This window comes from Tiliqua scincoides, chromosome 3 (assembly GCF_035046505.1).
Source record: "Tiliqua scincoides isolate rTilSci1 chromosome 3, rTilSci1.hap2, whole genome shotgun sequence".
In the NCBI taxonomy this organism is placed as follows: Eukaryota; Metazoa; Chordata; class Lepidosauria; order Squamata; family Scincidae; genus Tiliqua; species Tiliqua scincoides.
The window spans coordinates 20211221-20337727 of NC_089823.1; the positions used below are offsets into that span (position 1 = coordinate 20211221).

The 126507-nt window shown below is 42.8% G+C and overlaps 1 protein-coding gene across 1 annotated transcript; it reads right to left on the reverse strand.

Annotated features, from left to right (window-relative positions):
• Positions 1-8360: 8360 nt before the first annotated feature.
• Positions 8361-99013, reverse strand: CWF19L2 (CWF19 like cell cycle control factor 2). The gene is made up of 18 exons (XM_066621664.1): positions 98935-99013; positions 87673-87783; positions 86588-86704; positions 83527-83640; positions 79257-79376; positions 77499-77583; positions 75323-75438; positions 72775-73436; positions 70384-70480; positions 67954-68046; positions 53111-53236; positions 51118-51255; positions 38071-38283; positions 34762-34878; positions 26611-26766; positions 21419-21499; positions 14215-14316; positions 8361-13583 (listed from the first exon to the last, which is right to left on the reverse strand). The coding sequence occupies exons 2-18, from the start codon at positions 87712-87714 to the stop codon at positions 13443-13445; spliced, it is 2520 nt and encodes an 839-aa protein (XP_066477761.1). The 5' UTR covers positions 87715-87783; positions 98935-99013; the 3' UTR covers positions 8361-13442.
• Between the last annotated feature and the right edge of the window lie 27494 nt (positions 99014-126507).

The following is a 126507-nucleotide window of genomic DNA, read 5'->3' on the forward strand; positions in this document are numbered from 1 at the left end:
TCGAGACTGAATGTTGCCAACCATCAGAGCATACACTCTAGGGATCTACACAGCTAGCCAAGGTGTGACTGTATGTGGGGCTGGCTACAACATCAGAATGATTTCTATAGGGGTGGTGCTAGCTGCAAAGGTGGCAACTTGTATTAAATAACTGGTGCTTGGATAACACACCTTCTAGATGCAATCTAGGATGCAATTTAAGTCCACCAGGCCCATCACTGAAACGCCATCAAAATACTGCTGACAACAGAGGACTCAAGCACACCAACCCGCCTCCAGCCCTTCCCTGTGTCAGTATTTACTTTGAACTGTCAGTTTTTAAATGGGAAAAGAGAACATTTGCTTTTCACATACAGTTCAGCAGCCAGTTTCATCCAGGGTCAAGAGCTATTTATTTGTACAGGTGCTGGGTGACAAGCTAATGATCTATTTCTGGTTCAATACGGCACAAAATACGGCTCTCTTGAGAAAGGAGAGATCCAAAGGCTAAAGGTCAGAAGCGCTTGAAATGTCAACACAGGAAGCTTGTTGCAAAACAGAAACTGGTCCCTATCCTCTTATTTGTTCTTCATAGGCGTGATTCCTCCCAGCAAAAACAAGGTGCCAACACTCAAAGAAGTTAGCAAAAGTTGCTTCCAGGCCAGAGTACTTCAGCACTGTGGAGGGGTTGCTTTCCCACTCATATACAAGTGGAATTAAAATAGTAATTCTATGCAGCACTTAACATAGTGCTATATTACCAAGTATGTCCTTCCCCACGGACAAGTTCTTCTACATATTCAAAGTTAGCAAAGGTCCTTTTTATTCGCAGCTGAGCTTTTGCCCCTTTTATTACTTTGTGTTCAGTATGGCTGGGGGATTTGTGATAAATTGCCCCTTAGATCGTTTCTGTTCTCTTCCCCACAAACGAAGGCTTTAATGACTGGTTTCATTGGTGATTTTTCCCACTCAGTGAAACAAAAGTGAACAAATCAAAGGGCAATTCATCACTATTCCCCCAGCCACAATGAAGTAAAGAAGTAATAACTGAAGCAATAATAGTATAACCTTCTAGGAGGCCATTTTTGATTAAAGGTATAGCCCATAAAGGCTTCGATGGTTCACTTCACTACCATTGTTTTATTGTTTTATTGAGAAAAAAAGGAATAATCACAAACCAGATCTGAAAGAGCAGGTAAGGACAAAACCAAAAACACAGAAATGCTTTGACCGGGCAACAGTGTTGTTGGGACTCACCATAAAAAGTGAGAGAGCAAACGGGAGCAATTCAAGAGAAGAGGGCAAGTGAAGAAGCAACCTCAGGTTCAAATTTGAAAAGGATTCACAAATATTAAAGATAGGTAAAATAAAACTAACTGCAGCAGTGCCCAAACTTACCAGCATCATGGCTCCCTTCTTCCATCGCATTCTCTCTGCAGGCACCGCCATCTTGCATCGAACAAGAATTTATTCTATTCTCATGAGAATAGCTTGAGATCTTGTGAGAACAGTGTGAGATCTTGCACAATCCAAGTGCCCCCAAGAAGAGGACACTAGGGACATCCTGCGACTCCCCTGTGAGTACCTCAAGGCTCCCTCGGGATCCATGCCTTCCAGTTGGGGAACCACTGCCCAAGTAGATTCTCGCATTGTGGAAATAATGTTTACTGTTCCTTTCAAACAACTCAGAACAGTTCCAGAAGTTTGGTTGTCACGAGGGCTGTATGTGTGTCTTAGGGCACAATCCTAACCAGGTCTGCTCAGAAGTAAGTCCTATTTTGTTCAATGAAGCTTACTCTCAGGAAAGTGTGGTTAGGATTGCAGCCACAATTTCACACACAGGCATAGGAAGAAAAAAAGGGGGGATATGATACCTTTCTGAGAATATCCATTTTTGCTGTTTTTAAACTCTAAGGTTTTAGAGTTGCATCAACGTTTTTGAAAATCTGTAGGAAATGACTGCTGAAACCAAAGAAGTTGAAAAGGCTCTGAACAAGATTCAGAGGAGGAGGATAACCAGGAGGTTGGGCTTCAGTGTCATATATAATTCTTGTCTCTCCGAGTCATTTGGACTCTATCATGTCCCAATCAGATTCCAATCTCTTTCATTTTCTAACCCCCTTCCCTGCCTCACTCAAACCCTATGAACCTCCTCCTTCCCATTCATAAGTTTCCCACTAGCCTGACAATCTTCATTCTGCTCTGCCTGCAGTAGATGCTTCTCTTCTGCTGGTGCCTGGCTTGCTGGAGCAGAGCAGTGCAATGCCCCAGGCACTGGGGGTCCTTCTTTTGGCTGTTCAATAGTAGTAAAGTAAGCAGGTGAGTAGAGAAAATGGGGAATCAGCAGGATTGCACTGCCTTGTCCATCCATACTCAATGCTATTGAGTACTGCATTTGTCCATGATGTAAGTTTCAAAAGTTACTCTGTTTAAATGACTCACTAAAGAAGCTATTACTAACACCCCCTGCCACCTCTCTTAAGTGTAAGTTTAGGGATTTATACACACTGGAAGTCCAACAGTGAGTCTTTCACTGGAGGCCCTTTCTGAAATATAGATAGAAGAAGGTGGAGCTAGGGGCTGCTGTCCTTCCCAGGTGGGATGTGCCATGCCATAAAATTCCATTTGGTTCCCCATCCTTTTTAACATCTACATGTAACCATTGGGTGAAGTGACGTAAAGATTTGGGCAACATTCTGATGACACCCCATTCATTCCCATTTTCTGATCCCAGGGAAGGCACTTAGAGAGCACTTTTGGACTGGATGAGGGTGAATAAATGGAAGCTTAAGACAAGATAGGTAATACTGCAAGTTGGGAGTCTAGATGGTCCAGGAGGTGATATTCAATCTGTTCTGGATGAGATTTCATTCCCTTGAAACAGCATGTCTGCAGCTTGAATTTATGCATGGATCTAGCCAAGCTCCTTGGATGCTCAGATTATGGCAGAAGCCAAGACTGTCTTTTATCAGCTGTCTCTGATACACTAGCTGTGACCTTTCCTGGAAAAAACTGTGCTTTTTCCTGGAAAAATTGGATGTGACTTCAGTCATTCATGCTTTAATCACTTCAGAGTTGGATTAGTGCAACACACTTTACATTGGTTGCCCTTGAAGACAATTCAGACACTAAATTGTTCCAGAATAGGCCTGAGAGCTGACCAACAAGACCTGTTTATGTTGTTCTATGTTTGTTATAATATAGATCTGTGGTTCTCAAGCTTTTAGCACCAGGATCCACTTTTTAGAATGAGAATCTGCCTGACAGAGAGCAAAGAATGGGCCTGGCTAACTCTGTTGGGATTATGTTTATCAGAAACTCTCTCATTGTACATCTACCTCTGTGGAGGGCAGAGGCACACAAAGACGACCTCCAAGATCTAGCAATGTTCTTGGATAGCTTTGTTATGAGAGTTTATTTCTGAGAAAACTTGGTCTCAGGATAGATGTTTGGGCCCGGGGTGTATTGAGCCTGGAAACAGACTGTGAATCAGTGAAGCTGGTAAAAGATTGATATCTATATCAGTGTTTCTCAAACTGTGGGTCAGGAACCACTAGGTGGGTTGCGAGCCAATTTCAGGTGGGTCCCCATTCATTTCAATATTTTATTTTTAATATATTAGACTTGATGCTCCCATGGTATGTGACTGCATTTGGGGAAATGTTACAGACTTGTACTTTTAACAAGCTACTATGTATATTCTTTTAACAATGATAGTAAATGGGACCTACTCCTGGCTAAGCGAGCTCCAGTGTGTTCCTTTCACATGCTTGAAAAAGCCCTCCCATTACTGGTGTTTGTTCAAACCAAAAGTAACTGGTGATGACATCCTCGCTATTTACTTCCGGTGGTACTTCCAAAAGGTACAGTGGCAGACAAACATTGAGAAACACTGTTCTATGTGGTTTATGGACGATCAGTGCTTCAAGCACAACCCCATTTATGCAGGAGATCCATTGCAAAACAAAACAGACTGGTGTTCAGGAATAACTAAATGAAGGACAGAACCTTACAGTTTATCATCTAGGTAGAAGATAATCCAATAAACTCCTGGTGGATTAACTCACCAATTCACTTAACCAAGGTTGCACAGTATTCCTTCTGTATATATACTTCACAATAATGCATTCCTAGCTAGAACACCACAACAGTAGCAGAATCTCAAGGCAGGAATTCAGTTTGCTGCCCTCTGGACCTGAGGCAAGAAATGCCACTGACAAACACAGGCCAACACCACACAGGAAACAACATGCTTTCTCTGGAGCACGCATCATTGATACCTTCTATATTTGGATCGTTCTAACATCTGATGAAAGGCTGCAAGTATTTTTGGCAGGTTTCAGACACCAAATGTTTCAAGAATTAATATGCATTGTGCTCCATGTAGAGATGATTCATGCACAGCAACCCAGCTCATTGTCAGAAGACTGATGACATAGTAACTGAAAACTATAGAAGACTGAAAACAGTAGGTTTGGGGATTTCTGCAAGCTTTAACACCTTGCTAAACAGGAGGAGTTTATCTCAAGCTATTTGCCCATCCTTCCCGCTCATGGTTTTTCTTTATAAAATTAGGAATTCATAGAAAAGGCTGTGGTTTCAACTGTGCCTTTTCACTGGAAATAATAGCAAACAATGTATTGATTAAAAAAAGATCCAGGGACAAATCAATCACAGGAGATCAATAAATCCTGATTTTAAAATGCGCAACACAAACGAAATAGAATCAAACTGAAAGAAAGTCAGACAGCCTTTGGTGGGCTACTGTGAGATACAGGAAGCTGGACTAGATGGGCCTTTGGCCTGATCCAGCTGGGCTCTTCTAACTTCCCAGGGAAAGGCTCTGGTTTCAGTTCCACCACTGGATATTTCTGGTCTTCAGGTGACGGTTACAGCCAACTCCATCCCCAGCACTGCAGAACATTCTGTTCTCAGGAAGGTTCTTCTTGAACTGACTGGACACTTTGTTTTAAAGGCATCTGCTGGAAATAATTGCTGGATTACTGTAATAAAATTCTGCAGTTGATTACAAAACAAAGGGGAAGGGAAATTATCACATTTATATTCTACTCAATATTTCAAGTTTGGCTTCACATCGTTTCTGAATAATTATTTTCTTAGTCCCTACAGCAGCGATTTTCAACCTTTTTCATCTCATGGCACACTGGCAAGGCTCTAAAATGGTCAAGGCACACCATTAGCTTTTTGACAACTGACAAGGCACACTGTGCTGTCAATGGTGGCTCACATCCCCCACTGGTCCTATTGATAAATGACCCTTTCCCCAATTCCCTCGGCACACCTGGGGACCATTTGCAGCACACCAGTGTGCCACGGCACAGTGGTTGAAAATGGCTGCCCTACAGCAACAAGTAAGCCTCTCTCTCTCTCTCTCTCTCTCTCTCTCTCTCTCACACACACACACACACACACACACACACACACACACACACACACACACACACACACATTCTTTTATACAAGTCCTTCTAAAGATACATTGAGTGTCTGCCTGTGTTGGAGGAGCTTGACAGTGAACCAACCCTAGAAGAACTTCACGTGGCCCTGGACTCCTTGCCTCTGGGAAGGCACCTGGGAAAGACAGCATCCCTGCTGAGGTCCTAAAGTGCTGCGAAGAGATCATTGCCACTGAGCTGCATGAAATCCTCTGTCTCTGCTGGAGAGAAGGTGGAGTACCACAGGACATGAGGGATGCAAACATCATCACGCTGTACAAGAACGAAGGTGACAGGGGTGACTGCAATAACTACCACGGTATCTCTCTCCTTAGCGTTGTAGGAAAGCTGTTTAACCAAGTTGCAATAAAGAGACTGCAGGTACTTGCAGAAAGAGTCTCTCCAGAATCGAAGTGCGGATTCCGAGCCAACAGGTCCACCACTGATATGGTATTCTCCCTTAGACAGCTGCAGGAGAAATGCAGGGAACAGCAACAGCCACTCTTTATAGCCTTCATAGATCTCATGAAGGCTTTCGACCTGGTCAACAGGGACGGCCTCTTCAAGATTCTTCCCAAGATCGGATGTCCACCCAGGCTCCTCAGCATCATCAGATCTTTCCACAAGGACATGAAGGGCACTGTTGTCTTTGACTGTTGTCTTTGACGGCATCAGACCCCTTTGACATCCAAAGCGGAGTGAAGCAGGGCTGTGTTCTTGCGCCAACCTTGTTTGGGATTTTCTTCGCTGTCCTGCTAAAGCAGGCCTTTAGGACTGCAACAGAAGGCATCTATCTCTGGACCAGATCAGATGGAAAGCTCTTCAACCTCTCCAGACTGAGAGCAAAGTCCAAAGTCCAGCTGAAATGTCTGCGTGACTTCCTCTTTGCCAGATGATGCAGCTGTCACCGCCCACTCTGCCAAAGATCTTCAGCAGCTCATGAATCATTTTAGCAAAGCCTGCCAAGATTTTGGACTGACAATCAGCCTGAAGAAAACACAGGTCATGGTTCAGGATGTGGACTCATCTCCCTGCATTACAATCTCTGCGCAGGAACTGGAGGTTGTCCATGACTTTGTGTACCTTGGCTCAACAATCTTCAACACTCTTTCTCTCGATACCGAGCTAAACAAACGCATCGGTAAAGCAGCTACCACGTTTTCCAGACTCACAAAGAGAGTCTGGTCCAACAAGAAGCTGACGGAACATACCAAGATCCAGGTCTACAGAGCTTGCGTCCTGAGTACACTACTGTACTGCAGCGAGTCATGGACTCTTCGCTCACAACAGGAGAGGAAACTGAACGCTTTCCACATGCGCTGCCTCCGACGCATCCTCGGTATCACCTGGCAGGACAAAAGTTCCAAACAACACAATCCTGGAACAAGCTGGAATTCCCAGCATGTATGCACTGCTGAAACAGAGACGCCTGCATTGGCTTGGTCATGTCATGAGAATGGGCGATGGCTGGATCCCAAAGGATCTCCTCTATGGAGAACTTGTGCAGGGAAAGCGCCCTATGGGTAGACCACAGCTGCGATACAAGGATATCTGCAAGAGGCCTTAGGAATGGACCTCAACAGGTGGGAAACCTTGGCCCCTGAGCGTCCCACTTGGAGGCAGGCTGTGCAGCATGGCCTTTCCCAGTTTGAAGAGACACTTGGCCAACAGTCTGAGGCAAAGAGGCAAAGAAGGAAGGCCTGTAGTCAGGGAGACACACCAGGGACAGACTACATTTGCTCCCAGTGTGGAAGGGATTGTCACTCCCAAATCGGCCTTTTCAGCCACACTAGATGCTGTTCCAGAACCACTTTTCAGAGCGCAATACCATAGTCTTCTAAGACTGAAGGATGCCAATGATGGTCTAAAGATACATTATTGTAATTCTCAACTGAGAAAAAAGTCAAATGGAGAACATACAGATTCACCTCTATAACCTTAATTATAACCTAGATTAGATACGGTTTCTTTTATATATTGAGAACACTGATCTGGCCCAAGTCATATATAGCAACTAAATTCTAATTTGGAATTACGATCTGAGGAAAAGCAGACAAACTCTAAAGATGTATTCCACTTCTTTATGTAATAATTAATGGTCACAATCCTCCCATTTGTACTCCCCTCCAAATTGAAAAAAACACACACACCCATGTCTTTGATCCAGGACCTGGGCAAATATTGGTGTTTCCAATATCTTGCTTCCAATTTCTGAGCACTGTTCTACAATGTGCGTCCTGATGGCACATGTGGTGTTACCAATTATATGCTACTAGACTACTTGGACAGATCATAACAAACTACCTGGCTAGGTAAAGCATGTTCGTGGCACCAGGAGAGGAGGCAGTGCAAGTGCTGAGCCAGTGCCAGTAAGCCCTTCGGGGAGAAAGGCGGAATATAGATCGAATAAATAAATAAGTGCGGGAAGGATGGCTGGCTGGCGCTTCTGCAGTACTGGCCAGAGGTGTTTTCGGAGCAGGGGAGGAGTCGGGAAATGGACTGAACAGGGCGGGGGGGGGGGAGATTCAGGTCCATGACAGGATGGAGACTGCGGCAGCATCTGTCACCGCATCCTGAACAACACCTCCCACGAGGTGGGCAGCCTGACACAGTCCCCTGCTCAAACACGGGCACAGAGGCAAGAAGACCCATTGCCGCCAGCTGCTGTTTCCCTAGGGGAAGAGAGTGAATGCGCTGAGAAGACCCCGGCGGTAATGATGGCACCCACAGGATCTGGTAGTCAATATTTTGGCACTGCTGGAGCTCGGGGCACTGCCGAGTGCAGGACTGGGCTGCCCGTTTAATCTTTTTGGCATCGTAATCCCTTTAGTGTGACGAATTTCTCTTTACTTGTAGGACATGATACTGCCCATAAGGTAAATTATGAAGAATGATGAGCTGAAAACTGTAACAATGCATGTTTATCTGTAGGTTTAATGTACGTATGTACAAACACAATCCATAAAGATCTGGGTATAAAAAAAGAACCATCGTATCACATTGCTATAAGTGTGTGTCTACACAAAAAACCTCTTGACACTTTTCCTGAGAAAACATATATTAAAAATCATCCATAACATTTGTATAATAATAGGTTACCAAAAAATGAGTGGGATGCTCAATTGCAAATTGCTGCATCTTTCCCAAAGAGGCCATTAAAAAATTGGTCACATTGGGGGGGGAGGGGGCAAATGGACTCCCATCATAAATCCTCCATTCTGAATACAGAATTGATAGGACATCCTAAAACAGATCTTTTCCAAAACGATGTCAGCCAATTTCACTGAAAATGTGTAAGAGGTGGCAGGTTTTCATGAAGGTTTAAGGCTGAGTCAATCACCACCAAGTCTCATCAGGAGGACTACCAGTATATAAGAAATTCACATTTAAAATAACCAAAACCACCGCCAAAGGAATACCGATTCCTTTTACCATAGAAATGAAGAGTTTAGCATCTATAATTCAAGATCTAATCTTTTAACACAAGACCATATAAGGGAGATCAATATATTGCAATAATGGTTCCAAAACCAAATTCAAATACAAACCATGAAATCCAGCTGGTTGGAAAACCCAATTTATGAATTCTAGATAGTATTTCCAACACTGGTATCTGGGGTACTATTGTGAAAAAACTTAAGAGATAGTTTCATAAATGTGACCCAAAAATAAAGCCTCAATTGCAAGAGTTTTCAATTGCAAAGGAATAAGAAACTATATGCTCAGTAGGATGTTTTGGACAGTGAAACATGGTCTCTTCTTCAATTGTCTATTGACCTTCCAACAGTAATCCTCCCAACCAAGTAGAACTACTCCACCTCCTTTATCTACCTCTTCAATATTTCTGTTTAAGGATCAATTAACCATAGGATCCGGATTCAAGGGAACCAAGGTAACTGAAATTGACCGGGTTTTACTGACTGGGGGCCTAATCCTATGCAACTTTCCAGGGCTGATGCAGCTGTGCCAATGGGGCATGCGCTGCCCCCTGTGGTGGTGGGGAGGCAGTCACAAGGGCCTCCTCAATGTAAGGGCACATTTGTTCCCTTACTTTGGGCCTGCATTGGCACTGGAAAGTTGGATAGGATTGGGGCCTGGAAGTCTTGACACAACTCTAGAGGTTTTAAAGAAATCCATAAAAGTTTGGGCTTAAAACATGGGGGGAATCTTTATCTGCTCTATGGCTCAATATTGTTCAACAGCTGATCAGGCTGGGGTTCTCTGACTAAGAATAATTGTTTATTTCACACCCAGGTAATTGAAACATTTTGATTGTTTCCATTTGTTGTCACTACATTTTCAGCCATAGACGAGATAGTTGAAGACAAGGTTTCAGATTACTACATACGTGTAGATACTTATAACTAATGTCTTCTCTTGACACTTTGGTAATAACTTTTGGCAGATTCTATTTGTAACTATTTTTATGTTAATTGGTCTTAACATTCTGTACAATATATCGAGACTCTTGTTCAACATGTATTTTTTATAAGATTCTACTAGCATTATAAGATTCTACTTGCATATTTTAAAAAGTTATTGATAGTGCTATAGTTTTGTTATGATAGGCCCTGATGTTTTGGCCTGCTTTTTGTTATGAGCAAGGCTAGGCCCTGATGTCTTGGCCTGCATACATGCAGTGCAGCACTGATGCATCATGGGATTGGCTGATGCAACAGGGCACAGCAGGGATGATGCAATACCCTGCAATACCATGTCACCAGACATGTCACCAGACAATGAGTTATGCGATCACCAGTAAATTGTATCCACTTGTGTGCATAAAGACTCATAACTGTTGTTAATTGTATTTTTAGAGGACATCCTTGCCACTGATCTGGTTCAGACCAAAGCCCAGCGCTTCCTAGTGTAGGACAAGTAATAGGTATACCACTTTTCTTCAGTCTTGGGTTTGGGACCCTAATGGGGTCACAAAGCCTCAGTTGTGGGATCACAGCAACATACAGCAACCTTCAAAGTAGGTTGAAACCCACTGGACTAGAGCACTACCAGGTAAAGGGGGAGGCATTCTGGTGTACCCTTTCAGGTACACGTTCTGCTCAGGTTCTTAGCAATTCTGCTAAAATAACTTTCACTAATGCCAGTGACTCTTTCATGGTAACTTTTTTTGCTCTCTCCAATATATATTACAGTGCTGGGAGGGCATAATGGGGGTGAGAAGTAGGTGGTAACAGGGGGCGGGGTGGGTGGATAGGGTTTCATCAGGATCAACTGTGGTTTCCCCAGTTGTGTATGTTATTTATTTGGGATCGTGGCACGAAAAAGGTTGAATTCCACTGAGTTATACCACTATATAAGATCCATGTTATTTATATAATCATGAAAGTTAACAAAAAGCAAGTTATTTCCAAGGTACCCATCTCCTTTAATATTGGAGAGACTCATTGAACCCAGATGAAAGATAAAACTCAGCCAATATTGTAATGGGCAAAATTAACACATATGGAGCATGCAGCAATATTTTGATCATCCGATGCAAATTGATTGTGCGACAATCAAGAAAAGAATATCCTACATAAGAAAGGGAAAAAACCATAACAATTAGTATCTACTAAAAATCAAACATCATTCAGTTTGTCTTATGACAAGAGACTTCCCATATGGAATATGTAATGAATCTGGAGTGGATGGACAGGACACCAAAGCTCTAGGCTTGATCTCTGGGAACTTCCTATTCCTCTAAGAGTGTCCTGAGTTCACCCTCTTGGCAATCTCAGAAGAAGTGGAAGGGACTTTTTCACCTTACAGACCCAAGGGAACCACAGGACCCAAGGTACTTGCTGTTAGAGAAAGAGGCCTTCTCATTGTAAACCCAGATAAGCTTCTGTGACTACCAAGGAACAGCCTTCAAATTAGCCAGCTATCTCTTATGCAATGCCACTCATGGCTTTAAGGCCACATACTGTAAGTATCGCCTATACAATTCATGCAGCCAGTGCTTGCCTTTGTACAGCATCCTGACTGCCAGCAAACAGGTTTCCTGAGAGATGCCTGCTGTGCTTCCTTCTTCCCATTTCTGAAGCTAACAAAGAGTGTTCACTGTTGTACCTTCCTCTTGTGCTAGCCTCCAAAATAATGGAAGCCTGTAACATCATTGATTTAAAATGCGGCCTTGGGCTCCACAGACAGCAAGCAAGTCAAAAGACTGCTAATTTAGCTGGGCCCTTTCATTCCTATTCCAAGGCTGCTTCTAAGCTTGAAGAAATGTTTTGTCTCCTAAGAGCTATGGCTGCAGCACACAACAGCATGTAGTGCCAAGTTACCTATATGATCCTGCTCACAAGGGTAGTTCTGCTTCTATCGGGGTGTGACTTACTGAAGAAGTCTCCCATCACAGCTCAAATTCTTGTGTACTTCAATGTACAAAAACTTTTCAATACTAGTACTTCCTTCAGCAATTCAAATCTAATTGAGCCATTCCACTGTATGAAAAAAGAGTAACTCATTATCGGAAGCAGAACTGCAAGTAAAACATGTTCAAATTAATATTTTCAACACAATCTCCCAGGACAGGGATACTGAGCAGGGATACTAACTATAATATTTTAGCACTATATTGGCTGGATTTTTTTAACTTACAGTCCACTTACGCTGACCATTTTAAGGATCCAATCCACCCATCCACCCCAATTGGGGATGGTGTCATTGGTAGAGCACATGCTTTGCCTGCACAACATCTTGGGTTCAGTCCCTGACATCTCCAGGGAGACATATCTGTTGAACTCTGAAATCACTACCAGTCAATATAGACCATACACACCCAGATAGATCAGTGGTGTGACTAATTACAAGGCAATTTCATGCTAGTTTCAAGAAGCCTGACATGTATACACAAATTGATCCAGTGTTCTGGGTTTGAATCCTGTCACAAAGAAAACACAAGTTGTGCATTCTTGACTGTGTACCTCTTCAAATTCTCTTTCCTCCCCTGCCCTCCTCCACCAAATAAACCTGTTATTGGGCTGACGTTGTCTTTCTGGAGAGATGACATTATTCAGGATGCCTCTTTTCTGGATTGGCTTTTAAAAGCCTTTCTGAGCGTTTGCAAGCTGTTCACTGGTTCACTTCACCAGAGGAACTTGTATAAATACTTACATTATCTACATAAAAAAGCAGGATTCAAGACTCCCATCAAATTCTCTCATTCTCTATCTATCCACTATCTCTTCTAGATGAACACGGCTTTTCAGGAGTGGCTAGAGCCCCAGTAGCACATGGCTGACTTGGTTCTGAAATCTTCTACAATGGCTTGAAACAAAAAGAATCCAGGTAGGTTTCAAGACCTGTAGACCTGTATCTCATCTTCACTTGTCTTCACAGGCCAATTTAGAAAATCATTTGCCTAAGTAACCTTGTTTTCCGATTTTGTCATGTTTAGGCAGTCTTAAAAATATTTTCTTTTTTATGTGTAATGTCTGACAATCAATTTTCTTTTAAACTGCAATACTGTGCCTGGGACAGAATGCTGCAAAAATCTGTCATAATTTAAATAGTATATAATTATAAAGCATTTTTAAAAATGTACACCTTGAGCAGCAAATTTAAGGCATTAAAATAAATGATATGGTGTTGAATATAAAAAGCTCACTGCACTGCAGACTACAAAGACAGAAAAGCATCTTACAGAATGTAAACAAGCAAATAGTAAGAGATGAGAGCAAGAGGTACAAAATATACTTCTGGACATTTTATCATTCATCAGATTTACAACTTAATTTTCACCAAGCATTTGTATCATATTACTGACAGTAATATGTCAGTAATTACTGACAGTAATTACTGACAGTAATATGACTTTAAATACTCAAATCTCTGTCTTGTTCATGAATTGTCTCCATTTAAAGATATTTTTGTCTCTGTTTACCAGGAATGCATAAACCACCCATATTTTCTTTAACAAGTGCTTTCATTTAAGAAAGATGAGTCTTGTTGCTTATTCATGGCACTCCAGCTACTGCCCATGTCACGTCAAGATAGTTTAGATCTTCAGTCTTTGCATTTGGTGAAATCATGTGGTTTCCAGCTCTGAGCAAAACGCAACACCTTCTTTCTCTGGTCGTCAAAGTTTTCTCGAAGGCCTTTTCTCCAAAGCCTGGGTTCCAAGTCCAGCATGCCACCAATTATTTCCTTTGAAAGTAGGACAAATACAGAAGAATGTTACTGCTCTTAATTAACCTGGAAAACTCACACCTGTTCAAAACAAGGTCTGCAAAGTAGGAGAAAAAAAAAATCATTCCAGCTTTGCATTTTAAGAACAGATGACTCATCTACTTGGGTACAACACTGAAATGGATTACACAAATAATCTCTCTCAAGGACTATGTGGGTGGAGTGGGAACATGAAATTTAAAGAAACACACCCATACACACAGAGCCACCCACTGTGCTATAGATTCTATTGGGGGGTGGGAGATACTTCATTATTTCCTAAATCCATTATTGAATTTCTTTAGATTCACAATATTGATTTGGCTAAAAAAAAAAAAATCAGCATTTTACTTTCAAGCAAACGTTTTTTGTGACTCTCAAGTACCATTCTGAACACATAGCACCATGCAAAATGGCTTCACTGGCTCAATCTCCAATTTAACACACTTTACTCATATCCCTGGGATGTACTAAAGCATGCAGAAATGAAACTGGCATGTCTATTTTAATTCTGCAATAAAATGCTCATAACTGGGAAGCTTCTCAGCACTGCACATGGGAACACCTAAATATATTGACCTCAGTGAACAGGAGCTGTACATTTCAATACCTTTCCAAAATAAAAAGGGAACTTGTGTTGATCTTCAATGACATGAGCAAAGCCTCCTTGTAGGCCAAAGTCAACAGAAAAGTAAGGCAAACCTTTTGGAACCTAGACACACAAAAAAGCGCATTAATGGTATCCTTCAAAGAAATATATTTAATTTCATTTAATGTCAGCTCCCTCAAGTGCTTAAAATGGACAGCTAACTTATTCAAATGTATAGCCTGCCCCATCCAAGAGGCTCAAGGTAGATTACAATGTAACAAATCCACATACATGATATGATTTAAAACAGTCAGTATTGGGAGGGAGTTCCATAATCAGAGAAAAGCCATGAAGAGCACCTCTTTTCATGCCTTGCTAAGAGCCCAATCCCGGGCTCGATGAGCTTGCTCACTGCCAGCGTGCACTGTCGCAAATGTGCTGTAAGGCAAGTTTGTGGACCCTACCGCCAGGCGATCGCCTGACCTCTGCCACTTGGCAGTCATGCAGACCGCCAAGCAGCAAACAGGTAAGCAGGGGTGTGGAGGAGGCTGGGAGAAGGCCTTCTGGGGAGGGGTGAGGCGAGCGGCCGGCGGGGAGGAGGCGTGTTGGGGAGGCAGGGAGAGGGCAGTGGGAGGCATGCCGGGGGGGGAGGGAGCGGAGAGGGAGGGACACAGGACCAGTGGAGATTTGATCACTGCCTAACAGGAAGGCAATTGATTCACCTCTGACCTTCTCCCAAGGTGCTGCCGCCGGCTGCCTTAGCCATGCAGGACGCGACAGGGGCCATTTTCAGTGCCACCGCAGCCACGCGCCCTGGGCAGCTCAGGATTGGGCTGTAACTGAACCAGATTCATGGATGAATTAAACAGGGTGCACCTGTCGAGTCTCATATTTTGATGCACATAAAATATTTTTATGCTGCTTTTCCTCAGCTTACAAAAAGTGAATGAATTATATACAAAAAAGCAAAACCAGAACTAATAAGACAGCATAGAATTATTCAGAACCTAGCCTGCCACGCCAAAAACTAGCGAAATGGATGTATCTTGCAGTCTTTCCTAGAAACGCATAAGGACGTTGAAACCCCCCCTCCTTTTCTTGAGATAATTCCACAACCTCTAAGCAGACACTGCATAGGTCATGCTTCTGGTTGCCAATTCTGATCTCTACAAAGTAAGATTTGTAGAATTTGAAGAATGCAATTTGAAGAATGCAGTGGGCATGGGGGCAGATCTAAGAATTAGCAGTCCCCACTGTTGTCATGGGAGGCAAATGAGGAAGTGATCTCTTGGTGCACTGAGTTTAAATCACATTAGTATTATTAACAGTGTTTATATACTGCTTCTCAACAAAAAAGTTCACAAAGCGGTTTACAGAGAAATATCAAATAACTAATGACTCCCTGTCCCAATAGGGCTCACAATCTAAAAAGATGCAAAAGAACACCAGCAGGTAGCCACTAGAAAAGACACTGCCGGGGTGAGGAGGGCCAGTGACTCTCCCCCTGCTAAATAAAAGAGGAGCACCCACTTGAAAAAGTGCCTCTTACTCAGTTAGCAGGGGTTACAGTTCATAACCATCACGTCATATTATGCTGGAAGCCAGTAGCATGCAAGCAGTGGAATGTGCTTTTGGTAGCTGCATTCTATGCTAATCAAACAGTTTTCAAGGGCAGTCCACATACAGCATATGGCAGTAGGTCTAGTCTTGAGATGACAGAAGCATGAATCAGTTACCAGATCTTCTACAGAAAGATACCAAAGGCATAAACTAGGTTCATGCTGCACTGAAAATGATATACCAGTACGTTGTTGAGTGTGAAACAGTTAGTCAATTGGGCCAGAGCAGTCATCTTGTATTTTTTCTGACTGCCTGCACAAATCAAGACAAGTAGCTACTTCATTTAGTAAGGGGCAAAAGTTTCCCAATTCATTCCAGAACAGCTGTACATGTAAAAGGAACACTGAATGCTTGAACTAATTTAATGATGCCTGAAATTCTGTATAACACAAAGGGCACAAGCCTAACCAGGTCTACTCAGAAGTAAATCCTATTTTGTTCAATGGAGCTTACTCTCAGGAAAGTGTGGTTAGGATTGCAGCCAAAGTGTTCTAAATGTTTGTTTGCTAGAGTTATAAAGATGCAGTCACAAAAAAGGAGTAAGTAAGAACTCAAAACAAAAAGGCTAAATGGATTAAATCTTGATAGTACACGGGAAGGGAAAAGGATGTGACTTCATTAGAAAATCCCTTGAGAGATAGTGAATTATTGATGATTAAATTGAAGGAATTTGGAGCATTAGCAAGTTTTAAAATTAATAGAAAACAAAATTTTTAACACAAGATATGAGCATGCAAGATCAGGCAGAGTTGATGAACAAGTTATAAGGGTGAGAAGAAGGTTAAGTATTTAGGTATTAATTTGACAAGTCACAACTGTATGTTATTTCAAAATACAGGTCCAACCTTGTTATACATGGATTTTTAATACATGGATTAATGTATTAAATGGATTAATACATGGATTAATACATGGATTTGACTCAACCCGAATGGCCACTGCAAATGAAAAGGAATGTGCGGATCCCTGGAGAAGGGGAAAAATGCACCCTTTTATAATCAGTTTAAAAAACTGAACAGGCCTTTAACAATAGCCTCCTTAATGAGAGAGAGAGAGAGGGCAGCTGGTTGACAATACATCAATCCTTCTCTCTCCTGAGCTAAAAAACTTTGTTTTTTAATTGATTTGTTATAGTGCATAAAAGTAGACTTTATAAAAAAAAAAATACCACTATGGGTTTCTCACAAGAAGCTTTCTTTGGTCATTGTATAGGTTCGATAGGTTAAGTAATTTATGATACAATGAGCTAGAAATGTTGGTCATGACATATTAATGGAGCAATGGGAAGCTTTGTGGACCAAATGATTGAAATTTACATTAAATGGAAATCTTAAAGAGAACTTTTACAAAATGATGTGTAGATGGTATGGCACCCACTAAGGGCCCAATCCTATCCAATTTTCCAGAACCGGTGCAGCCGCAATGCAGCCTGAAGGTAAGAGAACAAATGTTCCCATACCTTAAGGAGACCTCTGTGACTGCTGCCCCACCACAAGATGCAGTGCATTCCCCATTGGCACAGCTGCACCAGCACTGGAAAATTGGATAGGATTGGGCCTTAAATTAGCAAAAATGTATGAAAATGTACCTAATAGATGCTGGAAGTGTAAACAACAAGAAGGATTGTTTTACCATATGTGTTGGACATGTACCAAAACAAAAAAATATTTGATACACCAACAAAGCAATTGGTAAACCTGCTAATGAAATAAGAAGTTTATCTGTTGGGAATACTCAATGACTGGATTCAGGAAGAATATTGTATGCTAAGTACTGGAAATTTCCCAAGATATCTTCAATTGAAGATGGTGGGAAAAGATACTGGACTTAGCTGAAATGGATAAACTTATGATTTTTCTTAAAGAGAAGTCAGTAAAGATTTTTATGGATAATTGGAAGCTATTCATGGACTTCCAGTGCACAAAGGGGAAAACTGGTATAATGAATTATGGATTCAGTGAGCAGATAATTGATATAGAGATAAAATATTTTGCTGAAAATAAAATAAAGAATTGATAATTGATACAGAAAGGAATAGAAAAAGATGTTTTTTTTAAAGAATAATTTGAGAAAGTATTTTAGAAATAACCAACTGACTGTTTAAGTTAGGATAATATGCTATATCAGTGGTTCTGAAACTGGTGGGTCACAACCCACCAGTTTGAGTAAAGGTGTAAAGGAATGAGAGGCAGCAACACAACCCCCAGGATCGTGTCGCTAAGGGGGGAGCTTTCCACTTACTTGTAAGTAGTTAGGGCTGCTGGAGGCTGCAGGAAGTCCTGCAGAGCCCTCCACAGGGCTCCCTGATGTTTAGAATGTTCAAACGGAGTGATTGCAAAGCACTTCCTATTCGCAGGAGATGCTTTGCCATTACTCTGTTTGAAGATTCCAAGCCTAGGGGAGCCTTGCAGAGGGCTGTGCAGGGCTCCCCACATCTCCTGCGGCCTCCAGCAGTCCTAACTACTTACAAGTAAGTGGAAAGCACCCCCTTCGCCTCCCCCTTAGCGATGTGATCCTGGGGGTCACATCGCTGCCCTATGCTCTAGCCCCTCCACCGTAAAGATTTACTGAGGGAATAAAACTGAGAACCACTTTGTTATATGATTTTGTAGAAGAACAAACTAATTGCGATTTAGAACTCCACACTCGCTACATAACTTTCAATATCTGATTTTATTTTTATTTCTATTTTGGGTTTGTTTTTCTTTTTTTTCTTATTTGTTTGTTCTACATTTTAGACTTGCTAACTGTGGTACTGTATGTTTAAGATTTTATGAGATTGCACTTGTTAATTTTTGTTGTCTTAAACAAAAGGAAAAGGATGTGACAACACTGCAGGTAAGAAGGTCAGTTATAAATTAGATGTGCTAATATGACTCCACAGCTCTTTACAGATCTGGACCTTGCCTGAGTTTCATGATTGCATCATAAATCTGAATTTATCAGTGACGTTAAAAAAGGTCACATAGTATGTCAGTCCTAGGTCAGCCAATCAAGGTTGAGGCCTGATTCCTAACAGAATAAAGTTATCTAAGGGACACATATGTGAATGGTAGTAAGTAGAATCTGAGATCTGTGCCCAAATTACAAAAGGGGCACCAAAGGTCAGTGCCTATTTAAATAAATGCTAAGATTTATGGAAACAAACTCAGATGTGGCATGCTAATATAACATGTTAATATGATTGTGAACCCTGGGTGACAAACTGTAAATTCATGTACTGCAGGTATATGGCAGTAAGATACCATCACCATGTAAGAAAGCTTAATTGAGCCCTTTTAAGGAAGCTATGAAGTTAAGAACATATAAAGGTTGTCCAGGCCATGTTCCATGGTACCATTATCCTGCCACTATGTTTCCAGGAACAGAGAACGCCTTAGCCCCAAAGTGGCATTCTGTGCCCTCACAAGTGCTTGCAAATATCAAAGTTGCATTCAAATCCATGGTGCCTAGGTGATGCTCTAGTTCAGGGGTCTCCAAACCCCGGCCCAGGGGCCAGATGCTGCCCTCAGAGAGCTTCTATCTGGCCCGTGGCCAGCCTCTGATCCCCTGAGAGCCTCTGGCCTAGTTGACCAAACACAACCAGAGTTGTGCTTGTGGGGTGGCGAAATGGGGTCCATTTAAGTGTGAGCTTTATTTCTTGGGCTGTGGTGCTTGGAGAAATCCTGGACATTTGAGCCATTCACTCATTTCATTCATCTAAGTTCAATCTCTAATGTATTTATTTAAATTTTATATTTAATTTTTTTCCCCAGTCCTCAACACTGTGCCAGATATTTGATGCGGCCCTTTGATAGAAATGTTTAGAGACCCCTACTCTAGTCTAAACAAAATTCAGAATACCTCTAAACAGGATCTCTTAAATGAGGTGCAAACCAAGAATGTATGTTTCTATTTCAGAATTAATAGTTTTCTGTTTGTGCTGAAATCTAGATAGGCATGTCAACAATCCCTTCCTGATTTTTTTTAAACTTGTATTTAAATTTACTCTGCAAAAAATCATTTTAATGCCACACTCCCATAACCGATTTAGTGCTGCAGATTCAAATGCAGGGAAATGGGAATACCGAGAAGGGAAAGAAAAATTGTTAGAAGTATTGAGCCCTGCAACGATAAAATTAAATGATGTGTTGGTTTTGATTGTTCTGAAACATATGTAAATGATGCTCCTTTGCTAACACTTCTTGCTTTTACGACTGAAGCATATGCAAACAAAGTTAAAGAAGTCATAAATAATACATCTGTTTTCTTCTATTACAGAAGGCTAAAAATGAAAAATATTAAAGAGGTAAAACTAGAAACACTTAAGGATCATAATGTGAAAGCTATCTCTGTCGACAGCACTAAGTGACCTAGGGTATGTATCCTTAGAGCTGTATGGGCCCACCTCATCATTAAATGGACAAAGACAGCAAAGGATATCAGAATGCTGACTTTGGGAGACACTGAACAAACTACAAGTCTGGTTTGCAGATTTTGAACAAGTAGAAAACTGGATCAAGAGGAGATCAATAAGCAGAATTCCCAGAAGACATTTTGAACAGCAGCCTACGTTAGCAGGGAGCGCGGTCTTTAGGTTTGAGAATTTACTTTCTCACTGTACCATAGCCTTTTGTAAATAAAACAAACCACCTTACTGGTTGAATATCAGTTCACCTGCCTTCACTCTAAGCAGGTGAACACAGTCCCCACATGTATCCTATATAATACATGGAAGCAGGGCTTCCAAATTTTGGCACCTGAGTGAAGATACTGAAAACCCCCTTCCTTGATGTCATAATATCTAATGCCTCGGAAAAAAAAAAAACAGGAAGTACTGTACCCTTAAAAAGGCTTCACTGTCTCCACCGTCCCCTCAAAGAAAAAAATCAGGACTCACTGGGATCAATTTGTATTCATTTTGACTTATAGACACCAATGAAAACAACCAAGAATCTTGTGTGAAAGACCAATCCTGAGTTCCCGGGGTGCACGGCTGCTGCTGCATCCTGCAGTAGCCATCCCCTTTGTCCCCTTCACCCGGGTAAAGGGAGTAGCCCCGCAATGGTGGTTGGTGGTGAGGAAAAAGCTTCTGTGTCAGGCACCGAACCTGACGCGGAGGTTCAGGATCCAGTGGAGTCCCGCCTCCCTCCCTCCCAGCTCCTCCCCATGGTATGCCTCCCCTCGCCCTCTCCACATCTCCTGCCTCCCTGTCACACCTCCCCACCCTCTCCCGGCCTGCCTCCTCCCACGCCCCCGCTTTCCTCCCCACTGCTTGGCAGTCTGTGCAACTGCTGAGCAGCAGAGGCTGGGCACCCAGCCAGCACTACCCTAGTGCCGGCCAGCGCTGGGCTAACACGGGCAGTCACCTGGCGTTAGGGCTCACAGAGCTCTGGATTGGGCTCTGACATGGCTATGCATTTGGAAGGTTCCAATAGAAGACCTTGGTACTAATTTCACTGTAACTGAATTTTGGCTTTGAGTTCAAATATCTATCAGCTGTATTTTCCAAGCTTACAATTCAACCTTTTAAATCTAGCTCATGGCTATAACAAAAACAGTTTTTAAAAATGCTCATGTGTACAAAACCAGTTTTGTGTCTCAAGGGACAAGCTTCAATACTTACAGATTTACGGACATCTTTTGAAGATAGATCAATCAACTTTTTATTCATGGACCATTCTTCGTCAGACTCCATTATAGCTTTCTGAAAAATTATTGCAACAATGTAGAAAGCACTCTTGAAATGGCACTAAACACCTTAAAGTAGAACTTAATTTGAAATAAAGAGCAGATCAGAAGGGGGACTGTGCAATTTCAATAATGCATATTTCATAACATAGAAATTAACTTGGAGACATTTCTTCAATTTGTAGAATTCAATTTACATACATTAAAGCATAATGAAGATTTATTTTATTCAGTTCCTCACACTTTTTATTTTTATAGTTTCAGGATTTCAGCCTAACTTTAGCCTGACACAAATTACCTGAAACAAGAACTTTCCGTTTACAGAATTAAAACATCACGGACCCTTAATAGCACTGAGAATTCATTAGGGTCCATTAGCTGTTTCTTGCATATAAAAAAGAAAACCCAAGACAAAGACTCATTTTTGTGCCATGTGTCCATTTTCATCATGAAGTGCAATCTAGTGCAGCAATTTTTTGATTTTCTGTCATTGCTACCATGATATGCTGTTCCAATGCCTCCAAAATATGTTTCCATATGGCACACATATTCCCACGCCATATAAATTGCTATAATCCAGATAGCAAAATACTGAGGGATTCTATTTTGATACAACATTGGAGAATGCTTGTATGCTACTGTGCTCCTCCCATACTCTTCTTCATATAGTAAACTTATGAGATGGCCTTTGATTTCCACTCTTTCTGCCTTCCTATTCCCCCCCCCCCATTCCGGTCACTAGCCTCACTGCATGTAGTAGCAAAAGGATTAACACAGATGAGGAATCTCCCAATTCAGGTACAGGACATAGGCTGTATCTTGCTGTCTTGTGCGCTCCCTCAAGCAATTGGTGGGCCACTGTGAGATACAGGAAGCTGGACTAGATGGGCCTTATGGACTGATCCAGCAGAGCTCTTCTTATGATATGTTCTTATGAGAGCAAGGAGGAAGCATGGGAGCCAAAGGCCCAGATTCAATGTCATTGCATTATGAGACTGGGACAGGAGAGGAATATCATGTCCACACTCACAATACAACTATTTATTAGCAAAAACATACCTGAACAGTACATCAAACGTCACAGGTCATTTATGATGGCAGCTACCAACTACTTGAGTCCCTCACATTTCTCTGCATGTCCACATTGTAAACTAAGAGAGGAGGCTATGGGGCCACTGCTAAGGCAATGCAGACTGCACAACAATATTCACATGGCTCAAGAGGTGGCAACAGTACCAGCTTTTTTCCAGGTTTCAATATGGCTAACTTTCTGCACTTCCAGTTTCACCCTAGCATAGTTAAGAACTCTGTTCTTTTACAAGTTAGAAAACTAAAACTGATCGATTTTACTTAGGAGCAAGGAGATAACATCGGGTCGCATATGTCTTACATATATAATAATAATAATAATAATAATAAAACTTTATTTTTATCCCGCCCTTCTCCCTAACGGGACCCAGGGCGGCTAACAACATATTAAAAAACAATAGAATTTAAAAACATTAATACAAACAGATAAAAACATTTAAAAACACACTACAGGGCCATAAAAACAGTAGTCAGATTAAAAGAGTAAAAGAGCAGATCACCGAGGAATCAAGCCTGTAAAACTAAAAGATGTATAAAAAGTTAAGAAGGCCAGAAATCAGAAGGCTTGTTTAAACAACAGTGTTTTCAGGCCTCGCCGAAAGCTCTCAAGAGAGGGAGCCATTCTCAAGTCAAGGGGAAGGGAGTTCCATAATGTTGGTGCCACTACCGAGAAGGCCCTATTTCTTGCAGCCACCCCCCGGACCTCCTTGGGTGGCGGCACTTGCAAAAAGGCCTTCTCTGATGACCTGAGATGGCGAGCCGGATTGTACGGGAGTAGGTGGTCTCTAAGATATCCTGGCCCAGAGCAGTATAGGGCTTTAAAGGTCAAAACCAGCACCTTGAATTGGGCCCGGAAACGAATGGGCAGCCAATGCAGCCCCTGGAGAAGCGGGCTGACAGAGTCAAACCGCCTGGCTCTGGTGACCACACGGGCCGCCGCATTCTGTACTAATTGTAGTTTCCGAACCGTCTTCAGGGGCAGCCCCACATAGAGCGCGTTACAGTAATCTAACCTCGATGTCACCGTGGCATGGATCACCGTGGCCAGGTCTGCACGATCCAAGTACGGTCGCAGCTGGCGCACCAGCCGAAGCTGAGCAAAGGCCCCCCTAGCCACAGCCGCCACCTGGGAATCCAGGAGCAGCTGCGAATCCAGGAGGACCCCCAAGCTGCGAACCTGCTCCTTCAGAGGGAGTGCAACCCCATTCAGAGCAAGTCGATAATCCAGCACCTGCATCGAGGATTTCCGAACCAGGAGAGCCTCTGTCTTATCCGGATTTAATTTCAGCTTGTTAGCCCCCATCTAGATCCTCACTGCTTCCAGACAGCGCTCCAGGCCCTCAACCGCCACCTTGGAGTCTGGAGGAAAGGAGAGATAGAGCTGGGTGTCATCAGCATATTGATGACACCTCACTCCAAACCCCCGGATGACCTCTCCCAGCGGTTTCATGTAGATATTAAATAGCATGGGGGACAGAATTGAACCCTGCGGCACCCCGCACCTCAAGGGCCAGGGTGTCGAACAGGCATCCCCCAGCACCACCATCTGGGACCGACCCTCCAAGTAGGAGCGGAACCACCGCAAAACAGTGCCTCCAACTCCCAACTCGGCCAATCGGCCCAGAAGGATACCATGGTCGATGGCATCGAAAGCCGCCGAGAGGTCCAGCAGGACCAACAGGGACGCACTCCCCCTGTCCAGTCCCCGGCGTAGGTCATCCACCAAGGCGACCAAGGCAGTTTCTGTCCCAAAGCCCGGTCTGAAACCAGATTGAAAAGGATCCAGATAATCCGCTTCATCCAAGACCCTCTGGAGTTGGGCCGCCACTACCCGCTCAATTACCTTGCCCAGAAACGGGATGTTGGAGACTGGCCGATAGTTATTCAACACAGTGGAATCCAGGGAGGGCTTCTTCAGGAGGGGGCGAACCACTGCCTGCTTCAAGGCGAGCGGCAATGTCCCCTCCATCAAAGAAGAGTTGACCACCCTCCCCGTCCACTCAGCCAGTCCCCCCCGGGCCGCTCTAATCAGCCAAGCTGGGCAAGGGTCAAGCAGGCAGGCAGACGGCCTCACACTCCAAAGGAGTCTGTCCGCATCCTCAGGCTGCACAAGCTGAAAAGAATCCCACAATACTGGACAAGCAGTTGCCAAGGGGACATCAACAGACATTGTCAATGTGGCATCCAAGTCGCGACGAATACGATCGATTTTATCTGCAAAGTGTTGGGCAAGCACGTCACAGCGGCTGACCATGTATTCCTCCTGGTCCACTGGCGGGGCCTGATGGAGGAGGCCCCGCACCACACGGAACAGCTCTGCTGGACGGCTATCAGCAGACGCAATGGTAGCAGAGAAGAACGATCTCTTCGCTGCTACCACCGCCACGGAGTAGGCTCTATAATGAGCTCTACTCCGTGTCCGATCGGATTCATCATGAGTTTTCTGCCACCGTTGCTCTAAACGCCTGCCCTGCCGCTTCATCGTTCGCAGCTCCTCAGTAAACCAAGGAGCCGCTCCGAGTCTGCGGCGTGGCAGAGGTCGCTCCGGAGCAATCTCATCCACAGCCCTGGACATTTCCCCATTCCAGAGGTCGACCAGGGACACAGATGAGGCGCCAGTCTTGGCAGTGGGAAAATCCCCCAGGGCCCTCAGGAAGCCTTCAGGATCCATTAGCCTCCGGGGGCGGACCATAGAAAACGGTCCCCCGCCTCTGCGGAGGTAGGAAGTCGCAACAAGCCTAAACCCTACCAGGAAATGATCTGTCCATGACAACGGAGTGATGTTGATCTCCTCTACCTCCAGATCATTGCCCCCATGCCCAGCTGTAAACACCAGGTCCAACACGTGTCCTGCTGTATGTGTCGGGGCCCAGATCTTCTGGGACAGGCCCATGGTTGTCATGGCAGCCATGAAATCCTGAGCTGCACCTGCCACAGGGGCCTCGGCATGAACATTGAAGTCCCCCAGCACTAACAGGCGGGGGGCCTTCAATGCCACCCCCGAGATCACTCCAGTCAGCTCAGGCAGGGAGACTGTTGGGCAGCAGGGCGGGCGGTACACCAACAGAATCCCAATCCTGTCCGGTCCTCTCAACACAACATGCAGGCACTCGAACCCGGCAAACTGCTGGACAGGGCACCTGGTAAGGGAGATGGACTCACGATAGACCATTGCAACTCCCCCTCCCCGTCCCTGCAATCTTGGCTGCTGCAACACCTGGAAACCTGGCGGACACAGTTCAGAGAGACTAACGCCTCCCTCCCCGTCCAACCAGGTCTCTGTAATGCATACCAGGTCGGCTTTCTCATCCAGGATCACATCCCGGATGATACAGGTCTTGTTATTCACCGACCTGGCATTCAAAAGCAGCAGCTTCAGATCCAGGGACTCACCGCCAGGACCACCAAGTACCCGAGAATTGAGGGAAGGACCAGAAGGGGAGATAATCTGCCTACGATGAACTCTCCTTCTCCTGTAATGGCCTGTCCGACCCCCACCACCATATCTCCCCTGGCCCGTCACACTCTTGATAGTGGCACCCTTCCCTTCCCCTAAGCTCCCTCCCGAGTGAACAGACATGTGGCGAGGCCCACCTTCTGAGACTGGCCTGCAGGAAGATCCTCGGCTATTAAAATAACTATTGCTCCACTCTCCCCAGCCTCAAACAAAAGGGGAGAATCTCCGACGACTGTTGATTGGACCCTGTTCAAGATGGCAGCAGATCTTCCGGGCACGAGCCCCAGGCTAAGAGCCACGGGCCAAGAGCCCTTTGGCTCTTGCCCTTCGGCTCGCGCCTCTGGCGAGCCCAGCACTGATGTAAGTACCTGCCAGGGGAAGGGAGGAGGAAAGCAATCAGGCAAGCAGGTGGACAAGCTTGCAAACTCCACCCCTCAGCCAGCCAGCCAGCCAGACCCCCAGCTGGGCTATATATGCTTTATATAGTTTCAAATGCCTCACTGAAGTTCATATAAACAAAGTTCATATAAACAAAGACTAGCAAAATGGGAGAAAATTCAGAGAATTTCATAAAACAATACCTTGAAGTAGATGGGTGCCATATCCCCCACTTCCTTTGGGAGTGGGATACATTCATAGACCATGTGATATCGCTTCTTTATGCTTATATTTGTTTCAAGAAAGACGCAATCTAGATTCTGAGCTTCAAACATCTTTACCAAGGTTCTTCTGAATACCTGGAGTGAAAGAGTCAAAGTAACTACTGTTGCCATTAATAAAAAACAACTATATAATGCAGCAGCGTTTGTCTCTGGTATCACTGAAAAGTCTGATCCTTGCACAGGCTAATGTTACATTGCACTCAATGTTACATATAACAAGCTCAGCACCGGTATATGATGAGTAACTTTAAATATTTATACCATTGTGCCTAATGCCAATGACAGAAGTCCTCTTATTCTGTCAAAATGAAAGATATACTGAAGTTCAGAAAATCTAAAGGCTCAATAAATGGAGGCTGCAGCAACAGGAGGTCTCAGAGTTTCATTTTCCCAAAAGTTAATACCTTGTCCTGTATCAACTCCAAATGCCACCCTTCTTCCACTCTTCCTTCCAATTACACAGTTTATCAAAAAGTGACATTTTCATCAGGCATGATTGACCTTTAAGACAGGATACTAATATTCCCTTAAAGAAAAGCAATCTTGGATCTTTCATTTCCATTGTGCAGAAGTTTACCTGGTCTGTTACAGTAACAGACTTGACCTGTATTCACACTCACTCGTTCTCCTCTATAGGATGCAATGTCACAACTGATTACAGAAGAGATCGGTTTATACCTGAAGTGGCACTTGGAAGGCGCCTTTTTTAAGCAAACAGATATGGTGGGGAATCACAGTCTAGATTTCCAATAAAATGAGAGATTATTCTGGTGCCTGAATTCGGAATGCTGTGATGGTATCCAGCTGAGGAGGTGGCAGGTGCTAAGAAATTCTTCAAATTGAGCTCCTTTAAATTATATCAAGTCAGAACCACCTCAAGTCACTGACTATTTGCAAAGTGTTGGACCTAGAGAGTACAGAAATTTCATTTCATAACCCCAAAGCACTATTAACCTAGTATAGATTATATAGCGCATGAGTTACACTGGGAATCATTTCCCATGGTACATTTCAGAACAAAATTAATGTTCATTTATATTTTGAAAACATGGAAACAGACCACTGTATTATAAAGTTGTATGTTCTCCCTTTCCAAACAAAGCAATTGTTGCATCATTCATGTATAGAGAATGTTCATCTAACTGCAGATAGATGCACTCACTCTTCTCCAATTGGTGGGCATAACTTACCCCAATTCCTACAGGATTGAGGGCAGCAGGGTTAATCTAGTCATTAGGCAGTACCAAAAACTATTACAACCCATGGAAGCATGAGGTTGTAAAAAGGGAAAGAGGGGGGACCCGGGAAACTAGCCTCATCAAAGATAGGATCTCAAAACACATAGACGAACAGGCCTTGCTGAGGGAGAGTCAGCATGGCTTCTGTAAGGGTAAGTCTTGCCTCACAAACCTTATAGAATTCTTTGAAAAGGTCAACAGGCATGTGGATGCGGGAGAACCCGTGCACATTATATATCTGGACTTTCAGAAGGCGTTTGACACGGTCCCTCACCAAAGGCTACTGAAAAAACTCCACAGTCAGGGAATTAGAGGACAGGTCCTCTCCTGGATTGAGAACTGGTTGGAGGCCAGGAAGCAGAGAGTGGGTGTCAATGGGCAATTTTCACAATGGAGAGAGGTGAAAAGCGGTGTGCCCCAAGGATCTGTCCTGGGACCGGTGCTTTTCAACCTCTTCATAAATGACCTGGAGACAGGGTTGAGCAGTGAAGTGGCTAAGTTTGCAGATGACACCAAACTTTTCCGAGTGGTAAAGACCAGAAGTGATTGTGAGGAGCTCCAGAAGGATCTCTCCAGACTGGCAGAATGGGCAGCAAAATGGCAGATGCGCTTCAATGTCAGTAAGTGTAAAGTCATGCACATTGGGGCAAAAAATCAAAACTTTAGATATAGGCTGATGGGTTCTGAGCTGTCTGTGACAGATCAGGAGAGAGATCTTGGGGTGGTGGTGGACAGGTCGATGAAAGTGTCGACCCAATGTGCGGCGGCAGTGAAGAAGGCCAATTCTATGCTTGGGATCATTAGGAAGGGTATTGAGAACAAAACGGCTAGTATTATAATGCCGTTGTACAAATCTATGGTAAGGCCACACCTGGAGTATTGTGTCCAGTTCTGGTCGCCACATCTCAAAAAAGACATAGTGGAAATGGAAAAGGTGCAAAAGAGAGCGACTAAGATGATTACGGGGCTGGGGCACCTTCCTTATGAGGAAAGGCTGCGGTGTTTGGGCCTCTTCAGCCTTGAAAAGAGACGCCTGAGGGGGGACATGATTGAGACATACAAAATTATGCAGGGGATGGACAGAGTGGATAGGGAGATGCTCTTTACACTCTCACATAATACCAGAACCAGGGGACATCCACTAAAATTGAGTGTTGGGCGGGTTAGGACAGACAAAAGAAAATATTTCTTTACTCAGCGTGTGGTCGGTCTGTGGAACTCCTTGCCACAGGATGTGGTGATGGCGTCTAGCCTAGACGCCTTTAAAAGGGGATTGGACAAGTTTCTGGAGGAAAAATCCATTATGGGGTACAAGCCATGATGTGTATGCACAACCTCCTGATTTTAGAAATGGGTTATGTCAGAATGCCAGATGCAAGGGAGGGCACCAGGATGAAGTCTCTTGTTATCTGGTGTGCTCCCTGGGGCATTTGGTGGGCCGCTGTGAGATACAGGAAGCTGGACTAGATGGGCCTATGGCCTGATCCAGTGGGGCTGTTCTTATGTTCTTATGAGGTTCTTGTCAATGCAGTGATACCACTTCATGATTGTGTACAAGCGTGCAAGAACTCTTGTGTGTCTGACACTTCATGCTCTTGTAAAGTAGCATCAAAACTTGATAGCAGGCTGTTGGCAGGTGTTCAATCTTCACAAGATTATTTAGAGGGTGAGGCTTTAGTGTCAAACATGAATGTCTCAAATCCAGTCAAGCTGGCAAAGATTCTAGCTCCCAACAGCCTTACAGTCAAGTTACGGAAATATTCTCAAGAGCAAAATTTCGTTTTCTGCCTTTGTCATAAGAGAGTGATTCAACTTTCCTGAAGAGTGGGACATGCTGAAAACAACAGAATGAAAAGTTTATAGCACTTGAGAAGTCAAACTTTATAGTTCATACAGATTTTCCCGGTGTAAAAGCACTTCTGCCTCAAAAATTGTATGAAGCAAAGATTGTGAAGGAAGACTAAAGGCCATCAACCAAAAACACTGGCACCAGGATGTCCAAGTAGCAATGACATTTAAGATAAAAATAATGAAACAAGCCCCTTACAAAAAGTTTACTCTATTTCACTTTCAGGTCAAAAATGGCCAATATGTACAGGTTAGTCACAGCTTTTGTAGTAGCTCTGAACTGTGGGCTACATAACATAAGTGCAGGCTAATGACTTAATACAACCTTACAAATAAGCATTATAAAGTTGTATTTCATAATTTAATACCCATTATTAAACTTGAAGGGTGCAAGCTCCCCATGTGGATGCAGCACCCAGACATAGTTATCCTCAAAGAGCAGGGGTGCCCAAACCCTGGCCCGCAGGCCACTTGCGGCCCGCCGCGGGTTCCCATCCAGCCCCCAGGGGGTCCCCCCACCTCTAATGGGCACTAGGCCCTCACCCCAGCCCGCGCTGGCCCGCCGCGTGAGCGCCGCGCCTTGTTTTCCCTCGCTGCTGCTGAGCTCAGTGGCAGCAAAGGAAAGACAAGCCCAGCGCGTGTGCAGGGCCTTTTATAGTGGGAAGGTAATGTGAGACTTGCAGGTCTCACGTTACTTCCCACTATAAAAGGCCCTGCGCGCTTGCATGCTGGTCTCTTCTTTCTTGCCCATGGGCTGTGCTATGCTGTGCTGGGCTCAGCTCCATTTGGCTTGGCTCCCCTCCCCTCCCCTCCTGCAACCTGAGCCAGGGGAGGGCAGGAGAGAGAGAGAGAGAGAGATCCTGAGGGAGTGGAGCCCAGCCCAGCTCGCAGCACGTCTCCCTCCCAAGGGAGGGAGGGCTGGTTGGCTGGCCAGGCGGGCAGGCAGGTAGGCATGCAGCTGGGCAAGCAGGCAGGCAGCCCAAGCAAATGAAGGAGGGAAAGAGGGAGGGCAAGGGGGCAGGTGAGCAGGCAGGTATATGTGTGTGAAAGTGTGGAAGATCCCCCCTCCATTTGTGTGTGTGTGAATGGGATCATAAACTGGCATGAAGATCCCCCCCCCTAATTAGTGTGAATGGGATCATAAACTGGCATGAAGATCCAACCTCTTATTAGGGTGAATGGGATCATAAATTGGCATGAAGATTCCGCACCCCCTCTTATTAGGGTGAATGGAATCATAAACTGGATTGAATTCATTCATTCATTTTCTGTCTATAATATATTCATTTATGTAAATTTATTCAAATTTGAAATGTAAATTAATTCTTTTTTTTCCCCGGCCTCCAACACAGTGTCAGAGAGATGTTGTGGCCCTCCTGCCAAAAACTTTGAGCACCCATGTCATAGAGCACAACAAAGACCAAATCTTCTTCCCCTACCCACACCTACCCCTATTCTTTTAACTCACTTCTTTAACCAAAAAGAAGGGAGACACTGAATTGGAAATATGAGAGACTTGCACAGACCTCCTACATCTCAGAAAGGTGTGATGCACTTAGTGCATGAGCTGAGGAGAGGAGAGGGAAAATAGGGCTTTGTTATATGAGTCTCTTATTATGTGGATATTACAGCTGCTGTGTTAAATCTTTTATAATATTTCAAGAGATCATTTCCATTTTATTAATTGGAGTGTGATCCTACCTTTAAAGCTAATAGCCTCACATAGTGACAATGTAAAAAAACAAAACAGTAAAAACCCAACAACAACATTAATCAAAACATGCAAGTGGAAAAAGAACATGAGAAAGTGGGATACACATGTTTGGGATACATACATAATGGCATGCGCCGTTAACAACTGTTCGCTTAACAACAGACCGCATATATGATGGTGGTCAAAGCACAATAAAGATACTCTTAATGAGGCAATAGCATCTCCCATAGCCTGCAGCAGTGTCTGTTTACACAACAGAGAGGCTCTTAATGCAAAAAAGAGGCAGTCTATCTCCAGCAGCCAGTGTAGCCAGCGCATGTCTGGCAGGGAGTGTCTGTTGACACAACAAGGGCAACAGATTGAACTGAATGTTCACTTAATGACCTAATCGCATAACAACAGGGATGGGAGAATATATCCCATCATTAAGTGGCGCACACCTGTATATATAGGCAGTATAAAATGTTAAAAATTTTATACTTGAAGGCTTCTCTTCAAGTTGACTGCTGTGTTAGGATTTACCCAATATCACTGAAATACTGAGGGGGCCTAAACTAAGTGTACGATATTACCACTGAGGCCTCAGTTTGGATTCATAGTTATTTTTTAACACACTGGTTCCATTTTGCTTCAGGCACTAACTTTAAAAGCTGATTCAGATACACTGAACAGGTTCAAATGCAAGAAAAGAACAACAAACTCTTGCTTGCAATGTAACTCTATAAAATGAAGATAATGATTTAACTTGACAAAAAAATATTTTTAAACTGTCAAGCATTCTAGAAAAGGAAAAGGAACCACCCTATGACTTTAATTGGGTGTGCAACTTTTCATTCATAGAAAACAAATTTCTATAAGATGAATCCTTTCAATGCATTTATAAGTTTGTATTTATTTTTTATTTATTTAGCATAACTGACTAACCTACTCTTTGCAGAATAGATGAATCTTACCAGTGTTTTTGCAGCATTTCCCAGGGATATTTAATTACACTTTCCCATTATAAAAAAATTCTCATTCCTTATTTCCCAGAGTTTCTTCTATATTTATCTTTTTGTTGAACTTCAGTTGCCTCCACATGAGACCAAACTCTAGAAAACTCTTGACTTCAGTGACCTAGAGCTGAGTCCATTAATCTTCCCAAATAAACATTATCCTCAAGAGCAAAGCATTCCTATGTTAATTTAAAAAAAAAAAAACCTCAAAAGTATCTGGCTTGACAATAATATCCTCTACAAATCATCAGTAAAAGAGTCATCACTGATGAAGCCTGTTTAGCCCAAAGAGTCATGTTTTGAAGTGCTTTAAATGCACTGATATTAACACGGAGCTCACACAATAGTTTTTCAACAGGGGTTTTAACCTTTCCAGGAGTTTGAAAGTCTACAGTCAAAGGGCACAATCCTAACCCCTTATGTCAGTGCTTTCCAGCACTGGCAGAGCAGTGCCAATGGGACATGTGCTGCATCATGCAGTTGGGTATCACTCACGGAGGCCTCCACATAAGAACAGCCCCACTGGATCAGGCAAAGTAAGGGAATGTTTGTTCCCTTACCTTGGAGCTACACTGCCCTTATGTCAGTGCTTTCCAGCACTGGCATAGTGGTGCCTATGGGACATGTGCTGCATCCTACAGTTGAGTGTCACTCACGGAGGCCTCCTCAAAGTAAGGGAATGTTTGTTCCCTTACCTCAGAGCTGCATTGCCCTTATGTCAGTGTTGGAAAGCACTGGCATAAGGGGTTAGGATTGTGCCCAAAGTTTTCTTAGATCAGAAGTACATAACTCAATTTTAATTTTTATTGATTTATTGCACTTGTATCCACTTCCCCCTTGGGAATCTCAAAGCGGCTTATATATGACTTTCAAATCGTCTCTCATCCAAGTAGTTATCGAGAACAGAGTGCTTAGCTTCAGCAGGCGAACGCCATCATAAGACTTCAAACCATTTTTAAACCTAGATTAATTTTGACCACTCTGTTTCTTAGTGTTTAAATCCAAGGTCCTGATTCACAACTCTACAACATAAGGGTTCAGGAGCCTCAGCACTGTGCTACTTACATATTTAAAATCTCTCAGGATGGGCCTACATGGAAATCTTGTTAAATCTGTAGGCAGGAAAGCCCCAGCTGATCAATTTGATTCTGTTGCCAAGAGGGAGACCACTTTCTCTATCTGGCCAGATGACTCTACATATTTAGTTTAGAAGCATACAGTGGGAGACTTTCTGCAATGAATTGTGAGACGGGTACACAGTGAATTCAATAGGATTCACTCTAGAACTAATTTTTTAAAAACCATATATTAACATAATTTTTCTATAAAATGCACTACATAAAGAAAAAGAAATCAAACCCCTACATAATCACCTAGAAATCAGAATACAGACACAAAACAAACAGTATGTGAGACACTGAAAAGCAAATACTGTATATATTCATCCAAAAAGAGTTTGTAAGGAAGGACAGAACAACACTTTCATAGTTTAAGTCTTCAGTTCAAAGGATCCAAAAAGATTTATATTTGTCTAGTGGCTTAATGGAGGTCCCTACTCCTCCAGCTTACAACAGAAAATGACAAAAGGATATCAGACAGCAAACAAGCCTTCCTGCTTAGTCTTATTATGAACAACATTGTTTAAGAGCAAAGCTGGTCCCAAATTCTTTTATGCAAACTGGTGAATTTACTACCTATTTAATGTGTTCTGCGCTTTGTTTTGGATAGATGTTCAGGCACTGTACTCATTTTTATTTGAACAAAAAGAATAAAAATGTTTCTCTGCATTCAGTCAGGTTATCTGGATCTGATAAACTGGCATGTTTAAAAAACTGGTAACCTTTACAAACCCACCTGGGGTTATTTTTATGCTGCAGTTCATTTTTTCAGAATGTTGAATGATAGACTAAAGCAAAATCCTTAGTTGCAGGGAGTTAAACTTTGGCCATGATCCTCCCATCCATACCTTATAGTAGAAAGTTAGAAAACCATAAAAATAGTATTAAAAAGATATCACAAATCTATATAAAAATACTGAACAGTAACTGTTCATTCAGAAGTCCTTCTGTACAGTCCAAATGGAAGTTAAGCACTTCAAATTCCACCAACTTCAATGGAACGGTTAAACATCTGCTTAAAAATGTCTCCCACAATGTAAGGGGACTTAAAAGCATTTAACATTGGCTGGGTTGTGCCCACAGTGCTGAGGTTAGATTTTAATCATAAAAGCAAATACAGTATGAGAAGTTCACATCACAGCTCAAGTTTTGCCCACCTGGATTTCCTCCCAGATGTCTTCATCTAGAAGGGTGGCTGCAGTATAGTGCTGCATAGGAGCTATCAGACAATGACCTTCTGTCAGAGACTGATACTTTGGCAATGATAAGTATACCTACAGAGAAAGGGGGAGAAAATCACAAAGGTTTAACTATACATATTTAATGCTACTAGTGCTTTAATACATGAAGTCTTGATCAGGTGCCCTTTATCCTCCCCCCACTGGAGTGGTCCCTTTGTGGCTTCTACTTTTAAGAACAGTCTTTTACACGTTGGCTACCTGAGAATACCAGGTGCAAGGGAGTGGCAATAGGATGTCTTGAGTGTGCGCCCAGACATTTGGTGGGCCACTGTGCGATAGAGAAAGCTGAATTAGATGGGCCTTTGGCCTGATCCCAAGGGGCTCGACTTATGGTGACATGGACAGGAATGCTGAGCCTTCCTCCCAGAACACAGCCAACACTCTGTGCACTGCTCTCATACAACCAATACTGAAAGGGCACTTGGCTGGAAGAAAAATGTCTGAGGGGATGGACAGGCTATGGAGGATCTAGCAGCCCTTATTCACGAGCCCTTCTTGCCCTTAAAACTGACAACCTCCAGTTTGGACTACCACCATCATGTTTTCTAGTATGAGCCTTGAACTTGATCTTATTATTGTGAGAAATTTTCATTTATGAAATGGAGAGAAAAGAATTATGTCTGTATTTGCTTGACTCAAATGTGAATTATTAATACAAATACATACAAATTATGAATACATACAAATTCTAATGCATATACTCATTAGATAAAAAGGCATGAAATTGTAGTTCTCTGCTCTGGGCTTTAGGCTTTTTTTTTTTTCCATCAGCAAATTTCAACAAGGGAAGCTAAAGTTCGAGGTACTTGTCCTTTTCTGAATCATACATCTACTCTGAAACATTGCCACACACACTGAACCTTCTGCAATTTTCTCCAAAATTGTTAAGGTGATTAATAAGGTTCTCGCACAACAGGCTGTGGAGGCAGGGGGCTTCTTGAGAAGTAATTCTTAGGCTGCCTTTTACTGCTGCACACCTGTGATGAGCAATATATGATCATTCAGGAAGAATGGGGGAGAACAGAGTGACAATCAGATTGACACTCCTCCTCCAGCAAGTGCTTATGTGACACTATAGTGTTGCATGAACACACCTTTATAAGAACATTTCAAAAATATACATTTCAACTCCTTCAAATTATTCCTTTATGGCTGCATTTAATATGTGAGATTTAAAGAACCTCAGCTGGAACTGAGCTTTGGCGCTAAGCCTTAACTTCATTTTCAGCAATTTACCTTAGTATATTCTGAAATGCCAAAAATCCTTATTATGACAATTACAGCATAAAAGACACCATTGAAACATGTTTTATTCTACACTTTAGGGCTTTTTATTTTAAATGAGGTACTTCAGATATTATCAAAGAGATGCCACCTAATGTGTTCATTAGGAATGCTCAAAGTGCCATATTTAATTACAGCTGTAATTTCATGCAAACCTGTTTCAGCTCATGCTTTATACTTGGCAAAATAATTCACTGATATTCTCAGAGAAGTAGCTATACTTGTCTTTTTACGTAATTACACTATGTAGTCATGACACTTAAAAATTATAGGCAGAAGTAACAGTTTCTGCAGTTGTGTGCCCACAGAAGTCACTGGGGAGGCTGTGCCTTCCAGAGAGTTTTGGTTTTTTATTAATGTACTTTGCAGCTCTGCAGCTCAGAGATGCTCTACAAAGTAAAGCCTCCACTGAAGCAGTGCTGTTAAAAGGGAAGCCTGCATTTGGGCTCTCCCAGAGCATCTGCAGCTTCCTTCCTCACCTTTCTTGGTTCACCTCTCCCCCCAGACCATTCCCCATCTTCTGAGGCCTCCGTCTGGCTCTCTCTCCACCAGTGGCCTGGAAGAAGCAGAGCTGATTGAAGGGCTTTCCCAGTACTGCCCTTTCAGCAGTGCCAGTACTGCCAATGCATCACTTGACAGCTCAGCAGTTTATATCAGCTGATAATGGTGCTGGAAGAGCTTGATTATCACAGGAGCTGAATAAAGACCTTCCAGAGGCAGGATCCAGCTTGCAGGCCTTATGTTTGATGAACCTGGCTTAGAGGGCACAATAACTGTGATGATAAACTCTGAGTATCTCTGTATGTTTTGCTTTTGCTCTTGTGAGGATCTATAAAACTCAGGAAGTAGAAGCTTCTCCCATGTTTTTGCTTAATTTTTGGCTGCCTCATGAGCCTTTATTGATAGAAGGGTAGGATAAAGTTTCTAGAATAAAGTTAGTCAAAGAAGTTTTGCTATTTTATATGTTGCTGAAATAAAATATTTTTAGACTGATTGATTTGGGATGGTTTAACAAATCAACAAATTCTTTTAATCTAGCTAACTTCTTAAAGGAATGGGGCCTAACTGCTTTGTGTTCTCACTTCGTGAGTTTCCTTTGTCTTTATGAATCTTATTTTACAGTTTCCAATTTCAACTTCAATTTCAACAACTATTTTTGACCTTTTCTTCTCATAAAACTGAACTGAGTTGCAGCATCCTGATTACTGACCTGGTGACCCATCTTATGCAATTCAGCTGTTGTACATTATTGCTACAAAATCTGAGGTACTGAAAATGATGAACTGGGGGCTCAATCCTATCCTGCGCTGGAACAGGTAAGCCAAGAGGGCCCAGAATTAGCTCAGCCAGAGGCAAGGGAAAACTTTCCCCCTTATCCTGGGCAAGGTGCCCTGGCCCTACGGGTCTCCTTGGACCTGCGCCACCTCTGGAGGTGGCACATGTCTGAGGAGAGCAGAGCGGCTTCAAGTCGCTCCAAACTCCCCAGGAACAGGGTTTGGGATCCAGCATAACTGCTGGATTCCAGCCCCACCTCCCGCTTTCCACCCACCTGCTCCTGGGGCTGCCCCCCACCCAGGAACGCCTCCCGACTCCTCCCCACCCACCCCAGAGCCTTGCATCAGCCCACCTCGGCTGATGCAAGGCTCACTGCACAAGCTGCCACAGAGGCTGGATTGAGCCTCTGTGTGCTGGCGTGGCTTGCTCGCGAGGAGGCACAAGGGACTTGCGCTGGCCCAAGTGCAGTTTAGGATTGCGCTGTTGATCACTCAAACATAGAATTTTGTCCCACCCTTGAAGAAGTGGGTTTCTCAGTTGACAGGGCCAGAAGTATTAAGACAATAAACCTTTGTCATAGAAAGAAGTGGAGTTCTAGAAACTCACAAAACTCTGGTATGGATAACACTTATCTTCCTCTCCACCCAAAAAATGTTGCTTTCCTACCTTGTTACCAATTGCTATAATCAGATGTTTTGGAAGTTCAGGGCTGCCAAAGCAGTGAGGGCACTTTTCCATGCGTCCAGCAAGCTGCTGGTGTTCACGGATAGCTTGTTTCCTCTGCCTTTCCTCCTCTTCTCCACTACGCTCTCCCTTTGCTGCTTTGGAAACAAACATATCATCCAGAGTGTAATACTCTCTGTCAGTTTTATCTGAAAACTGAAGCAAAAGGAACATTTAGCTAGTGTGATACAACAAACAGGCAGATTACTGAACTAGGACTAGAGAAACCGTCAAGTTTACTTGGAGACCTTGAGCAAGTCATTAACACACAAGGTGGCAGCAATAATAAAATGCAACAGCCTCATGGACACTGGCTTGAGTTACTTCAAGGGAGGTTGGAATACAAATTTCACCAAGGTGTATAAACACAAAGTATACAAAGTGCATAAACACAAACACATTTTCAGTATCTTAATTGTCATACATTCATTTAGCATCAAGACTGCAAGGTGCTGCACAATACAGAGAAGGCATGGTCCTGTCCAAAGATCTTACAACAGTCAATGGATGCGCCCAAGATGAGATTGAAAGTGAACCACACATTGAATGGTGATTAGCAAGGACAGAGTAGGGAGAGAATCAGATTATGATGGAAGAAAATAGCTTGGGAAAGCCTCTCTGTGTCAGTTTTACCTGAAAAAAATGAGGGGAATCATAGGACCAAACTAGAGTATCATAGATTTCAACACATAATCATCTGCATGTGTATATTTTTTAATGTACTAAATGTGGGGCTCTGATTCAGACAGCACCCACAGCAGGGGTGCAGTTTTAAGCTACCCCTATGGTGATCCTGATCTAGATCAGGACAGCGGTGATAGCAAAAGACCTCCTACCCACCACTACCACAGTCCTGATCCAAAACTAGACCAAATACAGCTGCTGATTGCATTTTAGATAAGCACATGTACAAACCCCAGTCACATAACCTACAATCACCCAGTTGGTTTCCTAAGGTGAGAACTGAAGAAGAAAGCAAGACTGCCAGGCACAAGGAGCAGTACGGCTAAAAGCAGCAACTACTTTTTTATGCACACAAACAGTGCTCTTGCTACATTTTAATCTGGCAAGCATGAGCCAAACAAAATAGAAAACAGGTGGAACTGCTGGAAATAACCAAGGTCCATCTGACTTTGGTATTTTGTACAAACCACAATTGCTTGAAAAGTTAAGTATCAACATCTTTCCACAACTTCCAGATCCTGAAAAGACATGACACTAAACTGCCCAAGAGGAAAACCGACACTGTGATATTCCAGAAGGTCGATATGTTGCAATCAATGACATAATTCAGGATCTTAAGCACATTTTCATGCAGTTTCTATAGAAACACATAGATGTTGTTTAGAAGGCTTTATTTAAAAATGCACAATTCAAATCCTCTCGAAGTGTGAGCATTCACAACACCTTTGAAAATGTCAAGCAAGGCATTCCCTACGAAACCAAGTTCACCGTAAGAGATTTGTGAATTTGCCAGAGCACAAGAAAAGAATAATCCAGCCACCATCTCTTTAGAAACCCACAAGGTGGTACTTTTTCTTTCTTTTTTTTACATCAATGTACTGACAGCACAATATTCAATTTTAGAATTGATTCACAGTCCAAGGATGACATCAGGAACTAATTTAGAAATATAATTTTAATATTGACTGCAGGAATGTGGTTACAATACATTTTCCCACATTTAAAACAACTTCCTTATGCTGATTAATTTTGACATGTGATTATTAATAAATGTGTCCATATTCTAAATTAAATAACTCATTTTTATTCAGAATTAAAGGGCACTATCTATTCTCTAACATTGCCTTGTTGTACAGTACTAGCACATGAGAGTTTATTTGGTCTTATGGAAAAACAAAGTCCTTGCCTTGCCAATTAGTGACCTTTTATTGGAGGTTTGGTTTCACACATTTTCCACTCATGACATGCTGGCCATGGAGAGGCAGCACTTTCCTCTTCCTTTTCCTCTTCCTTTTCACACTGTGAAATCACTCTGTCAATTTCACATTTTTGAGATATTTGTAACCCAATTATCTCCTGTCAAAGCACACTGAGACAACTCACAATCTGGTAGCAAATACATTAACACATAATACAGCAACACACACAACTGAAAACACAATGAGCAGTACCATGATCCAAGCTATACATGAAAAATAGAAACCTCAGCGAAGAAGCTCAGAAGGACTAAAATGCCCTGTGAAATGTGCGTGTGTTTAACTTGCTAACAGAAGGTTGGCAATGTGGGGACCCATCATACTTCCCCTGGAAGGGAGTTCCAAAACCTTGATGCCATTGTAGAAAAAGGTCTTGCTTCAAGCAACTTTCTACTGTACATCAGAATGTCAAGGGAATCTGAAGTTTTGAAGTACACATCAATGAACAGACAGATGACTATGGAATAAGGTAATCACTAAGCCATCTGGCTCCAGATCATTTGAGAATTTAAAAGGGCCAGAAGTTTGAACTGGGCTCTGAAACAAACTGGAGACAGTCAACAGCCTTGCTCTATAGCTTCCAAGAATTCTTTACAGGCTTTACTTTCCCACATGGTCCCCTGTCTCCAAAAGGCTCACAATCAAAATATATGCAGAAGAAATGCCAGCAGCAGACACTAGAAAAGACACTGTGCTGGGTGAACAGGGACAGTTAAGAATTCGCTAAATATAAGAGCATCACTTGAAAAAGCACCTTTTTGCATAGTTAGCAAGTTGTGGCCTTTTACCCCAAGACATAGGATCTGATGCTCTTTCATCATCAGCCTAAGCAAAATAACACATGACTGGTCTTGGTCACACTCTCCTGGCATGCAGCCAACACCATGTACATTCATATATTAATGTGTTAGGCAACACTTTAGAGAAGGAAATGAAAGAAATTTAAGTTGAAAGATTGTGTTTCCCCTCTCTAGCAGTGGAGCAGACACCTGCCTCTTAAAGGACAAACATTAGAACAGCTTTCCTTTGCCCCACCCAAAAATCAACTCCTCTGACACCAAAACCATTTTCTCCCACCATGCCCTAGATTCTACAGAAATTTTTGCCACTAGTATAATTTGCTGACAGATTTGCACAAAGGAAAATGCAGTTGGAATGTATTGCATAGAACTACATGGATAAGTTTGCTGCTGCATAAAAAGCCAGGGGCAAAAAAAAACAACCTGCAATTGCTAGGCTGATGAGATAATATGACTAGAGCTATATAGCCACTTGTTTTCCAGAGTCGATAAGTGGCTTTTTTCAGGTGTAGGGAAAAAAAGAAAAGAAAAGGAAAGAGTGATTGTGAACAGCACTTAGATTCCACTCAAACTCATGAACAATACTTATGCTTCCTCTCCATATGCAAAGACAAATCTTTAAAGATGTTACTCAGGCTTGTACATTTTTCAACATCCACTAAGGCTATGGAAACAGTTTTATAGAAAGGTTGAACAAGTTTCAGTAATCCAGTGAGAAAAGTTACTCCAAAGTTCAACTAAGGGGACAGAACATGAATACATTTTACTGCCTTGAATAGTTTTTCTGTATCCACTGGAGTTTGTAACTTTGAGACATCAGGTTTCAATTTTAACACTGAAAAGCAAATTGAGTCCTGTTGCCAAAACAATACCCATTATGAAGATAGTCAACAAGAAACACAAAAGTCAGCAGTAAAGAACTTCTGTCAATTACAGCTTACAGCAGTGATCCAAAGGGATATATGCATACAAAATAGAAAACTAGGCACGGCCAGAGTGGTACTGCTTTTGGGTGCAGCAGTTGCTATGGCCATAGAGACATGCTGCTATTAACAAGAGACAAGGCACTGCTCAGTTGGCAATAGGAACTACCCCAATCAAAGCAGCAAATGACGCCAGTAACAAGCAGATTATGTCCTGCATATGCATATCACTTCTTTAGATTATAGCAGTGTTTCTCAATCAACGGTACTTGAGATAGTGTCCAGTGGTACTCAAGGGACCCTTGGACACCTGCTGCCCTGCAGCAAGACCAAGAACATAAAGTAGCGGTAGCAGGCTCAGCTCAATGGGCAGAGCTCCAAAGCATGCTTTTCTGCACTCGAAAAAGTCCTCCTACCTACCCTGAGCCTCTTACTGCTGTTTGTTACATCACATCTGGCTTCTCAACCCAGAAGTAACTAGCAATGATGTCATCACCAATTATGTCCAGTAATACTTTGAATAGGTGGACCATGTGAAGTGGTACTGCAGAGGACAAATGTTCAGGAACATGATATTACAGCATCAAGCTGCTGGAAGAAAAAGATTAAGAAAGGGCAAAAGAAAAGCTCTGAAGACAAAAAAAAAAAAAAAAAGGATGGGTAATTAAGGCTGCAATACAAACTTCCACAGAAGCATAAAATATTAAAGTTGGATGTGGTGTTTGCAATCATCTAGTTTAATCCCCTGCTCAAAGCAGGCAAGTACAGCATCCCTGACAGATAGTCAACCAGCCTCTGCTAGAAAACCTACACTGAAAGAGAGCCCACAGCTGCATGAGACAGCCTGCTACAGCACTGGACAGCTCTTATACTCAGGAAGTTCTTCCTCACTCTTATAGCTCTTATAGGAGTAGTAGTAATAGTAGTAGTAGTAGTAAACCTTTAATGGCATAATACATCTGTAACAAATTCTGCAAAACAATGACACCAGAAAGCATGCAACACAAGCGACACACATCAAGGAAAAATCTATCCACAAAGGGTAAACTGTTCAACCAACCAATACTATGACTCAGGAATCACAGCTTAGGATCAACTATAAAGCGTTCTAGAAATTCCCAAAGCAAGTGAGAAAAAAACAAACAGGTCACACATTTTGCAAAGACAAATTAACTTGTCTAAAAGCAGGAGTTTTGGATAGAACAAGAGCCAGGTATCTGGCAACAGTAAATGTCAAGGATCCAATGGCATCTTCCATAAACCTTGAAAGAGAAAATTCACAAGAAGGAGGATAATAGGAAAACCAGGTGGCTAAATATAATTTTCGTTTAGAAGAATGGTGTGGACAGAAAAATAATATATGAGACAGAGTGTCTGGAACTTCCTTACAAAATAAACAAAGACGTTTGTCTCTAGGGATACACAAAAAACGACCATAATGTACTGCGGAAGGGAATATGTTAAAACGGGCTATAGTAGTGAAGAGTATAGTGAAGAGTATAAGACAGCTCTTATACTCAGGAAGTCTAGTCTGAATCTACTTTACTGCGGTTTCAATCTATTGTTCTCTTCCTGCCCTCAGGCACCACCGAAAGCAAGCCTTCCTCTTCTTCTGTGTGATAGCCTTTCAGATACTTGAAGATGACTAGCCTATCTTCTCTTAATCTTCTCTTCTCCAGGCTACATATCAAGCTCTTAACTGTTCCTCATAGGACTTGGTTTCTAAATCCTTAACCATCCTAGTTGCCTTTTCCTGGGAGAAAGCTCCAGTGAACACAGTGGGACTTACTTCTAAGTAGACATGCAGAGGATTATACTTTAACTGTTACAGTGATTCTCAAATGTTTAGCACCGGAACCCACTTTTTAGAATGAGAATCTGTCAGGATCCACCAAAAGTGATGTCATGACCGGAAGTGATATCATCAAGCAGGAACATTTTTTACAATCCCAGGCTGCAATCCTTCCCAAACTTACCCAGGAGTAAGTTCCATTTACTATCATTGTTAAAAGAATATACATAGTAGCCTATGTATTTATACTATACAGTATAGTAGTAGCCTACTATACTATGTAGCCATAATAGTTAAAAGTACAGATCTGTAACATTTCCCCAGTGCAGTCACATGCCATGGTAGCACTAAGTCTAATATATTAAAAATAAAATATTGAAATGAATGGGGACTCACCTGAAATCAGCTTGCGACCCACCTAGTGGCTCCCAACCCACAGTTTGAGAAACACTACTGTAACAAACAAATCATTTGGCCTAGTACAACACAGACCTGGAAAGTGCAACACCAACTACCTATTAAATCCAAGGATATCAACCATTTGCCATCCTATCTTAGAACCACCTCTGCCACCTATAATTTCCAGAGCAACTACAGGAACTGGATGCTGTAGATAAAATGAAATAAAACATGGTCCCTTCGTGCCAGACTTACAATCCAAATAAGGTACAAAAGGAGTGGAGGAAAAAGGCAGATGTGTGAAATTAATTAAATGCCTGAGTGAAGAGATGAGTTTTTAGCAAGCCTTTTAATGTACCAATGAAAGTCCCTAATGGAGAACAGGGGCAAAGAGTTCCACACTAAACACAGGAAGAGAGACACTAGTGAATAGGGTGCTCAAGCACAGTTACTATAACCTTTATTTTTCCTTCCTTCAGTTTTCACAGTTGATGATTATAGCTTTTAGGAAAATGGCAACAGAATAGTTATATAACTATTATAATTAGTCCCTAGATACAAGATTATGACCCCAGTGGAGATCATTAACACAGAGATGAGGAACTAAAATCCAATAACAAAAATGTCTACTTTGGGTAAGAAAGATATCTCCAAATATAGTGAAGAAAAAACCAAAAAACCCTATTACATAAAATCCTGTAACATTTGCTTGCGTATGTGCCTCTATTTATTACCAGAGTTTTATAACTAATTTTCCATTCATCATTTTTCATCAGCTGATGCATTCACCCACTGAACCTTTGTTTTCCAGTAATAACAGAATCAGAATTCAAGATGCACCTTAAAACGTAAATCCAAAAGAGTTACTGCTGTTCTAAAAATCTGCCAGAAAGAAAAAGGTGTAGAGATTGTATAAACGGGATCAGTGTGATTTTAAATCGCCATGGCAACACTGACATCATCCATTTTAAATGGTAGCATTTATATTTCAGGAATGTTGTACTCCAAATATATTACAGGAAACTGACAAAATAGAACACTGCAAGTATTTGTGAATACAAATGGCTGAATTGGAATATGTAAAAAAAAATTGTAAACCTACTTAGAGTTCAGCACACTTATAATGGGAAATACTAAAACAGTGAGAGACTTTCTTCTAGCCTTAATTATCATTACACTGATAAGGATTCATTATGCAAATTTCCTTAGTACTAGTCTAAAATCAAACTATGACAACTGACACCCAAAGTTTGCAAACTAATTCATACATAAATTGAATGCCTGCCAACAGTCTCTTCCTATTCAAATAAAGCTAATTAACCAATTGTACTGAACTGATACTATTTAGCACTGGCTTACAAGTGTTACAGGATTGGACTATGAGAAAGAACTATGAGCAGCAGGAAAACAGCTGGAAGCACTGGTTTGCAAATGCCTGTGCAACTGAGCTTGAGCAGTGCTACAATAGTCAGGTTCTCATGTTTCCTTTTGTACTTATTCATCTTTGGATTTAGTTTTGCATCCTTCTTGCAATAGCACAGTGGTTTCCAAACTTTTTAGAGGCCCTAGAGTAGCCATTTTCAACCAATCTGCCGTGGCACACTGGCGTGCCGTGAGTGGTCCACAGGTGTGCCACAGGAATTTGGGGGAAAGTCATTTATTAATAGAGCCAATTGGAGATGTGAGCCCCTACTGGCAGCATGGTGTGCCTTGTGAATTGTCAAAAACCTGGTGGTGTGCCTTGACCATTTTAGTGCCTTGTCAGTATGCCCTGAGATGGAAAAGGTTGGCAATCACTGCCCTAGAGGCTACTGCCTGACTTATAAATGCCAAGGCGTGTGCCTTTAATGTTGATTGGGCAGCAGTGCTCCCACCCTCCCACAAAGTACCAGCTTGTTTAATCTTTGATAAGCTTAGCCTAATCTGCCCTGTCAGTTTAGCAAACCACCAAATATTGGGTCACAATCCACTGGTGGGCCTGAATCCACAATTTGAGAACTGCTGCTCTAGTACAAAGTGAGCAAAAGATACCTTCTGAATGAGGAAGAGCACCTTTCAATCCAACCCATAAGCTTTCTTTTAACATGTACTTCAATAACACCAATAACACAGGCCTACAAAATTGAGGGTCAGAAAAGTTTTTCCCAAACTCTATGGTGGTCTGATATGAATTTGGGGTGCCGATTCCAAAAATGGCATCCGTTTTGCCCTATCACATCTAGTTTTGGAGATATAGTATAGCCTCATTAGTGAATGGTTCAAGCAGCTTCCTCATGAGGAAGCTGCTTGAACCATTCACTAAAGAGACTATGCCGTGTTTCCAAAACTAGGCGTGATAGGGCAAAACGGACACCATTTTTGGAATCGGCACCCCAAATATACTCAGGAATTGGTGTAACGTTTAAGGAAGCAAAATGTGTGTTAGCCTGTGTAATCAAATGAGCACAGAATACATCCCTAATACAGCATGATTCTTTTTCATATTGTGAAAAAAGTAATGCAACTAGTATTTTTAAATAGAGCACAGAATGTGTGCTTAAGTCCCAACAAAATCAACCGGGACTTACATGTACAGAATTAGATATTGAACTGCTTGCTGTGTTTCCAAGAGATAGTAAATAAAGGTAGTAAAAAAAGGAATAGACGGTTATTACAGAAGTTCAGAAACTGTAATAACAGCAGAGTAAGCAGCAACCATGGTGCAAATTATTGTATATGAATGCAATAACACATGTATATATAATGTAATGGAAGAAGGCTAACCTTGCTGCTGGTGAGATGTCCCCAAAGAAAAGAAAATATCTATTAACTGTTTGTTTTTAAACATACTGAGGAAGTGGTGAACACCAGTAACATGCTGAGGGCAGAATACAACCTCCAAAGGACTGCAAAGCATGAACAATGCAATGGAAACCATGCAACGGAAGAGCGAGTCTGTCACAGGCTTCGCCAATATCACCCTGCCCCAATTTCATTTCATAACCTTTTAAAGCATTCTTTAACAGTTCAGCAGTCCCTGTCATATAGTGTCCTCATGCCAAAGGCATGGAAGCTTATGACAAGCTCCTCAATAAAAAGATCCGAAAGTGATGGACAGATTTTCCTAAGAGTCAGAATGCCCACCCTTCTAATCCTTCCCTACAAAATGCAAGTGCAGGGGAGTGCTGCCCATTCATGTGGAGAAAGGTGGGATAGAAACACAATAAATAATAAATATGGCTAGACAGTGAGGCCCAACAGACCTAAACATTGTCCCAACTAACTTAGGGCCCAATCCTATCCAACTTTCCAGCATCGGGGCAACCACAATGCAGCCCTAAGGTAAGGGAACAAGTTTTCCCGTATCTTGAGGGAGCCTCTGTGACTGCTTCCCCACAACAGGATGCAGGGCATGCCCCACTGGCATGGCTGCACTGGCACTGGAAACTTGGATAGGATTGGGCCCTTAGTGTGCACCCTAACACATGCTTCATAGTTCTCTCCAACTCTCAGAGGTTCTAGAGGAGAGTTCCTGAGAAATTAGACAAACATGAAGGCAGAAAGTATAAAATATTTGGCCTAGAGCCCCGAAGGTAGCAAGATAATTAGTGAAGGCACATATTTGGCAGTGCCTCTTACCTTGCCTAGACTGTGCCCTTCCAGAAATGCAAATTCTGTTTTCCCAAAGCAAGCCATGGGGGAGATGCTGTCCAAAGCTGAGTCGAGAGAGGAAAGCAACTGGTGCAGGGGGTGGGGGAGATGCAGTGTGGTACTCTCACATCTCTCCCTTTTCTGTCTGTGAAGCTGATGGGCACTTCAATAGTTCCCATGTGTGCAAGCAAATCTTCCTTTCCAGCTCTGTCAACCTCCTATTTAGCTCCTCTTCCCAATAGTACAGTGATTTTCAACCTTTTTGTCGTTTCACAGCACACTGACAAGATACTAAAACAGTCAAGGCTCACCATCAGTTTTGTGATAATTGACTAGGTACACCATGCTGTTGGTGGGGGACTCACATCCCCCAATGGCTCTAATATGAGATGATACTCCCCCAAACTCTCACGGCACACCCGCAGACCATTCCCAGCACACCAGTGTGCCACAGCACAATGGTTGAAAACGGCTGCAATAGTACTTGGTTTCTAATTCTCCAAGCATATCAAAATTCACTTTTCTAAAATCTCCTGTCTCTATTTTGCTGTTCTTACATTTCATGACTGCTGGCGTTTTCACAATATCTTTTTCTACTAATAATTTATACTGCACATAATGTAGTCTGGAACGTATCTGTTTGGACAGCCTTATACACAAGTGAAACCCGGTTGACTTTCACCATGGAAGCACAGACACCAAAGCTGACCTCGCACAATTTCACTATCAACTTTCCAAATTCAGAAGAAAAACCTTTCCAAAGAAATGGTGCACATTAAGGCAAACATAAAAACCAGATATATTCTTCCTTCCTTTGCTGTGTGTTATATGTAGTGTGCATTAGAATTTAGTTGCAACATAACTTATTCCTTAGGAGCAGCTGCTGATTAAAAAAAATACACACAAAGCCAGCATTTCAGTCAAAAAGATAAATAATGCCCTCTGCTGTGCTAAAGGGCCACTTCTGTCGTATACTAGACAGAATATCATTTTTAGACTTCCAGCAATTTCAAGAAGATGGCATTCAATGTAACAAATCTATCGTTCATTTTTGTCACACATGAAAGCACAGAAGAGAAAATCATTTGAGTGTCAATTCTGCACATTTCATTAACAAAATGGCTTCAGTTGCTGTTCTTACCACAAGTATTTTAAATTAGCTCCTTTCTGATTTAAAAATTTCCTACAGACTTCACACATTAATATTTTGAACACATATTTATTATTATAAAAACAAAAATCTACACCCAGTAAATCTGTGGGACTTAGAGCATGGCATAATCAACTTGGACCAGGGAAATCCAGGTTCAAATCGTTGCTCAGCCATGAAGTTCAGTGGAAAATCTCAAAACAGTCTCATTCAAGTTTACCTCACAGGGATGTGGCAAGGATCATACAGGAAAATTTAAAATACTTTTGAAAGGCTCAAAATTCCTAGTTTTAGTTTTTAAGGCTGCTTTCAAGTTACAAGCAGTAGAAAGTCAAATGCAAAACTAGTTACCTCTTCCCAAATGCTGAAACACTCTATGAATGGCTAGCTACCTTATAGTGGTGTATTATTTTGAGCAGGAGTCTTCAACCTTTTTTTGTGTCACAACTCAAGTAAATAAATAAACAAAGTACAAGACTGGGGACCAACTGTCAATCTGCCCTCTCTTGGGAACCTATCCTCCCCCCTGCCCAATCTCTGCCACTCACCACACCTGTAATGCCCTTCCAGTATTGTTCAGGGTAACCAAATATTCCTATTAAAGAGGGCAGAAAAACTTACCATGAAATTTGGCACCCGTGAAAGCTATTTTAGCACAATTGTGAAGAGCAGGACTGGGACACAATCTCCTGGTACATAAAGGGGTACACCAAATGCTTTCCCCTTTATCTTGTGGTGCTCTAGCCCAGGAGTCTCCAAACCCCGGCTCGGGGGCCAGATGCGGCCTGCAGAGAGTCTCTATCCGCCCCACGGCCAGCCTCTTGTCCCCTGAAAGTCTCTGGCCAGTCTCTGAACGTGACCAGAGCTGTGCTCTGATTGCATCTGGAGGGTGTTCTGAGGGCCGAAGAGGCTGAGTGAATGAGCCCACTCATTCATTTATTCATTCATCTAAGTTCCATCTCTAATTTATTTAAATTTTATATTTAAATTTTTTTCTGGCCCTCAACACTGCACCAGATATTTCATGTGGCCCTCTGGCCAAAAAGTTTGGAGACCCCTGCTCTAGCCCAGTGGTCTTTAACCTTTTTCATTCCTATAAGTTACTGCGACCCCACAACTGAGGCTTTGCAACCTGGGGTCGCAAGGTTGAACACTGATTTGGAGTAAGGGAAAGGATAAATTTTCCTTATTTTGCCTAGTCAGTACCTTTTCAATATCTGAGGACCAATGCTTCCCTCTTCACCTCTTAAAACCTTTCACATCACTTGTTCTAGCAGTCATTTTATATATAATCTATTGTAGAGCAATAGTACCACATCCTTACTACCATGTTATTTTTTTTGACAGTATTCAACACTGTATATTACTCCACAGCAGGCTTTCTGATATTATGAGGAATTAAAGTATACCCTCTACCAGTTACACACAGAGGGATCTAAAAAGAATGGACCAAGTAAGCCAGATTTGGGGGGGGGGGGGTAACATTTTATTTTTCATGGAGGTTGGGAGGATGGGAGGATGACATATGACTGGATGTGGTACGTAGACAGCAGTGGCAATAAAAATGAAAGCAGAAACAATAAGAATTTAAGCTTGTTTGATAGTACGTTACCACATAAACTGAAATCAAAAAGGTAGCCTATAAATTCTTGGATGCGAACAACTATTTCATCAGACCAGTGGTTTTCAAACTTCCTACAACACATACAGGTAACTTTTTCCAAACCAGTTCATTTGCCAACCCATATGCATTACAAAGGATTCTGAGATATGTTCTATGCCACACAATCAGTTCATACAGGTTTCTGACCAGATCCACTGGGCTTCAGTCTTGCCTTCTGCAAATGGAAAAGGTAACCCTAACACAAACCAAATCCTCCTCTCCTCCATCATACTACCTGTGCACCGCAGGAGAAGATCAGCACTGGGTAAGATGTCTTTCAAAGAAACTTGTCCACCATTACTGAACTTTTTATTGAGGAACATTTGAATTCAATGGAACACAACTTGAAACCCACCATTGTAGACATATTGAAAGTAAATATGTTTGCCATTATGGACTGAGGTCACACAAAACATAATAGTACATTCAAATTCACTAAATATAGGAGTAACAAATTCATACACAATTCATATGAAATGCCCTTATTCACTTGCTAATAAATGAAAAACCTATATTTGAATAAAGCACATCCTCTGACCTATTGTTCCTCAAATAGCCTTAAAATGCTCTCACATAAAGGCCTCAAGGCACCCAAGAAGAATATTTTGTGCCAGACAACAATTTTTTAAAGTTTTTTTTAATAATGGAAACATGCTTTCAGTTTTAATATAAATTCAGACACATAGGCCTTACCTTTGATGCCATTCTCATGAAAAGCTTATTTTGATCCTCTGCTGTTCTCATCTTTTCATTTCTGACCAAATCCTTCAGGCTCAGATTATCATCATTGTGAAAATACCGGACCCTTTCCTTATCCATATGAGTGGCAATCTGAAAATGAATAGCAAGAAAATGAATATTAATTTCATGTGACTGCCAACTATTATAAAAGACAGTTTCAAAAACTCCCTCAAAACTTTAAAAAAATAGGCCAACCCAAACCACACCACAAATTTCAGATGCACTCCAATTTCAAGTCAAGTAGCTCCATACTGACAGAATGAGAAATTCATGGACATTTGGTTTTTTCCATTAAATCCCATTAACATAAAGGACTTCTGCAAAATTTTACCCCAAATGATCAGAAAAGGCACTTTAATTTTAGAGGTAGATACTTACAGCCCAATCCTAGCCACACTTTCCTGGGAGTAAGCCCCACTGACTCTAATGGGACTTACTTCTGAGCAGACATGCATAGGATTGGGCTCTTAATCATTTGAGAGAAAAAGCACATATAAGCATTTATGCAAAACAGACAATCATGTCAGTACAAAACATATCATTCCAGGTCACAAACAAAACAAACAAAAAAATGGACACCACTATCATTCCTACTGCTCAGTTATTTGGCAGGGACATGAAAGAAGGAAGAGGGATGGAAAAGGGGAACAGGCAAATATCCCATCAGTATAAGTCAGGGGTGCCCAAACCCCGACCCTGGGGCCATTTGCGGCCCTTAAGGCCTCTCAATGCGGCCCTCAAGGAGCCCCCAGTCTCCAATGAGCCTCTGGCCCTCCAGAGCCTTGCTGGAAGCCCACACAGGTCCAATGCAACTGCTTTCAGCATGAGGACGACTGTTTTACCTCTTGAGTGGGCTGTGGGATGAGGACTCCCTCCACTGCTTGCTGTTTTATGTCTGTGGTGCAGTAGCAGCAGCAAAGGAAAGGCCAGCCTTGCTTTGTGCAAGGCCTTTTATAGGCCTTGAGCTATTGCAAGAGCTTCATTCATTCATATAAGTTCATCTTTAATATATTCATTTATGTAAACTTAAGTAAATTTATTCAAATTTTAAATGTAAATTAATTCTTTTTTCCCCTGGCCCCTGACACAGTGCCAGAGAGATGATGTGGCCCTCCTGCCAAAAACTTTGGACACCCCTGGTATAAGTACTACTGAGATCAGCTCTTTCTGTCACTGAATTGCAGCCCCAGAAAAGGAAGATAGATATTTATAAAGTAAACATTTCCAAGTTCAGCCATTCCCTATACTCCCTACTCACAAATACTCTGAGATCAAAGCCTTAAGTAACTGGCTGCACAATCCAATGGTTCCCTTCTGCCAGTTCAGCAGTCCCTGCACTGGCCAAGGGTATCGCAAATGTGCCATAAAGTACATTTGTGGCACTTGGAGAGTAGGCAGGGCCAGCGAAGAGGCCTGTGTCACCCCACTGATCATGCATCCTGACGATCAGCCACCAGCAGAGGTAAGAGTCATGCTAGGTGGCAGGGGGAAGGTGTATCAGCAGCAAGGAAGGGGATGAGCGGAACAGACCCCCCACCATATCCTATGGCCCCTCCTGGGCCTGAATGCCCTACACAAGGTTGCTCAGACTTCCCAACTAAAAAGTTGGCATGGATCCAAGCAGCCTCATTGGGCAGGCTGGGGAGTTACTCATGATAAGGGGGAAAATATCCCCTGATCCTAAGGGGATCAACAGGCTGCTCCAAAGCTATGCTGGACATAGCAGAGGCCATGTGGTTCCACTGTGCCAGTGCAGCTTAGTATTGGGTTGTCCATTACGCTTCACAAAGCTATAGCCTCTTCTAACTATTCCTAGGCATTCTAGGCTTAGCTTAGTGACCATCTTTCATAGTACCTGAAGTTCATGTTCACTTTCGCTCTGATCACACTACACACACAAAGTACATTTAGAAATTGTAATTAAAATTTCAAAAGATATACATACCGTTGGTCTCTTCCTCCTTCCTCCTTTTGGTTCCAGTAGTTCTCCTGGAGCATCAACAGGCCATGCTCTACCAGTCTTATCTGTTCTGACAAGGATCACATTATGGTCTTCTTGGGAGTCTGTTCTCTATATAAAGGTTCACAAGTGAACATAACAAAAAGGTGAACATTAAAACAGATGTAATATAGTTAAATAAAAGAATTACTGAGAAGTTATTCAAAATGAAATTGTTCAAGGAAGGAATCTTAGAATTAAAGGTACCCCGTGGTCAAGTGGTTGGTGACCGTATGTCACCGTATGGTGACAGGCATCCTGTAGATAAGACTTTCTGGGCCTTTCATGAAAGTACCAAAGGAAACAGACTAGGCACGGTTCCCATGTAAATGTGAATTTGAAACCATGATTGCAACTCCACTTGAAAAAAAAAACTGTTATAAAAAATAATTAGCATTAATCATTTGTGCACATGTGTAAATTATGATTAACGCTGAAAGGGGTAGGAAAGAAAAAATTAACCAGGAGAAAAAGAAGGGAAAGAGAATGCACTCACAAAGCTGGTTTCCAGATTTTCAAACCATGGTTTGTAAAGATCCATTATTACAACTCAATCAGATATAGGTCATTTAACACCAGAGGGGGAGAGGGTATATTTAAATGTACAGAAAAGTACTGTTAAAAATTAGAGGATGGAGAACCTGTGATAAACTTCTAGCCTAGTAATTAGAAAGCAGTAGTTCACTGGACATTAATTGATGAAATTAGCTCTAAAAAAGGGAATGTCATTTAAATTGGGCATATTAAAATGGACTTTGTCAAGTTTGATCAGCACTTATATAAATCTCAATCTGAAGCCATTTTCATACAAATAAACAAGGTGCCTCACATCTGCTCTCCTCACCAGTGATAACAGTGCATCTCTGAAAGCTGTATGAGCAAGAAAGTTTGATGACTAAGAAAGTATAAGGGCTCTGAGGGCTTAATTATATTCTTCAGAAAAACCTACACAGAAATAATGGATAAAGAGAGTAAAGACAAAAATCCCACCACACCACAGAACTACATTTTTTCTTCCTTTGCTGTGTTTTAATCATCAAATGATCTTGCTTTTCCTTCACTCAGAATGCTACACAGAGATTTTACTTCGCAACTCTTTCAAGAAATATCTTTACACATCATATTGCTACTCAAAAGGATCCGAAGCCATCCTTTGGATTATTCCAAAACTGGACAAGCTCCAAGGATGAAGTACTTCAAATAACATTCTGCAAACTTTTGAACTCAACAGGCTAATAATAATGATCATATGAAGGAAAAGAAGAAGAAATGATAAATCAAGTCAAGAGGGGTCGGTTGGGAAATTAAGTTTCTTTATCATGGTAACTCATTCAAATGTAATACAAGTCCCTGGAACTTGTTTAATTCAGACTAGAAAAATTCCAGGTGTAAAACTATCATCAGATCTAAACACTGATGCTGACACTTAGGAATTCAAAATATTTCCCAGTCCCAGCTTGATTTCCTTTTAAAGTCTGCTCCTAAGAAATATAACTAATATTTATGACCCTGGGGGGGGGGGGAAAGAGTACTTTCATTACTTACAAGCAGTAGTGTCATGGTATATTTCTTCAATATAGTGCTTTTTCCACTCCACTTACTTCTGCTTCAAAAATTATACTTCTTTAAAGATCTAGTTCATTTTATCCCAAATAAATGAGCAATAGTGTTAAAACCGGGTAGATGGGACTCGTCAGCCTGGGAAGGCAGCTCATCTGAGAGAAGGAAAACTCTGATCCCAAACCTCCACTGCCTTGTGGCTACATCCAGTTATGCAAAAGGCTTCAGGAGTCAACCTCGAGGCTAAATCCGGAGCCGGAGTCCCTGAGGCAGTTCATGGCTGAACACAGTCACGTTCTGGCAACTCCTGCGACGCCGCTGGAACCAACCGTATTGGCCTCTGCCTTTCCATTGGACCATTTCAGCGACGTGGAGAGGGGGGATTTGCTGCATGGGTAACAGCCTATCCTCCATACCTACTTTACCCAGGCTTCGCACACTGGAGAGGACACTCTGTTCCAGAACCACCATTCAGAGCGTGACACCATAGTCTTCCAAGACTGAAGGATGCCAACAAGAAGTGTTAAAACAAGTGTATAAAAAACTGAAAAATGGGATTTTAAAAATCTCAAAAAATATATGTTGGTTACCAATTTATTTCTGGTATTAATTTAAGGTGCTGGTTTTGACCTTTAAAGCTCTTCATGGTTGAAATCCAGGGTATCTGAGGAACCACCTTCTCCCATATGAACCAACTTGTCCTCAGAAGTCATTGGGAGGGCGGCTCCTCCAAGTGCCACCCATGGCTGAGGACACGTTGGCAGCAATAAAAGGGGAGGAGGATTCTCTGTGTCTGCACCAATACTATGAATCTTCCTCCCAATTAAGTTGAGATCTGTGCCCTCTTCTTGTTGGCCTTCCATCATCTTTTCCAATGGTTACTTGAGAAAGAATAATAGTTCATGTTACATGGGTCCATATGGTCACTGGGGCACCGTGATTTAACTCTTTTGGGTTGCTGCTCTTTTGGGTTGCTGCTCTTTTGGGTTGCTGCCAGTTGCCGGTTTGTTTTCAGACACAATTCAAGATATGGTTTTAACTTTAAAAGCCCTTTACAGCTTGGGACCAGAGAATTTAAGGGACTACCTTCTTCCTTATATACTGTTTCATCCCCTAGAACTTCCAAGAGGACCCTCCTATGTGCACCTAGGTGGGTGGAAACAAGAAGCAGGGTCTTTTAATTGTAGTCGGAGTGGGTGATAGGTTTGGGAAGATGTTGCTTCCTCTTTTTTTGACAGCTTTGATTACTGGTTTTATTTCCCAGTGGACTGTGTTTTATACTGCTGCTTTTTTATTATTTTGATGCCGTTTGCTGCTTTTAATTTGTATTGCAGTACTATTATTTAAACGCTATTGATGTGTCTTTATTATATTTTACAATTATTTATGTTTCATGCTATTTGTAAGATGCCTAGAACACCCAATTATGGGGAGAAAGGGGGGCTACAATTGATTAACTAAAGATATAGACATATTTTGGACTTTCTTTAAAATTTGTTTGCAAGTAGACATTGTCCTGGTTGCTGCAACTGATGAACACAAATAGCTTCAAGGCAGCGAAGTCTCTCAAAAATTGGCTTGGAGGAGTATGTTAGGCCACAAATTTACAGTACTTTAAAAGATTTATCCTCCCCCAACCCCTACACAACATAAAAACATGGCCTTCTAGGTGACTTACAATATCCACAAATATATCACCACACTCAAATGTTAAGTCAAAAGATTAAAAAACAGAAAAAAATATCAGTACTAATGGAACATGAGGGCAGGAGAGAGAAAAAAATACCAAACACATACACTCAAATATTTAAGCCCAACCAATCAAGGAAGAGCTTTTTAAAAAAATAATAATAAAAATATAAACTAACTGACTGAATCAAGGCCTACTGAATGATGCGGGAAAATGGGAACAGTTGCTGCCCACAAAAGATAATTTCATTGGCCTCAGCTGTCATCAGCTAAACGTACTTAACAGTATGCAGATATTACAAAACTGTGCATTAATTGAAAGATCATCCACACTCCAGATGCACTGGCTGAAAGCCAAACATCTTCATATAAGAACTATAGCTTAATTACTCGTTTTCAGCTGTGTAATTACTTTCATGAAAATGTTTTCCTTATATTTTGGAGACCGCTGACTAATGAACCTTGGAACACCAATTACACATACTGATGAGCTTCTTTGATAATGACTTTTCAAAATTTAAACATTCCTAATTGTATCATACTGATTCAGGGGTGTGCCAATTCATGTTTAATTAATACATAGCTTGGTTCTTGAAGATAGGCTGCAATTGATTTTATAGCTCTCTCATCATTGCATAGGGTGTGCCTAGGAGATTATGGGCCAAACAGCATCAAAAATGGATTGCTTTTGGATTTAAAAAAAACTAACATTGGCTTGCAAGTGCAAAAGCTTCCAAGTTTAATGAAGGGCTGTGACACACTATGAGCACACTAAAATTTGGCTCAGTTTCCAGACAAAGTCTTAAAATATTACCTAGCAAGGCATAAATTTTATTCACTTGAAGACTTGGTAATGATTTTCAAGAGAAGCCTTTGTTCTGCCTTAAATGCTGAAATACACATTCTCCCCTCCTGCAGAGGCAGATGCATGCATTACCGATGATCTAGAAACCACTGTCTTGGCCAAGTCCTCCAATGGATTCATAAGACAGAACACTGCACTGTAACATTCTGTCTTAGTTTAATGTGATAAACACCAACCCTCATCTCAATAAACAATTTGCCATCAGAACAATTGAATGGCTCCTGAAATCACAAAGTGCTCGTCCAGAGAGAACATTGCCTGCCACATCTCAGCACCTGGCTCATTACTCTAGCTCCTTCCAAACAGACTCCACTAGGGCATAGTAATTCTTCCTGCAGTGCATCAGTGTGATTTGAAGGATCCAACCACTTGGATCAGTGGATCACTTGGATCAACCACTTGGATCAGTTTCTGTCACTTGAGACAGAAACCAAGGATAGAGATACGTTTGGTGGACGTTGCCCTTTGCATCTCTGTCCAAATGTCATGATCATTGTCTCGTGACAAAGGGGAGCTTGACTTCCAGAGAGTTTTGAAATGCCATGGGTAAATGGCCCATGCTGTCTGGAACGCTGGCCAAAAAAAGGGGACAACAAATGATGAAGGGGTTTGTTCCTCCACCCACTGGGTTAAGTTACCCTTGCCTCCTGCCTTGTGGTGCTCTTCAGTTGAGGGTAAGCAGAGGCTCTCCACCTGAAGCAGAATCCTGGATAGGGCTCCTGAGAGTACCTAAGGATCTACACCACTTGCTAAGCAATTATAGCTCCCCTGATCCCATCCAGAGGCAGGTGTGGGTCCCTTTGGATCTCACTTCTGGTTGAACCCAAGCAGAACTGAATTTGGCCTAGCTGCCCTTCTCCAGCCCCTGGCTATCTGCCAGGCAACTGCTGCAGGTTTCTACTCCCTTGAACATGGTTTCCGCTTGCCTCTTCTCTTGCCCTCTTCTAACTTTCACTGTCTGCCCCCTTTTCCACCCTCGTTTCCTTAGTTGCCCTGCTGTTCCTTGCCCCTGCTGTGGGGTGCTTTTAAAGGACTGCAGCCAGCCCTGCTCCTCCCACACCAGCCACCACCTGTCAACTGGCCAACAGGCAAGTGTGGGCAACTGCCAAGGGTGACAGCAATCTTCACTTCACTTCCCAGCTGATCAGTAGGGACTTGTCTCCCACCAAAAGGATCACCATACTCATTCAGGGTTCACACTGACTCATTATTCTAGGCTTGCATCTGTGATCCAGCCTAGGGGAGGAGTTGCAGTTCAGTGGTAGAGCACAGGTCTTGTATGCAGAAGGTTCCAGTCACTCAAGAAAGCAACTCCTAGAGAAATACATTGGGCCAGTATACCTTGTTTTCAAATGTCAAGAAATACTCTTAACTTTTTTCATGCTTTCCAATCATAACCAAAAAAAAGAAGTGAGCCTCAATTGTCAGAAATTTAAAATACTCTCTAAGGTCCCACACCTATCCACTTTCCAGCACTGATGCAACTATGCCAACAGGGTGGACACTGCATCCTGCAGTGCGCAGGCAGTGATGGAGGCCTCCTCTAGGTAAGGGAATTTTTATCCCCCTTAGCTTGGAGATACATTGCAGCTGCATTGGTGCTGGAAAGTTGGATAGGACTGGGAGCTAAGTTACCATATCATTATCAATAATACACTCACAAGCACACTCACTAAGTGTACAAATGGCAAGAAAAATGCAACACAAAAAGTGGCAAATTTGGCAAGATTTAGGTTAAAGGACTGACAAATATTAGAAATTATGATAAACTGGAAAAAACATTTACAACTAGGGATACAAGACACAACAGATTCTTAGCATCAGCACAAATTTTGTGATGTGCAGAATATTTTACATGCAGGCACCTGCTCACAAAACCCCAAGTTGTTAAATCTCTTGTCAATTCTGACATATACTTAACACTATTTTCCAGTTTCTTCTGGATTAAAGAAATTGCTGGTAAAAACATTGTTTAACCACTGTTAAGGGCCAGAATGCTGAGTTATAATGTTAATTTGAAATCTATCAACCTGCATCCAAAGAATCTTACACTGAAGAGAGCTGCAGATTTGTGCTTCTCAAACAGCAACACATAGGGAGGTTTGCTGTTCAAACAGAAAAACACAAACATCCCAACAGGCATACCCAAGCCCTGGAATTTCAGGCCATCACTTCTAGCAGTGCCTCCAGGCACTGCAGGAAGGCTTGTTAGCCTGACGCTTCCATGACCATGTCCAGTGCAAAAATGACCTTATATTAATCTCCTTTGAACCACATTCACTGAATTATTTTAAATACATACATCTGAGTCACAAGATTGCCCAAAGCTGACAATAACCACCTTAAAACCAGCAGTATAAAACACAACAAAATTCAACAGATAAATATAACTAACAGGGCTCTTCTCAGACAAAGCACCATTAGGGGTCTTTGCATGCATACACACAGCACATTCTTTCCCAAGTTTATCTGAGCCATGGCAGGGTAAAAGCAGTTATTTTACACACACATACACAGCTCTCTCGCAAGAGACGCATCAACAGGGAGGACTGCCAGAGCCAATCACATTAGCCATTGGCAGAAGAAGCAAAAAGGAAGTGCAAATATGGGATTGCCAAATAGCCAGGAAAGTAAAAAAAGGGGGGCACAGATTGGGCCATTCCTTGCAGGAGATTAAGAAAGGTGCACCCAGGGGCAGCAACCACCTCTCTCATCCTTCCCATCTGCTAATAGGCTCTTTCAGAGAATGGAGGATATAGTGAACCAAGTCACTAAATTGAAAAACTCATGCCAGTATTGTCTGTAGGGGCTTCAAAAGTAAACTAGATAGGTTGTTGGACCAAGGAGCCTGTGCCCAACCTGGTCAATCCCCAATGCCACCCATGCTAACTAATTCAATCCAGTAGCACCAGTAAGCATCAAACCCCATCAAAGGAGTATTTTCACATTACTTCTGAAATGATCATCAAAAAGGTAGCTAGGCAAAGGGAGAAGCAAGGCACCATCACCAAAAAGGCCCCTAACAGCACCTAACTCACTGCAGAAGGCAGGGCATTCTGACCATGGCTTTAGAAGTACAGAGGTGACAATCCCTATGGCACCGATCCCTGTCATTCTATTCATCTTTTTCAGAAGTTCTGGACAAATATTAAAGATTGACTAAATTGCAGACAGTTTAAGCAGGCAGCCAGTACAAAAAGAAGAGTCTAAAAGAAGAAATTGTATAGAGTTGCCTCAATAGTTTGAGACCTGACAAAATCAAACCAGTGTTGCCTACACCATTAAGAGCCTGAACCACTAATATGATCAACAAACTTTTCCCTCTGACATTTCCTGCATTTGTAGGATGACATAAAGATTTACCACTTCTTAATAAAACCTCCAGGATAAATTCCTTACTAATGCATTCTGCCATGAGCACAAAAGCACAGAACGTTTGTCTAAGAACCTGAACAATGCCCCCCTTTTTTGAACAGCACTGTACTGGTTACTGCTTAGCTTTGTTATACATATATTTTTTTTATTTTTGATAGAGGGGGAAAGAACACAATACGAATGCACAGTTTTGTGATGATTACTTAGCCCCATAAACTCTATGGCAAACATCCAAGCTTTACAAAATAGTCTTGTATTCTACCTGTATGTCTCCAAAAAGCCAGTTGTCAAAATTGCATATTTTGCCTGCTTGATTATGTATTTTGTTATACTGCTAACACAGCTCATTTACCATTGTTTTCTCTGTTTAAATTATGCTTTCCTCCTCATGCCTATGTTGCTGTTTACTCTCTTCAGTTTACACCTTTAACCAGGCTCTGTTATTGTGCTTAACTCAAGTTAGGGTGCACCTTGTAAGATGATGCTTAACTTTCTAACAGCTTCTGCCATTTCAGTCCAACTAGAAAAGGATATTAAAACACAGACCGCAATAATTACTGCATTATCAGGGCCAGAACCTATGACCCACTTAGCTGCAATAATTGCCTCTCCCACTCTTGGTTCCTGCCATAGCTCAGAGGAAGTCAGTCATTGTGTCTTAAAATTAAATAATGCTCCAAGGTGACATTGTCCTTGTCGACATGGACATAAACGAAACAAAAAATCTATTATTATGTTTGCTGCATTGCAGCTTCCAAAAGAGGAAGTGGCTGCCAGTTCAGTATGGCCCAGAGGACAACTAGGCCCCGTGCAGATGTAAAGGGTTGACCTGTTAAGCATGGTTGGGAGTAGATTGCAGAATTACTTGCTCTCTTCTCCTCTTTAAAGCAAATGGGGAGGCTGCTTCCTTTACCATCAACCAGTCTCAACTCTAATGCTTTCTGCCCCCTGCCCCCTCACTCTGGAGAAAGAGCCCGGAATGCGGACTATGTCAAAGACTCTGCAATACATGCTCCTGTGAACCTCTAATTGTGTGCATTTTAATTGAAGGCCAATTCTGAGAGTCAACCGCTGACAAGCATGCTATGGGTGAACTCCCCTTCCCACTTTACCATGTAAATAACATATTGGCAGCAAAGTTAACTGCAAATGCCTCAGGGACCACACAAGACAACAAGAGACCTGCATCCTGTGCCATCCCTTGCATTCGGCATTCTGAGATAACCCACTTCTAAAATGAGAAGATTGCATGTACACACCATACACAGGCTTGTAACCTGTGGTGGATGGACTTTTCCTCCAGAAATTTGTCCAATCCCCATCTAGGCCAGATGCCATCACCACATCCTGTGGCAAGGAGCTCCACAGACTAATTACACGCTGAGTAAAGAAATTAAAAAAAATATTTTAAAAAGTAAAGAATTTTTTGTCTGTCCTAACTCTCCTAACATTCAACTTTAATGGATGTCCCCTGGTTCTGGTGTTGTGTAAGAGGAAAAAGTACATCCCTCTATTCACCAAAATTTTGCATGTCTCAACCATGTCCCCCCTCTGGCATCTTTTTTCTAGACTGAAGAGGCCCAAACGCTGTAGCCTTTCCTCATAAGGGAGGTGCCCAAGACCAGTAATCACTGGGCAGCCCAAACCTGAGCTGCCCAGGCTCGGCAGCACCGAAAAGGGCTGCCGCCGAATCCTGTGCCTCCCGCATTACTGCAGGAGGCACCTCGGGAGAAGGGAACGTTCATCCCCCCTTCCCCTGGGTAAGGTAAGGAGCCCCACCATAAGGTAAAGGCACTCGTGTAGGGCACGCAGCCCTACACGATTGCCTAGGATCCTGCGGAGCAGAGCCCAGCGGATCCTCCTCCCTCTCTCCCCCCGCATGCCTCCCTCCGCCATCTCTCCACCCCCCGCTGGCCTCCCCCCTCCCAGGAATGCCTCCTCCCCACCCTGCCCCCACCTACCGTGCCGTTGCTCGGCGGTCCGGGAGACCGCTGAGCTGCAGAAACTGGGTGACTGCCTAGTGCTAGTCCAGCACCGGCTGGTGCTGGGCTACCATGGGCGGGAGCCCAGCGATGAGCCTTGCGAATGTGCCTTACAGCACGTCTGCGACTGTGCTCAGCGGCACGGTCCTGTGCTGCTGAGCACAGGATTGGGCTCTTAGTCACTATTATTTGCACCTTTTCCGATATCCTTTTTGAGATGTTGTGACCAGAACTGGACGCAATACTCCAGGTATGGACTTACCATCCATTTGCACAATGGTATTATATTAGCCGTTTTATTCTTAATACGTTTTCTAATTATTCCAAGCATGGAACAAGCCTTCATGACTGCCGCCGCACATTGGGTCGACACTTTCATCAAGCTGTCCACCAGCACCCCAAGATCCCTCTCCTGATCTATCACAGGCAGCTCAGAACCCATTATACTATATGTGAGGAACCCTGGTGGATAAAGAGGCACGACCTGTATATCTTTAGTGGCCTCGGACCCTTGAAATTAAGAGTACAAAATTTTTAAAAATAAATAAAATATTCCATTAAGATGTAGAAACAAAACTGCAATACACCTTCCAAAGAGTAAGGAAAAGGTAGGATATAAATAAAAATAAACTGCGGTCAAGACTAACTATGTTCTTTGCTTAACTGTGGTTTGAAGGTGGTTATGCTTCAGTTAAAATGAGGGGAATTGTGGAGGAAACTGCCTGGTCCACCAAGTTAAGATAACGACCCTATTATATTTACAGTGGCCCCAGCTGAAATAAAGACCTCTAAAAGACAGAGGTGTTTGGACAGAGAGGTATATCAGAAATTTTCAAGCTGTCAGCCTTGTGACAAATAAGGTTTGTCTTATACATTATTTTGATTTTGTAATTACTATTAGACAAATTCTGTATTAAACCAAAGCACCATAAGATGTCTTGCCACTTAAGTTATTTTCAGTCCTGAAGGTAGTTTTTTTAAAGGCCATTTATACACCACAATGCAAATAAGGGACAAAGAGAATACTATTTCCCGCTAATCTTTTTATATATGCCCATATTTGACAAAAACACTGTCAATTGCACAATAAAATCCCTAATCCTCTTATAAGAGAAAATACTTGTAACTGTCTATTAAGTGTATTGAACATTCATATTTTCAAATACGCTTCTCTCTTTTTAAAAAAAAATAAGCATACTTGAATACATAGAAATTGAAAAATAAATGCACTCTTCAGGACCCTAATTTAACTTCCCTGAACAGCTTTAGGCTTTTATTCAATACTTGCATACCTTTATTAAACAACTGTCTGGATTGATCACATCGGAGTTATGAGATCTGTTATTTGAATACTTATAAACTACCTTTTAAAAAAAAACTGGTGTACACACAATCACTAATCCCCTTGTCATTGTAGCGTTAGATAACCATGAGGATTAGTAACTCATCATTTTAATTTTTACATTAAAATTCTTGGGAAGAAAGGTAATGGTCAAAACCTACCTTGGGATTGATTTGATTGGCATGATCAACATTTCCCCCTCTTAAGATTATGCATTATCAATAAAAACATTTCCTTACAGTTTTTGCTGCTTATAATCTTACCTAGAAAATCAAACATCACCAAGAGAACTGACTGAAGCCCTAACTATTGGCAGTAAACCACTGAATGTGCAACATGAGCTCCTGCAGTTGGACAGCAGTACAAAACCCCCAGATTATGAACAAAATAAATACTGGTACCTGTTTCTCATCTAAAGAGAACAGGCCTGCTTCATGTTAGTATCTGTTTCCCCAGCTTTTCTGATTCCGGTTCCAGCAACTAATCTCAAAGGTACTACGCAGTAGAACAAACTTCCCAGTCTAGATTTGACTATAGTACAGGGAGTCATATTTTCTGTCACCTTTCAACTACATTTGCAATCTATTATAGGTCACAGTTCAGTAGTCCCCCATATCCAAGAGTGATATGCTCCAAGATCTACCACGGATACACAGAAACACGGATAGTCACAAACCCTATACAAAAGTTGTTTATTGTTCACATATGCGCCTATGCTAAAGTTATTTTCACAATGCGGTGACAATGCAGCAACGAATGTGTACAGTAAGAATGCTAGCAGTTAACTGGCTGTGAGTAAAGAGAGCCAATGTGGGTACAAAGGACAAAAATTAACGTCATTTGCACTATGGGGCACAAAGGTTTTACTATGTTACTCAGCATGGTGCACAATTTGAAACTTATGAATAGTTTATTTCTGGAATTTTCCATTTAATATTTTCAGGCTGTGGTAGACCATGGATAACTGAAACTGCAGAAACCAAAACAACAGATACTGGCATTCTACTACATTTTAAGTATCTCACTTTCACTTCCTAGCAAGTCTGATGGTCTTTTAAATGGAAACATAAATGTTGCCAGTCATATCAGTTCCACAAGAAAAGCATTTGACAAATATTTTGTAATTTTACAAACCATTTCAGACAAAAAGGTCCATGATAATTTGTTTAACATCTTCTATATAATAAGTAGTTATCATTTGTAGTCAGCATGGAAAATATGAATTCTAGAAAGAGCCAGACAAAAATCATACTGGCAATCCATCAATTTAAGCCCACAAACTTACTGAGAAATCAGCAAGATAATTATTAGTTTGTGTCCTCTTTAATTAATATCAGCATCCACTAACAACAAGATGACATAACAGCAGAACAGTATCACAAACAAAATTTGAGGGAAAATGGATGCAATGCATAGGCAGTTTGTGAGAAAATGCAGAATGCCTGGTTGCACAAAAAACTGGATTTTCAATGGATTCCATCACACAATGTACGTACTGATAAGGAAGTTGGTGAAAGCCAGAAATACAGGACAAAAATGACAACAAATGTCCTAACACTTAAAAAAAAACCACCCTTGGAAACACATACAAAGAATAAAAATAAAAATGGCAATGGCCATTTGCACAGGAAGGCTAGTTCAACTGTCAATTTAACATGGTTTTTTGCATCCACGGGGGATCCTTTAATATATCCCCCACAGATTACTAAGTCGGACATGTATTCTGAAAATGTGAATTGGCTCAGAGTTCAAAACCAGGGGGACAAGTGTAAAATAATGAATTGGAGTTCAAGAGCATGATCTTGTACATGTGATAAATTCCCAGAAACTAGAAGTCATCTAAGTAGGATTTCGGTAGTCAAGGAGATATACTACTTTCAGTTGACATAGACGAATCTAATTTATCACCTTTTGCAAGTTCATTCATTTCCTATCCATCTGGATTTACTCACCCGCATATATCAGATAGCTCGTCAATGTTCTTCCCCCTCCCCCCCATATTCACTCTCTATACAACACAAAATAAGCCTGGGGACAGGAAGAAATGTTTGGTCAAAATAACTGGCAGTTAAATGTACTTATACAAATGTTATCATGACCATGGTGCAAATGATTACAAATTTATTAGTGCCTAGAGAGACTAAAATAACCTGGGCTGAGATTTCACCTCAAATATTTTACTACGAATTCCATGGGATTAAGAACATAAGAACATAAGAACAGCCCCACTGGATCAGGCCATAGGCCCATCTAGTCCAGCTTCCTGTATCTCACAGCGGCCCACCAAATGCCCCAGGGAGCACACCAGATAACAAGAGACCTCATCCTGGTGCTCTCCCCTACATCTGGCATTCTGACTTAACCCATTCCTAAAATCAGGAGGTTGCGCATACACATCATGGCTTGTACCCCATAATGGATTTTTCCTCCAGAAACTCGTCCAATCCCCTTTTAAAGGCGTCTAGGCTAGACGCCAGCACCACATCCTGTGGCAAGGAGTTCCACAGACCGACCACACGCTGAGTAAAGAAATATTTTCTTTTGTCTGTCCTAACCCGCCCAACACTCAATTTTAGTGGATGTCCCCTGGTTCTGGTATTATGTGAGAGTGTAAAGAGCATCTCCCTATTCACTCTGTCCATCCCCTGCATAATTTTGTATGTCTCAATCATGTCCCCCCTCAAGCGTCTCTTTTCTAGGCTGAAGAGGCCCAAACGCCGTAGCCTTTCCTCATAAGGAAGGTGCCCCAGCCCCGTAATCATCTTAGTCGCTCTCTTTTGCACCTTTTCCATTTCCACTATGTCTTTTTTGAGATGCGGCGACCAGAACTGGACACAATACTCCAGGTGTGGCCTTACCATCGATTTGTACAACGGCATTATAATACTAACCGTTTTGTTCTCAAAGCAGTCCAGCAATCTTAAAGCAAACTAATCTTTTTCTAACCTTACAGCTCAGAGCTAATAACACTACAATTAGAACTGTGATTTATGGTTACTAGTCGATACAACGTGCAGCTAGGAGGCAGATATAGCAGCTAGTGAGATAATTAGAGGTGTGAAAGCAGGAAAACTAATATGAGTGTCCTGGATTGCCAATTATTTTTTTTTTCTTCTAGCTAGGAGCTAGTTTTTAGAAAATACCTAATTACTCAATTTCTGTTTATCCACAGCCACATCTTTAGTTCAGTTCACTAACAATATTTATGCTTTTTATAAGATCTAGGATTTTATCATGTTTACTGTTCATAGAGAACACAGTAACAAAGAGAATTGAAATATACCAGAGAACACTTAAAGACCCTGTCAATAAAGTGAAGTTTAATTTACAATCTCTTACAAAACTGCTTGAAACTTTGGGAAGGGGACAAAACTTTTAGACTATCTTCAGACAACTAGTCAGTGCTTCTAAAAATTAGAACAGTACCTAAGAATGATACACAATGGTCCAAAATTCCTGAAAAACATGATTTTACAACCATCTACTGATGGTTCTAAGAACTTTCTCAGGTATACCATGGTTGCTGGCTGCAACAAAAAAAAAAACTGTAGCCCCTTAAAAATTAACAAATTCAGTTCTGCAGAAGTCTTCATGAACTATAGTGCACTTGAACCAAGGCATCAAGTTGACAGGTATATATCCACACATAAGGATAGTGAGAAAGAAAAAAAATGTAAAGGGGTTATGGGTTCTTGTTGGAAGAGATACCATCAGTGACCATTATTATGTATGGCATCACCTAAGTATGCCATGATTCTAAATGTTTGTGATGCTGAACTTTTGTAAGTTTTCACAGCTTTCCTTCATAGAATGATATTTTAGCACACAGCATGAGACTTAATTGTTTTGTAGGTACTCTCTGCCAGTGCTACCATCTATATTTAAAAGTGCCATAGCTCTAGTTACTGCACATCTGTCACTGCTACTTTTGTTTCAACATCCAAAACAAATTTATTAAAAGCTGATGTTTCCTTACCTCCTTTGCAGACTCTCTAGCTGGAACCTGGGCTCCACTTTCCTTTCGCTTACATGCATTGTCAAGCTGGGCCTGAAGCTTTGCAGCTAAATCCTTGAAAGAGACCAATCCTTCTAAATTTATTTGCATATGCTTCTTTCAACAATAACACATGTATAACATTAAAATATTTTCTTTCAAGTTCTACTGGGCTCATGTGCTTCACTTTCCTTCCCTCCTTCAAACAAGGTTAGGAGACGGAAAGCTTCTACTTTTGTTATTTTAACAAACTAACAGTGAAATTCGATGCACGGCGACACAGGAGTCCCATTGTGTTTGACGGGGAATAATCCCAGGGTATGGGATTGCAGCCTCAGTTTACCCATTATGTCCAAACTTGGGGAAGTGATTTATCACAACTGTACTTAGTTAACACACAAGGTTCTGAAACCTCAGTTTGTTCAGAATTGCAGCTGGGAGCTTTCAAACTCCTTCCCTTCCACATGAAGGAGAGGAATGAAAGTGCATAAATCTGAGTGCTCACTGTGACTCATTCATGATCATCTACAGCAGTGGTTCCCAACATTTTTGCATTGGCAAGTACCTCTGAGAATACACATACCCCAGGTTGGGAACCACTGATCTAAAGTAATCATCTAGACCAGCCATTTTCAACCACTGTGTCGTGGCGCACTGATGTGTACGAATGGTCTGCAGGTATGCCGCAGGAGTTTGGGGGAGGGTCATTTATTAGTAGGGCCATTGGGGGATGTGAGCCTCCCACCAACAGCATGGTGTCAATTATCAAAAAACTGATGATGTGCCTTGACAATTTTAGTACCTTGTCTGTGTGCCGTGAGATGAAAAAGATTGAAAATCAATGGTCTAGACTTTAGACTAGACCACATTGTCAATACTGTGTAAACAAAACCTTACTACAGTCATTCAACACTCTTTCTTCAAGCTCAAAGTGTTGACTGAACATGTGGCAGCTCTAAAGAATAATTCCATGCTTTGGATAATTAAAAAAGGGACTGAGAATAAAATAGTCAATTTTATTATGCCATTGTACAAATTGATGGTAAAGCCACATTGGGGCCACATTGGAAGAATTCATTCCTGATCACCACGTCTCAAAAGGGATACAGTGGAACTGGGAAAGATGCAGAAGAAAGTGACCAAAATGATTAGCAGGCTGGGGCACGTATCTTATGAAGAAATGCTACATTTGGGGTTCTTGAAGGCACCTAAGAAGGGAAACAACTGAGGGCCCAACCCCAACTGGCCCTTGGGCTGGCACAAGTCACATGCACTGGCCTGGAGATGTCGCAAAAGTGCCATAAGGTACTTTCACTCCACCTAGAAAGGAGGGAGGCGAGCACACGGACACTTGCCAGCCTCCAGAGGCTGATCCAGGCCCCACAGAGCCAGTGCAAAATAAGAACACGTTGGTTGAGTCAGGTCAGCACAGGGGCTTGGGCAGGGTGGAACAGAGGTGTTCCAGAGTAGGGGGAAAGCAGGCGGGCTCATGGCTGGGCTGGGGTAGAGCCGGGGTCAGAGCCAGGATCTGGCACTTCGGCCACAACCTTGCCCCCCACCCAGGCGACCCAGCGCAGCTCCTCTTTAGGTGGCACAGATCGAGTAGCCCCACTGGGGCTGCTGCAACATTAGCCGGGTAAGGGGAATATATTCCCCTTGCCCTGGGCTGAGCCACAGGCAGCCCCAAACCCGCTGTGGATACGGGGCAGGACAGCCAGTCTCCCTGTTCCAGCGCAGGTTAGGATTGTGATGTGAGTCATATAAAAATATGCATGAGGCAGGCAAATTTCTTTTATTCTCTTGCAGAATACTGGAACCAGGTGACATCCTCTAAAATTGACTAGTGTGAGAGTTAGAACAGATAAAAGGAAATAGTTCTTTTTCCAGTGCGTAATTAATTTGTGGAACTCCTTGCTACAGGGCTTTGTAAGGGCACATGGCCTAGACACCTTTAAAAGGAGATTGGACTGATTTATGGAGAAAGAGTCCATAACTTACAAGTAATGATGACTTAAATATAAAACCTCAGGATTTTAGAGGCAGATTATCTCTGAATGCTGAGAGAAAGGGAACGGCAATAAGATGAAGGTTATGGTATTGTCTGGTGTGCTTCCAGAAGCAACCAGGGAGCCACTACAAGATTCAGGGAGCTGGACTAGATGGGCCCTTGGCCTAATCTAGCAGGGCTCTTCTTATGCTCTTATGCTGTGCTGGCTGAAGTCAAATCAGTTTTAAAAAACAGCCAATTCTTAAGTGGCTTCTAAAGGGATTACATTTCAGTAAATGGGTTTAATTAACTAATGGTTTCAAGGCTCCTAGACACACTTGAACAATGATCTATTTTTGAACTAAAGCAATGCCAATTAAAACATATAAGCAATTAAACTAAACACAATAAATAGACAAACATACCTTGTTTCCCATCAATTCTGCTTTCACAATCTTGGCTCCCAGTCGGTTCATTTCTTCTTCACTAAGAATTTGGGAACTTTCACTCTCTGAATTATTGCTGATTGAACACACAAAAGGCATTCAATGTTCACACCATTGGGAAAAGAGAAAAACAAAATTAGTAAATTTGACCCTCCTGGTGCACAAGCGAAGAGGTGGGAAAAAACAATGAATAAGTTCTTTACTGAGTGATTTAACCCTTTTTTCTGTTAATATCCTAATAGAAACTATTTATTTTTTAATAATGTATAATGCTTTCATATGTTTTTGAAGCACATACATTAGTTGATAAAAACTAAAAATAAAGTTTAATTTGTACATATCCTCAGTGCCATTGAAGTGTGTCCAAATGATTAAAATGTATCAACTTCAAAACCAACAAAATTGACAGAAACTCATTTATAGGCAGAAAACAGTTCAATCTCAAAATTTCAAGTATACCAGCGTGTGTGATACAGAATGATCTCGGTAAACATGAGAAACACCCACCTATAGCTTATTTTGGGATCCTTTTTGATGAAAGAGAACAATATTTGCTAACAATCTACCTGACCCATGAGAGCAGTGCAGAGCCACAAACTAAATGAGTTGTCTTTCAGTAAACTGCTCCTGACTTAGATTTCCAGCATGGGCAGAAAGAAACGCCTCACAGAATGTAAAGTGATATGTAAGATAGTGGTACAGCTATAATAGTTTGTAGAGGGGAGAGGCCTGCCAGGCCTAAGTCAGCATGTAGGCCCTAGGCCTCCCTCACACAGTGGTGTGGGGGAAAGACTCTTATAGTTCACAGCTGTGGCTTTAGAAAGACTGCCGGAAAAATTTCCTCTTTTGCCTATGTGAGGTCCAAGCCCTGAATGGGAAGGCAAGGGGAGAAAAAGGTTAAGAGAAAGGGAAAGGAGGGAAGACAAGAAATATAAAGAAAAAAACTGAGCTACAGAGCTGGGAGCATTAGTCTCCTGCCCTAGCAGAGGCAGGGCCAGTCTGGGGGGCAGGATTCCCTCTACAGTAGGAGAAGAAAATGCTTTGGATTGGCCCTGCCTCTTAGTGGTGGGAGAGGCATCTTCCAAATAATCAGGAACGACCCCATTCCAGAAAATTCTACATTTTAGTTCTACCATATGACAATCATCCACTTGACTCAAAAGGAAGTCAATGAATAAAAAACATGTGCCAGGTCAGTGCACTTCAGGTAGATTTACATCACTTTGCTATAATGTCAAAGCTGAATCCACACTTCTCAAGCATATTATAGGAACAGCAGTCCTGTTCTCTCTTTCCTACCAGAGGGTACTAGAGTCTCCACAAGGAGACTACAAATGTTGTTTTATGGTGGGGAGAATGTGGCTGGGTGAATCCATTCTTCAATTTCACACTGCCTAAACATGCATCATCAATGCAGAGAAAAGGTACAAGTACTTACGAGTACCTCAGGTAAGTGGCATCATCAACTTCATATCTATGTAATGCCATTCATCCAGAAAAATCAAACACACTGCTCCACAATGAAATATATCCTCCTCTCAGGCAAAATGGGAAGGAAAAAAAAGCTGCACCTATTTAGCAGTATATTACTCATTACTCTGTTACTGCTCAGATTGAAATGTGAAGCATATTGTCTGCATCCAAATGAAACCAACATGCAAAGTTAAAACAAAGTGCTATTAAGTTATAAAGTGTGTATCAAGGCTGATAACTTTTTAATTAATAATTTTGGTTTTATGTTGTTTTTTCCCCAAAGGGGAAAGAAGAGAAAAGATCACAGCTGAACAGGATTTACTAGCATCATATCCTTTTTATACAAATCGTTAAGCTTGTTAAAAGTCTTTTACAAATTACAACCTCAAAGAGGAAAGAAAGGAGAACAACAATACAAAAACAAAGAGATCTCAAAAAGTGCACTAAAAATGACCTATTTGACCAAAACACATTTCAGGTCTTATGACTCTTCTTCATTGACAACTGGATAATTCATTCAAAAAAATAACTGACGTTGGTTCTATCCAAGGGAAACAAAGGATACGGGTCATAGTTTAGTGGCAGAGCATACATTTTGCATGCATAAGGTCTGAGGTTCAATCCCTAGCATGTAGGTGGAATAAAAGGACCCGTCTGAAATCCTGGAAGAGTCACCCACATTACAAACTGGAAAGAAGGGCTTCCAAATCGGAGGTATTTGTTTCCAGACTGGCTTGAACCCCAGCACTGAGTTTTTGATTTTCAGAAATTATATACTAATTAGCTTTTTTAAGCCTTACATGTTCTAGAACTTCCACATTACCATGGGTGAAAGCAGAGAAACAATTATAAATAGACTGAAATCTCAAGACTGATTAAGTTAAATTTTATAGGTACCTAAAATCTGATGATTTACTATCCAATTGCTCCTTTTCTCCCAAAGAATCTTCTGGGATCTCTTCCAGCTTGTCTCTTGGATCTTTCTCCCCACTAGTAACAACCAGATCAGTTTTGAATTGCTTTTCATCTCGGGTTGCTTGAGCTTCTTCTTTCATTGGTTGTGTTTTGCGCCATCTTGGGATAACCTCAGAGTCATCACCAGGTTTTCTAAAACTGCAACTCACAGAAGCAGGAGTAAGCGATCTGGACTGAGAGCATTTTGGCTTGTTTTCTTGTTCCCATTCAACATTTGGTCTCAAAAATACTGGTTTTGAAAGGCTCGAAAAAGGTCTCTCATAATTTCTTAATGGTTGAAAATCCTTTACAATTCTAGGAGAAAATTCTTTTGTTGAAGAATCTTTATTACTATATCTTGGCTCATTATCATTTGTGGGCCTGTCTTTTCTCTGTTCTTGGGTATAATTTCTCTCCTTAGGTTGTTCCCTAAATGTAACCTTTTCGACATCTTTTTCCTCTTGCTTCTCATTTTCCTCCCTCTTTCTTGCACTGTATTCATATTCTAAATATCTATGTTTTCGCCAGCCTTGCCTATGATCATTTTCTTTTAGGACTGCAGCTCTTTCAGCTTCTTCTAATCTTGACTGAAATTGTTCCACAGACTACAAAAAAGAAGAAAAATCACATGGCATTTTATCATCAATGCAGTAGCTATTGAGAACATCACCACATGAGAGAAAAACTACTACAAGTGGGGCTTCTCTGTCCATGGATCTGGCGGAACGTGGGTGCCCCGGACCCACACTGAGCCAGACTTGACCCAACCTGTGCCCTCTAGAAGTGATCGTAGCTGTGCTCTGGTCGCCTCTGGAAGGCTTTCTGAAGTCCACAGAGATGGTGCGTATCCACCTATGGCCTCTGCAGGCTTCAGAATGGCCATTTTGGCAAAAAAAAAACAAAAAAAACTGCAACTTCTGGTTTCTTTAGGGAAACTGGAAGCAACTTTTTTGCCCTTATAAGGCGTTCTGAAACCTGTCACCTACAGAGGGCTTAAATGGACAAAAACCATATATTTCAATATTCACAGGGGGTGCAAGAACAGATCCCCCACAGATACTGAGGCCTCACCTGTGTATCATTTTTTAAACATGACATATAAAAAATCCATGAGTCAAACAAGATCTGGTAACATTTCCTGAAAACTGCTGGGTTGCAGCCTAAGGAAGTTAGGACCCAATCCTATCCAATTTTCCAAGGCCGGTGTAACTGTGCTGGAAAGTTGGATAGGATTGGGTCCTTAGACATTAGTTGCAACTAACAAAAGCCCCATTAATTTCAATGGGATCTAAGAATCCTACCTTTTCTTATCTTACCAGTTTCAGTGATGCTTAGTCATGACTTTCTTAGAATCTAATTAAGCTACATTTACCGTACCATTCTTATAAGAAGCTCACAATTCCCCCCCAAATACAATTTTATCTTCACAATAGTTCTGTGAGGCAGATTTGATGAATAACTGGCTCAAGATCACCCAGTAAATCTAAGGGGAGGAACCATGTACACCACCCTGAGTTGCTTTTGGAAGGGTTGTATAAAAATGTGAATTAATTAACTAATCAATATAATTAATAATAATTAATAATTAATTAAGTCATATGGGGTGACAAAAATTTATGGGCCCCGGGTGTCAAATGACCTAGCTCCGCCTCTGTTCTGAGCCCCACACTCGCTGGCAACCTCTGATAGCCTCAGAATGACAGTGTAAAGAAAAAAGTGACTTTTGTTTTGACAAAAAGCCAGAAGTCATGTTTTTTTTCCTTTAAAATGTCATTCTGAGGCCCTCAGAGGCCGCAGGTGGACAGTGCAACCTCTGCAGGGCTCGGAATATTCTCTGGAGACAAGAGGAGCACAGTTCTCCTCACCCTTGGAGGGTGGAGGTGTGGTGTCCTCGGTATCTGCAGTTTCATGTAACCACAGAGTTTTCTGGAATGGAACCCCCGTGGATACCAGGGCACACCTGTACTGATTTGATATACAGGAAGCAATTTAGGGAAACTGGGTAAAATGTATGGCCTGAATCAGTTAGGCCACTACGCATGTAGTTTCGCTTTCGATAGAGCTATTCAGACCTCACATGCACAACTTTCATTATGAAATGCAGAGGCTGCATCGTGTAATTGTTTGGGAATAAAAATTGGGAGCTGGATTTAGTTCCTCAGTTCCCCTGGCCTGCCAAACAATTCCTTACTCCCAGTCAAGTGGCACAGCCAATATTTCTGACAGGGATATGTTTGCTCAGCCCCTACTGATGCAGCACCCAGCAAATCTGAATGCTACTAAAAACTTGTGTACACTCATTTTAGAACGTAGAATGCACTTACTTATCTATGTACACTTCTGAACTACCATTATGTTAAATTATACCTGGTGGAACTATCAAACAAGGAAGGCCATGTTTTTGCATAAGACAAGATGTTTAGTTATTGGTACTGTAGTGGAGAGCAACATGTATTGCAAGATGTACGTTTTTCCCTAAGAAAAATCTTACCCCATATCTTTCAGCTACAATTTCTTCAAAGTTTTGTTTCTCTCTCTCAGACTGCTCCTTCATTCTTTCATAGGATTTCTTCAGCCAACTTAATCCACCATCTTCTATTACTTTGGCTACAAAAGTAATTACGACCGATATTTACATACTACAAATTAATATTGTAAACCCATTACTAACTACAATTTCTTCAAAGTTTTGTTTCTCTCTCTCAGACTGCTCCTTCATTCTTTCATAGGATTTCTTCAGCCAACTTAATCCACCATCTTCTATTACTTTGGCTACAAAAGTAATTACGACCGATATTTACATACTACAAATTAATATTGTAAACCCATTACTAACTGCATATGTTATGCGTCATATACATATGTTAGCTTAGCCAGAAATATCCTTCTGGCACAGTTTTCCAGTTTGGGCTCATGTTCTTACACTTTTCTAGAAACACATCCCACCTTTCTTTTCTTTTCCTTTTTTTAAAAAAGGTTAATATTACTCCTACATGAAATCTTGAATGTGTGAAATAGAACGTAGAACTAACAGACTTTTCACCTTCATGCCCATCATTATTCCAACACAGCAAATGAACAAACCTAAACGGAGAAGATTTGAAACATCTAAATTATGTTTGTTTCTGCCTTATTTAGTAACATAAATATTTATTTAAATGCAAGACAAGGTGGTAACAGAAGCAAGAATGAGGACAGTGGGAGAATTTTCAGCACAGTGGCACATATAAGACAATTAAAGAGGCATGCGCAAGCTAAGTGCTATCCTCAAGATTGAGGCCACGGAGTGTTAGGACATTTAATACAGTCAGAAATTTTCTCTCTTTCATAAAGTTCAGGATTTGATGGTTATTTCATGGAAATTTCAATAGGAAATATCTGCAGTTCAGAGAGGCTGCAGCTATCAGAATTTAAATGTGGCGGTGGTCATGAACAAGGGCTTCCAACACCCAGATTCTGGCACTTTACCTTTTGTGCCACCATTTCTTTGTGCTCTATTTCTTTGACAAACCTAAACTTTATATTCAAGAGCACCATCTTGCTCTTACCCTTACCTAACCATAACCACTACAATAGCAGCCTCCCAGAGAACTGCCTGACAAAGTGCCAATCTTTGTTCACCAAGACCTAAAAAGTTCTGGTCTCAGAGTTTGCTTCTCAAACTGAGCAATTCACCTTGGAAGACAAGGATTTGGCTTCTACTCTTGCTCCTGCTTCTTGACTGCTGCTTCAAATCTTGTTTCCCCCCAACCCTGATTACGCTCTGGCCCCTCTGATCTGTCTGCCTGCTCATGAAACGGAACCTTGCCTGTCTAGGACCATGTGCCCTGTCTCCAACTCCCTGGACAGGCAGCCTGGAGTAGTCCCCTACTGAACTCTGTTTAAATATTTAAAGAGAGGGTCTGAAAGAACTCTTCATGCTGCTACCATTTTTGACAGGGCTCCGATGTTCAGAATATCTAGTTCTGCCCTTAAGACATTCTCAAATTGTGTGTTCTACTGCTCTCCATCTCAAGGTGTAGAAAAACCAACGATGAGATTCACTTAACAGAATTCCTAAACCATTTCTATCTATGTGGGTAGAGTAGATTTATACCTGCTAGTCTTTCTAAAGAAACAGAAGAATTCTATGAACTATTCATGGCAATCTCTCCAGCACATAATGGACTTGGTACAATTTTATCAATGGGAAACAATAAGCTGGGGAAAAAATGTTTTAGAACTGTACTTGCCATGAACAGACAAAAACCCTAGAGGAAGCAGTGGAGTGAAAAAGGTTACATAAATAATATTCTTCACCAACTGCATCCTTAATGCACTTCATTTAAAATGGGATCCACAAAGTTCAGTGGCTGAATATTTTAAAGCTGCAATTTGTATAATGGAATGAAAGCAATCAAATGAGATGACAACAATTCATCATGTTCTGGTACAATCAGGTTCTTTTTTAATTAGTTCGCAATGGAGAATTCCTTTGTAGGAACTGAAGGTCAAGCTACCCAAGATTTTTAAAAAGTTTCAAATCTTCTACAAAGCTATACGCGTGATATTAATCCAAAGATTATACCAAAGTCTGCAGGCATATTTTAACTAAGTTGCACTTTAACATAATGAGAGCATGCAGAGAAGGCAGTCGCTCCGTAACCTTTACTGAAAGAGAACGTTACCTTTTTTTGAAAGACTCTCTTCCGGTGGTAAACCTGTGCCACCATCTTTCCAGTAAGGGTTGAGCTCTCTTTCAGAAAGTATGGTCTGTTTAAAAAAGAAAAAAAACCAACTGCAGATGCATGGAAGTTATTTTCTCCCTTCACCCATTTCATTTTTAAACATTTGTTGTATCTCCAATCATTCCATGTGAGGGTCAAAGTTATTCATTTTATTTTGTCCTTTATAAACCCAGTAGCTTAGGAAACTACTGGTCTTCCACGCTGATCAACATCAACATGAAATCACTGGGAGAGGTTCTCCAGAGATTTCAGCTGAAGTGTCATCAAATACTGATGCCACACAGCTCTACCTCTCTTTTTCATCTGACCCGGGGAAGCAGTGAAAATTCTGAATCAATGCCTAAGCTAAGTGACAGCCCAGATACAAGTTAATAAACAGAGACTGAATTAACTCAGATTGAATCCAGACAAGACAGAGACGTTACCAGTTGGTAGGAGAGTCATTTTGAATTTGGGGAAACAGTGTGTTCTAGATGGGGTAGCACTCCTTGTAAAAGATCAGGTTCATAGTTTGGGAGTGCTCCTGAATCTTACCTTACTCCTGGATGATCAGGTGGCAGGTGTGGCCAAAGTCACCTTTACAAAACTTCAGTTGGGGCACTAGTTGTACCCATTTGAGAAAAGAAGATTTGACTTGTGAAACACATCCCCTAGTCACAGCTACACTGGATTCTGATTCCGAATGCAGCTGCATGGATTCTGAAAGCATATAACCCCATCTTGTACTATCTTCATTGGTAACCAGAAGGTTTCTGGGACCAATTCAAGGTGCTGGTTTTATTAAGACCTTAAAAGCCTGAGACTAGGGCTACAGGGATAAATTTGTTGGGAGTGGGGGGGGGGGGGGAAGAATACCTGAAATGATGCTTGATACAAAGCCTGGCACAGGGATGATACAAGGATAAAGCCTGATACAGGGATAAATTTGTTGGGTGTTGGGGGGGGGGGAGAATACCAGAAATGATGCTTTAGTTGCAGCCCCCAGCTACAAGAGGTTAGGAACAAGAAATCTATGGGAGTATAAGGCTGAGTATAAGCTAGTAAGCTGCAGTTTGCTCCCCATAGGAATAAACTGAGCAAAATAAGATAGACAGCAATGGCTCTCAGAGCAAATGTGGCCTGAAAATCACTAGTGAAAAATCATCCATATTTTGGTTTTCATAGCTTAGAACAGGGGTGTCCAAAGTTTTTGGCAGGAGGGCCACATTATCTCTCTGACACTGAGTCGGGGGCTGGGGAAAAAAGAATTTAGTTTTCAAATTTGAATTCTTTTACATAAATTTACCTACATGAATATATTAAAGATGAACTTATATGAATGAATGAAGGTCTTGCAATAGCTCAAGGGCTATAAAAGGCCTTGCACAAAGCAAGACTGGCCTTTCCTTTGCTGCCGCTGCTGCATCACAGATGTGAAACAGCAAGCAGTGGAGGGAACCCTCATCCCACAGCTCACGCGAGAGTTCAAACAGTCGCCCTCACACTAAGAGCAGTTGCGTCGGGCCAGTGTGGGCTCCAACAAATCTCTGGATGGCTAGAGGCTCATTGGAAACTGGGGGCTCCCTGAGGGCCGCACTGAGAGGCCTTGAGGGCCGCATGTGGCCCCAGGGTCGGGGTTTGGGCACCCCTGGCTTAGAAGCACAGTAAGCTTACACAGTGACTAGCTTCTCACAGGACTATAGTCATAACCCAACCAACCTGCTCATTAGCCTGAGCTTTCTGTTGTTCCAATAACTTTTCCATCTGCTTTTCAGCCTTCAGTGATGCTGAAGACAAAGTTTTCACAGTCATAAAATCTAAGGTCATCCATTCATCCCTCTGTAAATAAGAACAAAACAATTATCTTTCACAATAAAAAACAAAGCACACCTTCAGCAGAGTACCCACGTTGAAATAAACGTGTAAGTGCTGATTTTTGTTCTTGCAGTATTGTTGAGAACACAGCTGGAGGATATTTTAAAGAGTTTTAACAGAAGCTTCACTTGTGCACTTAAAAGCCTCCTTTTCAACAATCCATACAGAGACATCAATGCTTATCCATCAATTAATATACGAGCGCAATCCAGACATGGAGTTAAGCCAGTGCAAGTCCCTTATGCCACCTTTTGGCTCTTACAAATGTACCATAACATTCACTCCACCAAAGGACTCGGGGAAGCCGGTGCAAGGACATACACCAGCCTCCCTGCACAAAATTCAGCAATAGATCCAATGAGTTTGCACCGGCCGAGGGCAACCAGTACAGGGGGTTGGGGAGAACGGGACAAGGGTGTTTTGGGTTAAGGGGAGGGAGGACTGGTGGGCAGACCAGGCCCAAGAGGAGGGTGTGAATGGGTTCCAGCACTTAGGCCAGTTCCTAACACCGCTCCTGAGCAGCCCAGCATGCTTGGATTTGCACTAGCAATTTTGCTGGCGCAGATCCAAGTAGCCCATTGAGGTGGCTGCTGTGTGACACAGGACAAGGGGAAATAAATCCCCTTATTCCAAGTTGCGCAGGAGCCACCTCAAACTCTGTGCTGCATACAGCGCAGGCCAGCAGGTCTGCCTGTTCCAGCGCAGGTTAGGATTTGGCTGTATGTATTTTAAATGGTGCATATAAATAAGTGTGTTAAGGAAACATAAGGATGCAAATTCATGTTTGCAGATTTATACCAAGGCTTGTAAATCATATTGGGTTTAAGAAAATAAACAATTCTTTCATTAGGGTCTCATATTTTGTAAAACATTCCTTTGGGAGAATTTGCAAACTGCCTTGACCCACAAGTTCTGAAAATTTGATGGCTCTCATTGCAAATGGCTTCAGTATCTGTTGCATCCAATTTGGCAGGACCATCATCCATCACAGGTCACAGGTGCACCACACAGTCCTTATAACATCTCACTGCTCACACTGTGCCCAAACATCAGATGGACCATTAAGTGCATCCAATTAGCCACATATTTATTTGTGCCTGCATTTAGAAGCAGTAAATTGTATCTACAGCATCAAGGGCCAGGTTGAAGGCCTTTCAAGAAAATCAATTTCAAGTGCTTTGGAAAAAAATAAAATGAATGGGTGAACACTGCCAACTACACAATAACATCTGCTACACAAGCTTAAAAAAAATCCTTGGCCCAAAGGAAGACAGTAAGCATGCAAATGTGTGTGTGAAGGCAAGCAACTTCATCCTGCTTACAAAAGTTTGTACATGTCTCCTGTAAGAAGTGAGCAACCTACTGTGGGTGTGCTACTCAAAGAGATGTGATTCAAAGCAGGACATCATCATAAGATAAAAAGTGATGCTCATATAAGAGACAATGACATTCCAAGGCAAGCTGAGCCCAGGTAGTTTTACGTTCCTGGCAGAATTCAAGTAGCTGGCTTTGACCTACAGATCCCTAATCAGCTTCTTCTCTGTCTACCTTAGAGGCCACCTTTTCGTTTTCGTCATAATCTTGAAGTTCAACCAACAGCTCCTCTTGACCAGGTATCCCATGGTCTAGAATGCAGTTACATCACACCTCTGGTGACGTTCCCAATTTTTTGGGAAAGAAAAATGATGCCCACGCATTTCCATTGGAAAAAGCAACAAGCTTTCAATTGAAGAACAAGATATTCTACATCTGAATGTTACATCTTTCTTTAGGATTTGCATACAAAATCTGGCTATGCTCTTGTGCTCCATACCTATGAAGCTCTTACTACAAGATAAAGACTGACCACACATGAAGGGCCAGTATATGTGACAAAACACACTTCCAGCCACTAGACCACTGACTGGAGTGACCCTCAAGAATAAAGCAGCTGGACTTCCTTGCTCCCAGCTGTACCATCTATCTACAATATAAAGGCAGTAGAAGGGTGTTCTTAGTAGCTGCCCAAAATTCTGAGGCATCTTCACCAGCACAGTCAAAAATTCTAGCTCAGATTTTCCTAAAAGTACTGCAAGAGCTTCTTGTAAGAGTTTTTAATTATTAAAGCTCACAAAGTATGAGAATTTTAATTTTGTCTGCAATACATTTAATTGTATGATATGGCTTATTGCTTATTTTATTATGTTGATTTCACTGTTAAGTACTGTTACTAATCTCAAATCACTCAGATTTCAGCATGCATTGCCTTCTTGCTGTTTTAAATTAACAAAAAGAGCTATTTGTTTCCTTTAGTCCAAACTTAATAACAGAGTCTGCTCCCAATGACAGCAATCTCTGCTTAGCTAGGATAGGTCTTAGATAGAACTAACACGTTGAGGGGCAATGCCACGAGTTTGGCTGTGTCATGCCTAAACTCCTTTGGGTAGATGTCAAACATTCTTCACAGCCTGCTCAAACAGGCAACTGAAGCAAGGGAGACAATTTCAAGTCACAGATTGAGAATGACCAGTCACCAGAGACATGAAAGTTTCTGTAAATTATCAAACTCTGTATGGAGACTTGAAGCAGAAAAAAAACTTGGAGAGAAAGAAGTGCCGTTGGGGCAAGAACATGTAGCAGATGGCCAGTAGTTTACAGTGACATGCAACATGAAAGAAAAACCAAGACGGCACGACAGCACTTAATGATAATGCATCCACTGCCCATATGACTGGAGAAGAACTGCCATGTTCATGTTGAAGCAATTTGAACTAAAATGTTTGAAAGAAAAATGGCTTATTTCTAAAATTCAGTGAACTGCCTGTTTTACCCAGCAGAACAAGATCTCCTGAACTTGAGTACATGAGTGCACAAGATTCAGTTATTTCTGTGCAACATCTCTTTCATCTGTTGATAAAATAAAAATAAATGGAATTATTTAAGACACTACTGCAGTCTTTACAAGGTCAAGTTATGTAGATGAAAAAACAAACTACTGCAGGCTTTTCAGTTTTGCTAATGCAGGTTATACAACCAGAATTCCGTTTTAAAAGCTAACCCTTCTTATAAATAACTGAATTCCAGAAAGTATGTGTTGTTTATACACAATGGGTATGCCAGCAATTTTGAAAAGAAACCAAATTCTATTTTAAAGTAGACCAGTTAATTGATACATAGGAAGAAGACAGTTGAAAAATTCTATCCTATTGGCATCAGAACATCTCTCATATTCCATTCCTCAAGGATATGAGCGGGTTGCAGGCTCCCCAGACCCTCCAGAGAGCCATAGCAACCCCCAGGTAAGTTTAAAAAAAAAAAAAAAAAACTCTTGTGTCCTTGGCACAACTGTGGTGATTGTGTCACTGCTGTCACTGTCACCCTGCAGCAACAGAGGTTTCCTGGCTGGGGCGACATGACACCACAGTTTGGAAACCTCTGCACTATATCTAAGCATTATCTCTATATTGCAGCAAGGAGGAGGGGAAAATAATATTGACCTATAATACTGGGCCTGGAGATGCTTCAAAAGCAATCATTCTCAATCTTTTTTTGACTCCCCTTAGGAGCTCTTTTCAGGTTCCAAGCCCCCCCTCCCCCGTTATCTGTTGGTGTTGTAAACAGTGATACAGCATGAACAGATACACATAAAATCATTTCTGATTTTTGGTTTTCAGCCTGTGGCCCTGTTTAAATGTGCCAGGGCACCCCAGGGGGCCATATGGCTCCCACTGAGAATGGCTGCTCTAAAGCACTTATAAACACTAAACATCAAACACAGTAAATCCAAAATAAATAAATAAGATGTGGGAAAACATCGTCAGATCTCCGGATCCTCCACTGCTTAAATACAGCCACCCTATTGAAGGTAAATACAAAATAGAGATACTGCCTTCCATCACACCCTTAGCTAATAGTTTTGGGGGACTGAAATTGGGCAACAGCACGGAAAGGGTTAAGATTCCCACTTCCCAGCATTGTACTCCCAATCCAATTTACCAACCTGACCCCAGACTGCTTTTAAGCAAAGAAAAAGGACATCAGGAAATGTGATCCTTGATCTCTCATACTACAAATATTTTTGTCCCAAATGTTAAATCCAGAGCACAAAATATTTTGAAATAACATGGATGTTTACCTGAACCGCTGCAGGCCTTTCTGCAGTATCGGATTGCTCCTCCTTCATCTTCCAAGACTGTTCTGCACTAGATGACTGTGGAACAGGGGCCTCCACCCATTCTTCAGAAGAATCCTAGGAACACAATATTTTTCTAATCGTAAAACAGCTTTGCTTGAGAGGATCAACAAGATTTTGTGTTTTTTAAAGTATCACTATTTACACCTAGGGTCTCCAAACCCCGGCCTGGGGGCCAGATGCAGACTGCAGCAAGACTCTTTCCAGCCCGCAGCCAACCTCTTGTCCCCTGAAAGCCTCTGGTCCACTCAACTGAACATGACCAGAACTGTGCTCTGATTGTGTCTGGAGGGTGTTCTGAGGGCCAGAGAGGTTGAATAAATGAGCCTATTCATTCATTCACTCATCTAAGTTCCATCTCTAATTTATTTATTTAAATTTTATATTTAAATTTCTTTTCCGGCCCTCCACACCATGCCAGATATTTGATACGGCCCTCTGGCCAAAATGTTTGGAGACCCAGATTTAAACATTTTTTTTTTTTTGCATTTTCCTTATCCACATTCACAAAAATAGCAACACTGACTGACACAGGGGCTACTTTTGTTGTGACTGAGGGGAGGGGATTTGCCAATAAGGGCTCACTATGCTTCAGAGTACTTTGGGTTGTATCCTAAGTGCTTCTTCCATTGGGGGGGAGCGGACGTTTACCAATTTCCCCTTTCCTCTGTATCCTCCAAATACCTGCTCCTGAGGGATCCCCAACAGACAAAGGGATGAGATCAGAAACAAGAAACTAAGATTACAAGTATCCAAAGTCATGTACCCATGATTTTTTACAGAAATATTCATCTACAGGAAATATGGGAACCAATCGGTTGATGTCAGTATTTATTTATACTTATTTATACAGGTATTTATATACCAATTTCCTTGGTCATCAGATTTCTCCTCAGACTCTAATCCAAGGCGGTTTACATAGGCAGGTTGTTCTAAACCCCCGTAGGGATTTTTACAATCCCAAAAACTAGAATAGTTCTAGTTTTTCATAGAACTCCTCATTCCAGCTGGATTCCTTCCCGGTCTGGCCTCTCTCTGGCCCTTCGCCTCCCACGCTTCACTTGACGGCAACTCCTCTCTGCCACCGAGGGTCAGCTCATCAGTATATCAGTGTGTCGTCAGTTCTCGGGTACTTCCGGTTGTTTCGAACTGGCAGACTCAGATCTTCAGACATACAAGGTGGCAGCTCTACCAACTGAGCCAGACCTCCTGCCCTATTGCATATATTGCATATATTAGCAGTATTGCACCTGCTAATATAAAATTCAACATTCTAAATTTCCCAGTTGGGGAGAGGGGAGCCATGCTAGTCTGTTGCAGTAAAAACTAAATCTAGTTGACAGAGTGCAGAACTGAACCCAAAAAACTGGTTTAGAGAGAGTGTTTTCAATGTACCAGAATAGAATATGAATTAAAAATATCCTGTCTTGAACCTGAACTACAAGTTAATTCCTTGCAATTCCTAAATGCAACAGGTATAACCTAATTATCCACGGTTTTATCTCAACATGATGAGAAATTAAAGGAAAAAAGTCCCTTTTAAAAACAGCCTCGCATACCACTGTAACAGAAGAGAGCTGACAGTAGTCAAACAATCAATCACACTCTCTCTCCAGACACTTAGAAAGGCTTTACTCCTATGCAAGTGATCCTTCCCCTGGAACATGTGAGAATGCAAAGCAGAAGTGATTATCACCTCCACTTTGCATTCTCTTTACATTCCTTCCTGAGCTCCAGGTGAACTGAAGGGAGGGGTCGCTTGGTGAAGGGAAGGGAGGGGTCACTTGCCTCAGACTGAAGCCTTTCTAAGCACCTGAAGAGAGATTGATTGATTGATTATCTGCCTGCTGTCACTCGTGTACAGCACAAAAGGTAAGCAAGGTTGTTTTTAAATCGCTGTAATGGAAGATCAGAAGATCATCAGGGGGATGATGTGGTATTGACAGCGATTCCATGTTTTGACAGCTGGTTGACAGCTCTGGGAAGGGCAGGGCTGGCTCCACAGCTGTAATCAATCAAAGCCAATGGAGACCTGGATGGACACCTGAGCTTCATTTGACCTTGATGGGACTTTGAATGGACATGGACTGAAGAGATGGCTCATCTGAGCCTAATTTGGACTTAACAAGGGACTAACAAGGTAGCTCACAGTTGAGCTGCGTTTTGTTTTATGAGACATCCAAGGATAAAAGGCAGCTTCAGAAGGTGACAGAGCTACTCTGACCCCAAGGGAAACACTACCTGACCAGAGGGACCCCAGACCCAATAGGCTACCTGATGTAGACCTATGGGGGAAGGGGACTGCCAGGACTCTGCTGGAGGACACAGAAGTGAGGACTGCCAGAACTGTACTGGTGGAGACACTCTGCTGAAGACTGGACTGTGCTTTGGAGACTGGACTGGACTTGGCCTAGAGGCTTCAGACCTTCACCCAATGAGTTGAGTTTTGAGGAGGGGAAAGCCTCTGGACAAGAGGAATTGCTGGGAGTGTATTTGTAGCAATAAATTCTTGTTAATTGCTCAACAGATAAGGAGTTCTGTATTTGTTTCTTTGCACACTGCAGCTGTTGTTCTTGGAAAAGGAGGGTATTAATTAGCCAAAAAGCAGGTGAAGGGAGTTGGAATATTTGAACTGGACAAATTGGCGTAATCGGCAGGATAGGGAAAATTAGGATAGGACAATTGCTGAGCAAGGGGACATTGTTTTTTAAATGGATTTCCTTTAACACAATTTTTGGCATCCGTGGGGGTTCTGGGAATGGAACCCATGACCAAGACTCAACCTGTATAGTAACTGGTTCAATAATAAGAATTAAAAGGAATCAGGCTCTCCTCAGATTCTTTTGCTGAGTGCCAAGTACTGTTCTTCCTAAGATGCATGGTTGACCACCTCACAGACAAGGTTCAAGCAACTTGGAGCTCAGATACCTGGATGTTCAGTGAGGACGAGTTATGTCATCACCAAAAGTCTGAAGGCCCCACCCTGAAGGTTTTTTAAACTTACAGAAGAGCTATCTGATGGATCATCTTTTTTTTCAGCTTGATGTTTCTTCCTTTTCTTTTCTTTTTTGTGTTTTTTTGAGTGCTTCTCCTTTTTCTTCTTTTTTGCAGCAGAATGTTCCTAAATAAAGGAACTCATATCAGCATGTCAGGTGACAAAACTGGAGGAAGGTACATCTTTTGCTATTTTGAAATTGTACAACAGGTTCAATATAAAGTTAAATACTTTATCACTCCATTTGCTATGGACATTTCCCTAGTTTAGATTTATTTTGCACTCTGAATTTTTCTGTTGACATGTTATTGTATTTTACATCACACCAAGTATCCTTGGTTTGAAAGGCGATACAGATGTCTTATGAATAAAGTTCAGAGATATACTTATGTTCCATCATAACAGAAGCTAGATTTTTGGTTTAATTTCTTTAAGTAGGATTATTATTGCCAACAAAATTGGAGTTTTTAGTTGAACTATCTGGTGTACACCAGTTAGCTACTAAAATTCAATTTGAATAATATTAGGGCACAATCCTAACCAGGTCTACTCAGAAGTAAGTCCTATTTTGTTCAATTGGGCTTACTCTCAGGAAAGTGTGGTTAAGATTGTAGCCTCACATATTGAAATAGCTCAAAGGTACCTCTGAGCACTTCAAGGGAATAGGATCATTCTGATCAAGATTAAAATAGCCTGGTCACTACTTGCTTAATTTTTGAATGCAAAGGCAACCAGAAACGAATCTCTGTAGCAGATCTTAAGGATCAGATGAGTTCACATGGGAGGAAACCAACCATAAGGATATTTTAACCTGGGCAGGCCTTTGGAGACCTAGGTTAATGCCAGGAGACAAAACACATTATAAAACTGTTTTAGTGCATAAATACCTGGAATTCAAGAGCAGATGATATTTGTCCTTAAGCTACTGTTAACTTTCCACTAAACTTAGCCTTTAGAAGCAAATTAGAAGTATTTAAACCAATTACAGCCTAATTTAAACACCACCATCAGCATCATAGTTATGATGTTGCATTGGTGCAGCCAGTAGAATGTGTCAATCACAAATATTTATCTGTTGTTGCTCCAGGCATCACCTTTCCCAGTTCTTCTATACGTTCATTCACATCAGACAGCATCCATGTATCCTTCCCTCGCAATTGCTTCAGTTCTCTACGTCGTTCCTCCTTTTCATAATCTGCTTTTGCCTAAAACAAAGAGAAAAGGCAAGATAAAAATTCATTCCTCAAAACACAAATGTACACGTAAATACTTGGTGCTTTGCAGAGGTACCTAGTTTTGGGTAAGGATGTAACATTCAATTATTCTAAGAGTTATTTTTAGCATTCCACAATTGCTGGGTGACATATTAACCCATATTTGTGTTCATAACCAAGGCAACCCTAACCCTCACCATGATTTCCTCCCCAGAGCAAGAGAGAGGAAGGGGGGATCACCGAGCACCTCATCCAAGCAGGACCAACAACACAAATGAATGTATTTCCCTCTCCTGCTCTGCAGCAGAAGAGAAAAGCAGAAGAGAAAAGCTGAAGTACTGAGGACACCTTGGTCAAGTGCAGCTACAGCAACACTTATCCTGTACTTTCCTCTCCAGCGATGCAGCTGAAAAGCATGTGATTCTGCTGTGCTCAGCCTAATCATCCTCTGTAGCTCTGCTAAGTACAGGCAAAAGTTGCTCATCATCCCTACCAAAGGGTGCCAGCAAGACTGCTATAGCAAGGATGATGAACAAAAATGTGGACATCCCTTTTATTTTCTCAGGCCAATGCTGTACTACAAATTGTAGGAAACGGTTTTTGAAAGAAAGATTAGATTTATTTTTTCACTGAAAGCTAAATAAGATGTGGACAATCAACACGTATTTTAACCTCCCCAAAAGAATACAAATTTCCAAAGAGCAGCTGCATTACAAAGTTGTAGTAAACAAAAACAAGGAAACTCAAAAACACCAGAAGTAGCACATTTAAATATTAACACATTTACTGTGGCGTAAGTTTTCACAAGTTGCAGTTCACTTTGCCAAATAAGAACAGGGTTTGATCATAACTATGAAATATGTGCAATTTTCATATTTTTGCCAACGTCAGCAAGGAGCTATAGAGTTGATGTAGTGGAACAAGCCAGGCACCTGCTGGTTTATCAGCCAAAACACAATGATTTATTGGATCATCACTTCAGTCGCTCAACCAAGGAATGATAAAATGACACTACCTTACAGAATTACCTTCTCACTCATTTTACAAAACCTTTCACAAAAGCTGGCTATCCAATCCTATGAGCCATTTAACTGGAAAATGGATGCCTAGGATTAGGTACAAGGACTTCCACACCAGTGCAACATCACAACTTATAACACTACACAAACCCTGTGAGCTGGATCCAGGTACTTGCATTTGGCACAGAAGTGTAAATTAACATGATTGCCCAAACAACTAGCACTTTTATTAACGCAACATGCTGGCATACCCTCATAATGCAACACAAAGTGGGAATAGCAGATGGTGGGACTATGGCAAAAAAAGACAGTCAGAAAATACAAATGCCATACTCTAAGTAACCAGGCTTTCTTCTAACTTATGCCACTGTTTCCCCAGCAGATACACACATCTTCAGGGCTGATGATGGTCACCCATCCACAACAGGCTTCAAGCTATTCTAGATTGCACAGAAAATGCATGACAGCCAGCCTCCTGCCACAGCTCATCTCTCCATTCCCACAACATCTGGGCTGCAATCCTAACCACACTTTCCTGAGAGGAAGTCCCATTGAACAAAATAGGACTTACTTCTGAGTAGACCTGGTTAGGATTGTGCCCTTAAGGCACAATCCTAACTGGCAGTTATGCCGGCATAGGAGGCCCTGGAGTGTCGCAAATGTGCCATAAGGCACGTTTCCACCTCCGTGGGCGGGAGCCGTGTCGATGCATTCAGATGCGCTAAGGCGCGGAGGCAGGCAGAAGCCTCCACGGCGGCTCCCGCACCGCCACTTGTGGCGGCGTGCTCACGCCAGTACAAGCAGCAAAGGTCGGCGTGGGGATGGGGTGGGAGGAGCGTTTCTGGGTGGGGGAAGGGTGGGCGATGGGTGGCCCTGGGGGCGGGCACGTGGGCAGTGGGGCTGGGACCCGGCGGTTATGTCGGATCCCAACCCCCGTCCCTGGAGAGAACGGAGCAGCTTCCAGCCAGAGGTGGCCCAGGTCCGAGGAGACCCATAGGGGCACACAGCCCTTACCCAGGGGTAAGGGGAAGAGCTTCCCCTTGCTTCTGGCTGAGCCGCTGCACCCAACAAACCTGTGCTGGATGCAGCGCAAGCCTCCTGCTCCAGCGCAGGTTAGGATTGCGCCCTCAGTCTAGCAATACAGAACATGTGACATGACATCAGTGAAGAAGACAGGGGGCTGCTATTTCAGCACCAATAAAGCACTGTATAAAACACCCATTAGATGACGAACAAAAGGCTGACCAAGTATTAATCTCCAAATGATACCGAAAAGACAATAGTGTGCAAAACTCTTAAAAGCATAACACCCGTGCAGCCTGAAGCCATCTTTCAGGTATAGAGGTGATGTGGAAACTAAAAGAACAGCAAGTAAACTAGTTTAAATGGAGAAGAGGCTACTGCCATTGTGCAGATGGCTACAACAGAAACTGGCTGGACAAAACTGGTCCATGCTTCTTATTCAATTAGATGCAACCTTATCCCCATAAACCCAACACTACTAAACAGCAGGTACTTGCAAGCCCAACACAATATAACCAAGACTGCTCTCTCTTCACTCCTATTACAGTATCCCATTCTTCCCCAGTTCACATTTCATTTCAGCCATCCAAACGAAAAATGATTCTGCCTGAACCGATTTTTGTCTCACCTTGTTAGCATGACCTCTCATTCTACTTGCCTAATACAATCGCACATACCTTACTGACATCAGCTTTTTCCTTCTGTTCTGTACTTTCTAATTAAATCCCCTGCTAGTCATAGGTTTCATTCCTACACTACAGAAGCCAAGCTTAATCGTTTCCCATTTCTCAACCCTCAACCTGTGCAAACATTTTATTCCGAGCCAAAGCTCATTAGCTCTGTCCAATACTAAAGAAGTACATGCCAATTTTCCTTTTGCCCTTAAAGATTAATTTCTACCTTCCGGTAGCGTATACCTATGAGAACTGGCTGCATTTGACTTTTATTGTTCCAAGCACATTAGGAAGTCTAACATTTTAAGCATTTAACCAATCTGGTCACGTAAATGTGTAACAGACACCTCTAGGACTCAGGTTTGTGGCCCTAAATGTCGAATGGCCCTCAGTAGTTCCTAAACAGTATTGTGAAATAGACCAACACAATAAAGGCCATCTTCAGAATCAGTCAATAAATTTTAGTACCTAGCCTAGTAATTATACAACAAAATCCAACCCAATCTTCAAGACTCATGATGACAAAACACACACATAAAATAGGGTGCAATCCTAACTCATGGAGACCTCCTCAAAGTTAGGGAATGTTTGTTTCCTTACCTAGGATCTGCATTGCCCTTATGTCAGTACTGGAAAATGGGTTAGGATTACACCCTTCACCTCTCAGGCCAAGCTCCTGTTCTCTCTGCCATTCTTCAGTTTAGCTTATTAAGCTGCCAATAGTTATATGTTCATAAATTTGTAATATTTTTAAATAGCATTATTTTATTGTATGTGTTGCTGCTTATGTTTCTAAGCCCCACTGCAGGCAGAAAGGAGGAATAAAAATTGACTGAACACCCATATTTTGTGGAACAGGGAACTCTCAGCATGAAGAACACATGGCAGCTTTTGTTTCCAACACAATGGCAATCATTCACTTATATAGGAATGTATTCAGGGTTAGTAACAGGATGGCCCTAGACTAGTTGCTGAGGGGATATATGTTTGATTGGGGAAGCAGGTTTTGTCCAATCCTCAACTGACCTGTACACTGCACTCAGCTTAGGTTATACCCTATAAAATGCATGAAGGCCACTGAGTACAGACTCTAATAAAATATGTATATCCCCATCCTGGGCTCTGTTTCTGAGTTACACTAGACTAGAGTGGCATTTCTCAAAGTGGATCCTAGGAGCCCTAGAGCTCCCTGATACTTCTTCAGGGTTTTCACGAGCACATCATAAATGGCTGACATCTGCCCCCTGCCTGGTTGGCTCCCCCATCCCTCTCATCTGCCCTTTTCATGGCTTGCCGTCCTCACTTCCCTTCCGGTTCTTCACTGGGCTCAGCACTGCACCACTCCATGCATGCAACAGCAATCTGAAGCTCCCTGAGTCTCCTTTTAGGAATGATAAAGGGCTACAGAGACCAAAAAGTTTGAGAATTACTGAACTAGATTGTGACAGATGTCTAAGAGTGGGCTTTTATAAACGTGTGTGCATGCACATTCTCTCTCCCCATCAGAACATAATTGAGGAAGTTTTAAGTGCCTCATGAATACAGATGGACAAAAATGAAAAGGAAGTGTTAGGGGTCCTTTAAACCGCCAAAGTTAACCTTTATTGCTTTAGACATTGAAAAAATTCCAGGAAATAACCCACATGACATTTCATAAATTGGTTAACATGTTGTAAAAAACTATAGAACTACCTTCCATTATTTATATGACAAAATTCTAACTACTGTATTCAATCAAACTGCTCTACCTTTGGAAATGTGTTCAGAAATCGCTTTACCAAAGAAGTCCTTATTTTTTTAAAAATAAAAAAAAGTCACATAACAAAGATGGAGATAAAGGGACTCTTAACAAGTTCTTTTAAAACCCCTCCTGAATGAGACATCAGAGGAACAGAACCATTTTATCAACTTTAGAAAAGGAGTATTATAGTCTATTAAAGCTGCACAATAGTTTCAATGTATTTGTGAAGAGAAAGCATTTTCTCAGAAGGATATAACTATAAAGAATATAGCTCTAACCTTCTGGGGAGAAAAATGGTTTTCTCTTGCTACAGTTTCATCAAGACCCTCTTCTACATTCTCGGGGTGATGTAAATCCTCCCATTTTTCACATGCAAAACGACAACAAAAAGACACATAAAGAAATTTAAATGAATTTCAACAAATACCAATGTCCAACACAGCCTAACACCACTATCTGCAAATAGCAGCATGGGCTGAAATGGGATTCAAAGAACTTAGATGAAGACAGTAGGATTTTTTTACTTTGAACAGCAGAGCTCCATAGTCTATCAAAAACTCATTTTGAACGTCCTCTAACAGTTCTCAAAGTGATTACTGTACTCATACAGTCATATACAATATCAAGTAAAAAAATTAAATGCCCAGACATCACAACTTGAGAAGCTGATCGCATAAAGAACAGGCAACTTATAAAAGATGGAAGGGGTAAAATACAATTTATGGGATTACCAAACTAAAACTTTTTTTCCATATCTGATAGAAAATTCAATTTTAATGAATAAAATTTAGGGTCATTAAAAGTAATCTCCCATTTGTATCTTTAATACAAGATAAATAATCTACAGCTGCAATCCTGTGCACACTTACTGGGAACTGAAATTCCACTGAACAGAACCAAAGATACGCCCTTCAAAGTTTTCATGCATAAAATGAAGCAGCAAATTAATCTTAGCTTTCCTATACTGCAGCCTAAGGCAGCCTCTCCCATCAAACGCAGAATACTAAGGCCTTGATAAACTACCTGAAGTGGTTTTTTAAAAGTGAAATGTCAATTCAAAATAAAAACCCAGTTTTAGCATTGGATTCTCAGATAAATCAGATATTGACAGAACATGTATTTGCTCAAACTGACTTTCTGCAAGGTAAAAGAAAACATCAATGCTGGCACTGAAATAGGCTGACAGCTCCAACAGATGCATCCCCTGACATCCCCTCAAGCACTGCAGCCATTTTCCAAATATATTCCAGGAACCATGAGTTCTACAAAACTACCGTGTATTTTGATGACCTGTTACAAAACAGTGAGCAAAGCACCAGGAAACCTCTTCACTGTCCCACTCACACGTGAACTAGTTATCCATCCAGCGGTAGTTCTGTTGTAAATAGTCTCTCTAAAAAGGAAGAAAGAATTTGAACACTGAGGGAACTCACAAGCAACCCCAAATTTGACAATATTCCTTACACTCTTCCTCAATAAATTGGCCCCAAATCATCTCTCTCTACCATTTATCAGGCCTGAAGGACATCAGTTGAAACATCTAACAAGCTTTGGTTTTATGTATTTTCAGCAGAAATAGAATAATTGTGTTGCGTAATGATGCAAGTTACACAGGTGTCACAGATTATCCGCCAAAAACAGCAACCCTGGGTCACGAGGACTTCATGATACAGGATATCATAGTTATCACTGACTGTCACTGGCAAAGATGGGAAAAATGCATATAATCACAACATAGGATATTACTACGGAGGAAGAAAACTCAATTGGGGATGATGCTATTCCTATGCCATATGCAACATGCCCTGAAGAACTCTTTGCTCTCTTCCATCCTACCGCAGATATTATTAAAGCACAGAATGGCTAGCAGCCTTTACTTTAACACAGGGGTGCCCAAATCCCAGCATGGGGGCCATTTGTGCCCCTCAGGGACCTCCAATCGGCCCCTCGGAGAGCCCCATCTCCAATGAGCCTCTGGCCCTCCAGAGACTTGCTGGAGCCTGTGCTGGCCTGACGCAACTGCTTTCACGTTGGGGTGACTGTTTGACCTCTCACGTGAGCTGCAGTCCAAGGACTCCCTCACTGCTTGCTATTTCATGTCTATGATGCAGCAGCAGCAAAGGAAATACCAGCCTTGTTTTGTGCAAGGTGTTTTATAGGCCTTAAGCTATTGTAAGACCTTCCTTCATTCATAAGTTCCATCTCTAATATATTCATTTATGTAAATTTATTCAAATTTTATATATAAGTTAATTCTTTTTTTTTTTCCTGGCCCCCAACACAGTGTCACAGAGATGATGTGGCCCTCCTGCCAAAAAGTTTGTACACCCAATTTAACACATGCAGGTTTTGAAATTCCCAACCTTACTTGACTGGACGTATCACTTCCATAAAATTCCAGACAAAAGTCTATTTACTGCGTCTCTAGAACAATAATGCAGACATTAGTGCACAAAGAACCCTTACTGCAGCATATATTTGTATTGGAACTTTATGAGGAAAGAATTATTGTTTGTAGAGTTGCCTGGTATCATTTTTGGGTGACATTTAGTGAGCATCTCAGTCAGTAAGATGTATGTAAAGAGTTATAGTCTATTACAGCACTTCCCAAGCACTGTGACCCAATTTTTAAAATGTCAGTCTATCACAACCTGAATAAAGTGGCTGGGGTGAGGCTTGGGGCTCACTGACTGCCACTCTTGTCACTGCCAGAGCCTAAGCTCGGCTGACTTTGGCTTCCTCTGGGTCTCATCATGTCAACAGCAACGAAAACACAACGAGGCCCAGGGCGGCAACAACAGTGGCAGCCAACACTGAATCCTGCGCCTTTGTAACCCACCAAAAATTGGCTCACAACCCATGGTTTGGGAACCACTAGTCTATTGCAAATTAAAGCTTCCCTGTTTCATAGCACATGACCTTAAATTGGCTGATGCATCATCACCAAGATTCTAATAAGATGAGACAAGTTTCAAATTGTATTTGTGGTTTCAAGTTCTATGAACTTTCACTTGTTGGAGACATTTTCCCATAAGATAGCTTTGTAAACTGTAGATATCATATTCCTAAGTGAATTTTATGGAAGCTGTGTACTTTTATTTGTCTACCACTAGGACTTGTATCTACTTTTTGGAAATGGACCTGATATCTATCACTCTCTTCTAATCTTGAAGGGTGGAAATCTCACCTTAGCTTAAGAAAAGGAGTAAGCATGTTTGTAATTAACCCTCATAGCAGCTGGCAGTAGCTCACTCTTGTTGCATGCTAATGTGCATGTCTGAGAGTTGTTGATGCTGGAGGGCCAATTTAATATTCTAATGCAGCTGATGATCTCTCTTTTAAATATCATGCCACTTTGATTGGATTTTGTGTTGCTGCTGCATTAAACTTTTTGAACTAAGCAGAAGTGACATGTTGTTGGCATCCTTCAGTCTTGGAAGACTATGGTATTGCGCTCTGAATAGTGGTTCTGGAACAGTGTCCTCTCCAGTGCGCGAAGCCTGGGTAAAGTAGATATGGAGGATAGGCTGTTTCCCATGCAGCAAATTCCCCCCTCTCCACATCGCTGAAATGGTCCAATGGAAAGGCAGAAGCCAATACGGTTGGTTCCAGCGGCGTCGCAGGAGTTGCCAGAACGTGACTGTGTTCAGCCATGAACTGCCTCAGGGACTCCGGCTCCTGATTTTGGCTCGAGGTTGATTCCTGAAGCCTTTTCCATAACTAGATATAGCCACAAGGCAGTGGAGGTTTGGGATCAGAGTTTTCCTTCTCTCAGATGAACTGCCTTCCCAGGCTAACGAGTCCCATCTGCCCGTTGGCTGTTTAGTCGCCTCCTACGACAAGTACAGCCAAACTGAGGGCCTATTCTTATCCCCAGTGACAGCCACCTATCAAATGTACCATATGTAGAAAGCAGCCCAGAGAACATGAGCTTTCAAACCTTAAGAATATTTTCTTCAGCCAAGAATAAGACCAAAACCACCTTTCTGTTTTTGGTTTTTTTCTTTTTTTTCTTTTTTGATCGAACAGAAAATACATAGACCTAAAAATTCTGTTTCTTCACTGGAAAGTGATCCAACAGATGAGTTTTGTGTAACAACTTAAAGAAAACTTCGAAAACATGGAGGGCTTCACTTGTACAGATCTGTTTCTGTTCATTAGACTAGATGCCCAAACCTACTTTGTTCTTATTTATTTATTTTTCAGGCAGCTTCACATACATATATACATACACAGGAAAGTACTCAAATATATGATCCAATGCTCAGGGAGCAGTTAAAGGTAAACTAAGGCTGCAACCCTATAATCCACTGTTTCTCAAACTTTGAGGGAGCTTTACCCCCCCCCCCCGTAAGTCTTTGCAGGGGAGGGGCTAGGGCAGCAAAGTGATCCCCAGGATTGCATCACTAAGGGGAGTTCAAAGGGGGTGCTTTCACTTACTTATGTAGGCAGGCTTGCAGCAGGCTGCAGGAGGGGCAGGGAGTCCTGCACAGCTCTCTGTAGCACTCCCTAAGGCTTGGAACATTCACTAAATGCGGGTGCAAAGCACCTCCTGCAAAACAGAAGTGCTTTGTGCCCACTGTTACTGATGATTCCAAGCCTCAGGGAGCACTACAGAGGGCTCCTCGCAGCTCCTGCAGCCTTACCTACATAAGTAAGTGTAAGCACACACCCCCTTTGCCTCCCCATAGGGACATGATCCTGGGGATTGATACCCTACCTCTCCCCTTCCCCTACCCCTTAAAGAGACAGGGGAACCTTTACACAAACTGGTGAGTCAGAACCCGCCAGTTTGAGAACCACTGTATTTATAAAGTGAATTCAATGGGGCTTACTTCTGAGTAGACATGTATAGGATTGTGCTCTGCATCTACAGCACCACAGAACTCAAGTAGCTTAATAGTGTTTCTCAACATTTATCCTCCATCATACCACTTCACGGGGTCCACCTATTCTAAGTACCACTGGAAGTAACTGGCGATGACTTCACCGCCACTGACTTCTGGGTTGGGAGGCCAGGGTGGATGGAAGGGTTTTTTGAGTGCGGAAAAGCATGCTTTGGAGCTCTGCCTGCAAAGCCTAACTTCCGAGTGTTGTTTGTTGTGTCACATTCCTGGTCTTGCTGCTGGGCAGCAGGTATCCAGGGGTCCCGTGAGTACCACCAGATACCACTTCAAGTACCACTGGTGGTACCCATACCACTGGTTGAGAAACACTGCTCTAGCTCTCTTCAGCCATTCATCTCCTTCTGGAGATGAACATGTGAAGGCTTTCTGGAATTCTTCAGGCAAGCCCTTATGGGTCTACTCCAGTGTTTCTCAACCTTTGTACTCCACCATACCACTTCATATGATCCACCTATTCCTATGATTCCCAACTGTTAGGAGCCTGTGGACCACTGAAGCAAAAATTGGATTTGTCATGAACCACATGCAACCACCCATGCCATTGCACACAAAAATACAATTAAATTTCTAATCATTAGAGACAAATTTAGTAACTTATTTATAGAGAATATTTGTGAGTTGCTGCTTTTGCTGCCAGCTGTGGCTGTGGCTGGTCTGTACTCTACCCACTCTGGTAACCTGCGGGGAAGCATCTCCTAAGAGAGCACTCCCCCTTGTACTACCAGAGAAGGCAGAGAATGGACCACCCACAGCTGCAGTCAATGCAGGAAGTGATCAAAGGCAATCTCTTTTTGCTGAGACCTCATGAACCACTTCTCAGGGTCATACCAACCACCTGTGGGCCCCCAGACCACAGGCTGGGAATCTGTGACCTAGTTGAAATACTACTGTAAGTAACTTGCAATGACATCATCACCAGTGACTTTTGGGTTGGGGAGCCAGAAGTGACATGGTAAACACCAGTAAGAGGCGGGGGCGGGGTTTTTTTTGAGTGCGTTAAAGCATACTTGGGAGTTCTGCCCACGAAGCGCAGCTTCAGTTTGTTTTGTAACATTCCTGGTTTTATTGCTGGGAGACAGGGGTCCTACAAGTACTACCAGACACCACCTCAAGTGCCACTGGTGGTACTCGTACCACTGGTTGAGAAACAGAGATAAATAAATAGATAGATGGATGAGAGATGGGAGAGGTAGAGGGAAGGATAAAGAGATGGAGGAGTACAGGGAGGAATAGAGAGATGGAGGGATAGATGGATGCAGAGATAAATAGATGGAGGAATATAGGGAAGGACAGAAAGATGGAGGGATACCGGGAAGGAGGATGGGGGGACACAGGGAGAGGGGGAGCAAGGGAAGGATAGGGGATACAGGGAGGGATATGCTGATGGGGCTGGAGACTTAACGGAGCAATCCTGGTTCCCACTGGAAAAAGGCTCTGAGGACACAGCAAAGCTCTCTCCTTCCCCAAACTCCACAGATTTCACAACTGTTTCTATATGCCCTGGGTCTCTCCTCCCCCGCAAGGAACGCCGGGAACTGTAGTTTCGCGAGGATGCAGAAGCCGTTCTCCTCAAGCAGCCCAAGCCCCTCCCAGAACTACACTTCCCAGAGCCGCCAGGAACGAGCCCCGTAGCTCCGTCCTGCCTCCAGAGCGCTCCTTGTTCCGAGCGAGGAGGCCCGTCGCCCGGGGGCTGGGCCAAGCCGTGGGGCGCCTCAGCGTGGTGGGGGCGGGGGGAGGAGGGAACCGGAGCAGGGCAAGAAGCCAGGCCGGCCCGTCACCTGCTGCAGCAGCGCCTCGCGCTGGCGGCGCTTTTCTTCTCTCCGCGCCGCCAAAGTCTTCTCGCTCTCAAACGCGGACGCCATCACCGTTGAGGGAAGACGTCTCCGGCGTCAGAAACGTCAACTTCACACACTGGCAGTGCGCATGCACAGCGCTGGCCGGCAAAGGAAAGCGGTGCTCCCCATCTCGGTCGGTCGCCCCCCGCGCATGCGCACTGGGAAAGGACCGTTTTTCCGTTGGGGCGCGCGCTGTGTTTGAATTGAGAGTGTGGTCGAGGGTGGAGAGGAGGTCGGCTCATTCAGAGCCCCAGCCTGGGCATGTCTACTCAGAAGCAAGTCCCAGGACAGTCAATGGAGCTTACTCCCAGGAAAGTGTGGCTAGGAGAGAGCCCAAGTCCCATTAGAGTCAATAAGCTTACTCCCAGGGAAGTGTAGATAGGTGTAGATAGGATGGCAGCCTCAAAGCCCAAGCCTAGGCATGTCTACTCGGGAGTAGACATTATACTCAATGGGGCTTACTCCCAAGTAAGAGTGGATAGGATTGGGCCCACAGGGCCTAATCCTGAGCTTGGTGCACTGGCTGACTCGCATTTGCAGGCCCTTTGCGCCTGTCCAGCACCAGAGCAAACCCTCTGCCAGCCACACTAGGCTAACACCAGTGGGAAGCCAGTATGAGGTGAGGGAGGGCATGGGGGGAGGCGGGGGCATTCTCAGAAGGGAGCCTCCACAGGAGAAGGAACAGGGGCAAGAAGAAGCCACAGTGAGCGTCTCCTCCTCCCAGGAGAACCTGGAAGTGATGTCACGTGACATGGTGTTAAGTGACATCATAACATCATTGCCCTGGGTGCCAGGGCAGTGCATGACACCACTGAGGGGGACTAGGCCCAATCCTAAACAGTAGCAGTGCCGGAGCTGAGCTCTGTAATGGAAGATCAGAAGGTCACCAGGTAGATGTGGTGTTGACAGCAATTCCCATGTTTGACAGCTGGTTGACAGCCCTGGGAAGGGCAGGGCTGGCTCCACAGCTAGAATCAATCAAGGCCAATTGAGACTCTGATGGACACCTGAGCTTCATTTGATTTTGATGGGACTTTGTTAATGAGGTAGCTCACAGCTGAGCTGTATCTTGGACTTTACAAAGGACTACAACAGGGGTGCCCAAATTCCGGCCCTGGGGCCACATGCGGCCCACGAGGCTCTCAAAGTGGCCCTCAGGGAGTCCCCAGTCTCCAATGAGTCTCTGGCCCTCCAGAGATTTGTTGGAGCCCGCACTGGCCCGACACAACTTTTCTCAGCATGAGGGCAACTGTTTGACCTCTCGCGTGAGCTGTGGGATGAGGGCTCCCTCCATTGCTTGCTGTTTTACGTCTGTGATGCAGTAGCAGCAACAAAGGAAAGGCCAGAGTAGGAGGGTGGGGTGGGGGGGAGGAACTGGGGCAGAATGTGATGGGTCCATTGGATCTCTGCTCCGCAGGATCCTGAACTCCGTGTCAGGCCAGAAGGCCCAACACAGTGTGTCTCAAGTCTGTGCCAGAAAAATAGCTGTCACAGACTTGAGAAGCCTCATTGCAGGGCTTGGGGCTTTCCCAGGGGGAAGCAAATGAAAGTCCTCTTTCCCCCAGGAGTCCTCCAGCAGCCTTGGCTGCGTTGCTGAAAGCAGCGGTAGCCATTTTGGTGCTGTTGCACTCGACAGAGCCGCCAGCTTCAGGATTGGGCTGTTACTCAACATTAACAGGAAACACTTCCTGTTAATGTTCAGTTAGTCGCCATCTAGCATGCAGGCTGGTTCAGTCGCTCTTCATTTCAGCAACTGTTTCACTTTGTTTAAGGAAGGAACACTAGCCCTAGTACACAAAAACTAAGGTAATGGAATTGGTGCAGATGGTACAGGGGGCACAGGGCCCTCTCCCGATCCATGGTCATTGAATCCGCGGATACCTGATCCACAGATGCATAGGTCCACCTATCTCTTTTGTGTGTGTTTTATCCATTCACTCGTGTCCAACTCTTCACAACTTTATAGGCAAGTGCTCTTCATGCTGCTCTGTCAAGTACGGCTTCTTCCAATTGTTGGACATTCATCTTGGCATTTGTTTTGATGGTATCAAGCCAGTGCAATTTTTTCCTGCCTCTTCTTGTTCTACTGACAATTCCTAACATTTTTGACTTCACTAGTGAATTCATACACATGACATGTTTTATGTATGTTGTGGTGTTGATCTTAAAAAAATATATTGCATTTTTGCAGTTCATTTATTGCAGCTGCATTTTTACAGGGGTTTAAAAGCTAATCTGTATAGAACTGTGCTCCTCAAACATCAGTACAGTGCTGAGGAGAGGAATTTTATTGGGGGTACAAGGTTTCTTTTGGGTCCCTTCCAAAAGAAGAAGAGGAAGGGATGAAATGGAGGAGGAGGAGGGTGGTGACCAGGGTGGGCAGAATACAGGTAGGGAGGGGACAAAACAGGGCAGGGAGAGGGGGGAAACAGCCAGAAATGTCTTTGGAGTCCAGGTCTACTGGGCTTTCCAATGCAGAGCCCAGATCTACCAACCTGTGAAGTGCTGGCAGCTAGATACAGTAATACGGAAAACTAAATCCACACCTAAGTCTCTCTCAAATCTTTTAAATACAGGACAATAGTCAGGCAAGGCTTTTTCCAAGGTAGCCTGATAGCACCAGGAGTGGGGAGTTGATTGCTTATGACACATTAAAAACTCTGGCCTTCCTCTCAGCCTGTGGGATCTGAGACCTCTTGCCTCAAAGTGCAGCATCAAAGTCATGATACTGGCCTGGATTGTGTTCTCTTATCACACTTCTCCCATTCAAATAAAAGAGATAAGAAGGTCATCAGTCAATAAAAGACACACATATTGCGCAGAGTGCTGATTGGGTGGCCCTTTGGACAATCACAGAACCATCTCTGCAGCCAGCTGTGCAGAGTACTGATTGGCTTACTCCTGCTGTCCTCCAGAGCAGTATTTCAACTTAAAAAAAGTGAATTGGCATTTTTTTCAAAGTACCAAACAATTACTGTAAATAGATGGAGCAGGAAAGAAAGTTTTAAAACACCCAAATCTACCCTATAGCAGGGTTTCTCAACATTTGTCCTCCACTATTCCACTTCACATGGCCCACCTATTCAAAGTACCACCGGAAGTCACTGGTGCTGACATCCTTGCCAGTTACTTCTGGGTTGGGAGGCCAGATGTGACATGACAAACACCAGTAAGAGGCTCAGGGTGGGCAGGAGGGCTTTTTCAAGCACGGAAAAGCTTGCTTTGGAGTCTCAATGTGTGGATGAGACGGTGGTGTAGGGAGGAGGGGTTTAGATTCGTTAGGCACTGGGGAACGTTTTGGGACAAGCGGGGCCTGTACAAGAGGGACGGGCTCCACTTGAACCAGAATGGAACCAGACTGCTGGCGCATAACATTAAAAAGGTGGCAGAGCAGCTTTTAAACTGATCCCTGGGGGAAGGCCGACAGGAGCCGAAGGGCATCCGGTTCAGGACTCCTCATCCCTATGGGATGAGGATGGGGAGGTTAGAGAACAACAAGACAAAGGCAGAGTAGGAGAAGAAATTGGGGAAGGTAGCATGATGGCATGTGATAGACGGTTTGGCACAGTGAGAGGATGCGGGGACAAAGGAGCGAATAAGCAGCCCATCCTGGGGCATTCCATGTACAAATGCTTTTATGCGAATGCCCGAAGTCTCTGAGCAAAGATGGGAGAACTGGAATGTCTGGTGACAAGGGAAAACATTGACATAGTGGGCATAACGGAAACCTGGTGGATTGCGGAAAATCAGTGGGATACCGAAATCCCAGGCTATAATCTCTACAGGAGGGACAGGCAGGGGCGTGTTGGAGGTGGGGTGGCCGTTTGTGTTAAGGAAGGGATAGAATCCAGCAAAGTAGAGACTGAAGGTGGGTCTGACTCCACCATAGAATCTCTGTGGGTTAAATTGCCAGGCCTGAGGAGTGATGTAATACTGGGGGCATACTATCGTCCTCCAGACCAGAAACCGGAAGGGGACCTTGAAATGAGGAAACAGATCAGACAAGGAGGGACAGGGTTGTAATCATGGGGGACTTCAATTATCCTCATATAGACTGGGTCAATTTGTGTTCTGGTCACGATAAGGAGACCGGATTTCTTGACGTTCTAAATGACTGTGGCTTAGAGCAGCTAGTCACGGAGCTCACCAGAGGGCAGGTGACTCTGGATTTAATATTGTGAGGTACACAGGACTTGGTTAGAGATGTAAATGTTACTGAGCCATTGGGGAACAGTGATCATGCTGCGATCCGTTTTGACATGCATGTTGGGGGAAGAATACCAGGCAAATCTCTAACAAAAACCATTGACTTCCGACGGGTGGACATCCCTCAAATGAGGAGGCTGGTTGGAAGGAGGTTGAAAGGGAGGGTAAAAAGAGTCCAATCTCTCCAGAGTGCATGGAGGCTGCTTAAAACAACAGTAATAGAGGCCTAGCAGAGGTGTATACCGCAAAGAAAGAAGGGTTCCACTAAATCCACTAGAGAGCAACTAAGATGATTACGGGGCTGAGGCACCTTCCTCATGAGGAAAGGCTACAGCGTTTGGGCCTCTTCAGCCTAGAAAAGAGACGCCTGAGGGGGGACATGATCGAGACATACAAAATTATGCAGGGGATGGACAGAGTGGATAGGGAGATGCTCCTTACACTCTCACATAACACCAGAACCAGGGGACATCCACTAAAATTGAGTGTTGGGAGAGTTAGAACAGACAAAAGAAAATATTTCTTTACTCAGCACGTGGTTGGTCTGTAGAACTCCTTGCCACAGGATGTGGTGATGGCGTCTAGCCTGGACGCCTTTAAAAGGGGATTGGACAAGTTTCTGGAGGAAAAATCCATTACGGGGTACAAGCCATGATGTGTATGCGCAACCTCCTGATTTTAGAAATGGGTTATGTCAGAATGCCAGATGCAAGGGAGGGCACCAGAATGAGGTCTCTTGTTATCTGGTGTGCTCCCTGGAGCATTTGGTGGGCAGCTGTGAGATACAGGAAGCTAGACTAGATGGGATCTAGTGGGGCTGTTCTTATGTAAATTCAAGAGGGTGCCAGCATGGCTAACAAGCCAAGTTAGAGAGGCTGTGAAGGGCAAGGAAGCTTCCTTCCATAAATGGAAGTCTTGCCCTAATGAGAATAAAAAGGAACATAAACTGTGGCAAAAGAAATGTAAGAAGGTGATATGGGAGGCCAAGCGAGACTATGAGGAACACATGGCCAGCAACATTAAGGGGAATAATAAAAGCTTCTTCAAATATGTTAGAAGCAGGAAACCCGCCAGAGAAGCACTTGACCCTCTGGATGGTGAGGGAGGGAAAGGGGAGATAAAAAGAGACTTAGAGATGGCAGAGAAATTAAATTAGTTCTTTGCATCTGTCTTCACAGCAGAAGATCTCGGGCAGATACCACTGCCCGAACGGCCCCTCCTGACCGAGGAGTTAAGTCAGATAGAGGTTAAAAAAGAAGATGTTTCAGACCTCATTGATAAATTAAAGATCAATAAGTCACCGGGCCCTGATGGCATCCACCCAAGAGTTATTAAGGAATTGAAGAATTAAGTTGCTGATCTCTTGACTAAGATATGCAACTTGTCCCTCAAATTGGCCACGGTGCCAGAAGATTGGAGGATAGCAAATGTCACGCCTATCTTTAAAAAGGGAAAGAGGGGGGACCCGGGAAACTATAGACCGGTCAGCCTAACATCTATACCAGGTAAGATGGTGGAATGCCTCATCAAAGATAGGATCTCAAAACACATAGATGAACAGGCCTTGCTGAGGGAGAATCAGCATGGCTTCTGTAAGGGTAAGTCTTGCCTCACGAACCTTATAGAATTCTTTGAAAAGGTCAACAGGCATGTGCATGCGGGAGAACCCATGGACATTATATATCTGGACTTTCAGAAGGTGTTCAACATGGTCCCTCACCAAAGGCTACTGAAAAAACTCCACAGTCAGGGAATTAGAGGACAGGTCCTCTCATGGATTGAGAACTGGTTGGAGGCCAGGAAGCAGAGAGTGGGTGTCAATGGGCAATTTTCACAATGGAGAGAGGTGAAAAGCGGTGTGCCCCAAGGATCTGTCCTGGGACCGGTGCTTTTCAACCTCTTCATAAATGACCTGGAGACGGGTGAGCAGTGAAGTGGCTAAGTTTGCAGACGACACCAAACTTTTTCTGAGTGGTGAAGACCGGAAGTGATTGTGAGGAGCTCCAGAAGGATCTCTCCAGACTGGCAGAATGGGCAACAAAATGGCAGATGCGCTTCAATGTCAGTAAGTGTAAGGTCATGCACATTGGGGCAAAAAATCAAAACTTTAGATATAAGCTGATGGGTTCTGAGCTGTCTGTGACAGATCAGGAGAGAGATCTTGCGGTGGTGGTGGACAGGTCGATGAAAGTGTCGACCCAATGTGCGGCGGCAGCAAAGAAGGCCAATTCTATGCTTGGGGTCATTAGGAAAGGTATTGAGAACAAAACGGCTAATATTATAATGCCATTGTACAAATCTATGGTAAGGCCACACCTGGAGTATTGTGTCCAGTTCTGATCGACTCATCTCAAAAAAGACATAGTGGAAATGGAAAAGGTGCAAAAGAGAGCGACTAAGATGATTACGGGGCTGGGACACCTTCCTTATGAGGAAAGGCTACGGCGTTTGGGCCTCTTCAGCCTAGAAAAGAGACGCCTGAGGGGGGACATGATTGAGACATACAAAATTATGCAGGGGATGGACAGAGTGGATAGGGAGATGCTCTTTACACTCTCACATAACACCAGAACCAGGGGACATCCACTAAAATTGAGTGTTGGGAGAGCTAGAACAGACAAGAGAAAATATTTCTTTACTCAGCGTGTGGTTGGTCTGTGGAACTCCTTGCCACAGGGTGTGGTGACGGCATCTGGCCTGGACGCCTTTAAAAAGGGATTGGACAAGTTTCTGGAGGAAAAATCCATTATGGGGTACAAGCCATGATGTGTATGCGCAACCTCCTGATTTTAGAAATGGGCTATGTCAGAAGGCCAGATGCAAGGGAGGGCAGCAGGATGAGGTCTCTTGTTATCTGGTGTGCTCCCTGGGGCATTTGTGAGATCCAGGAAGCTGGACAAGATGGGCCTATGGCCTGATCCAGTGGGGCTGTTCTTATGTTCTTATGTTCCTACCGCAGTTTGTTTTATAGCTTTCCTGGTCATGCTGCCAGGCAGCAGGGGTCCGGGGGATCCTACAAGTACCACCAGACACCTCCTCAAGTACCACTGGTGATACCTGTACCACTGGTTGAGAAACACTGGCCTTAAGCATTGGCAACGGGTAATAATCTATGCTGGATTTAGAGGAAGAAGGGCAGAGAGAGGCAGAGCTCACAGAAAAAGTCTACACCCGCTGCTGGTGTGAGATATAGCTGTTGTCACTCCATTGCATTGTATGTGAAATATGAGCCATTTCGCATATGTTCATGCTGAAAAGTCACAGGCTCTTTGGCATAAGCTAGACATTATCCTGTTTTCAGTCACCAGCAGCTCCAGAATGTGAAGGCAGGAAAGAGCAAGTGCCAGCTGGTGACAACACCATACGTAGAGACTATAGCAACTGAAACAAAGACTTGTGGCACCTTTACAGATTAACAAATGTATTGTAGCATCAGCTTTCATAGGCTGAAGCCCAATTTATCACAAAAACTTGTGCTAGAATAAATGTGTTGGTTTTTAGAACCTTAAAAGACTCTGTTGCAGCAAAAACAATCACAGCTACTCTTCTGGAAGTTAGAGCAACTGTGTCATTTGTCCTTCAGCCATCATATCAACCCCAGGCAGCTCTACCAGAGCTGCTCCAAATTAACCAGAAGAAGTAGGCCAATCAACATGTAATGGCATTTCAGAGAGATGTTTCCAACTCTCTCTGGCTAGTTGGGTTCCATGAATGGAGAACAGCAGCATTCTCTTCTGTGACATTTCTAGGCCTGACAATGTGATGAGGTGTTGCAAAACTGAGTATGTGCATTCAGATCCCTCCCCATACGATGATATCTCCTCCCACCCCCAGATCTAACGTATGTCTACAATAGATGCTTTCATAACCATCTTAAAATGTCAAGGAAAGTCATCCACTCTTTTGGAAATATTGTTTTGTCATTGAAACTTCAATGAAACTTTAATTGAAACTTTTCTAGTGAATATTGTATTTCAGAATACTGGCAATATAGTATGATGGGACTTATTTGTGCAGCAGTTTATGAGATACAAAATTATGACATGTAAATGTGAGTTCTATCTTTTAGGAAAATCTATATTGTGAAATTACTGGTTGAAAACATTGTTAGAATTATAATTTATATAGCACCATCAATTTGCATAACCAGACTGTTACTCTACAGAGTAACAACAACAAAAAACCCAGTCTCAAAGAGTTTACGATCTAAGGTCTCACACAGAAAGAAAAGGGGAAAAGCATAAAGAGAAGAAGAATCTGGATTCAGTTCAGTAGGGCGTGAAGAGTAGGGGCTGTGCTAAAGCCTTCATATGAAAGCTGGACTTTGAGGAGAGATTTGAAAGGAGAGAGAGAGAGAGAGTGAGAGAGAGAGAGAGGTAGCATCACATAATTGTTCCAGAAGGGAATTCTAGGAATAAGAGAAACAGCAGAGTAATTTGAGGGAATAGGATACTGTTGGATGGCTAAAGTAAAAAAAAAAAAAAAAAAAAGTGGAGCTAAAGGGATGATGGTCATGGGGAGGTATATGTTGGGATTGGAGAGCAGAGTTATGAGAAGACAACAGAGGGCTTTGAAGGGATTTCAGAAGTCAATAACTTCTCAGGAATGTTTCCTTCCTATATATCCAGTAAAGTTCAGGGTAAACGGTTTGATAAGAGCAAGGTCTCATTTTGGAGAATGGCTTTTCCCTTAATAGATTTTCAGTCTGCCCTGTCCATCTGTCATCATAAACGTGGGGTTCTGTTTCCAACTGTGCTACAGCCCTTGGGACTATTCATCTCACTGAAGTATAAGCAAATATTATTGTGGGAGTGAGATGGCAGTGAACAACATGAAAGCTTTCTCTATGCAAAAATGCATTAACACTGATGTATTCAGTAATTTGTTTTTTTTACCCTGCACTATAATCCATCTTTAAAAGATTGCCCATGCAAAAACAAGTTTATTATTTTCTCTTCCAAAATGCATACATATAAAATATTATCTTCTTTGGCATCTCAGTTCACCCAGCTGCAATGTAAGATTCAGGACATTTGCCTTCCTTTACTTAGTACATGTTATTTGCTCATGAAAGGGCACCAGTTTATATAATCTCTATCTTTAAGGCTGGCTTTCAAAATGTTTAAGTTGGATTCCCTGCTGACATTTTCCAGGAGGTATTTGCCTCCTCTTCAAACACTATAACACAGAGAGATAACATTATACATACAACAGGTTGCTTGAACTGTGTACTAAAAAACATGATCTTCTTGTAGCCATCTAAGGGGAGCCATGGAGGCTGAGTTGGGCAGATGAATCTCAGACAGATAACAACAGGGTTAGTCTCTTCACTCACACTACCTGTGCATGGTCCGGTGAGCCTCAAGAGGGCAGCTTGCAGCTTCAAGATCTCCTAAGATGCTGTGTTATGTTGGAATAATGCCTTGGTGCATTTAGGGCACAATCCTAAGCAAGTCTACTCAGAAGGAAGTCCTATCGTGTTATAAATGGGAATTACTCCCAGGAAAGTGAGGTTGCAGCCTTAGCTTGGTACAGTATTGTCTTCACTGACTGACTACAGTCCTCCAGCAAGTGGGGTCCAGCAAGTTACAAGTGGGGTCCTTTTTCCAACCCTATAGGAGATGCTGCCAGGGACTGGATCTGCATGCAAAATACATGTTCTGTCACTGAGCTACAGCCCTTCCCCTTCCAAAGGAGAGTATGTTAACAATTATTATTACATTTACATCCCATCCTTCCTCCAAGGAGCTTAAGGTGATGTATGTAGAAGCTGTCCTCAGAATCTGATGAAACGAAACAAGCTGAGTGATAGTGACTGACCCAAGGTCACTCAGTAAGCTTCATGGGTGAACCCAGATCTCCCTGACTGAAGATCTTAAGGTTCAGCCCAGATCTTCCTGGCCCAAAACTAACACTGTTTGCCACACCAAAATGGCTGTCTCTTCAAAGCAGTGGATGCCATCTGAGGGGAACTATGCAGAGTTCAAAATGATGGGGGCTGTGCTCATTTTTCTTGTCACAGCGTGACCCCCCCCCCAAAAAAAAGCTATATCCTCCTCTCTGTCTAGATCAGCGTGGTCCAACACTCAGCCCGCGGGCCACATGCGACCCACAAGGCCCTTTTTATGGCCCCCAAAAGCCCACTGCGTCCTCCTGCTTCAGCAGCTTTTCAGTCTCCCTGTCACGCCATTCCAGCTTCTTCTTTGGAGAAGGAGAAGCCAGAATGGCACGGCAGGGAGACCAAAAAGCCCCATTGCTTCCACCTCCTTCCAACTGAGTCTGCCAAGTGACTTTGGCGGCTCAGAAACTGGAAGTAATTGTCAGTGATGCCATAATGTTACCACCAATTACTTCCACGCCTGCGCAGTCAGGAGGTCACGCCAAGGTTGTACAACCCCCTAGCTGTAAATATAGTATTATCTGTTATATTTTATTCGCAATATTTACTGTGTTTCTTCAAGAAAAGTTTGGGACTGGACCAGGGACATGTGGTGGGTGGGGAGGCAGGTGAGGCAGAGCCTCCCCATTGGGGCCCTTTGAGAAGTGCTGCCTCCGTACAAGGTGTCCAAGAACCCACAACCCACATGCTTTGCGCGTGCGTTGTGGGTACTTGGTGCCTTATATGATGGTGCCGCTTCTCGGAGGGCTCCAGTGGGGAGGCTCTGTCTCAACTGCATCACCTGCCTTCAAACCCACCGCACGTCCCTGGATTGGAGAATTAACCAACATGGAAATGCTAGCACAGCATGCACTCACATTGAGCCCCACTATTCCCCTTCTGTGGGCCATGAGTCCAAATAGTTCTATCAAATGTCAGAAAGTAATGTGACAAAAGTTGAAGAGAAATTGACCCAGTACAGCAATTGAATTAATTTAGAAATGCCTATTTATGGCATTCCTAGAAGATGTTGGGCAGCCATTTTCAACCACTGTGCCGTGGCACACTGATGTGCCGCGAATGGTTCCCAGGTGTGCCACGGGAGTTTGGTGGAGGATCATTTATTAATAGGATCACTGGCGATATGAGCCCCCTGCCAACAGAAAAGTGTGCCTTTTCAATTGTCCAAAAACTGATGGTGTGCCTTGACAATTTTAGTACCTTGTTGGTGTGCCATGAAACAAAAAAGTTTGAAAATCACTGATGTAAGGCATTGTAAGGGGTTGGAAAGTGAATTCTTTTTTTCACAGAACATGAAATAAAGAGAATGCCTACTCACTGTCCCAGAGCTTCTCTAAATGATATTAAAAGAGGCCAAAGAAATAAATAAAAAGAGAGGGCACAGTATTCTGTCTGTTTTGAAATTTGAAAATGTCTGTCCTGTCTCATATATGTTTGGTGCCCTGTTTACAAGATGGTGACATTTGGCTCATCTTTGCTTTATAATTCTCCCTTTGGAGAAAACAGCCCAGTTAATAATAAAAGACAATGCTCTCAGATGACTTGGCTCCCCCTAGCTGAACTCCAGCAGGGAGGCATTAACCTTTGTGGAGTGAGTCACCGTTTCCAATTTAGCAGATTTTTTTTTTTTTTTGAGCTCTGATAGGAGTGGAATGAACCACTGGAGATTTCCACAATGAGCAAATGCACATGCCTCCCCCACACTGCTTCCCTCGGTGCTGTGCATGAAATTTTTCACAGAGAAGCCAAGAAGACTGGGGCAAGCAGGGGGATATTATTAAGTCTCCAGCAGGATCGTGAGGATGCGAAAGGCTGCTTTTTTGCTTTGGGAGTATGGAAACTGTTGAAGACAAAGGCAGGAAAGCTGAAACATAATGGCTCAATTCTGGATGTCACTGCATGAGCTCTCAATACATGCTCAATGCAGGGAAATGGCAACCTGTTTTGCCCAAGTTCTCCCTATCCTGCCGACTACGCCAATTTGTACCATCCAAATATTCTAACTCCCTTCTAATGCCCACTTTTTGGCTAATTAACACCCTCCTTTCCCAAGAACAACAGCTGTGGTGTGCAAAGAAATGAACAGAACTCCTTATCAGTTGAGCAAATAACAAGAATTTATTGCTACAAACACAGACGCTCCCTGCAAGTCCTCTTGTCCAGAGGCTTTCCCTCCCCAAAACTCCACTTAACTCAGTGGGCAAAGGTCTGAAGCCTCCAGGCCAAGTCCAATCCAGTCTCCAAAGCACAGTCCAGTCTTCCCAATCCAGTCTTCTGCAGCAGAGTCCCTCCTCTCCAGCAGTGTCCTCTCTAGCAGAGTGTCTCCTCCAGCAGGGTCCTGGCAGTCCTCTCTTCTGTGTCCTCCAGTAGAGTCCTGGCAGTCCCCTTCTCCCGTAGGTCTGGGTCAGGTAGCTCTGTCTGGTAGCCTCTCTGGATCAGGTAGCTCCTGGTCAGGTAGCATTGGGCTTCCTTCTGAAGCTGCCTTTTATCCTTGTTAAGTCCAAATTAGGCTCAGGTGAGCCATCCCTTCAGTCCATGTCCATTCAAAGTCCCAGCAAGGTCAAATGAAGCTCAGGTGTCCATCCAGGTCTCCATTGGCCTTGACTGGTTACAGCTGTGGAGCCAGCCCTGTCTTTCCCAGAGCTGTCAACCAGCTGTCAAAACATGTAATAGCTGTCAACACCACATCATCCACCTGATGATCTTCTGACCTTCCATTACACAACCCTAAAGGTCAAAGTGGCTTCCATCTAATTCAGTTCTTGTTTTTTTTGTTTTTGGAAAACAGTCCATTTGTGAATACCTTTGTTCTCGAAATGATTGTCAAGACTGAGCTGGGAATATTTCATGACTTGACAAAAGAAGTAGAGTCAGGCCCTTGAGACATTGGACACACACACAGAAACCCAAATGACAGGTTAGGCCGGTGCAAGTCACTTGTGCTGACTTGGGGGTGTTGCAAACTGCCGTAAAGCATGTTTGAGTCAACTCAAGAGCTGTGCTGGTCTCCCTGCACTGGATCCAGGTCCAGTAGAGTAAGAGTGTATCAGCCAAGTTCAGCTGACGCAAAGGTCTGGCGGAGGGCAGGGAGGGCAGGGAGGAGGCAGGTGTTTGGGGGCAGGCGGGAGGTGAGGCCAGGGTCTGGCAGTCTCTTGAGGTGGCACAGATCCAAATAGCCCCATTGGGGCTGCTACAGCTTTACCTGGGGTAAGGAAACCATTCCCCTTGTCCCAGAGTTGAGCCGCTTTGAGCCCAATCCTGCCTTGGATGCAGCATAGGCCAGCCTGCCTGCTCCAGGATTGGAATTGGGCTTAGAATTGGGCTGGCAATCATTTTATTTTGTCTTTTCTATCAGTCATAACATGGACACTAAGTTGCCTTTGTGAAAGGACGTCTTATAATTATTTTCTTCTGGTTTTTTTTTTTTTTTTTTTGAGAACTGATCCCTAGAATGGGAAGATGACTGAAGCTCCTCAGTTTTTCAAACCAGACACTCTCCAGCAGAAATAATAATAATAATACAGGTATTTATATACTGCCTTTCTTGGTCGTCAGATTTCTTCTCAGATTTTATTCAAGGCGGTTTACATATGCAGGCTATTTAAATCCCGGTAGGGATTTTTACAATTGAAAGAAGGTTCTATCTTTCAAGAACCACAACATTCAGATGTTTCTTTCTGATCTGGTTTCACATTCTGGCCTCCATCCTCCCACGCTCAGAGCAGATGGAATAGCTCGGCTCAGCTTGTCAGCTGCTTCAAGGTCGCACGGAGCTAGGTGGCCTCGAACTGGCGACCTTGTGGATGTTATTTTCAGGCAAAGGGAGGCTCTACCCTCTAGATCAGACCTCCTGCCCTAGAGGAGGAGGCCCTAGAGGAGAATGGAGGCATTAGACTCAAGGACCATGAATGCTGAGGCTGTGGGTGCAGTTGCAGGCACTGGGAAATAGTTTTGTTTTTTAGGAAAGTTATACCCTCCCCTTTCTGTCATTGAGAGATTGACATTGGAGATTGTGAATGAGTATGCATGAGAGCCAGGCCCTCTGTGGCAATGCCTCGCCATCTTGCCAGGAACTGATAAATGTTAATGGCCCAAGACATTCCTCTGATGGGAGTCTCCATCAGGGACCCTCAAGACATCCCTCCCCTTCTGAGTATGGAGAGGTAACGTTATGTATCTAAAAATTTCCCAAGCAGAATAAGAAGCATAACAAATAAAATAAAGCAGTGGTTCAAAAATGTGTTAAACAGTGGAGTTTTGTTTTATTTTAAACCTCCAGCCCCCAGGGTAGGTAACAGCCTGCCAAAACAAGAACATCTTAGCACAATGACAGAATGTCAACCAGGAGGGCGCAGGATGAGCCTGCCTCCCTAGAGAAGGGATTCTCTTTTTCTTCCAGATGACGTTCCCTGACAACAGTACTGTACTTCTGTTGCAATCGCATTTTCCCAGCAATTATCTGCAATATACTGTATCCACCCATACGTGCACACACATACACATATTTCCATTGCAGTCCCCAGTGCTGTGTGAAATATATTTGAGCCATTTTGTGGACTGTTTCAGCCTAAGATTTCATGGACCTTGCCAGGCTCCCACCCCTCCTCCCCGCCCTGTCGGAAGGTTGTGCACTCCCTCTCTCCTGTGCTTAAGAGCACCTCTCCCCTGAATTTTCTTTTATCAAAGTTTTTGGTATAAGAGGAACAAAATGAATAAACCAAGCAATAGTCAGTGATGAGAGTGACACCATGACATTACAGCAATAATGTCTTATTCCAAGTGTTCTGATTTTGTGTCTTGGGGACATAAGGGGAGTATTTAAAGAGAACTCCAACACACGCAGATACCCGCAGACACCCGCAGCAGCTTCATTTTTTTCCGTGGACTTGCAGCTGACTTTTTTATGGAAATGACTCGGAACACAAGTCTTTTAGAGTCCCCAAAACAAAACTGGGTGACTCAGAAAGTCTGTCCATTGGGACTCATTTTTGAGTCAAGTTAAAGGGGGCAGAGACTCGTGACTCAACTTGAGTCAAGATGTGCTGAATTTGCCCATCTCTGCTACCCTTATGGGGAAAAGAAGAGACAGAACCTGTACCAGAAAAACAGGCCAGTTGGAGTCCTTCAGTTTTCTCATTTGCAGGTAGTCTATCCAGCAGCAGAGCACCACACAATACTAATCAGACAAATGCCAACTAAGGGTCCAATCCTATCCAATTTTCCAGCACCGGTGCAGTAATATTTTTACTTACCTCTGGCTGGTTTTTGATCTCCAGCTTCAACCTTTGGATAGTAAGAAGAAGACACAGACACTCACCTTGATTGAGAATCCCCTGGCATAACCTATCACTGGTTACCATGCCCCAAAACCACGTTTTCCTCCATTTCCTACAGTGATTATTTTATAGATAGGCCGGGTTTGTCCATACCAGAGGCAGATGGAGAAGATCAAGAATAGCATTGTGTGAATAGACAGGTCCATGGGAAACAGCCTCTCCTGTACAGAAACAAAATTAGAGAATAAGGGCCCAATCCTATCCAATTTTCCAGCACCGGTGTAGCCGCAATGCAGCCCCAAGGTAAGGGAACAAATGTTCCCATACCTTAAGGAGGCCTCTGTGACTACCTCCCCACCACAAGATGCAGTGCATGCCCCATTGGCACAGCTGCACCGGCATTGGAAAATTGGATAGGATTGGGCCCTAAAATGGCTAACATGTTTCTCTCTCACGTAACACTCTCACATAATACCAGAACCAGGGGACACCCACTAAAATTGAGTGTTGGGCAGGTTAGGACAGACAAAAGAAAATATTTCTTTACTCAGTGTGTGGTTGGTCTGTGGAACTCCTTGCCACAGGATGTGGTGCTGGCGTCTAGCCTAGACACCTTTAAAAGGGGATTGGACAAGTTTCTGAAGGAAAAATCCATTATGGGGTACAAGCCATGATGTGTATGCGCAACCTCCTGATTTTAGAAATGGGCTATGTCAGAATGCCAGATGCAAGGGAGGGCACCAGGATGAGATCTCTTGTTATCTGGTGTGCTCCCTGGGGCATTTGGTGGGCCGCTGTGAGATACAGGAAGCTGGACTAGATGGGCCTATGGCCTGATCCAGTGGGGCTGTTCTTATGTTCTTATGTTTAAAAACCCCAACAGGAAAATGGAATCTTATGCGTCATCTTATGAGAAACGTGCATGTTACTCAGGCACATCTATATCCACAAGAGGGCGAGGCCAAACTTTTCACAATGCAGAGGGCAAAACCTCAAAAGGAAACACTTTCACTATAACATTTAAACAGATGGATTAAAATTTCACACTCCAGATGGTTTCAGACACAGCCAGTCATTAATAGGGAATAATGCTAGCAGCTCTGGGTAAGGTCAGTTTGTCAAAATTAAAAAAAAGAAAAGTAGCCTATGTGCTAAGAAAGATATTTTGCATTAAAAAAAAAATAGTCTACAAATTTAAGATCAAAAACAGCCTGAAATGCTCACCCATCAAGCAGCACTTCAGTTCCTTGAAGTGATTTTTCTTTTGCTGTAATGGAGAAGTCTTGACTTAACTTACTTAGGAGTTAAGACTTAACTCCTTAACTTACTCTGCAATTCTACGCGTGCTTATGTGGGAGTAAGTCCCATTGAACTAAATGGGACTGACAGCCCAATCCTATCCCCGCTTACCTGGGAGTAAGCCTCATTGATTCTAATGGGACTTACTTCTGAGTAGGCAGGCATAGGAATGGACCGTTACTTCCTAGTAGACCCATAGACGACTGAGTTGTAAGAAACAAAAAGTAGCACTAGTTTCAATTCTCATGGTTTGATAGGCAAGAAGAAAAATATGAGTATTAAATTTTTGCAACACTTCTGTGGCATACACGAGGCTCGGCTCATCGTAATTAATATACGCTTGTGCTTATTTTGTCATCAGCCTGTTGTCAGTTGAACTCAGTCAACCTTCTGCCCCAGTCTGGTCAACACAAACAATGCAGCATTGGTTCTGGGGAAGGCTCCGCGAAGCCTGAAGAAAGGATTTTCAGAACAGTCTCTATCTGCCTGACTTTGGGCGCAGTCCTAACCTACTTTCCAGCACCGACATAAGGGCAATGTTGGTGCAAGCAATCCCTTACTTTGAGGAGCCCTCTGTGAGTGCCACCCACCTGCAAGATACAGCATGTGCCCCATTGGCACTGCTATGCCAGTGCAGGAAAGTTGGTTATGATTTGGGCCTTTGTCCTTTCACAGTGGAGTACTGTATACAGTTTGATCCTTTTCATTCCTAAGCTACACTTATACAGGGTTGCTAACTTTTGAACAAGCCCTAATAACAAGTCCCTTTTAACAGTAATCTGATCTGTGGCAATCAAGAGAGATACAGTAGCTTATCTCCATACTGTGAAATGCTTGACTGGCTGATTTTATTACGGCTGATCTCTGTTAAAGAGACAAGGGCAAGACTGAGAGTGCATTTCCAGCCACTGGGTAACTTTATGTTCATATCAACATTAGCAGAAAGTGTTGGGTGGAAATGTGGGGGTTGAGGAACAGGGCTCCTCCTCCCTTTAGTAACCAGCCCTGCACCTTTAACAACACCTTGTCACAAAGTTGTTTTCTTTTTTCTCCATTATTCATCTCCATGCCAGGAAACATGTATCCTGTTCAATTTCTGGGCATCAAAACAGCTATTATTGGCACAGAAAAAGGCCGGCCACCACTTAACGCAGTATGTTTTTTGGATGTACATCTAAAAAGTTTAAAGCGTGTGTCTAAAAATGTAAAGTGTGCATTTTGACACGTACATTCTTTGTTTTGACAAGTACATTTTTACAAATATGCGTCAAGTTACACTTGCAAGAGAACTGCGATTTGATGGCTCCCTGATTGAGTGTTCACTTGGAATGATAAACCTAGGTAAGCTTTCTTAACAGGCCCTCCTTTAACAACAGCTTGTCACAAAGAAATTTAGCAAGCTAAGTCCCCCCCCCCTCCATTATTTATCTCCATGCCAGGAAATGTGTAACCTGCTCAACTTCTGGGCATCAAACAGTTGTTAATTTTTGATTTGACAAGTACATTTTTGCAAATGTGTACCAAGGTACATTTGCAAGAGACCTGGAATTTGCTGTCTCCCTGGCCAAGTGCACACTTGGAATGAGAAGCCTAGGTTTGCTATGGTGTAATGTATAAAATGGCCATAAAGAATATGCCAGCTCTGTTCAGGAAGGTGTGTCTTATGTAGTGGTATAGCTAATGAAAGTGTAGCCTGGTGTGGGGTTATTTTGCTGAGTGCAAAATGATGCCCTGGACAAGATGACACTTCCAGAAGTGATGTCATACCCAGACTTTTTAAAAAGTGAAAAATGGGGCAATGGCATGGCTAAGAGACCAATCTAGAGCTCAGCATGCCGGCTTATTGCTGGCGTGCACCATTGCAAATATGCCATAAAGCACGTTTGCAAAGGTTAGCACCAGCTGAGCACCAGAGCTGGCCCAGCGCAAGACCGCGCAGGGCCAGCACAGATGGGAGGCCAGAGGTCCACTGCCCAGTAGTCGCCCAGACCACTGGGTGGCAGAGAGATGAGTGGGTGGTGTTGGGGAAGAGGTGTTCCAGGGTGGGGGAGGGCAGGGAGAGGGCGGGAGGGAGGCATGGGGAGAGAGCAGGGCGGGGGGATAGGATTGGGCTGTTAGTTCATGGGATATAGGATATATTTCGGGCTTCTAGGGCCAGGCATAGCAGGCAAAGTTTGATGGGTGCAGGAGCTCTTTGCTCCTGTGATAGCCAGGCAATGAGAGAAACTTGTTTGCATCTGTCTATAATGCTATGCATGTTTTTAAAAAAGAAAATTGCACATATGCCTTGTCATTTGTGGCAAATTTTACCCTAGGTCCACATACTCATTAACTGTGTGATTTGATTATCTGTGCAATAAAAAGAAGTTATTGCTCTTGTTAATGAAATAATGCTCTTCTTAATGAAATAATTCCCGATAAGTGAATCAGTATGTTCATCAAATTACTGCAGTGATGGACTTTGTATCTTTTTCCCACAGCATGTTATGAAACATAGCTCTAGCCTACAAATGAAGCAGTGAGGATAAGAATGGACAACATATTGTAAAGATAAACATTTACACACAGTGGGGTAGGGAGGAGAGATGATGACCAACCCAATGTCCCTAAAGAACCCAAAAAATCAAAATCCCATTTCACATGCTACAATGACTGAAACACATTTTGACCTATTGCAGTCAATTGTGTTTTTCTTGTATACCTTGTCACAGTGGTTCTCAAACCTTTTAGCACCGGGATCCACTTTTATGTTTATCATAAACTTCCACTTGTAATACACACATGAGCCTGACATCCAAGCAGCAAAACAGAATGACATGGAAAATATCTAACTTTTTTAAAAAATGATCTACATTCTGCAGTCTCAAAATAGTTACTGAGGCAGCTTACAAAACTGCATTCCTGTAGAAACAAAAGTGCTAACCCCACGTTGCAAACAGACTTTTGAAACAGGATTCAATAGCTGCAACCCTATGCAGCTATTGAACAATCCTTAACAATAAGTCCAATTGAACAGTAAGTCCAACTGAACAGTAAATCCAATCCCAAGGGAACTGGGAATTTTTTTTCCTTGAACAAACATGTCTACACTGTTGGACTGAACGCCATGTTGTGGCATGGCTTTGCAATCCACTTGTTTAAAGGTGGGAGGAGAGGCCAAATGTTTAAATGGGCTAGTGCAAGCTCTTTGCACAAGACCAAGCCTCTCTTTGGATATATATGTCTATGATACATATGAATACATTATAGGCCCATATACTGTATTATTGGAAACTTCCTTGTCCCCCACCATGTCTTGACAATATACAGTATAGATCTCCACACAATCTCTGGCAGGATCTCCATGTGCAGCAGAATGAGGTGGTAGAGCCTTGTGGTGGTAAAATAGATTGTTCCATTCCAGGCTGGGGGCAGAGATCCCATTTGTGAATGCATTCCTTCATGGGCAGTTCCCTGCAAGCAGAAACTGAACACAAGGGGTAGTAGAAGACTACCTAGTGGAAGACAAACACTTCCTTGTGTGCAAGAAGGTTTTATGGGGAGGGAGACATTAAAAATATGACTCCCTTCCACCTAAAGTCTGAAGCGGCACCATCCACTGTCCTACTTCAGCATTCTATCACATCCTTGGACTGCATGTGTAGACTAAGCCTGAACCGGTCCCAATTACAGGCATTGACTAGCAATAACAAACACCAGGCACCATGGAAATTGCTGCCATTTTGTCTTTGTTAAGTTAGAAAGGTCATCACAGGCTTGGCAGGAATAAATAAACAACCCCCTCCATTTATCTGAATTTCATATAATCTAGATGCCACCCTTGTTGACACACATCTTAAATTTCACTGCAAATGAGACTACTTTATCTAGATTGTTGGCTATCTAGAGATTTCTCATGCTAATTTGAGACCATTTTTAGAAAATGCAATGTACTTTGATTATCCTACTATCTGCCTGGAATTTGACTGCCAAATCTTTGACAGGTACACCTCCACATGGAAGGGTTTAAAAAGCTGCGCCTTCCAAAACTCCCTCTTCGATAGGTATAGGCACTCTGTCCCCCCTTTGTATCTGATAACCCTAAGTCAGGGGTGCTCAGACTTTCAACTTTAGGGATGCTGGACCTTTAACAAGTGTATAGAAGAGAGAATTTCAGCAGGTGCAGCTTGTCATCTGTGGGATAGCAAGTTGCACCTGCTGCAATTCTCTTGTCTCGTATACACTTGTTAAAGGTCCAGCATCCCTAAAGTTGAAGGTTTGAGCACCCCTGCCCTAAGTATAAAGCTCCATTTTACAAATAACACTGAGGCCCAGAGATCTAAAACTTACCCACCTGTGAGGCAAGTAAGTGCGCATTGAACTACAGGCTTCTTAAACAACAGCGAGTCAGAAACTGTTGCTGATCCACTGCAAATTACCTAATAATCTATGAATAGTCTCGCCCCCCCCCCTTTCTGCCCACCCCTTGTCGAAGTCCTCCAAACACAGGTCACCAAGGCTTAGTAGTCATATATATAAATACATATATATTGTTTTCACTAACTACTGGACTATTTTATTCCTTCCATGGAGACCATTGACTCAGAACTATCCTAAGATTGGATGAATGTGTTGGGCAGCCCAATCCTGAACTGCCCAGAGCGTGGGGCAGCCGTTGCACCATAATGGCTACCGCAGCATCCAACGTGCAACCAGGTAGCCCATGGCAGCTCCTCAGGGGAAAGGGACTTTTGTCCTTTTTCCCCTGGTAAGGGAAGTGGCCCCACAATAGGGCTACTTGATTCTGCAGCAGCTCTGGTGGAGCAGTCCCTCCGCCTCCCTCCCCATTCCCTCTGCAAAGTGCCTCCTCCCCGCCCTCCACCCCCTCTCCACCCACCCTGGAACGCCCCCCCCCACGCCCCCACTTATGTTTCCTTCTCATGGCAGTCCCAGCGCCGGCCCACGCTAAGGGCTTGCAAACGTGCCTTTTGACACCTTTGCAACAGCGCATGCCAGCAGTGAACCGGCATGCATTGTTCAGGATTGGGCTCGAAGTGTCTTCAGAATCAATGCTGGATACAGACTTGCAGCCCCAGGCTAGGTATTTCATATACGTTTGCAGCTGTTTCCTCTCTACTTGAGCAATCTCTTGTTTGCCGGCCGGGCTGCCATTCGGAGTGATGGCTGTGCTTCTGCGGTGTATTTAATATCTAGAGCGGTCATTTATTTTAATTGCTCTCATCTCAGTTCCCATTCCACTGGGCTGACTCCATTTAATTGGCTGCCATTTGTCTCAGCTTCCCACTGTCGCGCTCATTTATCTGCCACCATTAAACCACTGCTGCTGCTGCATTTGCCCAGTTCTTTTGCTTCGCATCTTCTCCTGGCTTCCCAGCCCTTCCGCTGGTTAGTGCATCGGCTCATTACACATAGTTCTCTTCTTGACCTTCGCCAAAGACATCTTCCTAACTCATCCTCTCCCTCTTCTCAACCAGGTTTTGCATTTTTTCCCCTGGCAACTTTTTCAGATTGTAAACTTACCCCCATGCACACATACGTGCACCACCCCAAACAGGACACTAGCTACTAAAGTCACACCTCTGCCTGCTTAAAAAGGGGGAGAATATTCTGAGGGAGGCTTGTATTTATTTAGTCATTTGGGCTTAGTAGAGCTCAGGGCAGGCAGACAAGAGTATACTAATCATTCTACCTTATCCATGACCACCAAAATCAAGTTCTACAAAAAACCAAGAATCATGACCCACAAATAATGACCCCATTCCTTTGAGCTGGGTGAGGAAGATGGGTTCTTTCTACACAAGTGGTTCCCAACATTTAGGAGCCCGCAGACCACTGAAGCAAAAATTGGAATTGTTGTGGATGACATGCAATGCCAGCTGTGGGTGGTCTGTTCTCCAATGCCAGCCACGAGCAGGCTATGAGGAAGCATCTCCCAAGTGAGCACCCCCTCATGGACTACCAGAGAGGGTGGCGAATGGACCGCCTGCAGTCAGCACTTCAGTGGCAAGTCGCTGGAAGTGATCAAAGGTGATTTATTCCTGAGACCTTGCAAACCACTTCTCATTGTCTTGTGGACCACCTTTGGTCTATGGACCATAGACTGGGAATCAGTGTTCTATAGTCTATAGTCTATAGAATCTACACTAGTCTGGGGAAAATATAGTCTATAGCACAGGTCTCCAAACTTTTTGGCCAGAGGGCCGCACGTGTTCTGGTTACAGAGGGTTTTCCACCCCCCTCTTCAGCCTCAGCTGGCTCAGGGGCTCCAGGAATGTTACTGTTCCTTCAAAAGGGGAACCTCTTCCATGGCTCCAGGGCTATTCCCTGCCTGAGCGAGGCAGAGCCTTTTTGCAGTGTTTTGGGCAAGAGGCCAGTGCAGGGCAAAGGGGGCAAAGGTGTGTGTGACTTTCGGTTCCCCCACCCCATTCGTGTTGAGACAAATCCGCAGATTAAAAAATCTGTGGATAAATAGGCTGCACCTGTATTATGAAGAGTTATGGATGGTTATTAGTATATTTGCAGCCTTCCTTTTAGATATAAGTGCTCTGCTCCCAAAGCAGGTTACAATGGATTGGTTGCTAATATCTGTTGCCAATTAAATAGGTCAAGGATGGTGCAACTGCTCTGATGTGTCTTCTTACGAACAGACCACAGAACAACCAAGCAGCACAATCCTAGGCATGTCTACTCAAAAATAAGCCTTACTGAGTTCAATAGATTTTACTCCCAGGTAAATGCATACAGGAGTGCAGCCCAAGAACAGAAACATTCTTCATGCCACCCCCACTGTGACTTATTCCCATAGCCCCGTACAGTGTGTAATGTGCTTTACAAATGTTCCCTTGTGAATCATTATAAGAATCTTGTGAGATAAATTTAAGTAGAGAGATGAGACCAATGCCTGTCTACTGAGTGTCAAAATTCCAAAGGGATTTGAACCTAGTCTTTTTCATACACTGTCCTCCATGCAGGGGATGGGTCGGTCAGATCAGGACCCAGCTACGGCACTTGCCCATCAGAAGGTCCACCCCCTGAACTTTCCACTGCCAATCGTCTGGGGAAGATTCTCTCCATTTGCCAATAAGGAGGGTGAGAGGAATCCCCACCTATAAGCTATGGGGGAGTCAGTGTACGGCTTTGCCCCAGGGTCTCCAGCAACCTCTTACTGGTACTCCCTCCACACATTTAATCAATGCCTGAAGAAGAACAAGATAGTGTTGGTTGGCCCCCACCTCTCCTGACTAGCATGTAGCTGCCAGCCCATTTTCTGACCTCCATATGTTGGACAGAATGTAAGAATAGCTCTCACACCGTGTTCTTGAGCACATATGCTGGCCCTACCAGTATACACATCATGGGAGCGTTCTTGCATTCTGCCCCACATGTAAAGGTTAGTGTGTGGGGAAACAGCTGCATATTGTGCAGTTGGCAAAGCCAGCTTGCACAAACACAGAGAGAGAAGCATAAGATGGGGCTTCTGGGTTTCCTGAATTCAAATTTGATGCTTTAATCTATTGCTCTCTTTTATTGTTTGTTGTCCTTCCCTAAGAATGTTGTACTTCTGAATGAAAGCTGCATGATCCAAGATAAGCAAATATCTTGACAGTTCTAGTCAACTGATATTTATGTTTTGCTCCTTCACCCTGTGCTGACCTACACTGGACAAATAAATCAGAAGAGACTTTACAACCTAAAAGATTTTAATACTCTTGTGGATCATTTTGGTTGCCAATGCTGGAATGATGACATGTACAGGATTAAAGGATGAATGGAAGGAATGAAAGGGAGTTTGGACCTCACTGCCAGACATTTCAGATATATATGTGTGTGTCCTGCTAGAATTCCTATAATATTTTTTGTTCTTCTTATAATTATCTATCCATTACACCTGTACATTTTGTCGTTCTGAGAAAACAGAAATAAATTACTGGTGGTACCATTGCTAATATCACATTGTTTGAATTTCATATGTGGCTGCAGAAAACTCATTTAGGATTAGTCAGTGATTCAGTAAAAGCCAGGAAAAAAGAAAGATTTGCCAGAATCCTATACAGCAGTGGTTCTCACATTTAGTACCGGGACCCACTTTTTATAATGAGAATCTGTAAGGACCCACCAGAAGTGATGTCATGACCAGAAGTGACATCATCGAGCAGGAAAATTTATAACAATCCTAGGCTGCAATCCTACTAACACATGCCCATGTGTAAGCCCCATGGACTGTCATTGTTAAAAGTATATACCGTGCAGCCTGTTCAAAGTATAGATCTGTAAAATTTCCCCAAATGCAGTCACATATCATGGTAGCATCAATTCTAATATATTAAAAATAAAATATTGGAATGAATGGGGACCCACCTGAAATTGGTTCGTGACCCACCTAGTGGGTCCTGACCCACAGTTTGAAAAACACTTATTTCTGAGCACACATGCATAGATTCCTTAAAATGTATACACAGCTGTTGTGTGCTTGTGTTCTTTGGAAACCCATCCAGGTTGTGGTGAGAGAATGGCTGGGGAGGGAGCCTGGGGTACATAAACAAACAAATGAAATAGCAATGAATGCCTGGTGGTAATTTGAAATGCTTAAGGGTTTTTTTTTTCCCCTTCTACCTCTCTGTGGTAGATCTTGTGCTTGAAGAGGGGGAACACATGAGTGGCAATGGTGGTAGTGCTGCTGCTGTGAGAGTGGAGGACACCATGAGGTATGAGGCTAAAAGGAGTTGTCATGTAAACACAATTTTCCCCCTCATCCTAGTCCTCCAGTGGGTTCGTGGTTGTCATCATAGCAGCTTTCCTGAACTGGGGTAGTCTTGCAGTGAGTTGAAAACTGGAGGACAGTACTTTAGCACTGATTTCTTGCTGTGCTGTTTGACTCAACCTGGCCGACAGCCATTCTTGTCAATGGGAGCAGTGCATTCTGGTCCAGTTAGCACCCGTGTCCTGCCCATTAGATTACCGTGTATTTTATAGCACTGTTTCACACAACCCTCAACTTGTGTGGGTTGAGGACAATAGGACTCTATCCCCCGTACTATTAGAGGTATTGCTGTAATTGAGTTGTCCTTTGACCTTCTCAGTATCTTTCCAATCCTTTGTGCTTTTCAACATAAAATTTCAGGAGGGGCCACAGTAACTGTATTAGTGCAGTGCCCAGAGAGACAGTCATAAGTTAAACATTTCATTTGCCATTTATCCAGTCTAAAGGTTAGATCTTTGTATTGGCTGGAAAGATTACTGTTCAAAAGGTACGTGTGCTCAGTAAAATGAAGATTCTATTTTTAGGGTGCACTTTTTTTTTTTTTGCAATTTGCATTGTATTTTATTTAAAAACGTTCTATGATGTCATTTGGGCAGTATTGACTTAGTGGGCTTTGCAAATGCATTTGTGACACTGGAATCTAAATGCAAAGAAAAGTAATAGGTTATTGATTGAGCCTTAGAATTCAGCGGAATGAGCTGAACCTGTGCAGGCCAAAAACAGAGCGCCCCCCCTCCCCCCACATGCAGAAGCAAGAGAGAAGGAATGCCCTTCCCTTGGATCCAAGGGCATTGGAGAGAAACCGGGGGGGGGGGGAATGATTGAAAAAATTTAGTTGTCACATTGTCCCACAACTACCGCCTGCCCAGAACTAGAACAGTCATAACCAATTTGTAATGTCTGTGCCGTTTCCTCTCATAATCTCTTCCTAATCTCTAAGAAATCAATTCCTTTTATTTTTGAATGTCATTGGCGTCATGCGTACCCATCAAACCGCAGCAGTTTATTCCCACGTCACCATCAGCAGTAATTGCTTTTGTGTGGCCCATTGTGCCACTTCAGTTGGCAGGGCCCATCAGAATGATGGAGAGTGAGGACGCCAATCACTCGCAGGTGAGCAGTGAAGACTCTTACTTACCCAACAAGCTTGAAAGAAAATTGCCCTTATGAGCTTGCTTCCATCTACTGCCCTTGGTTTGATGATGTGTCATTGTCTAATGAATGTTGTTTTACACTGTGTTACTGTCAGCCAGCTTTGGGGATATGGTTTATGGAAAGGCAGGATACAAATAATCATCATAAATAAACAAAATAATTATTAAAATGTTACATATATTGCAGCCAAGCAATGTCACTCATAAATACAGTGACATTGCAATCTTTTGCCCAAGGGGCATGGACATACTAGCCACATCCACCATGACCTAAGGCCATTCCACACCAAGGGAGAAGGGAAAATAAGAATCTAAACAATTCCACAGAGGCACAGTTCCAAGGTAAGTTTTTCAGTGGGCTGGCTAAACAATCTCAATCAGCATTTAGACTCATTCAGCATCTTCAGCAGCTGCTCTTACCATTGGATATGTTTGCTGATTAAAGTTATAGATGCTGTATATATCATCACAGGCCCTTAACCAACTGTGCTGCTGGGGTAAGGATGAATCTGGTTAGAAAAGCAGCAGTTGTACTGTTGGGTGGATGGAGGGCGGGCATAACTAAATCCAACCCATTTCCTTCCCAAACAGCCAACTAATGATACTGCCCAGTGGCGTCACTAGGGTTTGCATCACCCGGTGCGGGAGGCCAGCACGTCACCCTCCATAATGGACCTCCTCCCGGTGGAGCAATGATCCTGAGCAGTGGGTGTGGTGATGTATCATTGCTCCGACCCACATCACTGCCCCCCACATCATTAAAATTGCACCTTTAAATTACAAAATCATACACACTGCCTAAATGTACACATTTCTGGAACTGAACTTGATTCAGCTTATAAAATGCTAGCTTCAACAGGTTTAGTCTACTGGCTTCAGTAGAGGACACACTTGAGCCCCTCCGATGAGCTGGAGGTTGCC

Excerpts from the sequence above, each read along its gene's own strand:
- CWF19L2 (XM_066621664.1), bottom strand. The coding sequence starts at position 87,714 with ATGCTGTCTGATGTGAATGAACGTATAGAAGAACTGGGAAAG. Across the intron at positions 79,377-83,526 it reads AAAGGCCTGCAGCGGTTCAG|AGGGATGAATGGATGACCTT; the intron begins GTAAACATCCAT and ends TCTTATTTACAG. Across the intron at positions 70,481-72,774 it reads AGTAAATCATCAGATTTTAG|CAATAATTCAGAGAGTGAAA; the intron begins GTACCTATAAAA and ends GTGTTCAATCAG.